Source organism: Lutra lutra, chromosome 4, assembly GCF_902655055.1.
Source record: "Lutra lutra chromosome 4, mLutLut1.2, whole genome shotgun sequence".
Taxonomy (NCBI): domain Eukaryota; kingdom Metazoa; phylum Chordata; class Mammalia; order Carnivora; family Mustelidae; genus Lutra; species Lutra lutra.
The window spans coordinates 17,451,810-17,553,864 of NC_062281.1; the positions used below are offsets into that span (position 1 = coordinate 17,451,810).

The window sequence follows — 102,055 nt, forward strand, 5'->3', positions numbered from 1 at the left end:
CGCCCGGGCACACTCAGCCCTGGGAGCCGTCCTCTGCACTCATTGCACAACTCTCCAGAGCCCCCGCCTGCCGTCAGAGCGGGGAGGCTCTCCCAGCACCCTCGGGCCTTGGCCCCTCCTGTGCTTCTGTTCCAACGCAGTTGGTTGGAGACAAGAACTCCCCTGCAGGGGAAAGAGGTTTCCCTGAGACTGCGCCAGCCTGGGGAGGGGAGTTGAACGCAGGCCAGGCAGCGCTTGTCTACCAGGCACACTCCTTTCTTCCAGTGACAATGAGGTCCCAGCCTCCGGTCCTCCGAGAAAGCGTTGCTCTGCTCCCTCTCTCCCCTGCTGTGTTCGCCAGAGAAGCTCTGGTCTGGGGACTGCATGACCTCCTTGGAGTACCGCCTGGAGAGGACCCTGTCACTGGGTCTGGGTCCGGGGCCTTGGGACCCGTCGTCTCCCAGCTAGAGGCGGCAGGTGGCAGCAGGTGTGTTTGAAGTATAGGAACACTAAAGGAGAAGGCACATTTCTTTCCAGGTCAGGTCATGGTCACGTCCATGTTGGTGGAATGCCATGTCTGTCTCTGGGTTCAGCCAGAAACAGACTGAGACAGGATTCGAGTATAATAAGTAGCTCGTTGGAAGGTGATTCCAAGAAGGGCCAACGGGGAAGGGAGGAGTGAGACAGGACGGGCGGGGAGCCCCCAGGGGCCATGATTACGAGCAGGCCACTGTGGTGCACATCTAAGATTTATGAACAACGAGGGACCATGTGGGGTCATTCCCGCAGGGCCCCCTGGGAAACGGTATAGAGTACATCTTAGAATTTTGCGATCCAAAGGGTGAGAATTTATCTGCTAGCCTCCATCTGTCATCGGCAGAGGGCTGCTCCTGGGCCCATACTGACCCTCAGGAGTGGGGCCTGCCCTGTGCTCACCAGGCATGACCCTGAAGCCAGAGGAGCATGTGGTCCGACTCTCAGGGGCACAGCCAGAGACTCACCGGAGAGGGGAGGGCTAAGGGGATGGAAGTAGGGCCCCGGGAACATCTGCTGAGAAAACTCTGCCAGAACACCGGGACTGTGGGGGTCCTCGCAGGGCTGGCATAGAGGAGGAGCCAGAAGTCTGTCTGGGGCTCATCTATTCTTTGGAAGAAAATGGCTGTCGGCATCTTTAAGCAGTGGTCCAAGTAGCTCGGTCCAGTAGGAGGCAGTATTTGTAAAGGTACAGTCCAAAGTAGAGAAAAAGAGATTTCTTCTCTTCTTTTGAAGGTCATTGAAGAAATCCAGTTCACACCCTCAGCGACCCTCCCTTCATCAGATGTTATCTAATCCCTGGACCCCTCCCGACGACAGGCTCACAAACTCTCTGCCCAGTGCTCGCTGGCTCTGTGCCCTTCCACCTGTCCCTTCCGCCAACTCTCGCTGTTGCAGATAGGCTTAACCTCTTCCCCACTTTCTCCTCTGAGCCTGCCTCTTCTCTGGCCCTCCTCAGTCCCTTCTCCCGTTCTGTGTCACCTCTATCCAGTGCCAGTCTGATGAAAACCAACCTGGGGAGGGGAGTAATGATGCCTGGGGTTTGTTCTGGGTCACACCCCGGCTGGAAATCTGACCGTGGCTCTCCATGGCCTGCCTTGTTTAAGTACTGTTTCCAAGGTTTGCATCAGAGACGCTGTGTGCTTGAGACCCGTGTCGACATGCCTGCCTGACCTCTCCTACACTTGGCTATGCTTGAGTGCTCTCTGCAGGCTGGCCATCTGTGCTGAGGGAGACACTGATTAGTGGGCCTCATTTCAACAGATGAGGAAACCAAGGCCCAGAGAGGTTGAGTAACTTGTCCAAGATCACACAGCTGCTGAGTGGCATAGCCTGGCACTGTCACCGCAAAGCCCATGTGTTTTCCACTGTGCCAAATTTCACCCTTTCCCTTCTCCTCCCCTTTCTCCTTCTACCCTTAGAATAATCCACATCCTCTTACCAGTTCCAGATGTATGCAGGGGAGAATGAAAGAAGGGGGGGTGGGTGGGATGGGGTTCTCCTCTCACTCAGGCCCAATTCTCTTTGTCTGATGAATAAATGATTGAGGGACCCCAGAAATGGTGGCTGGTCTCCCACACCTGTGGGGACTATTTTTACCTGTGCACTTGCAGAGTAGTTCTAATCGAAGAAAAAAATCTAAATGGAACTTTCACCTGTAGAGCTGCTGGAAGAAGATCCTGTTTCTGCTTTCCTTATCTCCATGCCCTCACAAGACCCAGAGATTCTACTTAAACCCTTCAGAATAGACAGAGATACAGTCTATATACATTGGCATACCTATTCCCTATTTTCTGCGTCCCTGCAGACATGACTAGTGGATCCCAGAACTCTTTCCCCAGCAACTGGGAACCAACCCTCCCTGCCCTTTATGGGGCTGAGAGAGAAGCCCTCCCCTGGAGGAATCTTGGATGTACCACAAGCACTCCATTTGCTGATGAAAGAACAGAAGCACAGAGAGGGGACATCACGCATCTGGTTGTCTATGCAGGTCATCGGGGTTGTCCTTCCCTCCTCTCCCTCACAGCCCCGCCCCTGTGGACCATCACCGTTCCCCTGCCTGGGATTCTGCACCTGGACCGGGAAGTCTGGCCAGCTGTTGAGCTACACCTTCATATGATGAGAAATCCTTACCAAAGACTCCTGAGTTGCAGGCATGGTGGGTTGCAGAGGACTTACCTCCTTCCTGCCTTCTGCCTGAAGCGTAGTCTCCCCGGCAACTGATGACACCCACAAGGAGAGGAAGAATATTAGCCAATGAATGAAATGAAGGGTGGTGGGGCTTGGCAGTTTGGGTTCTTCACCCAGGGGGCATCTGGCAATGTCAGGCATTTTCGGCTGTCACAGCTATGAGAGTGAGTCTGCTGGCAACAGGGGTGTGTAAACCAGGGATCCTGCTGCGTCCTACAATGCACTGGACGGCCTCCATGACAAAGAGCTAACTGGCCTCAAATATTGATACTGCGAGAACCTGGGCAGGTATGGCCTGGACACCTCGGAGGGTATGACGGACCCTCACCCATGTTCAGCATGTCCCCTCTGCTGGAAGTCCTTGTCTCCACCATCACAACTTGGTCTAAGCTTTCTCAGCGTCCGGTATCTTTCTGGATTCTTACCAAGCTGCTGACTTCCTTCCTCCTCTGAACCTACCAGGTGCTCACAGAACCGGTCTCAGTCAGTCTTGTACCGGACGTGCGCCTCATCTTCCCCCAGCAAGGGAGAAAGCATCATGCCTTTGGAACAGGCACAGCTGGGTTCCAATGACACTCCGTGACCTTGGGTAGGTAACTCGGATGTTGTCACTGAGCTTTGCTTTCTGTCCATATACTAACAGCTGACATTCAGCAAACATGTCCCGTGCACCATTCTAAGTGCTTCATGTGTATGAACTCACTCAGTCCTCATAGCAACCCCAAGAGTAGGTGCTCTTACCATTTCTGTTTCATGGATAAAGGAACCCGAAGCTCAGAGGCTACCGAACTAACTTGCCTGAGGTCCCCCGGCTGGGAAGTGGCCGAGCCAGGAGCTACACGTGGGTGGTCTGGTCCCAGAGTCCCACCCAGTAGCCACTAGAGTCTTCTGCCTCCCTCATGGGGTGAACCTCAGAGTGCATGAGATTTAACTGGGAAGCCCTGTGTCATAGGTGTTCAAACCTTGTTCCATTTTTGCTTCCCTTTTCAGCCTGACACAGCTCCAATATTTTTTTCTGAGCTTTTTACATAGCTGATATAGTACTCTACATGCAATTTTCTATCTTGCCTTCTTTAGGAACATAACATTATTCAGAAGTCTGTTTCTCATGTCACTCAAAAATGTCTATGCTTCCCTCTCCCTTCTCCTCCACCCCGTTTCTCGATGAACAGCTTATTTATTTACTTATTAAAGATTTATTTTCTGAAAGAGACAGAGAGCAGGGGGAGGGGCGGAGGGAGAGAAAGAATCTTAAGCAAACTCCATGCTAAGTGTGGCGCCTGACAGGGGGCTCGATCCCATGACCCTGATGAGATCATGATCTGAGCCAAAAATCAAGAGTTGGATGCTTAAGCAACTGAGCCCCCCAGACGCCCCCTTGCTGAACACTTTAGTCCTGAAGCCACTTGGGTGGGCTAGAGCCAGGAGGGTGACGGTGATGAGGAGGGCGAGGTGGCCTGGAGCAGGTGTCAGAGCCCGAGCTGCGTGAGGAAGTGCAGAGCGAGGAGGGTCCACATGGGGAGGGGGTGGCCTGGAATGGGGTGTCAGCACCTGAGCCGGAAGAGGTGATCAGGGAAATACTAGAATGGTTATGTATAGGGACACTAATCGAAGAAATAAATATTTTGGGGCGCCTGGGTGGCTCAGTGAGTTAAACCTCTGTCTTCATCTCAGGTCATGATCTCAGGGTCCTGGGATTGAGCCCCAGTATAGGGCTCTTCGTTCAGCAGGGAGCCTGCTTCCCCCCGCCACCCCCGCCTGCTGCTCTGCCTACTTGTGATCTCTTGTGCTCTCTCTGTGTCAAATAAATAAAATCTTTTTTTAAAAAAAAGGAAAAAAAGAAAGAAATGTTTTAAGGGTGATGGAAACCAAGTCTCTAGCCATTAGAACAGGGAGTTAAAATACAGAAAACGGGGAGACCAGAAAGAAATCTTGAAGGTTGTATATAAACTGGAGATGGTGGTTTGAACTCACAGTTTCAAATATTGATAATTTAGAGGTGTTTAAGTTACCTGAACTCTAATATATAATATATAAATGATACATGTATACTCATAGAAAATGAATGATATAAAATGTAAACAGAACATATAAATATATGTGAGTATTCCCTGGTTCCCTGGTTTGTCCACTGACAGCAACACTCCTATAATGATGTCTACACGGAGGTCCCAGGGCTCTTGGAGAAATGGCTGCCTTCATGTCTGGGGCAGGGAAAACACAAAAATGATCCTGAGACATCTTGTGACAGAAAGTGCCGAAAGGATAACACAGACGTGTCAAAAAGACAAGGAAGCCAGCTCCCACTGGAAAACACAGCACAACTGGAGAACCAGAATAATGGTTAAAAAAAAAAAAGGGGGGGGGGACGCCTGGGTGGCTCAGTGGTTAAAGCCTCTGCCTTCGGCTCAGGTCATGATCTCAGGGTCCTGGGATCGAGTCCCGCATCGGGCTCTCTGCTCAGCAGGGAGCCTGCCTCCTCCTGTGTCTCTCTGCCTGCCTCTCTGCCTATTTGTGATCTGTCAAATAAATAAAAATAAAATTAAATTAAATTAAAAAATTTTAAAAAAAGGATTATAATACCCAAAATAAAATAGGAAACCCTGAGTCTATACTGACAAAAATATAGATACTGAAAATTCGAGGAAGAACAGGTATCGAAACAGTGTCAAAAAAATTGTCCATAAAATACTTTGTAATTACAAAGAGGGAATAAGAAACTTTGGAACAGGGATGCCATCAGCCACCACCCGAATCAAGGGGTCAAGGGACGCTCGTTAGTGGTGGCACAAATCAAAACCTTGAGCCACCTGATGGGACGCAGTGAGAACAGCCAGCATCACTTCCTTGATATTCTTGCCAAAGATGCATAACCTGAATTTTGACTGGCTTTTAAAAAAAAATTTTTTTTAGGGGGCACCTGGGTGGCTCAGTCATTAAGCATCTGCATTCGGCTCAGGTCATGACCCCAGGGTCCTGGGATCAAGCCCCGCATGGGGCGTCCTGCTTAGCCTAGCCGGAAGTCTGCTTGTCCCTCTCCCCCTGCTTGTGGTCCCCTCTCTCGCTGTCAAAGAAAAATAAAATCTTAAAAAATATAATTCATGGGGCGCCTGGGTGGCTCAGTGGGTTAAGCCTCTGCTTTCAGCTCAGGTCATGATCCCAGGGTCCTGGGATCGAGCCCTGCATCGGGCTCTCTGCTCAGCAGGGAGCCTGCCTCCACCTCTCTCTCTGCCTGCCTCTCTGCCTACTTGTGATCTCTGTTTGTCAAATAAATAAATAAAATCTTAAAAAATATATATAATTCATAAAAATGAAAGCATCCTATTCTTTGAAAAAAAAAAAGTTTTTTTAGGTGCTCCTGTAAGGAAGAAACAATCAGACACATCCAGACTATGAAGTATTCTGGAGACAAGCAGGGGGAGTTGGGGGTGAGGACAGGAGAGTGGAGAGTCCCTTCACAGGTGTAGTAAATTCCTGCACGGCCCAACAGCAGAGCCTGGGTGGGGTTTGTCTGCGAAGCCCTTGCTCCGTCCACAGGCGGATTCCGTAATTGCCGGTTTAGGCAAGATTCTCCTCCTTCAGGCTGTGAGCAGTTCAGGGCGGGGGACATGGGGAACGAGCAAGCCCTGACTTAGCTTCTTGACACCCTCAGTGTCTATGCCACTTGGAGCTGGCACACAGCAGGCATTTAATAAATGTATGTTGGGTGAATGGATGGCGATGTGCTCCGGGGGCAGAGGCCCGCTCACACAGAATGGACCCGAATAGGATTCCCGAGCTTGCCTGTGGAGCAGCCGGGGGCTGAGAGCCTGGGCCTGGGGCCCAGGAGCCTGGAGGAACAGGGTGCCTGTTTGACCTTAGGGAGCAGCTGCCACCTCTCCCTACCACCTCTCCATCCGGGCCTGCAGCAGCATGAGAACTGTATAGTCTCATTACCCAGTGACCCAAGAAGTGCAATTAAGTTGAAATTAGTTGGCATAATTAATTAGACGGGTAAATAGCTCCCTGTCAACACCAATCAATCCATTCTGCATGTAATCAGCTCAGCCAAGGCAGGCGAGGCACGGAGGCAGCTGCTCCTTCTGTTGGCGGGTAAGGACAGGGGTGGGAGCGAAAATGGGACAGGATGTCCAGCCCGGCATGCTAAATCCCACCCACAAGGCCTTCTAAGGTTGCTTTTCACTGGAGCAGCCTCTCCCGGGCTGCGCTCAGCGATTCCATCCTGGGCACCCAGCAAAACCCCAGCTTCCCTCCAGGCGCCCTCAGTTGCATGGCCCCTCAGCCTTCTCCAGCTTCCTCCTTTCAAGTTCCCAGCTCAGGATTTCTGGTGTGCATAAAAAACCATAAACATGCCTAAAAACTGTGGGAGCTCCCTGTTTTGGGCTAATTTGCAGATGCTTTTTTCAAGTTAAGGTAGAGCTAAGTGAGTAACATTTACCCTTGTTAGAGTTCAGCTGTCTGAGTTTGGAGAAATGCATATAGTCATGTAACCACAGCTAAGATCTAGAACATTTCTATCCCCTACACTCCCCTGCTCCCCACTCCCATCGCCTGGCAACCATGAATGCATGATCTCTCCCGAAAGTGTCACCTATTCCAGAATGTTCTATAAATGGAATCCTACAGCGTGAATCTTTTGAGTCTGGCTTCCTTTTGCTTAGCAGAATGCACTTGGGATTGATCCATATTGTGATGTGTGTCAGTGGTTAGCTACTTTTCATGGCTGAGTAGTGTCTTAGAATAACACAAATGTATCAGTTTATCTGTTTCCCAGTTGAAGGACTCGGGGTTGTTTCCAGTTTTGAGTGTTTATGAACAAAGCCACTATAAATATTCACATATAAGCTTTTGTACAAACACAAGTTTTCACTTCACTTGAATAAATTCCTAGGGGGGCAGTCTGCTGGGTCTTCAGGCAGGTGTGTTGATAACTTCATAAGAAACAGCCAACTGTCTCCTAAAATCCTGTACCATTTTTCATCCTACCAGCAACACATGAGACTTCCAGGAGCTTCGCATCTTTGCCAGGGGATAGACATAAAAAAAACAGTATTACCCATTGCTGCGGACAGCAGGTCTGGCTGGAAAATTTTCAGGGCCCCATGCAAAATGAAAACACCGCCCCATGATCAAAACAAAAGGAAAAAAGTGCCATTAATGGTATTAAAATAGAAAGCTTTTTCCTTTCTACTGTAGTCTTTCTCTCAAGTTCCCATGCTAGTTGGTTTTTTTTCCTACTTGCTATTCCATGTTTTGAGTAAAGAAACATTAAAATTCAAAATTATTAGCATGAATCTTACCATTCATCTTTATATTGTGCAATGCTATTTCAAATGCAAATGGGAGCGCATTGAACCTGTCTGTAGGATCACTGAAATTACACAATTCCTATTTCGTTCGTACATGCGTATATACTTTGTTTTTCCCAGAAAGTAGAAACGCTGCACAAAAACGAGCTCACCTGTTTTATTTCACTTTTTACTACATACGTGTTCTACCAACACTCTCTACCTCTGTCTCACCGGTGACAAAGGAAGAATCTTCTCTCTCTCCCCTTCAGTGAGCACTGGTAGAATTCCTTGGTTCTTTCTTAGAACACAGTTGCCCTTTCCTGCATTCAAAGCAAATTCCGGTTCCAGCAGAAAAGCGAGGCCTCTCGGGTCTGCCCTCGCCCCCCTGGGTCCCAGAGGTCAGGGACTGACCTCGTCTTTGTGGGGAGTGTCACCGACTCCCCACACACCGTGGGCCCACCGGAGCTCTGAGGTCACGGACACTGTGAATGTCTGTGCTGGAAGGTCACCTGGGAGCTGCAGACGGGCTCCGTGCCTGTGTCTCATGTGCTCACACTGCCATAGGACCTCACTTACAAACCCCAAGTTCAATGATCAAAATCATTTCGAATTTCAAGACGGTGAAAGCAGAACCTTCAACCAAGCACAAAGGGCCCTTGTGAACCCTGGGTCTCTGTGGCCAACCACACAGGCTGCCTGGAGAAAGGAGTTCTTTCCTGCGCTTGTCATTTGTGAGACCAAATTAAAATATTTTATTTATTTACTTTTTAAGATTTTATTATTTATTTGACAGAGATCACAAGTAGGCAGAGAGGCAGGCAGAGGGAGAGAGGGGGAAGCAGGCTCCCTGCTGTGCAGAGAGCCGAATGCCTGAATGCCTGGTCGATCCCAGGACCCTGGGATCATGACCTGAGCCGAAGGCAGGGGCTTTAATCCACTGAGCCACCCAGGTGCCCCTCAAATTAAAATACTTTTATAATATTAAAAAAAAATTTTTCATCCCAGAGATCCAAGCTCATGACATTGTTTGGGGTGTTGTTCCTTAGGTAATTCACTCAAGCTTTGTCTCTCCGCCAGCATTGTTCCTTTTTCTAGAATGCGGAACACAGCTTCTGTTGTTACATTACAGCACAGCTCCTGGCCTGGCCAGGGCACCCACGGGTGCTGAGGAAATTCTAGTCGGTTTTCAGAGAAACCCGCTGCACTGGAACAAGCTCCCTCCACCCCCGTGTAGGGGCAGGATGGGGCCAGAGCACTGAGGTTCCCCCCACACGACCCCCACCACACACAGCAGGGAGTGGCTGAGGTAGGAAGGTTGAAGCTATTGGCTGTTAAAGGAAGGAATGTGTAAGTAGGTCAACCCAGCAGCCCTCGCAACAACTTAGAAATGATTCTCAGGAATTTCACAGAGCTCCTGGTACAGGTCAGCAAGTGTCAGAACCTGCCCAAGGTGCCATCGGGCAGGTGTGGGTCGTCAGAGGGACCCTCCCTCCAAGCCCCACGGGGAAACTCTTCCTCTGCAGGACCCCACCCTGTCTCTTTGCTTTGGAAAATAATTCCATTGGCTCTGCCTTTTGTTTCGTGGATATTACATGTTCCTTTTAAACATTTGTGGAAAACGCAGATAAACGAAAATAAATAAAATGCATTAAAATGAAAAAATAAGAAAACAAACCAACACCCGATCTTCCACAGCCATACCCGCGGCATCATAATTTTTGACATTTGTTGTGCATTGGGGCAAGTGTTGATGGGATCTCTCGGGGACTCACGGCAACTTCCCTCTAGAGCGTCCCCCCCCCCCCCCCCCCCCCCCCCCCGCACTCCGAGGCACGAAGCAGTGAGGCTCCAGGTGTCAGGGGTGGAGAGCGGTGGGAGCAGGGTTTCCACTGGAACCATCCCTGATGGGGCAGGGCCTCATCCTGGGCTTGTCCTCGCCTCTCTGGCACCCGAGCATGGTTCTCTAGCCCTCCTAGAAAACTCGCCCATGAACTGATCCTCTGCAACAATCCCCTTCTGCTCAGCCAGCTAGAGTGGATCCTGTTGTCTGCAATGAAGACCTCCTGCAGGGGCCTCAGCTTCTCTCCCACCCTCCTTCACAGCCCTCACGGGAAAATGCATGCCTTGTTTGTGTATTCGTTTACCTACTTAATAGCTCTCGCTCTCTCTCTCTCTCTCTCTTTTTTTTTTAGATTTTATTTATTTACTTATGTATTTATTGATTCATTTGGCGGAGGAGGAGCAGAGGAGGGACCCGCAGACTCCCCGCTGAACGTGGAGCCCGAGGACCCGGGGCTGGATGCCGGCTCAGTTCCGGGCTCCACCTCATGACCCTGAGATCATGATCCTGAGCTGAAATCCAGAGTTGGATGCTTAACCAACTGAGCCACCCAGGAGCTCCTACTTATCGTTTAATGAGGGAGGAAGCCCATGGACCACTTTGATCCCAGGGCCTCTTACCAGCCGTTGGTAAGTATTTGCCGAGTGAAATATTTGGTCCTTTCCAGCAGCCCTTAGCTTGCCCCAGAGTGAACGTACTAGCACCAGCCACTTCTGTGGGTCAAGTCGGGGGTATTCTTCCTGCATGTATGCCCTCCCTGTCAACACTTGCTGACTGCCTCTTTCACGGAGAAAAGTAGTGTTCTAGAAGATTCCGGCTTGAACCATTCCCTGCCCCCCACTCCCCCGCCTCTTGTGACTTAAGGTTGTACAGATGAATGAGCTCACCATGGCCAGTTCCCTGCTTCCCTTCAATGAAGAAAAGACCTGCTCTGTGATGAGTGTGTGCCTGTCTGTGTGTTAAGTGGGGACCGTTTCTCTGAATAGAAAGAACCACAGACTCAGACGTAGATCATTGATTCCTCAAACACTGACCACGTGTCTATCATGTCTTTTTCTTTTTTTTTTAAAGATTTTATTTATTTGACAGAGAGAGATCACAAGTAGGCAGAGAGGCAGGCAGAGAGAGACAGAGGGAAGCAGGCTCCCCGCTGAGCCACGAGCCCAATGCAGGTCTCGATCCCAGAACCCCAAGATCATGACCTGAGCTGATGGCAGAGGCTTTAACCCACTGAGCCACCCAGGTGCCCTACCATGTCCTTCTGTCTGTATGAAGAGCAGGAGGAAGCCTGGACCTCCAAGTCTGCTTTGTAATCAGACTTCTCCCTGTGGCTATCAGACTGTCACCTAAAGTAATTGGAGCCTCTAAGCCTTAAATTAGGAGCCAGATGACACAAGGTAGTTGTGCAATTTCAGGCTCAAAAGCTATGTTTGAAATCCAGGTGCAGGAGTAGATTTTAATGATACGATTTGAAAGCATTAGTATTTAAGGAGCCCAGGCCCTGCCTGGATGTAGGATGTAGGATGTAGGTTCCTACCTGCAGTGTAGGAACCATGACGCCCATTAGCCCTGTGACGAAGGGGGTCTCATGCCTCTGTGTCTCAACACCAGTTGGGGTGCCAGAAAGCACCCTGGGACCCCTGTCCCTGCCATTGTGTCTGTTGGATCCGTAGGCAAAACCACTGTCCTGATCTAGGTGTGACCCCACCTGCTGGGAGCCCCATGGCTGCTGGACCACACCCTTCCCCACCTGTCTCACAGAGGGCAGGGGCGGGTGGAACAGGAGGGCCCTGAGAAGTGAGCCCTGTCACCCTTTCCTGTCCTCCAGCTAGGGGACCTCGCCATCCGCCTCACCTCGTATGTGAGGAGCGGCCGGTGGATCTTGGAGTCCACTCCTGGCCAGGCCATGGAAAGGCCACTTGGTTATTAAATCTGATCCTGCCCCCATTTTGAACTAATAACAGGTCTCTCATGAGACTAAAAGTTGGGATGTAGAAATGATCCAGCCGGAGTCCCCGCCCTCCAGGAAAGATAAGTAATTACTGTAGGGTGTGAGACGCGTCCCCCACCTCAGCAAACCCTGGAGGGCCCACCCCGCGCTCTGCTCGGCCTACAACAGACCCTGTCGTGGAGGTGCTGACAGTCCACCGGAAAGTCAGCAAAGGAGAAATCACGACGTCAAATTAGGATGAGCATCAAGGTCAAGGTAGCCAAGAGAAGGCAGATTCAGAGAGGCCTGACCTAGTCCAGGGGTCAGGAGGCCTCTCTCGTTCACAGCCAAGTGCAGATGGCCACCAGCAGGACGGGTACGAATCAGCTGGGGGGAGGGGAGAGGGAATGGGCCCCCAGGTCCCATAGAGGTTGTGTGGAGGGTGGTGAGGGGAGGGGACAGAGGAACTCCAAAGCTCAGGCCTCTGGGGACACAGGAGGACTTCCACAGGGTAAAGTCTGAGGAAAACCCTCCTCCAGTCCCACATTCCGATCTTTTTCAGCCTCCCCTCCAGCTGCCCAGCTGGCTGTGCCCTCGCTCCTGGCTTGTCACAGTCAGAATAATGAAATGAGACACGAGGGCCTGCAGCCAGCTACTGAGTTCTGGCTGGGAAGGGGCCAGGCCTGGAAGTCTCTGCTGCTTCCCCAGAGTGCCACAGGCGAACTTACCAGAAATGGCGGCGTTCCCAGCATCCTTCCTTCCCTGATAGCCTTTCCTTTCACTCAGCCTCCTATATGGCGCTATATATACATGTATATATATACATTTAGATGAAATTTTAATTTAATTTTGTTTTTTTAAAGATTTTTATTTATTTGTTTGACAGAGAGAGACACAGCGAGAGGGCACACAAGCAGGAGGAGTGGGAGAGGGAGAAGCGGGCTTCCCGCTGAGTGGGGAGCCCGATGCGGGGATTCGATCCCAGGACCCTGGGATCATGACCTGAGCAGAAAACAGTCGCTTCATGACTGAGCTACCCAGGCGTCCCTATTTTATTTTATTTTCAAAGCAGAGAGAGCTGGAAAGGAGATGAGACTCACAATGAGCATGGGCCCTGGAAGCCGCTCACCCTGACCTCCCTCTGGCTGGAGCAGTGACAGGAGAGCTGTTTGAGGAAAGAGAGGCTGCGGGCTGTGGGCTGTGGGCTGTGGTCAGGTCAGAGGCGGCTCACCATGTGCTTGTGACCCTGCCAAACAGATGGAGTCAGCGGCCCGTGGGTGGGATGGAAGTGCAGGGAGAGGTCAGCGTGAGAAGAGAAGCCCCAGTTCCTAACAGCCGGGAGCGCCCTGGTGCAGACCGATCCTGGAGCTTCTGGTCTTCACCCTCAGGTAAATGGAAAATTCCAGAAAATTCTAGATGTGCTCCCTTGGGAGAGACACAGCAAATCCACCAGAACCCAGGACGGAACGAAGTGGCTGTCCACAAGCTCCTTGGACATCACCTGTCAAACACACGCACGAGAATGTTCACTACAGCAATTGTCACTGACGGGCGAGGATGAGATGTTCCACAATCAGAAGACTAGAGCAGCTGAGGCTGCCACCACAAAGTTACCAGAGATGGGGTGGGTGGGACAACAGACACTGCGTCTGTCACCGTTCTGGAGGCCGGAAGTCTGAGGCCAAGGTATGAGCAGGGCGTTTCTCGGAGGCCATTCTCCCTGGCTTGTCGATGGCCATCTTCTCCCTGTGCCCTCACATGGTCTCCCCCTTCTGTGTGTCCAACCTGATCTCCCCTTCTCAGGGACACTCCTCTATGGTTACAAAGAATAGGAAGATCTATCTACGTTGGCAGGAAAAATAGTTCCAGGCTTGCTCTTAGTCACACGACAATAGGACACTGATATGGGTGGTCGCTCTCCGGAGAGGGAACAGATTGGGCCCCAGGGTGGGACGAGGGGGATTTTCTTTACTTGTGTGCAGACTGGATCACTGCTCTCCCTGCCTCACCCCGTCCCTTGCCCTGGCTTTGCAACTCTTCCACTGCGGGCCGAGTCTCTTTCCCTACCCCATGGACGTTGAACTTGGCCAGGGGCCTTGGTTGGCCCAGTGGAATTTTGATGGATGTACCCAGAACAGAGGCTTTAAATGTGCTTGTTTGGCATAGCTTCGCCTCCCGGGCTGCCATGACCTTCAGTGAGAAGAATATAGGCCAGAAATGGCTGGTCCCAGGAGAACGTGGAGACAACCATGAGTAGAGGTGAATTCAATCTCAGCCTGGAGCTAGCAGCCCACACACCCATGAGCAAGAAAATACATGCTTACCTTGAAAACATTCTGCTGAGCACTGTGAGCCAGACCCAAAGGGACAACTGTATGATTCCATGTATGTGAATGTCTGGAATAGGCAAATCCATAGATTGTAGATTAGAGGCTACAGGGAGGGGGGAGGAGGATAAGAAGCTATTGATTAATGGGTACAGTTTCTGGTTGGCGTGAGGCAAAGGTTCTGGAAACTGATAGTTAAGATGATTGCCTGACATCGTAAATGAACCTAGTGCCCCTGAATTACATACTGTGAATGGTTGATATGATGTATTTTCTGTAATATCTGTGACCACAATTTAAAAAATAATGTAAAAGAGCAAAACCATTGGATTTAACACACTGGGTCATGAATTGGTATCGTGTGTGAACGGCATTTCAGTACAATTATTTTAAAAATGATAAATACATACTTGGGGGTGCCTGGGTGGCTCAGTGGGTTAAGGCCTCTACCTTTAGCTCAGACCATGATCCCAGGGTTCTGGGATCGAGCCCCCCATCGGGCTATCTGCTCAGCAGGGAGCTGCTTCTCTTCTTTTCTCTCTGCCTGCCTCTCTGCCTACTCGTGATCTCTCTCTCTCTCTGTCAATAAATAAATAAAATCTTAAAAAAAAGAAAAAACAAAGAAAGAAAGAAAGAAAAATACATACTTGTTGTTTAAGCCATTGGGTATTGAATGATTTGTAAAAGCAGCACGAGTCCGGCAATTTTTGACAGAGAGGGTATGAATGTGCATATGTTTTCTGTACCGAGTACATATTATTTCCATAATACAAAGGATGCAAAATCAGCATGTATTGGGTTCCCCCTAAACAGGCCCCTCTTTCTTGTTTTCCTGCCTGGTGGTGGCACCAGAATGTTTCTGGACATTATTCCTCTGGATTTGGAGTGACTCTTGGTTTCTCTCTTTGTCCTTGGCTGTTAACCAGATCCAAGTCCTGGCTGTTCCTGGAGAACTTGTCTCTTTTGGCTCCTTAATCTTGGTCTCCAGAGCCATCTCCTGGGACCTGCTCTCACTGCCCTGCGTCTGGATCGTCTGTCTGCTTCCCTGGGTGGCCTCCCTGCCTGGGTCCATCCAGGCTGTGGGAGAGCAGTAATTCGCAACACACTCAAGCACGCATATGTTCCACCCTGTAAAATGGGTTTCCGACAGCCTCTACCTCCTGTCAGTACCCCCAGGGGCATGTGAAGAGGTCCTAAAGCTGACGAGCTGGAAGAGAGGCAGGCCACTGTTTCTTCCCCATCTGCCATTTCCCATCTCTTCTTCCTCCACTTTTAGGATCCTACTACTAGGCAGGTATGGAAACCTCTAGAACCACCAGTAAGGGGAATGTTCCATTCGACATCACTTAGAAGCTGAAAAAGCTGAAGATTCTAATGACTAATTTTTGGGGCTTCCAATTCAAAACACTGCTAGATGGATGAAAATTAATTTTGAAGTGCTTTTTAGGCTAGAACTTGAAACGTGCTAAAGGAATTGAGTTCCGGTGCTGAAGCAAAACTATCTCTGTCCTTTTTTCTTCTTTATGTGAACAGTTTCTCAACTTTCATGTCTGTAAATATGAAAAATAGGAATAAAACTAATGTTGAACTCCATCTTATTCTAGCAAAAAGTAATAGTCCTATACTCTATATGAACAATATAGGATTAAAACATTGCATCCGGGGCTCCTGTGGGGCTCAGTTGGTTAAGCGTCCGCCTTTGGCTGAGATCATGATCTCATGGTCTTGGGATTGAGTCCCTATGGGCTCCCTGATCAGTCTTGAGTCTGCTTCTCTCTCTGCCCCTCCCCCACTTGTGCTTGCTCCAGCTTTCTCTCAAAATTTAAATAAATAAATAAATAAATTTATTTCTCCCTCTGCCCCTCTCCTGAACATGGGTGCCTCCTCTCTCTGAAGAAAAAAAAAAAAAAAAGAACATTGCATCCATGTCTTGGATATTTGTTTTGGATAAAATTTTATATGTTTTTTATTTAAAAATTAGGCTTCACATACATTATATGTTTATAAAAAATAAAAATAATAAAAAAATTTAAAAATAAAAATTAGGCTTCACAGCTATATATTTATGAGTTTTGATTCATTAAGTACTAATAAAAATAACAACATGTCAATTTAGAAGGAAAGTTTGGCCCTTAGAGTCTTATGGTCATGGGAAACAAGAAGATTCCCATTTATGTACATATTTTTGTCACTGAGAGTCATGTTAGGGTGATCAATAACCACTCAAACATGGAACATGTATTCTACAAGGACAAAACTCTGCCAAGGAGGCAGTAGAATGGAAATAGGAGTTCAGAAGGGGAAATAAATGTCAACTTACCAAGCGTTAAAAGGGAGCTTGTTCAGACGTATTTAAAATAGATGATGGGGGGCGCCTGGGTGGCTCAGTGGGTTAAAGCCTCTGCCTTCAGCTCAGGTCATGATCCCAGGGTCCTGGGATCAAGCCCCACATCGGGCTCTCTGCTCAGCAGGGAGCCTGCTTCCCCCCTCTCTCTCTGCCTGTCTCTCTGCTTACTTGTGATCTCTGTCTGTCAAATAAATAAATAAAATCTTTAAAAAAATAAAATAAAATAGATGATGGGTTTCGGGGGCTGGGGGTAGGACTGGGTGGTTTACTGGGATGAGCATTTGACTCTTGATTTCAGCTACAGTCATGATCTCAGGGCCTTGGGATCGAGAACCTCCTGGGGCTCTAAGCTCAGCAAAGTCTGCTTGTACCCTTCTTCCTGTTCCCCACCCCCCAACACGGTCTTTCCCAAATAAATTTTTTAAACATCTTAAAAAAAAAATAGTGGTTTGTATGGAATCCAATAGGATGTTTTTATTTCATCGGATGCATGTTTAAAAAACCATAGTTTTATTTTTAGAAAATCTGCATTTCCTGCAAATTGCATCTTTTTAAACTGAACTTACAATGAGAAAGTTTAGGAATCAACGTTATTCGAGGACGTGCCTAGATGTTTCAGAATTATTTTAGGGGGTGCACGTGAGAAACATGTTGGCCAGTTGTTGCTGGGGGTGAGGAGAGGCTGGAGAGAGGCCAGCGTTGTTTCACTTGCATGGGGTCCTGCCTCCCCTGCAACCAGCGGTTCCAGCTTGAGCAGGTCCCCTCCTTGCCCTCAGTTTGAGTTTGCCCACCTATAAGTGAAGGACGGGGCGGTACCAAGCCCTCCTGGTTGCTCCAGGAGTACGTGAGCGGCCACAGAGGAAGTGTTCAGCCGGGAGGGAACAGCACCTGCATCCACCCAAGGGTGGGGGGTAGAGAAGGAAGGAAGCAGATGAGGAAAGAAATGGGGATCCGATTCTTGCAGAGGGGGTTGTTGGGTCCGTAATCAAAGGAGCGAGACTGATACAAAGTGAAGGTCAAGCAAAGCTTTATTTTGTGCCAAGAACCAAGAATCAAGGGGCGCCTGGGTGGCTCAGTGGGTTAAAGCCTCTGCCTTCGGCTCAGGTCATGATCCCAGGGTCCTGGGATCGAGCCCCACATCGGGCTCTCTCCTTGGTGGGGAGCCTGCTTCCTCCTCTCTCTCTGCCTGCCTCTCTGCCTACTTGTGATCTCTGTCTGTCAAATGAATAAAAATCTTAAGAAAAAAAAAAAAAAAGAATCAAGAATCAAACCTAGCGGCCAAGGCTGTCTCTTGCAAAGAGGTCACCTCTCTCTGCCTTACAGACTAGCTTTTAAGGGCAAAGCCCATGTGTTGGGCCTGGCCACGCACAGGTGGCCAATGAGATTGTAACACACAGAAAAAACTGCACAGTCATGCTAAGTCACACATAAGTGACCAACTGAATTACAATTTACCCTATCGCAGATATTTGAGCCAGCCTATCACCTTGGTCAGAATTGGCACCCAAAAGGCCCCCCAAAGGGCAGGGCCCATACTCCTTGGTAGCTAGGGAGACAGTATGCGCCCCCACTGACTGGATACCTCCACCTGGCCTGACCCACCCTTGTATTTGGGCTTTGTTACCTGGGACTGGTTTCCCCCACTTGTTTTTAAGTTCCCTGAGGGGGGCGGGGGGCGTGCAGGGCAGGGTCAGTTTAAGTTTTCCTGCATAAACAACAAATCACTGTTTGACCCGATGGAGCTGCTCTGGCTCAATAGGCCCTCACAGGGGTGACGGCTTAGCTGAAGAACGGCAAGGAAGAGATCCCTGTCCCAAACAAGGTGCTTGACCGTGGAAAAGTCAGGCCCGGCCTCGCCCGTCCAAAGGGCCGACAGGTGGAAAGGGCTTGTCTGGGGCTCCCCTGCACTGACACCACTTGAGGCCCTGTGGGTCCTCGGCCATCATCACTCACCACCAGCCAGGCCGCGGATCTGCGTCTGCGACCCTGGTGGGCAGGTGACACTGACCACCCCTTACTCCAGACGCAGTCCGGACACAGGCAGTCAAGGGTTCCCTCGCTCCCTGCGCGGGATCCAAGAGCGGGGCGGGGCGCGTGGGGAGTGGGGGTGGGTGTTGGGCTCCTGCCGGGGTTCTGCTGGCGCGTGTCGGCCTTATGGAGGCAGGGAGGAAGCAGGTTGGGCATCCCAGCTCGGACTCGCTCAGAAAAGTCTTTGAAAACTTGTGGCACACGTGTTTAAAACATGAAGATATTTTATTTAGTGCAATACGGGCCCGCTCCTCCCTCCGACCCCGGATCGTCGCCCCTGTGGTCCGCTCCCATAAGTAGGTTTGGACGCCGATGATGCGGTCCCCCGGGGTGGGGGCCCAGCGCGCGGTCGTGGCGCAGTGTCCCGAGCCTGACCAGATGGCCGCGCCCCTCCCTCCCCGCGTCCGCTCCCCTTCCCCCCGCCCTTGTTCCCAGGCTGCGGACCCAGGGAAACTCTAGAACCACACGACGGGCCCGCCTTCCAGCGTCAGGACAAACCCACCAGCCTGGGTGACGGCGGGGACCGCAGGGCAAAGCGCCCCCTGGCGGCCGTGGGTAGACCGCGCGGGAGCCCAACGCAGGGCGGCCCCTCGCTTTCTCTTCTCCCTCCTTCCCTTTCTCTTCACCTTTTCTTCTCCCTCTCCTTCATCTTCACCCTCCCCTCCTCACTCTCCTCCGCCTTCCTTTCCTCTGGTCCCTTCTCCCCGTTTCCTCCCCTCTGCTTCCTTCCTCCCTTCTTCTCCCCGTTTCCTCCCCTCTGCTTCCTTCCTTCTCCCCCTTTCCTTGTTCCTGCAGTTTTGGGTCTTTTAGGTTAATTGATTCAAAATTTTAAATAGGTGAACATTGTTCAAATAGCTTATTTTCAACTACTCAAAGATATACTGTGAAAAGTCTTCATCCGGGAAGAGCATACCACAAATCCCCAAACTGAGGGTCAGTCTATAAAATATCTGACCGTCCTCCTCAAAGCTGTCAAGGTCATCGAAAACAAGGCAAGTCTGAGAAACTAACCCAGCCAGGAGCAGCCTAAGGAGGAGGCATGGGAGGATCCCATTAAACGTGGGATCCTGCAAGGGATCCTGGAACAGAAAAAGGACCTTTGGGGAAAATAAGGGAAATCTGAATCAGGAGGGACTTCAGGCAATACTATATCAGCACTGGTTCATTAATTGTAGCCAACATACCCCACTAATGTCGGATGTTAGTAAAAGGGGAAACTGGGAGTGGTCTTTATGGGAGCTCTACTATCTAGGATTTCTCTGTAAATCTAAAACTGCTAACGTAAAAGTTCACTTTTTTGAAAGTCTTCATCCCATCCTTGCCTTCAACCATGCAGTTTCCACCTCCCCCAGCACGTATTAATCATTGATCTTGGTTGTCTGTGTGTCCTTTCAAAGATTTAACGTGCCAACACTAGCAACTATGAACACTCTTGCCCCCCTTCATACGGTAATGGCAGCGCACCCCACACCCGGTTCTGCCCTTGCTTTCTTCACTCGTTTCACATCAGGCACGGAGCCTCCCCTGTTCTTGTTTTCATTCTGGACGGACCCTCATTCCTCTGGCCACTTCCCTGTTCATGGACGTGGGCGCTTTCCAAGATTTTGCAGTTCTAACACGACTTGAGGGCGTAACCCTGGAGGGGCGAGTTTGTCCGTTGGCCTTCGGGGACGCAGGAGAGAGTCATTTGTAACTGTGGTCGACAGGGACCCCATAAAGTTTCCTATGAGTGTGTGTGTGTGTGTGTGTGTGTGTGTGTTGGGGGCTTCCCTCTCTGTCCCCTCTGCCCCATCCTTCGCCGTCCTGCACCCGCGGGCTGTCCTGGGGCCCCAGCGACCGCACCTGGAGCATAACCCCTGTGAGGTACCCCCCAGCCCCACCTCCCCGGGAGAGTGGGTAGGAGGACTGCGTGATCGTGGGGCTTCCACTGGGGACGGTGAGCGTGGGGGAAACTCCCCCAGGATTGCCTGCTCCACCCCGCGACTCCTCCTAAGGAGACTTGAAGGTGCCCTTAGGAGTTGTCCCCCACCCCCTCCCCCCATCTGGTCACCCCAGCCCCACCTGCCCAGGAGCTCGCTCTGTCTTTCCCCCTGTGGGTCGCGCTGACCTCCCACTCCAGGGGTCTTTCTCCAGTATAGAGATCTGTCACCCACCCCACCTCTGACTTCTCCCCACCAACTCCCGGGAGTTCTGGTGCCCGCTCTGAAGATGACAATGGCATTTCCCTCCTCACACTCATGGCCATTCGTTCCCTTCCACATCCCACCGTAGCTCCCCAGTTCTGGGTGATTTAAAAAACTCCTCCCACAACATTTTATAACGACAAATTTCAGGAAAATAGAAAAACGTTGAAAGACTTGTGCAGTGCGCGCCAGTGTGCCCCCGCGCCTGGATCGACGTGAACATCTCAGGGCTCGCTGTCCTCGAGGCCCGCGGGCCAGCAAACTGCTGGCTTCTCAAAAGCACCCGAAGCTTGGCAACCGTCGGGACACTCCTCCAAAGCCCTTCTGCAAGCCTGTCGCTGGCTGGAGTTCACTCTTAATTTACGTTTTTGAAGGTAAAATTGACATAGAAATACACAGATGTTAAGTGAGCCGTGATGCGGCTGCTTTTAGATGGTACGTGGGAGAGTATTTTCTAGTTTAATAGTAATGTGTTTATTTTCACCTGTGTGTTGAAAACAAACCAACCCACCCATTTTCCATGCATGGTAGTGACATAGTTTCCCTTAACAATGAAGGTAGTTAATGAGCTCATGTAAAGGACTGGGGGTTGGGGGAAGGATGGTGGCGGGGGCGGGGCGGGGGGGCTTCCAAGGTGCTGAGGCTGTTTCCGAGCTGCGGTCGCATCCGAGTGGCCTCGGCCGGCCGGCGAGCTCCGGGCCGCCGGCAAACCTGGGGCGCCGGGAGGGGCGGGGCCCCGGCTGGATCCGGGGTCGGCGGTGGGGCCAGAAAGGCGTGCGTGTGTGCTTGCCTGGATGTGTGTGTTTTTCTTTCTTTCTTCTCTTTCTTCCTTTCTTCCTTCCTTCCTTTCTTTTCTCTTCTTTTCTTTCTTTTTCTTTTCTCTCTCCCTCTTTTTTTTTTTTTTTTTAATGTGTGTGTTTTCAAATCATTATGCACCTGCGCCTCCACTCCAACCCTTGGAGGCTGGGGATGTCCCTGTGAACACCCAGCATAGGGCCGGGAATACAGTAGGTGCCCAGTGAGTGTTTCTCGAGATTCCGAGTATGCAAACGCTTCAAACGCACTATTTAAAAAATAAGACAGTATAGAAGCAGGAAGAATCCCAAATCTCCGTGTCCTCTCTACTCAGCCCAGTGGGGTCAAGCAAACCCCAGTGTTTGCTGACTGACAGTCCAGCAAGCAGAGGAAGACTCGAGAGCCGGCTGGAGGTGGTCTGCACCCGCGTTGGCGCTGGCGTCCGGAAACTCAGAGCAGACCAAATGAAACCGCAGTTTCTCGTCTGAGCATGCGCACCGGGCGCCAGCACTAGCTTCATTATCCTCCGGCGGAAATGTAGAAGTAGGTGCCTCGTTAGCGCAGTAGGTAGCGCGTCAGTCTCATAATCTGAAGGTCGTGAGTTCGATCCTCACACGGGGCACAATACTTTTGTTGGCTCTAAGTCTCCACTCCAGCCAGAACGACGGATTTTATTTGCCCGCGGGTGCACAGGGAGACCCCCGAGTCCGCGCTTTTCCGCAGACGGGTCTCCGGTGCGACGCTGGGCTCGCCTCGCCTGCCCGAAAACCCGGTCCTCGCGCGCTGTCAAGTCTCCCTTCCCTGTTTCGGGCCCGGGACTGAGGACTGGAAGGAAGGCCGAGGCACGACGATAGGGGGACACACGCGGCACACTGGCCGCGACCCCGTAAGCAGCTGGCAAAGAACCGCAGCTTCCCCAGCGCGCAGTACCCCTGCCACCCCGCCCTCCCGGGTCGCTCCGCCCTGGCCCCGGAGGCCGGCCCGTCGCGGGCGGCCAGGCGGCGGAGGGCACTGAGCACCACCGGGCAGCGTGGGCCTGCGGCGCTGGGAGGCGGCGGGACCCGAGGGGGCAGGGGAGGGGGTGGGGAGCGCTCCTAGCAGGGGCTGCCGACGGCTGCCGGCGGGGCGGGAACCCGGGGCCCTGCTGCCACTGCGGCCGAAGCAGGTGCACCGGCCACGGCGGTGGTCCCCACGGTTCCTGCACGGCAAACCCGACGGCGATGTGCTGGCTGTGATCGCCCCTTCATCCTGCAGCCTTCTGATGCGGCACTAATCTCTGCAATTCCCCCGACGGGCGCGAGAGTACTTCCACGGTCCTGATAGGGAGCACCTTCCAGAGGCTCTCCCGGCCTTCTTTTTGCCATAAGGCCCCTTATCCAACGCATCGTGGTGCCAGCGCGGAGATCCTGCCGTTTGTCAGCCAGGTTGGGCCCGATGATGGTTCAGGTACTCGGAAAACAACCACAGCCGGCTTCACGGCCCCCTGCCTCCGCTGTGACTCCTGCTGGGCCCCAAACCACACCACCTGCCACCGATAGCCCTGACTTCGGGGGACACGGGAGTTAGTGTCAATTTGGAGCCCGTGTCTCGGAGCCCCTGGAAGGGCTGGGTCCAGTCCTTCAGGTGAATGGCAACAGGTCCCTTTGGGAAGACTTGGGGGTTATTTATAGCATAATACGTGACACTCGCTGTTGCAGGATCCTTCCTGGGGCGGGGGTGTGGGGGAGCAGGGGGGACCTGGCTTGGCTTGGATCAGGAGACTTTGGATCTGGAAATAAGTTTAGGTCTGGAAAGGGCGACAGGCAGGCTCTCCACTGTGGTGACTCAAGGCAGGTTTTCAGCCACCAGATCCGAAGATTTCCTGTTACCTGCATCGAGCCACATTTTAGGAGAGGCCAACTGCTTCGTTCTTAGGGACCACATAATCTATGACCAACAGCCCCCAACCCCCACTACTACTGCTTCTCCTCTGCCCACGACTCCGAATGATTTGTCCTTGGTAGCAGATCGCTACGGAACCCCCTTAACTCCCCTGAAATCAGGGAGCCTGTCAGCAGAGGCATCTGGCACTGTCTCACCCACAGAACCACCGAGCTTTTCAAGTTGGCAGGTCCTTCTGGAAGGGAGCATCTTCCAGAGCCCATGAGCGACAAGTTCCTACGTGATCCACCCACGCCTGCGTTCCTACCTTCCTAAGCCTCTGGATACCTTCATCTACATCATGCCAGGCAACCTTTGGCATCTGAACCCGATTATAAAGACACCCACACTGCGTCCACATTTCTGTGTCAGCAGGGTAAACTGAGAGCAGCAGTGACCCACGCGGCTCCTGGAGCCCTTCCGCCGGGTGCAGGATGCCAAACTGGCAGTAGGGGACGCCGGAGGACGGCCCAGGAGGAAGGAATGGGCCGTCTCTTCCTCCTTCCCAAGGTGCTGTTTTGCTCCTCTGGCTCCTGCTTCCCTGTGGGTCAGCGGGAGTGTGTGGGGACAGCCAGTGCTACTGCCCCAGCTGTGTGTCCAGAGTGCAGAGTCTCGTAGTGACTTCATGGCCTCTGCAGATGGCCGCGTTGTCACAACCCTCCCATCACAGGGAACATTCCAGGTCAGATGCCAGCGGCAACACTCCACCGCTCTGGGCACCTGCCTTCCAGCCTTGTTTTGCCCCCCTGGGGCCCCCAGGGCGGTTTCCCAGTGCAGAGCCACCCTGACCACATTCAGGGGCGGGCTGCGCTGCCTCCCCATGCCCTCCCACCCCGCAGCCTTGGATTGTCTGTGCCCGGGACACAGACTGACTAACTCTGGCCTGGGCAATCCATAGAACTTCTCCCACCAGGGCTAAACCTGAGCCTTGCGGAGGGAGGGGCCTCCTTTCCCAGTCTATCCTTTCCTCTCCCTCCCTCCCAGGGACCCTGTAGAAAGCTCTTGACATCTTTAACTTCCTCTCCTATCACAGTTTAGTAACTCACCTAGTACCTGAAGCTTTTCCTGTTCGAACTGCCATGTGGTTTGTCTCCTGGCTGGGTCTAGACCTGAACCCCAGCAGCTGTGCCGAGTGCACCCCTATTGGCAAATGAAGCCATTGGTGGCACTTGTTGTCACCACTGCTGCCATACTGGTCAATACGGAATAACTGTGGAAAGGCCTTTAGCAAATGCTCAACTCTTGCTCAAATTCAGAGAATTCATACTGGAGAAAAACCATATGAATGTAATAAATCTGAAAAGGCCTTAAACGAAGTTAATAATTTATTCAACACCACTGAATTCATACTGGACAGAAACTCTGAAGTGTAGCCAATGTGGAGAGTCCAGCTGAAGCCCCAGATTTATCCAACATGGATCACTTCATACCAGGGAGAAACCTTATGGATGTAATAAATATGAAAAGGCCTTTAGGAACCGCTCTGCTTTAACAAGCTCAAGGGAGTACTTGAGAGAAACTTCTAGAAGATAACTGGAGTGGGAAGAAATTTTAGCTAAGCTCAACCTTTCTTCAAGTCCCAGAGAATTTAGATTATAAAGACATTGGGGTTAAGTTGAAGATAGTCAAGAAGCAGGCAGAGAGCATCAGAAATGTAGTTCAGGTATTACATGTGACGGCATCTGAAAATGCCCAATATCTGAAATCTGTGACGGCAGTGACGTGATCAAGATTGTTCCTGGGGAAAAAAAAATAAAGATTGTTCCTGGGAGAACTAGAGTCAGAGAAGACTGAAGGAATTCACAGGAAGAGCTTCATCTGGTTGAGAGTATATGTAACTGCCACTGGGTAAATGGAAACTTTTTATTTTATTTTTAAAGATTTTATTTATTTGACAGAGATCACAAGTTGGCAGAGAGGTAGGTGGGGTGGGGGTGGGGCATGGGAAGGAGGCTCCCCGCTGAGCTGAGAGCCCAATAGGGGGCTCAATCCCAGGACCCTGAGATCATGACCTGAGCCGAAGGCAGAGGCTTTAACCCACTGAGCCACCCAGGCGCCCCAAATGAAAACTCTTAAAAAATGAAATACTAGAGAATCGATTCCATTTACTATAGCACCAAGAACCATAAGATACCTGGGAATAAACCTAACCAAAGAGGTAAAGGATCTGTACTCGAGGAACTACAGAACACTCATGAAAGAAATTGAAGAAGACATAAAAAGATGGAAGACCATTCCATGGTCTTGGATCAGAAGAATAAACATTGTTAAAATGTCTATACTGCCTAGAGCCATCTATACTTTAATGCCATTCCAATCAAAATTTTCACCGGTATTTTTCAAAGAGCTGGAGCAAATAATCCAGAAATTTGTATGGAACCAGAAGAGACCCCAAATCGCTAAGGAAATGTTGAAAAACAAAAATAAAACTGGGGGCAACACATTACCTGATTTCAAGCTTTACTACAAAGCTGTGATCATCAAGACAGCATGGTACTGGCATAAAAACAGACACATAGACCAGTGGAACAGAGTAGAGAGCCCAGATATGGACCCTCAACTCTATGGTCAATTAATCTTCGACAAAATAGGAAAAAATATACAGTGGGAAAAAGACAGTCTTTTCAATAAATGGTGCTGGGAAAACTGGGCAGCTGTATGTAGAAGAATGAAACTTGACAATTCTCTTACACCGTACACAAAGATAAACTCAAAATGAATAAAAGACCTCAACGTGAGACAGGAATCCATCAGAATCCTAGAGGAGAACATAGGCAATAATCTCTTCGATATCAGCCACAGCAACTTCTTTCAAGATATGTCTCCAAAGGCAAAGGAAACAAAAGCGAAAATAAACTTTTGGGACTTCATCAAGATCAAAAGCTTCTGCACAGCAAAGGAAACAGTCAACAAAACAAAGAGGCAACCCACGGAATGGGAGAAGATATTTGCAAATGACAGTACAGACAAAAGATTGATATCTAGGATCTATAAAGAACTCCTCAAACTCAACACACACAAAACAGATAATCATATCAAAAAATGGGCAGAAGATATGAACAGACACTTCTCCAATGAAGACATACAAATGGCTATCAGACACATGAAAAAAATGTTCATCATCACTAGCCATCAGGGAGATTCAAATTAAAACCACATTGAGATATCACCTTACACCACTTAGAATGGCCAAAATTAGCAAGACAGGAAACAACATGTGTTGGAGAGGATGTGGAGAAAGGGGAACCCTCTTACACTGTTGGTGGGAATGCAAGTGGGTGTAGCCACTTTGGAGAACAGTGTGGAGATTCTTCAAGAAATTAAAAATAGAGCTTCCCTATGACCCTGCAATTGCACTACTGGGTATTTACCCCAAAGATACAGATGTCGTGAAAAGAAGGGCCATCTGTACCCCAATGTTTATAGCAGCAATGGCCACGGTCGCCAACCTGTGGGAAGAACCAAGATGCCCTTCAACGGACGAATGGATAAGGAAGATGTGGTCCATAGACACTATGGAGTATTATGCCTCCATCAGAAAGGATGAATACCCAACTTTTGTAGCAACATGGACGGGACTGGAAGAGATTATGCTGAGTGAACTAAGTCAAGCAGAGAGAGTCAATTATCATATGGTTCCACTTATTTGTGGAGCATAACAAATAGCATGGAGGACAAGGGGAGTTAGAGAGGAGAAGGGAGTTGGGGGAAATTGGAAGGGGAGGTGAACCATGAGAGACTATGGACTCTGAAAAACAATCTGAGGGGTTTGAAGTGGCGGGGGGTGGGAGGTTGGGGGAACCAGGTGGTGGGTATTGGAGAGGGCACGGATTGCATGGAGCACTGGGTGCGGTGCAAAAACAATGAATACTGTTACACTGAAAAAAAAAAAAGATTTTATTTATTTGACAGAGATCACAAGTAGGCAGAGAGGTAGGTGGGGTGGGGGTGGGGCATGGGAAGCAGGCTCCCCGCTGAGCTGAGAGCCCGACAGGAGGCTCAATCCCAGGACCCTGAGATCATGACCTGAGCCGAAGGCAGAGGCTTTAACCCACTGAGCCACCCAGGCGCCCCAAATGGAAACTCTTAAAAAATGAAATACTGCAGGGCAGCAGGGAGCCTGCTTCCCCCTCTCTCTCTGCCTGCCTGTCTGCTTACTTGTGATCTCTCTCTCTATGTCAAATAAATAAAAAAATCTTAAAAAAAAAAAAAAAAAGAAATACTGCAACACCATGAAAGAGGTGTGTGTATTTGCAAAACCAGGCTGAGTAGATATGCATCCTGGTAAAAAGGGGACGTGAGGTAGAGGCGAAAATCTGGCTTTATGAAGCTGATTCTGGCTGGCAGGATCAGGATATTTTAGAATTCCAGTCCTTTCAAGTGAGCAAGCAATTTCAAGTTCACCCAGCTTTCCATTCTACCCTATACATTTTATATCCTGTGATTTGCTGTTGCCATACAGGCACCAGCGTGGCCCATGAAGGCCTGTTTGCAGCTGCCCGAAAACGGACAGAAAAGTAGGCTGAAGAAAGTGCTCTTGGGAAACCAATGCCTTGCATTAGGACTTTGCCTGCTGGACAAGAGAGCATTTTGCTTACTGCGAGTATTTGGTCTGCTATAGGATTACGCTTTAAAAAAAAAAGATTATGCTTTATGACCGCAGACACAAGAATTACTTCTATATATTATTGCATGCTCTACGTCACGTACAGTGCTAGAATTTTACATTCTAACTTAATCCCCACATCAGGCCCCTTAGCTATTTCTACTCTCCTTTTAGAAATGGGATCAGGGAAGGTTCTGGAAATAATTACCCAAGATGATCAGGTTCTGAGTAGCCCTGCTGTGGAGCCAGGGCTGTGTGGAGAAGCAGAGACAGAGACGGCGATGTTCTGAGCACAGAGGGCTCACTGGGGAAGAGGAGACCCGGCTGCTGGGTGACAGAGGGGCTCCGGGCACACAGTGGGGCTCTAGATGTCCTGCTGACTTCTCTCTCACTTTTGGCTGCACAGTTGTTGAGATGATTTCCTGTCTTTGTTTCTCTATTTACTTTTTTTTTTTTTAAGATTTTTATTTATTTATTTGACAGAGAGAGATCACAAGTAGACAGAGAGGCAGGCAGAGAGAGAGAGAGAGAGGGAAGCAGGCTCCCCGCTGAGCAGAGAGCCCGATGCGGGACTCGATCCCAGGACCCTGAGATCATGACCTGAGCCGAAGGCAGTGGCTTAACCCACTGAGCCACCCAGGCGCCCTATTTACCTTTTTTTAAAAAAAGATTTTATTTATTTCACAGACAGAGATCACAAGTAAGCAGAGAGACAAGCAGAGAGAGAGGAGGAAGCAGACTCCCCGCTGAGCGAAGAGCCTGATACGGGGCTCAATCCCAGGACCCTGAGATCATGACCCGAGCCGAAGGCAGAGGCTTTAACCCACTGAGCCACCCAGGCGCCCCCATTTACCTTTCAAATAAACCCTCGTCAACTCAAGTCAGACGTTTATGTGGGTCCTTGCAAACTAAGAGAGTCTAACACAAGCTTTAATAGCTTCAAACAAATTTTTCTTAAAGATTTTATTTATTTAAGAGAGAGAGAGAGAGAGAGAGAGCATGAGAAGGGGGACAGTCAGAGGGAGAAGCAGACTCCCCAATGAGCAGGGATCCCATATAAGGGACTCGATCCCGGGACTCCTGGATCACAACCTGAGCCGAAGGCAGACGCTTAACCAACTGAGCCACCCAGGCGCCCCTAAGAGCTTAAAACATTTTATTATGAAAAGTACAAGAAGCCATTTACAAGCCAAAAGCATCAGAATGAAATAGTACACATAATTTTTATACACGTTTTTCCCATATAAAAAGTTGCCCTCTGTAGGGATATAAAATAAATAATCTAAAAATCAGTGTCACTGATTGCAAAATAGGTATCTCTCCGACTCTCTCAAGCCGTCTACGTGGCCAAAACGTGAGGTGTCTGACATCTGCTGCGGGCCTGGGCGGTGAGTCTCTGGCGAAGAGTTCTTACTCTCTCCATAAGATCCCGCTCTGTGGTGTCCCACTGCATTCTTCTTTGATTTAAAGAAACTTCAAAAAGAGTAAAATTAATAGTTTAATTTTCCAATGTTAGATACAGCATTTATTTTGAAGGTAAATACGTTGCCAAAACCCAATAATGAAATGAATATTTGAAAAGTCAAACATCTTGAATGAAAAAGCCTAACATCTTGTTTCCTACATTGTTCCAGTTACAAAGCCAAATACTTATTTGTCGAATTGAATGAAGCCTATCAGAGAACTTACTTGCTTTTGGTTATGTAGCACTTGTTTTTAAATTTGGGGGATATAGATAATTGTTTAAATCAGGAACAAATCTTGTCCAAGAGAGGATGAGAGAGTTCTTTGCAACACTCAAGTTTCCTCGCTAGAATACTTAAAGATAGTGAGAAAAAGCACTCCAAGTCGCCAAAATTAATATTTAGAAAAGTACACCAAGACTACTTTCCCAATGACTAAATAAAAATAAATAAATCAAATGGTTTTCATAGTGGCCAACAGAGGGAGAGTCCAATTAAAATATTACAATGTGTCCAAGTGCAACAGTCATTTCATACTGAGTTTGAGGGGCTAGTAAACACTGGAATCTGAAAAAAAAAAAAAGGACCTTAAAAATACAATTCTTTCAAACTTAGTTACATATTCAAACAGCTCCAATTTCTGAAAACTGTATTTTCCTCCACAGGAATCCCACTTTTGTGTTTCGTTTTGCTGCTAAATACCTAAGCTTACCAAGTATCTTGACTTGATTTTCTAATTTAGAATTATCTAACTAAAAATTTAAGTTCTGACATGTCAGAATAAAGAACAGCTGAAAGTCCCATGGATTTTCATTCAACTTATGCATGACTTTTGGTTTAATTCCTATTGTGACACAGAATCTATAGATACATATAGAGCATAAGTCAGCAAAAATTTACAACACTGCAATCTCACGAGTTATTACTAGGTATATTTCTTATAAAGCCTGTGTTCAAAGGACACTGTATAAGACTCTGTTCTTCTAAAGGAACTCAAAAGATCTCGTTAAATTCTGTTTCTTCTATAGGATAGTTTTGTTGAAAATGTTCCTTGTCCCCTCCCCCATTTTAAAAAGAAATCAAATACTTTATTGTGAAAACCCTCAGCTCCTTTATGGGCTACAGCTGTGACTCTATTTCTGTATCAGGTTTCCACCCTGTCCCTTGCAAACATAAAAACTTGCAGGGAAGCAAGGGGAGGGGATCAAATGTCGTCCAATCAGCATGAAGCTGTTTGGTCTTGGGCGGGTGCCCAGCTAGTGGCCCCAGCAGTCCATCACAGCGCCCCCCACCCCCAGCAAACCCCTGTCTTCAGTGGCTCCTGGAAAGAGCCCAGTCCAGAAGAACATTCAGAAAATTCAAATACACAGTAGCTTTGAAAACTAATGCTCAGATTTTCTTTCCACAAGGGTGTAAAACCTAGTTGTGAATATCATTAGTTTAGCTAGTGACAGACTTGTGTAGGCACCTACAACTAGTATTAGAGAAAGGAAATCGCATCAGTGCCATCCATCTGGCAAATTTTCTCTACTTGGTTTCGGTCTGATCCAGTTTTTTTCACCAGCTGGAAGAGCTGAGAACCCTGCTGTCTCCGTTTCAGGATTTCCATTATCTACGCCTTGGGGAAATGGCATCAGAATGGCGAAAACACGATTCAAGCCACAGTCTTGCTTAAATGAAGGCGAAATTGTAAATGAGAGAAGAAATAGTGCTTGCTTATCAACTCACTGCATGTTGAAGAATCCATTTCCAAAATGTCATTTAGCTGTGAGGTTCGAGGCAGACAGCTGGAGGCGACCTGTCCATTTTGGTCCCTGGACACTGCTGTTGCAACAGGGAGGAGATACAGAAGAGGTTTGGGAGTGAGTGGAGAGCCTTTCTGAATTCTAAATGGTCCCCAGGAAATGACAACTGCCAAGGATGAAAAGTCCCCAACTTCTATTCTGGGAAGAGCGCTGTCCCCATTCTATGGGCAGGGCAAGGGCAGTTATGAGCTGAAGTTTCGGTGACATATTTTAAAAACACCTTTAGCTAAAACAAAGAGCCAACAAACAAACCACTCAAAAACAGAGATGTTAGGATAGAGATCCCAAATGTTTCTTGGACAAGATTATGAGAACTCCCCAGGGCCCACCCCTGGCAGCTACCAGCGGGCGGGGCCTCATGGCGCCAACAGAGAGCACGGGAGAACCAGCGAGAGGCAGGCTGCTCCTGCAGACTTCCAGAACATCGAGCAGAGCAGGGTGCCTCCCCTGTCTGCCTCCCCCTGTCCCTTGATCACTCTCATCTCTGAAGTTTTACTGGCCCCTCAGCTATGTTTTCACCGTTCCCCAACTCCTATGGCTTTTCAATGAAGACACCCAGGTCCTTTTATTATTTTTCAGCCCAACTAGAGTCATGATTGTCCCTTTCTACTCCCATCACAGGGTCCCAGCCTCCAGGAGTCAGGCCCAGACTGTCTGAGTTACACTGACTTATTAAGATGCCTTTTACCTGGTCTCAGGGCTGCAGCTAATGGTTTTAACTCACAGTTTTAGCTCAATGAGTCATTAAGACTGTTTGGGGCTGATTACCAAATGACTAATTTGAACGGGTGTGAGGAAATGGGATGCGAGAGTCATCGTCAAACATCTGAAGGGCTGTCCTGTGGCAGAGGTAGTACATGTAATCTGTGTTTGCTCCAAAGAACTGTTTCTAATGAGGGAGTTTAAAAAAAAAAAAAAAGCTATATTCAATTTTACGTTACGAGATAGAGCTTGTAAATAAAATACTGGCAGAAATGGGATCAGGTAGTGAGCTCGCCAGCCCCAAACATTCCGGCAGAAGCTGGATAACCAGCATTCACTATACATGCAGCTGATACTGGTTCTCCAGATCTTTCCACATCTGAGACCTCACTGTCCCTTGTCTCTCATCTGTCCCCCAAAAGCCATCCTGCCCCTGGCTGTTTACTTCCTCTTCCAGAAGGGCCATGGTGTGAACATCACTTCTGTTCTAGCACGGAATGGTTCCCTCTGCCAACAGCTGTGTTTCAAATACTGGCTGAGCAGAAAATTTTTAAAACAAAAATCCAGCTTCCTAGTTCCTATCCTAGATCTGCCAAATTAATTCACTGTTGGTGAGGTCCTTATAAGGGTCTTTTAAAAAAATCTGCAATTTACCAAAAAATAATAAATGCTAATAGTAACACATTTGAACACATTAAGAATAAAGCAAAAACTCAAAGTTTCTTTCCTGTACTTTTTGTACTGCAACTTATTCTTATTAATGTAATGTATTTTAAAGCCCCAAAGGTGATTCTTATTAGTTTAAATCAGTATTTATTTGCTGAATTTGTATTAAGGGTACAATTTTTAAAAGGTACAAAAGGTACAAACAAAAATTCTTCCGTTCTAACCCCAAGCACCGAGTTCTTTACCCAGGAGGTGAGCCCAACAGTAGAGTTTCCAGGTCATTTTGCTGGGTAGCCAGGTCGGCAGACAGGATGTGGCCCACTTCCTGAGCCTGGCACTGAAGGTCCCTATCCTCTGTCTTCTCCAGTGACATCTCTAAGTATCCTGTACATGAGCTCTCTCCAGCTGGTCTAACAATCCCCACGGCAGGCAACTTTCTGCCATTGATTAATCACATCTAACAAGTTCTGTCCTGTATGAGCAGGGCTCATGGAGGCTGTGGTTGGGGAACCCACAAGAATCATAAAGGAAAATTCTGTGTGTCTATGTGCATGTGTATGTGCATATTTCTGGGAAGAGTCTCAGAGAGGCCCACAAACCATCAATGGCTAGAAAATGGTGCACTGGAACAAAATTAAAGACTACCTGGTCTATAATGTTGTCATTTTACAAATAAGGAAACTGAAGACCAGTTACCAATTCTGAATAAATCCATGACTCTGGCCAACTTTACTTAAACGCCTGTGTTCATTTACCATAAGGCTGGAACTAGGACTCAGGGCTCCTGCCACCTATTCTGGGATCCCACACCACACCGTGAAATCCTCCCTCTGAAGTGTGCTCCCCGTTGCTCCAAGCCTATCCTTTTTTTTTTTTTTTTTAAAGATCCAGTAATTAGAAACCTGGTCCCCACCTGGTAACAGCCATGTACTCATGTCTTCTTTTAAAGTAACAGTTTCATTGAGCTAGAACCCACATGCCATAAAATTCACTCCTCAAAGTGTACGGTTCAGTGTTCTTAGTGTGTTCAGAGTTGCACAACCATCACCACTAACTCTAGAACATTTCCGTCACCCCAGACTCGCCATCAGTAGTCACCCTCCCAACCCTGTGAGACTGCTAACCTACTTTCTGTGTCTACGGATTTGCCTCTTCTACACATTCCATACGAATAACATCACAGGATATGTGTCCTTTGATGTCTGGCTCCTTTGACTTAGTACAGAGATTTCAAAGTTCCTCCAATTTCCAGCATAAATAAGTACTTAATTCCTTCTTATTGCCGACTAAGTTTTCACCGTGTGGATCTGTGTCGGTCCATTCCTCGTCTGATGGCTCTCCAGGCTGTTTACACTTCCCGGCTATTATGGTAGCGGCGCTGCGACTTTCCTGAACGGGTTTTTGTACGCACGTGTTTCCCATCTCCCAGGTACGCAACTGCCGGGTCACATGACCACTTCGTGGTTGACCTTCTGAGAACCTGCGGGACTATTTCCCAAAGTGGCTGCCACTTCGCACAACCTGCAGCACCGTCCCCATTTCTCTTGGACCCTCGTCAACACTCGCTGTGTTCGATTAGTCACGCTAGTATCTCATTCTGTCTTTGTATTTTTGCATTTTTTTTTCCTCATGTGGTTTTGCTTTGTATGGCGCTAGTGACTGATGAGGTTAAGCGTCTTTTCGTGTGTGTACTGTGGCCACCTGTACCTTCGTTGGAGAACGGTATATTCAAATCCTTTGCCCATTTAAAACTGTGCTAATATCATTTTATAGGACATGGCTATTCAGCTACAATTTAAGTTTAGGGACCATGGATTTTAGCGGTAGCAAGGGCCATTCACACTGTCCAGAAGATCCTGTTTTCTAGAAAATAGTAAGAATTTCCTCCTCACTGGTAATAAAAATTTGACACTAAGCAAAATTTTTATTTTTTAAAAAGATTTATTTGGGGGAGAGCATGAGTGTGGGGAGGGCAGAGGGAGACGGAGAATCTCAGGCAGACTCCCCACTGAGCACAGAGCCCACTGCGGGGCTGGATCCCGGCACCCCGAGATCACCACCTGGGCCGAAATCAAGAGTCAGACACTTAACCGACTGAGCCACCCAGGTGCCCCCCTGCCATTTAAAAAATTTTAAATAAATGACCTGTCCCTGGCAGACTTTTACGTGTTTCCTACTTCCCGGTGCCTCCATTCTAGGCCCTGAGGCACAAACAAATGGCGAGCGCCTCCAATCAAACATCAAAATGCCGTTTTCCTAATTACAGCTGATTATCTCCCAGTGTTAAGAGCGAACGACTGATATCACTTATACACCCTGATCAAGAAAGTGACAAATCCGTAGCCGTTTGCCTTTTGAAAAATGGATGATTATTAGCCAAATTATCTCTCATTGGTGAAATTTAGGAAAGTTATAAAAACAGGCAGCACGGTGGGAAGACCCAGCGGGAAGATGACTGAAGACAGAAGGGGAAACTTCTGCTGCAGTTTCCTCCTTTTTCCTATTTCTAAAGCCACAGCTTCCCTAACAGCCTCAAGCATCGGTTCTGTCTAGAGGAGGGGGAGTGTGAGAGGGTCCCGGGCAGGCAGCAGCTCCTCTGCTACTGCCTCTTGTGAGCCACTGGGAAATATTCACTTTGTGCAAAGAGAGAAATTCCCCTCCCTCCTCCCCTGGTGGCGGGGAGCTGTCCGGGACCCAAATCTAGAGCCCGAGAGCTAATGACGAGTTTCAGAAGTACGCATAATTCAATGCCGAGGCGTCTAACCTACATTTCAACTTTTCAAATGTGTGAATTACAGAAGCCAGGCACACAGCGACCTTATTCACAGACGCCCAGAAGTGGACACAGCCTCAGCGCTCATCAGCTGATGACGAATGGATAAATTTCAGAGTGGAAGGTCTCTGCAGTGGACCCCTGGCCATCGGATGGATGACACGCTGATGCGCGGACGAGCCTCAGAACGTCGCGCCACGAGAAAGAAGTCAGACACAAAAGACCAGAGGATGTGATTCCATTTATACGACGTTTCCTGAACTGACAAATCTATAGTGACAGGACGTTGATCCGAGGTGACCAGGGGCTGGGGGGCGGGGAGGGGAAATGGGGAGTGACTGCAAATGCATAGAGGGTTTCTTCTGGGCACTAAAACCGTTCTAGAATTGATTACAGTGATGGTTGCACAACTCCGTGAATATATATGTATTTTTACATATGGCAACTTAATACCATAAAATCACATGGCATGTGAATTATTTATCAGTAAGACTGTTACTAAAAAAAGGTTAATCCATATACAGTAAAAAAAAAAAAAAAGACGGAATGATGCAAAATGTAGTAAAATAAAAATTCATTGTAACTGCATTTGATTAAAGAATTCTAAGTAATTTAGGTTTTCACAGTTGATGCCACTGCAAGTCCGGCACCAAAACCTGACAGTTACAGTGACTCTGCTTGCGCTACTTTGCTATGCTGTTGTTTTGAGGACCAGCTGTTAGCGAAGCACACATTTTTACCAAAAGAAACTAGAAGCGCTTTGGGAGCAAATCATATTCTCATAGATTAAGGAGGTTAACCAGGACCATGGAACCAGGGAATAAAACAGAACTACACAGCGTGGGTGAGAGTTTTCTTGATCGGAGTTTTTAAAAACAAACATACAAACAAACAAACAAAAAACAAGTCCCAGCAACCAATGAAAGGGTGACCAGTGGTCACCTTTTAGCTGAGCATTGATGTGAATGACGGACGCCTTGGGGATTTACTTGTAACAGCAGAGCACACTGAGTGACGGGTCTGTGACAGCACGAAGAGAAAGGCACTCACAGACACTCACCTTTCCTGTACGCATGTCCGGCATGTTCTAAAGCATCATTTGTCTCTTTCTGTAGAAAGCACTTTCTGGATGCATCTGCGAGAGCCGAAGCTTTCTTTTCTGATTTCAAATTAAAGTCTTTTTCTTTAGCTTCCTCCCACTAAATGCAATAAACGAAAGAAAAGAAAAATCACCTAAAAGTTGGGGTCATGGCGGTTCCAACAGCGGAATAAGCCCCGTCTGTCTTCTCTACCCCACTTCCTTTGGGATTCCCACGGCATACAGGATCTGTCTGGTTTTAGGGTAATCTGAGTGCCTGCCTTGGACCTCGAGGGTAGAGGCACTTCTCACGTGCCACCCAGGAGGACGTCAGCAGACCACACGGCACACAGACAGGAGTCCACTGTCTTTGAAATAACAAGTCCTTTCAATACATGTCAGATCTTGCGGGATTAAGCTCTTTTTAAAATACATGACAACTGTCTTATTTAATTTGAACCTATCCCTTAAGAAAATCTGCCCAGCTCCAGTACACATGCTGACTACAGGGACATCAAGGAATTTCTATGAACCCCAACTTTCTTTTTCCTAAAGTGAGAAAGTGATTATCTTGAAATTGGCCCTTGGGTAACAAAAATAATGCAGTTAAGATATCCTACAACTCCTGAAGTTCGTCAGTGTTCTATGCTACAACTCTTGCATCCAAACACACATGTAATTTTTATGTTATAAAAATGCTAATGCATGAAATAACAAAGCTTTAAAGAATCGTTAGGGCCAGCAAGGACCAGAAATCCAGTACTTTCCTGTTACTGAGGAGGAGAGAGAGTCTGAATGATCTCAAGACCACACAGTAGTCAAGCTTTAGAACCCGGGACAGCAGATACAAAGAAGCACCTCTGTGTACTAGGAAAAGCCCTCACAGTGATTCTGAGCCCACTCGCAAATACACCATTTCACCCCACGTCCAGCAACACCTGACATGGCACAATCCGGGGCCAATGTCAGGAATCCTTGAAGATGTGGGCCTCCACCATGACTTTCCTGGGGAGCCTCAGCGGACATCGCCCCCACTGCTCCCTGTCCTTGACTCAAAGTGTGATCAGACAGGGCCATGTGTCCTTTAGCTGGGGTAGCAGGGTAATGAATAGAAGAGTGACCTGAAGGAAATACATTATAAAAAGCTTTCGGAAGAGACATCACGACAGAGCAGTGTGAAGAGGAAGGAACGAGGCCCAGTTCTCCGGTTCCTGATCTCTCCCTAGTTCTTCTGTGTCCTCAGGGAAGTCTGCGTGTCTATGACAAGATCTGCAGCGTATGAGCACCAGAGACGCTCATGGGGAGGGGACATCTGTGTGACGGGACATAAACTCTTAGTTGGCTCCTCAAATCCTTTCGTTCTTCTTCAGGAAAAGAATTCTAATTTTTGTCATTTGATTATGTAAACTTTCAAAAAAAATTTTTTTAAAGATTTTATTTATTTACTTGATGGAGAGAGATCACAAGTAGGCAGAGAGGCAGGCAGAGAGAGAGGAGGAAGCAGGCTCCCTGCTGAGCAGAGAGCCCAATGCAGGACTTGATCCGAGGACCCTGGGAGCATGACCTGAGCCGAAGGCAGAGGCTTTAACCCACTGAGCCACCCAGGTGCCCTTAAACTTTCAAAATTTAAATGAGGAGTAACAAAAAAATGTGTGACACTATTGTTACCTTTCTAGCTTCCTCCCCCATCATCGCATCTAATACTTCTGTTTCGGTCCTTCTGTTTTCCCGAAGGAGTCTGGCCACTTCCCGGTAACACTCGTGGCGCTGCAGATCGTCACATCTTTGTTTACGTAGAGCCTCAATTCGCCAGTCGGCATTCAGACACGCTTGTTCAGCTTCTGCCAAATTTTCTTCAATTAACTAAGAAATATTTGCAAATTTCAGAAACAAGGTCAGACTCTATAAAATACAGTATATCTGTTCAATGCATCCACATGTCTAGGGTGGTTTTTTGTTTTTTCTTTAAGATTTATTTATTTATTGGAGAGAGAGAGAAAGAAAGAGCTCGTGGCAGGAGGGGCAGAGGGAGAGAGAATCTTAAGCAGACTTGGAGTGGAGCCCGGGCCAGGGCTTGATCTCATGACCAAGAGATCAGGACCTGAGCTGAAACCAAGAGTCGACCTTTTTTTTTTTTTTTTTTTTTTTAAAGATTTTATTTATTTATTTGACAGAGAGATCACAAGCAGGCAGAGAGGCAGGCAGAGAGAGAGGAGGAAGCAGGCTCCCTGCTGAGCAGAGAGCCCGATGCGGGGCTCGATCCCAGGACTCTGAGATCATGACCTGAGCCGAAGGCAGCGGCTTAACCCACTGAGCCACCCAGGCGCCCCAAGAGTCGACCTTTAACTGACTAAGCCACCCAAGCACCCCCAGGGTAGCTGTTTGTAACCCTGGTTGCACATTAGAATCACCTCACAGTGTTTAAAACAAACAGTGGTGTCCAGGACCAAACACAAATGAATATATCAATCCCTGGGGTGGCAGGATATTGGAACTTTTTTTTTTTGAAGATTTATTTATTTGACACAGAGAGAGGGAGAACAAGCAGCGGGGGAAGGGAGAGGGAGAAGGAGGCTCCCCACTGAGCAGGGAGCCCGATGCGGGGCTCGATCCCAGAACCCTGGAATCGTAACCTCGGCCAAAGGCGGATGCTTAACCCACTGAGCCACCCAGGCGCCCCAGGGATATTGGAACTTTCACAAAGGTAGTTCTAAGGCATACATTGTCAAGGTTGGGAATTTCGAGGCTAAGCAATGAGTGAGATTAAACAATCTCCATCTTTCAACCTTTTGAAAAGGAGTCAGAAGAGCTCGTTCTTACAGACTGGACGAAAGCCTTCAAGGAAAAATAAATGGTAGGCTCTGCGGGTCCCCCTAAGGGACTGTTGTTGAACAGAAGGGAGGGAGATCTTACACTACTCCTGGCTTTTGGACCAGGGCCAGGCCTGGCCGCAGACCCATTTAGCATTTTGCTAACTGGGTAACAGAGCAAGCTCTTTCCTGAAGCTCCCACATTCTGTTTCAATTCACTTAAGCCAGCGTTTCTGAAACGGTGCTCCGCAGATACTCTAGAAAGTAAGTTTGGGAAATTTTCTTAAAGAGTCACAATATACCATATCCTCACACGTGGCAGGGAAAATACTAACTTTAAATAGCACTTCCAACACTTACTCACCATTCCCCTTTTCACTGAGTAATAGTTATTAATATTCTACAGAATATACTTTGGAAATGCTGGCTCATATACCCAGCGAAGACCTGATGTTTTGCAACTAATCTGCTCGGGGACAATTTCTGAGACAGAACACAGTAGGTCAGTACCTCTAAAGTTACCATTTCCCTTGTATTTTCTCCTAAGTCTTTAAATTCTCAGAGAGTATAAAAGATACATGTGATGTGAGTAACCTCTAAAACTAATGTGAGATTCTAGGAACTGTGATCACTGAAGCAAAGAAATCAATTAATGCAGGTTTTAAGTTAAATCTTGAATTTCTTCTTTTAAAAGGACGACAGAAGCAGAGGGGCAGGGCAGGGGAAAAGAAATGCTTCATAAAAGGATGACAGATGAAAATGTCCCCCTCTCTCTATATACTAAATTTCCCATTACTTTTACCTTTTGAGTTTTTTGGTTCTGAGTTTGACCTGTTTCTATCAGTTTATGAAACATGTGTTCTTCAAGATCCACTTTTCGTCTAAAGGCATCTGCATCTTCTCTCATTTCTTTTGCAACAGCTTCCTGATTTCTAGTAAGATTCTGTTAAAAAAAAAAATCAATTGTAAAAGAAAAAATCACAAATCTCTCTAATAATGCTAGAACACAAAATGGCACTTTTTTTCCCTAGAATACTAGCACACAAATAAAAAACCGTCATCTGATTTTCAAAGTAAAAAGGAAACAGCAGTGACGTCACTGAAAACACAAGAAAGGACCCCTGAAAATTCTCTCATCCAAAAAAGTATTGAGAACATGGCATGACCTACTTTTTCAGAACTCTGGAAATTCACTAAAGGCTTGTAGCAATTTGGGGAGCATTTACTCATAAAAATGGCTGAATCTTGGTAAGAAGAGTAACCCTTAGGGCATTTTTAACTTGCACTATCGCAAGTTTCACTCCATCCCTAAACTCTTCATTAGGCTTGAAAACCAGTAGCCTGGCAGCCAACGGGAGGGGGAAAAATGGAGTTGGAAAAGTAGAAAACTCCCATTCCCAGATGATTGTCACTACTTGACCTATGTGGTCGTTCTGAAAGAACCCATTCCCAAGGCTGTCTTTATTTATCCTCAGAACTCACTCCTTTGAACAGCCTTTTCCCTGGGGACATTTGCTGAAAAACATCAGAGCAAACTCTTGAGCATCTTGGCTGCCTGAGGCAGCGGACCACAGTGCAAACCCCAAGTTAATCAAAAGGCTTTATAGGAAAAGTTGGAGAATTAGATGTCTTCAGGGGACTTTGAAAAGCTCTGATAGATTCCTGGAACCCTAAAAGTCTATGTGCATGTGTAAGGCTGTGCACTTAGCAAGGGCCATGTGAATGCTCAGATCTGAGAAGGTCCTGAGTGTCCAGTCTGGTGAACTGAGGTTCTGCACGGTCAGGAGGCGAAGTGTAAGACAGAGCTGTAAACTACGGAGCTAAGTGCTGAAGGCACGCCCCAACGTAATGCACACAGAGCCCACTGGCCAAGACTAGAAGCTTACTGGTTCAAGGCAAGTATGGAAATCTCTGTCTGGTTACGACTTTAATTTAGTTCCACAAATTAATCTTTACAGAATTAATTCAGACAAGCCACTAAGTAAAGAGACAAGAAAACCCTGAGGAAGGGGGAGAATCTGATTTTCAGAACTGCCACACTTCACTATTTAAATATCTAGTTTTCAACAAAAAATTACACAAGATATTAAAAAACAAAAGTATGGCTCTACGTACTCTGAGTAGACATTAACCACATGTTCTCCAAAGAAGATACAAGAATAGCCAATAAACATATGAAAGCATCACCAGGTAGACTAGCACCATTAACCATTAGAAAAAAAGCAAATCAAAACCACAAGATACCACTTCACGCTCAGTTGTAATGGCGATAATCAAAAGGACAGATTATAACAATTGTTCACAAGGATGTGGAGAAATTAGAACTCTACGCTCTTAGGTACAAATCTAAGAAAACTGAAAATATATGTTCAAACAAAAAGTTGTACATGAATGTTCCCAGCAGTACAACTCATCAGAGCCAAAAGGTGGAAACACCCCAAATATCTACCAATGGATATTTGGATAAACAAAATGTGGTCTTATCCTTACAATGGAATATTATTCAGCCACAAAAAGGAAGGAAGTATTCGCTCATACCGCTACAGAGATAAATCTTGAACACACGATGCTATGTGAAAGACGCCAGGCACAAAAAACTATACATTGTATGATTTCATTTAAACGAAATGTCAGAATAGGCAAATCCATCAAGACAGTATATAAGTGGTTGCCAGGGTTAGGGGACTGGGGATGGGAGTGCTAATGAGTACAGTGGTTGAAGAGAAGGAGAGCAAACAATATTCATGAAAATTTAAGTTAAAAAAGCAAAATATCGGGAGACTCGATCATTTTCCCAGGAGCGTAAGTTGAGAAATATGAGTGCTCGAGTAAGATCAAAATCTAGAGGAAAGGGAGATGGAAAAAAATCTTCTAAGCTGGATGAACCTGGAGTTGCTAAGCAACCAGGTAAAAAAATACCTCAAAAAAAGGAGCCACCTACTGAGGATCCAGATATTGAGCCTGGACAAGAGAGAGAAGAAGGAGCATGTGGGGTTCAAGAACTGGAAGCTGAAAGCCAGGAAAAGGAAAAGGGTCTGGAAAAGACTGGAGGTGAGCGTGGAGATGGCCCTGATGTGAAAGGGAAGACTACACCTGATCTGGCATTTGCTAAAGTTCAAGAAGCAGGTGATGGACAGTCATAAGTTAAAAAGAAGAGAAGCCGAAGCCACACATACAGTTTGTTATATTGATAATTTGGCTTAAATTCTCTCAATAAAGATTTAAAGTTTGCTCTGAAAAAAAAATAAAAAAAAAAATAAAAAAGCAAAATATCAATTGTGTGTACTAAATAATCTCACTTATCCTTATTAATGATATTAGTAGTTACTTCTCGATTTAGGGATTTATTTCTACCTTTCTCATGATCTACTGGTAACATAATTACCTTCATAGTGAAAAATAAAAACGTTTTCCAATTATATGCAGAGAAGATATACGTGTGAAGAAGCTTATTGCCACAAACTGTAAACCACTTAAATATCCGACAATAGAAAACAACGTTTAAGTAAGTTACGGTTCATCAATATCTATTACGAATGACAACTACCAAGATATGTAGTCATTTACAAAAAGGATTTAAGTAAAAAAGAAAAGCAGAATATAGGATTTTAGCTACTCCATAAAGAGGTGCACATTCCAACAAAAAGATTAGCCCTTGACCAGCTCTAAACCCCTGGAATCCCCTGCCTGATAAGAGTGTCTCAGTAGGCCCAGACCCTTGGGCTCTGCCAGGTAGTTTGTGCTAATCACGTGACTTCTGGTAGGAGCTGCAGGACGCACCGTATCAGCCTGACCTCTCAGAGCAAGTAACTACTGTGCACCCTACATGCCTGCGGGACTGACGCCCGATAAAACCCTGGATTATGAGACTCGAGTGAGCCTGCCTGTTGGCAAAACTCTCCATGCGCTGTCGTACATCTCTCCTGGCAGAATCAAGCGCCGTTTGACTCCACTGGGAGAGGACAAGGGGAAGCTTGTGCTGGTCTCTCCTGGGTTCTGCCCTATGTGCCTTTTACCTTTGCTGAGGAGTTCTGTTGTTGCTGTTTGAGTAATCTCTACACCCATCATGGGGCTCAAATTCATGAGAGATCAAGAGAGATCAAGAGTCACGGGCTCCACTGACTGAGCCAGCCGGGCGCCCCCTACCTTCCCTGAGTTTACTCTGTATCCCTTTGATGTAATAAACCATAACCATGAGTGCAACAGCTTTTCCTGAGCTCTGTGAGTCCTTCTAGCAAATCACTGGACCAGAGGGTAGTCTTGGGGCCTCCTGTCAGTGACATACAGACATTAACTCATTTAATCGTCACAGTCTTGGCAAGGGTGGTCCTAGGCCAAGGAGAAGGTACATGTGCCTGAAAGAGAGACGGAGACAGAGGCCAAAACTGGACTTGAGGAAACAGGGTTCCAGGAGACGAAGGGGATGAAATCTGGATCAGAGGTCAGTATGTGCTTATTTGTTTGTGCTTCATTTTATTCTTTTGTTAAAAAAATTTTTATTCAAATTAGATATATATGGACTATTGGGCATATGTTTCCAATAGAGGTGAACACAGTATTGTCTGTTTTTTGGGATATAATTTGTTTACAAATAGATGCAGTTAATCAAACTGATGTTGAGAGCTAAGTTTGGCAGATAAAGTATTAATCACTAAAACCGATGGAAAAGCCAGGAGTTGCACATCTGAATCTAACGGACCTGATAACGTTCAGGAATTTGTAAGTTAGTTTTGTTAAGCAGGCTTGGTCTTCTCTAACCTGTGTGCTTAATAAATACTTTCCTCAGAAGAGGGCAAAAATGATAACGATCCACAGAAAGAAACTCGGCATTGCTTCTGGGGCACTCCTGCCCAAAGCACATAAGCTGAATCTCACTGTGAGGAAACAACAGACAAATGCTGACTGAGGAACACTACAAAACACCTGGCCGGATTCTTCAAAAAATATCAATGTTATAAAATACAAAGACAGACTCAGGAGTGGTGCCAACATAAAGGAGACTAAAGAGACATGACAACTGAGAAAACGATTATCTGAGATTTTCTTTTGCTCTAAAGGACAGTTTTACCACAACTGGTAACATCTGAATAAGGCTTGTACATTGGATAACAATAATGTGCTCATTTCATGATTTTGATCATTGTTCTGTGGTCATGTGATAAGGATTCCTCGGTTTTAGGAAATATATGCGGAAGCATTTAGGGGGAAAGGGGCATCAGGTTTGCAACTTTCTCTTAAAAGGTTCAGAAAAAAAATGTATCTACATGTGTTCAGGTACATACAGAGACAGAGAAGGTTAATGCCAATTTTACCAACATGCTAATACCTGAGAATCTGAGAGAAACCTATTGAAAATTCTTAGTCTTTTTCTTGCAAATCTTCTGTTGATTCTGACACCATGCCCCGTTGGTGCCACCACCTACCTCCGCCAAAGAAAAGACAGTAAAAAGTAATCTTAGGTTTGGTCCAAATGAATTGAATCTAATTCAAAATCACAGGAGACTGAGCCGCAGTGTAAGTCCCTGGCTCAGTTCTAGAAGTAGTTCAGTGTGGAACTTAAAAAGTGTTGCAGATATGAATGGATGCCAAAGGTTTTAAATCTTATTTAAGGTAAGTAACAATCATATGTTACCTGTTACATACTTGCAGTTATCACTAATTTCGAAGTCTCACTTTAAAAGAGGGCTGAAGGAAGTGAAAACTTATGGTTTCAACGTTAAATAAATGAAGAACAAAATGCTTTTTCCAAATAATAAATATTTATATTAACAAAATTCCTTTTTCCAGCATAGTGGAAGCTAAATTATATATTCTAAGTAGGTCCTTGATAATTTATTTCCAGCAGATTCAAATTCAAAGTCCTTTACAGCTCTTATCTGATTTACCTTACTTACGAAGATCCTTATCAAGTACTGGGCTAATTTTGTACTCACTATCACATGGATACAGGAAAACTTAGTAACTTGGTAGAAAATCATGAAGCAAAATCTGGGGCTTACATCTGGTACCTCAGACACTAGACTAAGTCGCTAAGAGAAACATGAATTAAAGAATTACAACAAACTGTACGTTCAGACATTTTGGCTACCTTACAATCCTGGATGACACTATATTCTGCTTAAAAAAAAAAAAAACAACCCAGGGGCGCCTGGGTGGCTCAGTGGGTTAAGCCGCTGCCTTCGGCTCAGGTCATGATCCCAGGTCCTGGGTTCAAGCCCCACATCGGGCTTTCTGCTCAGCAGGGAGCCTGCTTCCTCCTCTCTCTCTGCCTGCCTCTCTGCCTACTTGTGATTTCTCTCTGTCAAATAAATAAATAAAATCTTTAAAAAAAAAAAAAAAAAAAAACCCGGGGGAGTGGGGGTGGCTCAGCGGGTTACGCTTAGGCTCAGGTCGTGATCTCAGGGTCCTGCGATTGAGCCCTTCGTCAGGCTCTCTGCTCAGCGGGGAACCTGCTTCCCCTCTCTCTGCCTGCTTCTCTGCCTACTTGTGATCTCTCTGTCAAAAAAATAAAATCTTTAAAAAAACCCCACAAAACCCAAAAGAGATGATCATTAAAAGTCACGAATAAATACAATCTAAAAAGAGTTTGTATAAGCTCTGCTTGTCTCATGGTGCAAACAGGTGATTTATACCTTCTCATAAAGTCTTTTTTGTGATTCGAGTTCCAGATGTCTCATTTCCAGGTCTTTCGCTGTAGTAGCAATTTCTCGATCTCTCATGTGTACCTACGGCCAAACAACAAAGTGTGAACACCAGAAACAATATACAAGATAATTTCTCTCAACAGATTTAGTAATCTTGTAATCTAAATAACCCACTCGGAGTATTTAAAATAAAAAGTATTGGGTTTTTTTTTTTTTTAGATTTTTTTTATTTATTTATTTTGACAGAGAGAGATCACAAGTAGACGGAGAGGCAGGCAGAGAGAGAGAGAGAGGGAAGCAGGCTTCTTGCCGAGCAGAGAGCCCGACGCGGGACTCGATCTTAGGACCCTGAGATCATGACCTGAGCCGAAGGCAGCGGCTTAACCCACTGAGCCACCCAGGCGCCCCGAGTATTGGGTTTTTGATACCAGAGTAATTGATGGCATATTAACATTCACTGCAGGATCTAGGAATAAAGACTGAGTTAAAGTTAAAGCTTAATTTTCTAAAAAGGAAAGTACAATTACCATAGGCTCATCTACCCAGGCTGCGAGAACAGACGGGAGTTCTTACTGCGCTGTATCAGCCAATGTTATGAGTTAGAAAAACTCGAGCAATTTAAATTTGTGGTGGTTAAAAATATAGAATGTTTAATCTTATTAAATAGAATACTATTTAATGTTCTTTTTGATTAAATGACTCTACTTAAAGAAAATTCTTTTTATTTTTTTTTATTTTATTTTTTTTAAAGATTTTATTTATTTATTTGACAGAGAGAGATCACAAGTAGACGGAGAGGCAGGCAGAGAGAGAGAGAGAGGGAAGCAGGCTTCTCGCTGAGCAGAGAGCCCGATGCGGGACTCGATCCCAGGACCCTGAGACCATGACCTGAGCCGAAGGCAGCGGCTTAACCCACTGAGCCACCCAGGCGCCCCAAGAAAATTCTTTTTAAAGATTTATTTATTTTCTTAGAGGGAGAGCAAGCGAGTGAGTGAGGGGGAAGGGCAGAGGGAGAGAGAGAATCTCAAGCAGATTCCCCACTGCGCACAGAGCCTGACGTGGGGCTCGATCTCAGGATCCCGAGATCATGACGCAGCCAAAATCAAGAATCTATCGCCCAGCCAATCGAGTCACCCAGACACCCCTAAATGACTATACTTCAATAAATTCAGTTTGGCAACTAGTAACTCCAAGTTCAATGGGCTCTGCTTGGACTCAGCTAATGTAAAGTTCACCACTCTCCAAATTTTGATTACTTGGAAGCTTCTCACTCTTATACACTAGAGGGTTAACTAAGGCCCTCTTTAAGTAGACAGAGAATCTTAGGAGTGGTCTTAAATACTTGGCTGCCTAGAGTCCCCATTTTGTAGGAGTGACACGTGTTTCAGGAACAGAACAAAACAAACTATAACCCCATCTTACCCCATTTATTTATTCAGCACACATATAATGACTGCACACTATTTGCATCCGTTAAGTATCAGACATTGTAAAGATCAAAGATCACAAGATCGAATACCTATCTCTGGAGAAACAAAGAGTAAAGATGAAAATACAGTGGGATGCACAAGAAGGACAAACACCTGAGAAGTAAAGAAACCACTGACTGGCAACCAGTGCAACTTAAGGAGGTTACTGGGAGAGCAGTTAGCTCCAAGTGGGGATGCTCGAGTCCACGAAACGAGGGTAGTAAAAATGCCAGTGGGCAGAGGAGAGGTGTAGCACCGTTCATCATGCTGTTCTGGACTTTCAATGAGGGAAGCTCTTCTGCTTATGGATTTTTAGACACACACACAGCTTAGTGCCAGGGCAAACCCAGCTCAGCTCCGCTGACCGCTAATGGACGTGCGCTCACTCGTGCGTGTCAGCCTTCCTGCTGGTGCTTGTGCTGTGAGGAGAAAAGCTCTGGCAGTTGAGCAGGTCAGAGCTGACTATCAGAATAGGGAGATGAAGGACAGGGGGCTGGAAGGGTAAGCAGAGGCCAGGTCATGCAAACTGAAAGGACTTTACAGGATTCTTTGACCAAAAAAAAAAAAAAAAAAAAAAATGCTTCTATCTCAAAGAGTTCGGAATCAAGAGGTCAGAGTTCTAAGCCTGTATTACTCTGGGAGAAGAACATATGCTTTTCCAGAATAATGAATTATCAGCCTCATTTACTCAGTGAGATAGTGAAAAGGAATCACATCTTTCAAAAGCCTATTTAAAATTAACTGGCTTTAAACAAGACAAAAAGTATTATCTCGTGCTGTAGCAGAGATGACAGATTTCTAATACAGATGAATTCAAAATACTTTCAAAGGCTGAAAAAATACTTAGTGTTTTACCAAAACTAGGTTTAAAACTCCCTAAATTAGTCTATAAATTCCATGCAATTCTAATAAACACACCGTTAGGATGGGGTGAGGCAGGGATTCAGAAAGCAAGAAAGATACGATCCTCCAAGTCTATTTGAGATGATACACATCTGAGAATACAGCAGAGAATGCAGAAAAGGCAGATTAATAGTGGGAACGAGGCCCAGCAGTGAGATGATGAAGCTGTCGTTCAGGGGGCTGCTGGCGTAGGAGCAGACAGCACTAAGGAGGAGATAAGACATACACGGGAATTTAACACTGAATAAAAAATCAGTTGGCAAATGACTCTGTTAATCAACAAACGGGTGTGACCGTTCCAATAAAGCTGTATTTATGGATACTGAAATATGAATTTCATGTTTTTAAAAATGTCACATAATATTCATGTCATGAAATTATTATTGTTGGGAGTTCTTTCCATCATTTAAAGAGTTAAAACCAGGGGCCCCTGGGTGGCTCAGTTGGTTAGGTGGCTGACTCGTGATTTTTGGCTCAGGTCACGATCTCAAGGGTCATGGGATTGAGCCCCGTGTGGGGCTCCGAGCTCAGCAGGGGTTCTGCTTGTGATTCTCTCCCTCTGCCCCTACCTCCACTGACACTCTCTCGATAAAATAAATAAACTGTGAAAAAAAAAAAAAGTGATGAGTACAAATTTAGGTGTACTGTAAGTATAAACTGACTGCTGGATTTCCAAGATTTAGTATAAGCAAAGCGTAAATAAAACATCTCATTCATGATGTCTTTATACTAATTACGTATTTAAAAAATTGGGAAATATGTTGCGTTAAACAAAATGCTATTAAAATTAGTATCTTTATTTTTAACACACGGCTGATAGAAAACAAAATTGCCTACATGGCTCACATCATATTTCCACTAGATATTGCTGCCCAAATGGCACAAACAGCCCATGTTAAGTTGGTAAGAAAAAACGTGACAGAAAACTGACATATGATATGGATATACAATTTACAGTTCTTGTACAAATGGAAGGTAAGTAACCAGAGAGATACTTAACCTCACCAGCAAGAAAAAAAAAAAAAAAGTGAAATTAAAATATACAACTTCCACCTATGAGATTGGCAAATATTAAGACTGATGTACTCCCGAACTGACTAGGGTATAAGCACTCTTCTCTATACACTTAAAATAATAACTCAGGTGGGTTCATTTTTGGAGAACAATTTGGCAGATCTTGGAGTGTACTCAACAAAATGACATGTGCAAGTCCTCAAAGATCTGCACTCAGACTGTATAACCTGGCACCATCTCATATAGCAAAGTACTACTTTGCTATATGTCCAAAAGCAAAGAGTCACTAAATAAACCATAACATATTCATGCGATGGAATACTATGCAGCTGTAAAAAGGGGAAAAAATGCTATCATCATTTTTTTCAGTTTATTTTTTCAGTTTATTTATTTTGAAATGAGAGAAGAGTAGGGAAGGTCCATTTTTGACTCCATGTATTTTATAATGGAAATTTTCTGATACTGGCCAGGTGCAAATTTTTATAGGAAAAGAGCATTTTCCCTACTTCACAGTTAATGGTTCACTCATACTTGTATTTTTAGAGAAACAGTCACCAAGGACACCGGTCAAACTGACTCATTTTCTTGGCATTTCTAAAATGTTTAGCTATTAATGAAATTCAAAAGGGAAGAGGAAAGGCTGAGGCTAGTTGGTGTTCCCTGCGAATTCCAGCGAGGACACTGAAGTTGAAGGTAGGAGAGTAAATGGAGCAAATGGAGACCCTGTGTGAGCACTAAGACACGGATTGTAAACCTTTCTCTCGATTTCGTCGTCCAATCGCTTTAGTTCCATTTCACGCTGATCTTGCTGCATCTTGAGAAAGCGCCTTCTTGTAGCATCTTGTAAGTGCATTTCCTTGACTTTCAGCTCTCTTTTCACAGAAGCAAGTCTAAAATACAAAATACATCAAGAGGAACACATAGACACATTGCCCCATAGAGATGTACGTCGAAAAATCACACGTTTCACAACAGTGAAGGACCCGCCACTGACGAGGGCACATCTCCCCTAACCCCCTGGTGAGGCTGTGGCATCACACACGCGGGGCGAAGATGCCCGTGGCTCCCCTCGTGGAAAGGACAAGGGTCCACATGCAACTGGCTCTTCTTTTCGTATTTAAAAGTTCCTAACAGGTCTACTCAGACCATCTCAGTACAATCAATACCCTGTATCTTTATTTAGTACAAGGCTAGTTAATGCTCGATTCAGTACTTGTGTTTTACCCGCAACAGAAATCAGTTTCATAAAATCCCAACCTAGAGTAAAACTCAGTAAACGCTCACAGAAGCGAGTTTCCGACAATTAGGCTTAGTCTCCATGCTCATCCCGTAATGTTAATTAATTTAAATATTTTGCTATATTAACATGTTTTTGAATAAGCACCGAATACTTCTTCTCCTGTCCTCCAAAGTATGAAATGCAAAATGAGATAATCATTTTATGCTTCAATTTTCAAGTCATACAGGTAAGTTTACAACACAATTCTCAAAGTTCTGCTCCCCTAAAGGGGATTTATCCAGCACTGTATTACAAAGCATTTCTGCCTACTGTACAATAATGTTTCCAATAATGTCCTCCAGGGTACATGAGACTTGTCTTACTTCCGAATAATCGGTGCAAAGGTACACTCAGCATAGTTTCAGAACTACCCTGCACCATATGCCGATTCTTGGAAGTGTGGTAGATGCACTAGCTTAAATTTTTTTTTAGCTTAAATTTTTGCTTAATGGAAATGCCACAGCTGGGTGATGCTATGTATATAGAAAAGAAAGAAGGTAAAAATTATTCAACTAACGCACATGTCCCGATTTTCTCAAAGTGGTCACACACACCTCTGTCTTTGCCGTACCATCTCCTCCTCCTCCTGTAAGAGCCGTTCTCTCCTCGTTGCTCCGGCTTTACGAAGCAGTTCCTGTTTTTGGTACCAAGCTTCGTCTTCAACTCTCTGCTGGTCTACCTCAGCTGGCATATCTTCAACCATCTGCCTGCAGTAGGGAAAACTTACTGTTATATCCGGACACCGACAAGGCCCCAGGACGCGTACGTGATTATGAACAGGGAAATTGCTATTTGCCTTTCACTTTCATATTTATCTCATGAAAGTTGTGGAAAGCACTGAAAAGGATGCTATATAAGTCTCCCCAAAAAGTGCAAAGCAAAGAAATTTAAGCAAAGAAAAGTGAGTAATTTAAGTCTAAGAACAACCAAGACACAAAATGTACACCTGATTAATGTCATTGTTTTACTTCTACAAGCAGGAATTACACATCCTTAGATATTCCCAGCCTTCAAACTCTGATTTTACACAAATACTTAGTAATTTACGTGTGCTTTTCATAAAAAAAATTCTGTATGTATTTCTTTTTCTTTTTTTTTTAAGATTTTATTTATTTATTTGACAGACAGAGAGCATAAGTAGGCAGAGAGGTAGGCAGAGAGAGAGAGGAGGAAGCAGGCTCCCCGTGGAACAGAGAGCCCGATGCGGGGCTCAATCCCAGGACTCTGGGATCATGACCCGAGCCTAAGGCAGAGGTTTTAACCCACTGAGCCACCCAGGCGCCCCCGTCTATGTTTCTAGCAGATTTTGCTCCTAGCACACACAGAGCAACTATCCATGATTACCTCTCCCTCAGGTAGTCCAACTCATCGTTCCTTATTCTTTCTCGCTCCTGTGTCTGATAGTCCACGATAAACTTGGGATATTGGTTAAAAACTGGATACTGCCCTTTCGTCAATGCCGCAAAGACATGAAGCATGCCGTTGGGATGAACGTCCGCAGGAGTGGCATCCATGAGACGGTAGACTTCTCTAATGACAACACTTATATCCAGGTTATTCCGATGGTGAAAAAAATACTGTAAGAAAACGCTGTGTTTAAATTGTGAGTTAGCCAACAAAGCAATTACAAGGTAGAATTAAAACAAGGTTAGCTTAAAAAGTGTGAATTAATCTTGTCTTTCTTTCTCTCTCTTCTTTTTTGGCAAATGCACTGGAGCTTTTCTTAAGCCAAGTTTTAAGATGAAGAGTCAATTTCATGTTTTCAAAGTCTAAAGAATTTCAAAACCAAACTTTTGAAATAATACTTTTTAAACTTTAACTCAAACCAAAGGCCTCCTTTGTACCAGAAGAACACTTTAACCAACAATGGAGCACACTCTTCTGCTCAGATTTTTTCCTTGCAAAATCCCAAATAAATAAATTTGAAAATAAATTAGCTTGATTCGTTAAAAATATCTGAAATGTTTCCACATTACCTTGTTCTGCTGGAAGGTCCAAATTCTAAAATATATATAGCTGAGCATCTTGAGAACATTAAGGAGGAATAAAGTTTGACAGGGGTGCCTGGGTGGCTCAGTCTAAGTCTCCGACTCTTGATTTTGGCTCAGGTCATGATCTCGGGGTGGTGAGACTGAGCCCCTCGATGGGCTCCATGCTCAGTGGGGAGTCTGCTTGAGATTCCTTCTGTCCCTCTCCCACTGCCCCTCCCCACCCACTCTCTCTCAAACAAATAAATCTTTAAAAAAAGAAAAACTAGGGGCGCCTGGGTGGTTCAGTGGGTTAAAGCCTCTGCCTTCGGCTCAGGTCATGATCTCAGGGTCCTGGGATCGAGCCCCGCATCGGGCTCTCTGCTCGGCAGGGAGCCTGCTTCCTCCTCTCTCTCTGCCTGCCTCTCTGCCTGCTTGTGATCTCTCAATCTCTCTCGAAAAAATAAAAAAAATCTTAAAAAACAAAACTAAAAACCTTGAAAAAAAAGTTTGTAAAAAAAGAAAAACTAAAAACCTTGAAAAAAACAAACAAACCAGAGTTTGACAGGAACCACAAAAGTAACAACAAACCCAATTCATCCTATCCACCAAAAGAACATCTCTCCTTATTTTTTTTTGAAGAGTGTATTTATTTATTTGAGAGACAGAGATGGAACGTGCCCGAGCCGGGTGAGTGGCGAGTGACAAGTAGGACCCCCCCTGACTGAGTGCAGAGCCCGACTTGGGTGGGGCTCCATCCCAGGACCCTGAGATCCTGACCTAAACCAACTGAGTCAGACACTTAACCAACTGACCCTGTCCTTTTAAAAACCTCCTTTAGCGCTTTTTTTCAAGTAACCTTCCTGCCACATCTCAGAATTCTCAGAGTAACCATTTCTTGTGGGTTAACAGGCAGCCAGACTGTCACAGACCGGATGCGTCACAGATAAAACCACCCGCAGAATTAATGATGACTCAGCAGGTAAACATCCTAAAACAGGCAACAAGCACTGAACTCCAATATTACCTCGTTTCTCTCCTGAATCTATGACTTTAAGACAAATAGTGTGTGGGATGGCCCGCTGGATTACTGACCAACGACGTCAGAGGGGGGATGTGGTACACCTTGCTCTCCACTGCATTTCTCCCACCTGGCACCAGTACCGGGCATGTAACAGGTACTCAAAAAATGCACTGATTCTTCAGTGGAAATAAATGAAAACTTGAGACCTGCTACTTAAGAACAAGGATATTTACCTCAAAATCATCTTTAAGACTGCAGTTGAGCAAAGGCGCTCTAGAACATATGTTGTAGGCCACGACAGTCATCAGGAGGAATGAAGGATGGTTGGAAAAGACATTATCAAATAATTTTAGCCACTCTTCTCTGGTTAGTACTTCTGAAAAAACGGTTTCAAGAAGAGGCCATGCATACAGCTAAAATAAAAAAGGAAAAACTTATTAGTTTTCTATGGAAAAGTCATAAGTCCTTGCTAATACTCTCTTACATTTGATGTAGCTGTTAAAATCCTTATATTCAAAATGATTATGAAAAGAACTACCTTAAGAGGGACGCTTCTTTATAGACTTTTGGGAAAGCAGTTTAATGAAGAAGAAAATGAAATGCTATTAAAAATACAAGAGGTAGTATGTTCTTTTATTATATTCTTTCAAGAAAATTGTCTTATTTATACCCGAGCCAGTGTTAGTTTCCAAAACAAGTCATGTTATCCTAAAAACCTCGTACTTCTTACCTGGGAAGTTACGTCATGAGCTATGTAGTGCTGCAGCAGTTCTCTGTCGTGGAATGCCAGAACATTCTCTATCACACTGAGAATATTGATGGGAGGATTTGGGAAATATTCAAACCAGTGTTGACACCAATTGACTATGAAGAAAAAAAAGGGGATTTATCTTTACCATTCTGTATTATCCAAGGACTACACAATTCTTACATGTACTCACTCTAGGTCCTCAATATGTCCATTAATAAAGAAATCATAACAACTCTTTGAGTTCTAGAACTTTTGATTTTAAACTTCCATCCTGTTAACATTGTATTTCAGGCTTATAGAATTGGCCAATTTCCTCAACTGAGCACAATCAATGAGCGTGTCCATTAAAACAAACAGAACTTTCCAGAGTTTTCCTGATCTTCCCCGGAGGGCACTCTGCTTCCTTCTCCTGGTTAACAAAATGACCCTCCTACAAAAGATTCCTTCTTAAGTCTTCATTAATTGTGATGAATGTTAAGTGATAACCTCCTGAAATCTACTCAAATTCATACCTAATCAAAACTAGAAAAGTTTACAAGAAATGTTCAAAATTACTTTTTTTTTTGAGACAGAGAGTGTGTGGGGGGGGGGGTTGGAGGGTGGGAGAGGGAGAGAGAGAATCTTAAGCAGACTCCATGCCCAATGTGGAGCCCGACGTAGGGCTCTATATCATGACCCTGAGATCATGACCTGGGCTGAAACCAAGAGTGGGATGCTTAACTGGTAGCTCACTACCCAGATACCCCCAAAATTATATCTTACACATCAACACAAACACATAAAAACAAACGGGCATGTATCATATCCCCCCATCCATTAAATGTTAGAATAAACATGTTCCTATTACTAGGACAAGAGTGACTGCTCTACGGCCATAACAAGTAACCACCAGAATTGGTTTTAAATCTAAGCCATTGACAAACAACTTAGTCAGTAAACCTAACTTTGAAAACCCAACCAGTGACTGAGGGATTCTCTGCAAGTCAGTCAGTGGAAAGCGGAATCCTTTCTGCTCATGATGTTTCTAAAGCTCGCATTAACTCACTGAGTAGCCACTAGCACCCCCAAAACATTCCTCAAAAACCCTGGTGAGATCAGTTAGTTTCATTCAATGAACTATGTTTAATCACCACAGCCCTCCTTAATAATTCAAATCAGATTTTTATTTTTTTTTAAAGATTTTTTTTTTATTTGACAGACACAGATCACAAGTAGGCAGAGAGGCAGGCAGAGAGAGACAGAAGGAAGCAGGCTTCCTGCTGAGCAGAGAGCCCGATATGGGGCTCCATCCCAGGACCCTGGGATCATGACCCGAGCTGAAGGCAGAGGCTTTAAGCCACTGAGCCACCCAGGCGCCCCTGGATTTTTATTCTAAACACTGAATTGTGGTTCTGTCCTTTGACAATATGATCTCCTTTCTCATATTAGCAAAAGAAGACTTAGATCGGCAGAATTTTGGATTATATCTGGTTATAAAAGGGCCTACAAGTTCTAGAAGTCAATTCTTTATTAGTAAGTAAATGTGAGTTAATAATTAAGGCATAAGTAAACCCTTACAAAAACTAAGCTTTAAAAGAAATTATTTCAGCTTCTTTAACTGCTGTTCTTAAGTTAACTTTAGAAGAAAAATCCAGTTCAGCAACATGTGCTATGGGTCTACCGTGTCTCAGATACTGCTAGCCCTAGGAATTTTAAAACACCACACACACACACACACGAAGCCCAGATTTTTACAACTAATCTTCATTAAGAGAACACTGTTCTCAATTAGGCATGAGGGAAACCCCGCTTTATACGTAAGCGTTTGCCTTCTATTCTGCGTAGTGTCACCGCAGGAGTGTGTATAGAAGACCCAGACACAGGACTGAAGGAGAACAGGATAAAGACAAGTAACCCAGGCGGGGGCGGGGGTGTTCCTTGATTAAACTGGAAGAACCCCCTCTTGGTCATACAAGAGACTGTAAAGAGCACTTCAAGATGACTTTTATAAACATATTCCAAATTATACATCAAACGGACTATATTCCTTCAGACTTTCTCCCAGGTCCCAACTAGACCGTGAACCTAAAAAGCTGAACAGTGGTTTATTGCGAGCAGTGCTAACATTCAGTCGGAGGTCAGGTAGTGCTCCTTGAATAAAACCGGTTTCAGACCCTTGATGAAAATTCCCAGCTACTCATGCTGACCATGACAGATCTCCTAGATTTAAATCAGGCCTAGAAGAAAAAATCAATTCCTTGGCACAGAACCATACGCCAGCGATATAACAAGATTTTACTGGAAATAAAATATAGTTTTGCATGCTTACCTAGTTATGAACAGCTTTTCTTATGGTAAGATATCATTTGCCATTTTAACCATTTTTGAGCCTGCAAATCAGTGCCATAACTGAATGCACAACGTTGTGCAACCATCACTATGTGCAAAATCTTTTCCCAAAGAGAAACCCTGTACCCATTTAGTACTAATCTCCCATTCCTACCTCCCCCAAGCCCTGGTAACCTCTAATCTATTTTCTGTGTCCATAAAATTGCCTATTTGAGATATTTTATATAAATTTGTTCTTTTGCGCGAGCTTTCAGGGTCCATTCCCTTATACGTCTGAACCACATTCCACTGTATACACAGTTTACCCATTCATCTGTTAACAGTGATGATACTTGGGCTGTTTCCACCTTCCAGCTGTTGGGGATAACGCCACCACCGACATTCACATACAAGTATCTGTTTGAGTCTCTGTTTTTAGTTCTTTTGGGTATATCCCTAAGAATGCAATTGCTGGATTCTATGGTAATTTTATGTTTAACTTTTTGAGAAATTGCCAATTTTCCACAGTGACCACCATTTTATGTTTCCAGCAATACATGAAGGTTAGAATTTTCCCACATTCTTATCAACACTTGTTTTTTTCCCCATTTTTAAATTACAGCCATCCCAGAGGTACCATCCCAAAGTGGTACCTCAGTGTGGTTTTGATTTGCGTTTCCTAATGACTAATGATCTGGAGCATCTTTTCATGTACATTAGCCATTTGTGTATCTTCTATGGAGAAAAGTTTAATCAAAGCCTTTGCCCATATACAAATGAGATTATTTGTCCTTTTGTTGTTGAGTTGCTTCTTTTCCTTTTAAAACTCCGAGTGTTGTTGCCAGAGTAAACTCGGAAAACCTTTTTGAGGAATCAATTAGAATATTTATATTTTTTGACCTAATAATACCAATTCTAAGAACTGACCAAGAGACAATATTATACATATTTATATGTGAAGACAGTTATAACATTGTTTCTTCAGGTAAAAGTTAGAAATAACCTAAATGTCCAACAACCAATTAAACTAGAACCTCTACATTATAGAATATTAGAGTCATGAAGGGGGAAAAGATTACAGTCAATAAGATATTTATAAAGTTTATAAAAAGAGAAATGTATCTAACATATTAAATAAAAGTAGTATAATCACAAAAATTTAAAAACTGCTTAAAAAGTACAGAAAAATTATTTAAAAAACTAATGGTCTAGCAGGGGGACTAAATGATGATACACCTAAATGATGAAATATTATATTACGTGGGGAATAAATTATGTTTTTCAAAAATATTTAATGATTTGGGGAAATGCTTTTATAAGAAATTCATCAATACATTCTCAAAGATTATCAATGAGGAGGAGAAACATGGGTGAATTTTCTTTTCTTTTGTATGTTCTCCTATATTTTCTCCAATCAGTAAAAATTTTTTTTTTTTTTAATTTATTTATTTGACAGAGAGAGATCACAGGCAGAGAGAGGAGGAAGCAGGTTCTCCGCCGAGCAGAGAGCCCGATGCGGGGCTCGATCCCAGGACCCTGAGACCATGACCTGAGCCGAAGGCAGCGGCTTAACCCACTGAGCCACCCAGGCGCCCCCCAATCAGTAAAAATTTATCAAAGCAAATGCAATGCAATTAAATGAACAAAAAAAGGGAGAAATATAGTATTCACAGTATGTATGCTTGAATCTTTTTATTTCTACTTCTCAAAATTTTACTGTAATTACAGTTAAGTGCTTATCTCCTTTGTACAAGAAAACCTTTTAAGGCAATTTAAAATACATATAAAATTGGTTATTTTTGTTAAATAAATCTATAACTGGATTCCGTTTATTGACTGTTTAACTGACCCGATTATACCAATATGAAAAAAGGACTCACTTTTCAGGGTAGATGGCAAGCAGTAAACACAATGGTTGAGAGCACAGGCTATACAGTCTGTCTGGGTTCAACTCCTTGTTCTGTCACCAACCTACCCTTGGGAACTTAAGCTCTGTGTGCCTCAGTTTCCTCAGTTATAAAAAACGAAATAACAATGCCCACCTCATAGGACTATTAAGATTTAGATAAGTTAATAAAGACAAACATGGAGAATAGTATCTGGTACACAGAAAGTTCTCAAGAAATGTTTACTCTGGCTGCTGAGAATAAGGACGGCAGTTAGCACCCGCTACAACAGGCACTGTGTGCTAAATCCTGCCTTACTTACTACAGTCCTATTAATAATAAACTGATTTTCAGTAAGTGAAGAAGCATCTGCTTCCTTACTTTTTTTTTCCCCTAAAGATTTTATTTATTTGTGAGAAAGAACATGTGTGCACGCACAAATGGAGATGGGAGCCGGACAAAGGCAGGATCCCAGGACCCTGAGATCATGATCTGAGCGAGATTCTTTTTTTTTTTTCTTTTTTTTTACAGATTCTTATTTATTTGACAGACAGATCACAAGTAGGCAGAAAGGCAGGCAGAGAGAGAGAGAGGAGGAGGAGGCAGGCTCCCCGCTGAGCAGAGAGCCCCATGTGAGGCTCGATCCCAGGACCCTGAGATCACGACCCGAGCCAAAGGCAGAGGCTTTAATCACTGAGCCACCCAGGCGCCCCCTGAGCGAGATTCTTAATGGACCCAGGGCCACCCAGGTGCCCCTGCTTCCTTTCTACTAACAAAATCTAAGCTGTAACAGTATCTTCTAAAATGCAACTATCCAAATTTTCTTGTAAATGAAAAGGTTTATGTATAAATGTCCGAACTCTCCATTTCATGCTGATTATTTAACACGGGAATTAATAAATGTTGCAAAGCTGCAAAGACATCAGAGAATTATACAGGAAATCCACTCTTGGTTTCATTATTTAATACTTATCTACTTACTTATAAGAGTAGCAACAACTTCAAAACAAATGAGCTGATTGTTCTGGAATAATTTTACAAATGGAAATGCCAAGAGCGGAAGATACGGCGTGTCGCTGAAGATGGCAGACCAGTGAGCTAATGCAGATAGGGTTCTGTGAGTCAGGTAAGGAAATAAAGACCAGAGAACAGTTTATTATGAAAATTTGACTAAACAATACATTTAACTGATAAAAAATTTGCTACAGAAGGTATATTTGATGAAAATTCTCCCTCCTACCTTTATCACTTAGCTTACTTCTCCAGAACCACTGTTAAAAGTATAGATCCTTTTTTAAAAAATCACAAAGGTTTGTATAAACACTGTGTTGCACCTTGTGTTTTTCACTTAATAGCATCTTGGAAAAAGTTCATTATTAGTAGACGCAGAGCTCTGATACGCAAGACAGTTTTGTACAGAGACACCTTAATTTCTTTAACTTGGCCTTACTGGGCATTTAAGTAGTTTCTAACCCTTTATAAATAATGCCATGCTTAATGTTTTATTTATATCTTTCTTCATGCAGGAATATAGATTTGGATAAATTCCTAGATGTGAAATTGCTGAGTCAAAAAACATATGCATTAATTTCAATAGCCAGTGCCAAATTATTCTCTGCAAAAAAGTGTCTACTCACATTCTCAGTAGCAGAGTAAAGGGATGCCCATTTTCTCACTCTGGCCAATGTGCTTTATTATCCTTCTTTTTAAATCTTTGGTCTAGGTGAGAAATGGCATTTCGATGTGGTTTTATTTTTATTTTTTCTAAAGATTTTATTTATTTATTTGACAGACAGAGATCACAAGTAGGCAGAGAGGCAGGCAGAGAGAGAAGAGAAAGCAGGCTCCCCGCCGAACAGAGAGCCCGATTCGGGGCTCAATCCCAGAACCCTGGGATCATGACCTGAGCCAAAGGCAGAGGCTTTAACCCACTGAGCCACCCAGGCACCCCTCAATGTGGTTTTAAATGTATATATATATATTTTTTTTCACTGTAATTTTAATTGGCATTTATTATAAGGGAGGTACAGCATCTTTTCATGCTTAAGAACCATATCTCCAGCTATGAACTACACATTCAATCCTTTTTCCATTTTTTATTGGTTGGCTCTTTCTACACTCATTTACATGAATAGTTCATATAGAAACCAGCCTTTTATTTGTCCTACATTTTGTATATACTTTCTCAGTTTACATGCATTTTTGGGGAATGTTCTTATATGTAGAGATTTGTGTTCATATCAATCTCTTCTGGATATGTCAAGCTTAAAAAGACCTGCCTTACTCTAAGACTATAATTCTATATTTACTCCTGATACTTTTAAGGTTTCTCTCTTTTTTTTTAAACTTTTTGTTTTGAGATAGTTTTAGGTTTACAAAAAGTTGCAAAATCAGTAGAGAGTTCCTGTATATCCTTTAGTCAAATTACTCTAATGTTAACATCTTGCATAAATACAGTACAATTATCAACACTAAGAAATTAACTGGTATTGTGCTATTAACTGTACCAGACTTCATTCAGATTTTATCATTTTTCCCACTTTGCTAGGTGTTATTTTATCGTTCTGCCAACCTAGGGTGCCACACTGCATTTCTTTGCTATGTCCCCATAGGTTCTTCCCATGTGGAAGCTCCCAGTCTTTCGGACACTGACATTTTTGAGGAATGCTACACAGTTATTTTATAGACTGTCCCTCAATGTCTTCTCACGATTTAGAGGGAGGTTCTAAATTTCTGGCAAGAACACCAGGGAAGTGCTGTGTAACTTACTGATGTACATCATTACTGGGGATTTCAAATCTGACTACTTGGTTATGGCGGCACTGGCCGAGTTTCTCTGCTATAAAATGACTCTCTTCCCATTTGTAATTAATAAACATCTAGAGGAAGGTACACACGTTGCTGCACTATACCGAACACACCTCTGTAACACTCTGAGCAGTTTCCTGCTTCTGATGGGGTACTTCTTGTGAAGGTTGAGAAATGCCACATGCACACCCTTGTCTTCCAGGCTGCTGAACGCAGTGTGGTTTTCAGGCAGCTGGAGCAGAGAACGCCAAATGAACATTCTGAAATAAAAACATCATTTTAACCAAGAACAATCTGGGGGGTAACACTGATTTAACATGGAAGAAAGTAAATGGTACCTGTATTTCGTGGGATATTCACCATAGCCTTTTAATAAGATCTGTAAACGCTTTTTGTTTAATCCATCTGACAACTCATTCTTTAAAAAAAAAAAAAAAAAAAAAGTCAGTAAGTGATATAATTCCAAAACTGAAAAGGTGAAATCTAGCCCACAGTGGCTTTCTAGCTTTCCTTATTTATTTATTTATTTATTTAAAGATATTATTATTTATTTATTTGAGCGAGAGAGAGAGAGAGAGAGAGCAAGCAGGGGGAGGAGCAGAGACAGAGGGGAGAAGAATCTCAAGGAGACGCTACGCCGAGCATGGAGCCCGACACGGGGCTCGATCTCACGACCCTGAGATCATGACCTGAACTGAAACAAAGAGTCAGACACTCAACTAACTGAGCTACCCAGGCACCTGGTTGGCTTTCCAACTTTATAACACAACACACAGTTAAAAAAATATTTTTAGGGATGCCTGGGTGGCTCAGTGGGTTAAAGCCTCTGCCTTCAGCTCAGGTCATGATCCCAGGGTCCTGGGATCAAGCCCTGCATCGGGGGGGGGGGGGGGGGGGTTGTCTCTGCTCAGCAGGGACCCTGCTTCTCTTCCTCTCTCTGCCTGCCTCTCTGCCTGCTTGTGATCTCTGTCAAATAAAATAAATCTTTAAAAAATATTTTTACATTATGGGACTCTCTCTCTCTCTCTCTCTCCAGTATGCATATACATAGCAGATAAAGTTCCTGACACATTACTGTAGATCTGGGTTTGACTGACATTTCCTGTAAAGCATCAGAGAGTGAATGTTTTAGGCTTTGTGGGCCAAGAGGCAAAATCAAGGATATTATGTAGATATTTAAAATGTAAACATTTCCCGAGAAGCCAGATGTGGCTGACGGGCTGTCAGCTGCTAACCCCTACAGCAACGGCAATGCATCCCAATACTTTCTTCCTTCTCTCTCTCCCCACCCTTTCACTTTTTCCCCCCTTCTTACTTCTAAGTCAATTTTAAGTCAATTCTAATCTTTTTTTAAATTTCATTTATTTATTTTTTAAATTTTATTTATTTGACAGACAGAGATCACAAGTAGGCAGAGCAGCAGGTAGAGGGAGGAGGGGGGCAGGCTCCCCACTGAGCAAGAAGCCCGTTGTGGGGCTCGATCCCAGGACCCTGGGATCATGACCTGTGTGGAAGGCAGTCGCTGAACCAAGTGACCCACCCACGTGCCCCAAGTCAATTCCAATTTTAATGGAAAAATTACTTTAAAGATTTGGAGATGATAAAGCCTTTTTTGGAGATGACCTCATCTGATGCTAACAACTCAATGAAACAGATGGGATGTTGTTCTTATTTCGAGAAAATGGGTGGGTCAGAGCTCAGTGACACCAACCTATTCAGTATATCTTGGCTAAGACTCAAAGCCAGATTTTTCTGACTTAGTGCAATGCCCTTTTTACCATTAAAAAAAAAAAAAAAAAGGCAATCCAATGTAAGAGGGAGCGAAGGGACAACCGAGATGATGGTGAAGGAAGATTCCTGCTTGAGAGCCTTGCACCAGAGCCGGAAGACCAGGCTGGAGCAATAGAATCAAGGAAAGAGACCCATTCACTCTTGTCATCAGCAAGACACCTACTGCCACCCGATCGCTTTGTAAATGGAGATAAAATACCCAGGTGAGTCTGGCTTGAGTTTTATCTGTTCTTATCTTGACCACGTAAGGATAGAGTTCCTACTTCCCCTTCCACAACCTGATGCCAAGATTAGGGGAAGAGACGCAGTTCAGCCTGTACAAGGGTTCTACTTAGACCTCCTCCTTACAGCTGGCCGTGGACTGTGTAGGAACAGCCCACTCCCTGACCCATTTCTGTAGGATCTCCAAATTTGACTCATTCAAGAGCACCGCCAGCTACCTTGACGGTGGTGGTGCCTCTTTTATTTCCCAGAAGTCAACTGTGATCATCCCCCAGTTATCCTAGAAAAGGCTCCTGATTAAATTCTCAGCAAAGTTGAGGTCAGGCCATGTCCCAGAGGTATCATTCAGCTTACTTTCTCATTAGAACATTCAATGAACAGGAACAATATTGTCCCATCTTTACACAGCAAGATTTGTGCCTGCTACTTAGCTTTCTAAAAGTAACCAATATTTTTGGAGGGGAGCTTGGTGGGGGGATGGTGTAACTGGGTGATGGCCACTAAGGAGGGCACGTGTTGTAATGAGCACTGGATGTTATATGCAACTGATGAAACACTAAATTCTATCCCTGAAACTAATAATACACTATATATTAATTAAACTGAATTTTTAAAAAAGCTAACCAATATTTAGTTAAGGATTATAGAGGGAATAAAACTATAAAGAAAATCGAGGACATAATTTACACAAAAATGAGGACAATAGTTACATCTCTAGGATAGGGAAAGAAATGTGGCTACAGGAGCTACAAGGCTACTGGTAATACTCTGTTTCTTAATGTGGATACAGGTATGTCTAGAAAAGTGTTAACATGGCAGGTCTGTGAATGCTATGCCTTAGAAAGGCATACTTGCAAGGTTGTCTGGGGTCTAGAATCCTGGGTTTTGGGAAAGTTCCCACTATCCGCAGAACCTCTAAGAGTGGCTCACTGTGTGTAAATTGTTCGTACACTGATTTAGGCTGAACACCTGATTTCCTTGTAGAGGCCTGGATTTTGCAATGTACTGAACAGAGGATGCCTACATAACCAGCCTCCACTGAAAACTCTGGCCCCTGGGTTTCTAATGAATTTCCCTGGTAGATAACACTTTTTTCCTCTTTCTTTTTATATGGGTTTCACAGTTTTACAACGCTCCGAGGGAAAAAGAGATCATTAAAATTAATGTGACAAACTTTAAGTGTTGGTGAGAATTTGGAGCAACTAGAGCTCTCTAATACCTCTTGGTGGGAATATAAATTGTCTCAATCACCTTCTTGGGGAAACTGACAGCTTACTACAGCAGAACAGAAGCATTGCCAGCAAGCCGGTAATTCCATTCCTAGGTTTATATTCAGCATAAAGTGTCCTATGTTCACCAACAGAGAAGCCACAATGTGCACAGCAGCTCTACTTCTAACAGCAAAAAAAAGAAAAAGAAAAAGAAAAAGAAAACCATCCAAATGCCTACTGACCACAGAATGGATAACATCTGGTTTATTCACATGATGGAATTTTATACAGCTACGAGTGAATGATTTACAACTACATGGATTTCTCAAACATAAATTAAACATAATGTTGCATGAAAGAAGCCACATGCAAAAGAGTACAAACTGAATAATCCAATTATATTATATAAGAACAAAAAAAGGCAGAACTAAGGTATGTATTATAAGTCAAGAGAGTAGTCATCCTTGGGGGAGAGGGGGGAAGTGTCTGGAAGGGACCAGGAGAGGCCCTTCTGGGGTGCTGGTAATGGCCTATTTTTGGTCTGGGTGTCAATCACACAGGTGTGTCCAGTCTGTAAAAATTCACTGAGCTGTATGTTTAGGTGTACTTTTCTGTTTGTGACTGATTTAATGTCAATAAAAAGTTTTAAAAGTCCTTGAAAATGTTAGCAACCTCTTTACTGATATTTATATTTACTTTCAACTCCAAAGTAAAATATGCTTTTTGCAGAAAATTAGGAAAATAAAAAAATATATATATGAAAGAAGAAAATAAAACTGACTGAAAGCCCTTCCCTTAAAGCTAATCCTATTAGCATCTTGGTTTTTCTTCGAAAATAATACACAGGTACTCCTGTTCCTTTTAAATCAAACTGATATCCAAGTACATAGTTCTTGTAACTTGCTTTCTATATTTAACATACTGTAATTATTTCCCTTTCCTCTTACATATTCTTAGGTTTCTAGTGTCTAGCTCTATCATAACTTATATGCCATTGATCATTTTGGTTGTTTCTAAGTTTTTCTTGAATAAATCTCACACACACACACACACACACACACACACACACACACGGTAACAGATCATCCTAAGGAGAAAGGCAAAGTGGTATATTCTTTCTTAGAACCATTTGTCTTCTACCATCAAAATTTTTGTCCATACTGTGACTTAAAAATTCTCCTTCTCCAGATACATTTGTCCAAATGTTTGAAGATCACTGTATAAGACTATGCACCGCATCACGGACTATATTAACAGGAGACTCACGACACCATCCAAATGCCAGCTAAGCAGAGTAAATTAAGACCAAGGTAGAGCCACAAGGGCAATGCGAGTATTTTTTAAATGTTGTAGCACCACAGGCATAAATGCAAACAGACAGTCAACACATTAAGTGATGAAAGTCACAGAACAGTGCTATAGTATGATTCCATTCACGTAAAAAAGAAGAAATAGGAAGGTTAAGACACGCAGAAGGGCGTATGTCTACACACGCAGGGAAGACTTCTGAAGGAAGCAACGACGACCAGCAGTGGTTACCTCAGGGACGTGGGGAAAAGAGCGGGCAGAAGGGAGAAAGGTATATTTTTATTTTTCCCTTCATAACCTTCTATACTAGCACTAACAGATAATGCCAGCCATGAATGTAATTTTAAGTTTTCTAGAACTACATTAAGAAAGTAAAAAAGAAACAGGTAAAATTAAGTTTAATAATGTTTCCCTGAACCCAACGTAACCAAAATATTATCATTTCAACCTGTAATCAAAATTACTAAATCACTAGTAAGATATATTTCATATTCCTTTTGTAAAAATGTATTTACTTATTTGAGTCATCTCTATAGCCAAGGTGGAGCTTGAAATCACGGCCCCACGATCAAGAGTCGCACGCTTTTCTGACTGAACCGGCCAGGCGCTCCAAGATATTTTATATTCCTCTGCTTCTACGAAGTTTTCAGTATCAGATGAGTATTTCCCCTACACGGCACATCTCCGCTCAGACTAAGCACATCACAGGTTCTCATTAGTCACCCGTGGCTAGCGGCTAGCGTACTGGCCAGTGCACTTCTGTACTGTTTGACTTCTTTAAAAACCATAAACATGTACTAATTATACATTTAAAACTTAGAAATTTAGAAGTTGTCATTTCAGTTACAACTTTCTTCTCTTCCTATCTTTCCTTTAACTTCTAAGACAGGGACAAGTGATGATGGCCTAAGGTATCTTGTCCACAGCAGAGTCTATGACAAACAAAAGTGTAATTATAATATATTCTTACCTCTTTGTTTTCAAAACTACCAGCCAGGTCTTGCTTTAGGATTCTGGTTTGCACTCTGTTTTCTCTTGATTTTGCTGGCTGCTGGACCCTTCCCGTTGTTACTTTCATCTTAAGGTCCCCGGAATTCAGTTTACGCTTGGGCACATCTTCAATCACTTTCACTAAGGGAGGAGGTGGCTGAAAAGGGGGAAAAAAATAAAATCTCGTGGTTATCCTTGGAAAACAGACCTGTCCACGCAGGATTTGCAGAAGTTGTGGTGACCAGTTTCACAATGTACCTTAACATGCATCACTATTTTTCAAGCAAAGTGTCCAAAAATATCCAAGAATGTTCCCTTGTCATTAAATTAAATTTCTGCCAAATTCCTTTGAAGAACACAGTTAAGATACATGACTAACAACAATACAAAATTTAATTATCCCTTGAAAGCTGGCCTTAAATCATAGTCTATCAATCGATTTTTTTAAAAAAGATGTTTTATTTGAGAGAGCAAGCATGAGAGAGAGAGCAAGTGAGCTTGTGCGGGGTGGGGAGGAGGCAGAGGGAGAAGCAGACTCCCCAGTGAGCGGAGAGCCTGATGTGGGACTCGATCCCAGGACCCCAGGGCTTCACGACCTTCACGACCTGAGCCAAAGGCAGATGCCACCCAAGCACCCCTAATCTATTTTTTTTACACTTGTGTGATAAAATTAGTGGTTTGGTGATAATCGGCAGAGAAGGCACAGCTGGACATAGGGCCCTCCTAGAACGGGAAGAGAAGCACCCTAGTATTCTTCGGGCTCAAGTGAACTTCTTTGAGGGAGTTGTCAAACAACATTCCTCTAGAGGCGTGGGACGCCTGCCTCTCTGTCCCTGACTCCGCAGAGAAGGCTGTTAGTCCCCTACGGCATCAACAGCTTAACGAGAAATTTGGACAGCACCTCTCATTTTTATGGGAAAATAACAAGAAAATTAACCCCAACAATTTACTTAAGGGAAAATAATTCACTAGCACATTTTCTCTATGAATAATACCACTTTGAAATCAAAAGATCCGTGTTCAAAGGAAATGAGCAGATAAGGTAACCCAGGCTTCCTGAGTTCTAAATATTATGAAAGTACAATGACTTTCACAGACCATTTAAATGTTCAAGGCCATTATTCTAAGTTTTCTTAGTAATTAGCCCAGACCCAAATCAAAGACAAGGTGGATGTGTGATTTTTAAAAGATTTTTCTGGAAGCCAAAGTGCCTATTCCTTTCATATGAAAACAGAGAAGAAGAACCCAGGGAAGATACTGTATGTCCAAATGGACACATTAGATTTAAAAAAAAAACACACGTTAGACACAGTACCTTGCATTCACATTGTCATGAAAGCCAGACAGTGATCTTCCAAGATAATGTCTAATGAAAATGAATAACCACTCCTCGGGAAAGCTCTTTGAAAAGGATACCAAACTTTTTGACCTCCTCCCCTCATACTCCCAGAAGAAAAAAGCAGAACAAAGCAAACATCTTGACCCTTTTTTATAACATAGACGACTAAAAGACTACTTTGAGGTTTCAAAGATTTTTCTCATGTTATCTTCAGGGGTTTAGGACTTTTGCTTTTGAAACGTGCAGCCTACTGTCTGAGTCCAAAAAAGTCTTCCCTGGGGCACCTGGGTGGCTCAGTCGGGTTACGCAGCTGACTTCAGCTCAGGTCATGATCTCAGGGTCCTGGGATCGAGCTCTGTGTCAGGCTCCATGCTCGGTGGGGAGTTCTCCCTCTCCCTCTGCCCCCCACAACGCCCCCTCCCCAGCCACTCATGCTCACTAGCTCTCGTGCTTTCTCTCAAATAAATAAAATCTTTTTAAAAAAGATTTTATTTATTTATTTGACAGAGATCACAAGTAGGCAGAGAGGCAGGCAGAGAGAGAGGGGAGGGGAAGCAGGCTCCCTGCTGAGCAGAGAGCCCAATGCGGGGCTTGATCCTGAGATCATGACCTGAGCTGAAGGCAGAGGCTCAACCCACTAAGCCACCCAGGTGCCCCTCAAATAAATAAAATCTTAAAAAAAAAAGTCTTCCCTTATTGCCATGATGAATACATAACACTGTAAAATGTAAACAGTAGGTAATGTGATTATATACATGGCATAGATACTAAATTTTTGCTTTGACATTACTATAAAAAGCATCTAAAGTTGTAACTGTTTTTTATTCTTTTTGAAGTTTATTTGACAGAGAGAGACAATGTGAGCAAGAACAGGTAGTCAGAGCAGAAGGCAGAGAGGGAGAAGCAGACTCCCTGCCGAGCAGAGAGCCTGATGTGGGACTCAATCTCAGGACCCCGGGATCACAATACCTGAGGTGAAGACAGACGCTTAGCCAACTGAGCCACCCAGGTGCCCACAGTTGTAACTGATTCTATAAGGATTTTTTTTTAAAGGTTTTATTTATTTATTTGACAGAGAGAGGAATCACAAGTAGGCAGAGAGGCAGGCAGAGAAAGAAGGGGAAGCGGGCTCCCCATTGAACAGGGAGCTCGACGCAGGGCTCGATCCCAGGACCCTGAGATAATGACCTGAGCAGAAGGCAGAGGCTTAACCTTAGAGTCTTAACCCACTGAGCCACTCAGATGCCCCTCAATAAGGTTTTTTAAATAGTGTTTTTCTCAGAGACATTGTCATTTATTCACATCAAGAAAGAACTCAAGGATAATGGAAAATAAAACAATAGCTCTGGTCCAAAAAAAAAAAAAGTATGATTGCCACCTACTCTATGATTTAATTTTTCAATTCTTTCATTTCATCTATGAAATGCAATTAAAACTGGTCTGACTTCTGAATATTGCCCACTTTTAATATCCTTGAATTAACTTCTAAACTCAACCCATTCTTCCAAATCTTTACTAAAATTTTTATTCTAGGGGAGCCTGCGTGGCTCGCTTGGTTGAGAATCTGCCTTCGGCTCAGGTCATGATTCCGGAGTCCTGGGATCGAGCCCTGCTTGGCGGAGAGCCTGCTTCTCCCTCTCCCTCTGCCTACTTGTGCTCTCTCTCTGTGTCAAGTAAGTTTAAAAAAAAACAAAAAAACTCTTTTCTATTCTAGTGCCACATCTTTTTTTCTTGAATTCCACGTGCTTCCACGAAATACAATCTCCCAAAAGTTAGGGCCTAACATATGACCTGCATAGCCATACCCTAGTAGTGTTAAAACTTCAATACACAAGTAGGAATTAGCTTGCTTATTAGCACAATACCAGTGATTAATTCTCCAATGGCCAAAAAACAGACCTTGAAGGAATGGGACATGGGTCAGTTTTGCAGAAACTACAGACCTGAGCCTCCTTGTAAGCCTGCAAAAGTCAGAAAAACACTGACGGCGCTGGGAATGTGTACAAAAGCAAAAGAAAAAAGGATTATCCTACTTCCGTTATACGCTAGCTTTTCTGGTCAGTATGATGTTAATTTGCTTAACAAACAGCAGAGAGGAAGTCACTGACCTACTCTCCGGTTTTTCCCAGGTCTCTCTGCCCGCGTCTATTCATGACCTGTACCTGTAGCTCCTGCAAAATTCAGCTAAGCTGGAAACCCTCCTTAAGAGCAAACAGTATGTCATTACAATTGTCAAAGTTTGCGAGAACAGTAGAGGCTGATTCCATATCGTTAAAGAAAATGTAAGCAATGCGCATGCGCACACACAGAGTAGCTGCTCCGCATGCGCACACACAGAGTAGCTGCTCCACATTCACAGCAGTTCTGTCCTATAAAGAAGCTCCAAGTACGGAGTTAGCGATACTGATCACCGCTCCTGGCGGAGATACCGCTCGGCCCTGGGAGCCAGTGGTCACAGCATTTCTGTCAACCGATCAACACAGAACTTTGTCCAGCGTCTGTCTGTGGTCAAAGACAGTTGTTGCGTACACATGGTTGACTCGTGAGCGCCGAACTCATGCCCACAGCACTATGAGCGGGCGGGGACTAAGCTTACGCACCGCAACCTTCCCGCGCTTAGCATGTCAGCGGTGTGCGGGGGTGAGGGGGGGCATTTAAAGAGCAAAACCAACAACAAAAAGCACAGACCTGGGAAAAATGTGACAGTAAACAGACCGGGCAAAGGACACTCATTTGCAGAATGAGAGTGGAAATAAGAAGGCCGAGCGCTGCCAGGCGTGACCGGGGCAGAGGAACTCAGCCCCTCGGGGCTCCGGGGCTCAGCTGGTGTGAACGCCTGTCAGTGTGTGCTGAGTACTGCCCCGGGTCACAAATGTATTTTTACCAGGAGGCGAATTCACAGTTACAGAATCCACAAAGAATGAGCATGGACTCTCTACGTTTACAAACATAGGGAAAAAAAGCCTAGGAAAATATACACCCCAAAAATCATCTGAGAAACGAGAGACTGAGTGATTCTCATCTCTTTGCTTATCTGTTATCTTTTGATTTTTTTTTCTGCCTTGACATTATCACTTGTCTAATTAAAAAAAAAAAAAAAGAGGATGAGAAGGAGCACACACATAGCAAAAAGACTGTGTCATTTGAAGAACCGAACATGGCCCGGCTGATGACTAGCCGCGTGATGAGGCTGAGGCTCGAGCTTCTTCGTCCATAAAAGGAAATGGTCACGGGGCATCTGGATGGCTCAGTGGGTTAAAGCCTCTGCCTTCGGCTCAGGTTATGATTTCAGGGTCCTGGGATCAAGCCCCGCATCAGGCTCTCTGCTCAGCAGGGAGCCTGCTTCCTCCTCTCTCTCTGCCACCTCTCTACTTGTCTGTCAAATAAATAAATAAAATCTTAAAAAAAAAAAAAAAAAAGGAAATGGTCAGACCAGGTGCTCAGCAAAGTCCCTGTCAGGGCCAGAAGCCTGACTCCGGACCTCGCAAGGCTGCACACAGACAATGAGACTAGGCAACAAGCCAGGGAAATTCTAGATAACCATAAAGGAGAAGTGGGAAGTATATTTTAGGTGAAATGAACACTGCCACAGATGTAGAAATGAGAATGGAGTCTATGGGGGGACATGAGGGAAACTACAAGTCTGGGGGAAGTAAATTAGACAGGAAGAGTAGGCAAGATTAGAGAAGACTCTGACAGGCCTTCGAGTCTGGACTTCAAGCATCAGGCGAAAGGAAGGAAGCTGCTTAGAAACGATGACGACAGTATTCTTCTAGAACCATGCTATATAAAAGATGGACTGATGGGCAGAGGCAGGCCCCAAGGGCTCTGAGTTTTGGTATTTTGGATTAAATTACTGTGAACTCAAGAGCTGTTACTCAGTATAAATACAGGGACGGTTAACATGGAGAGGGACAACAGGCCGCATTTAATAGGTATTATTTCAAATTTAAGAATTAAGACTTAATATTGGCTAGATCTAAAGATATAAAGAAACAGTCCTCGTGCGCCAAGATTTCTAGCCTGTAAGATGGGAAGAAAGACTGGGACAGAAATGAAGAGACCGGGATTGAAGATTTCTTCTGGGAAGGAGATCATGAGAGGCACACTGAACGGGACAGGGACCCACACAGATGCCTATGAGGACAGCAGCAAGTTAAGGAGCACAGCTGAGCAAAGTGTGGAGGGGCCTGGCTGGCTCAGTGGGTAGAGCCTGTGAATCTTAATCTTGGGGTTGTAAGGGACATGCAGCTTTGGGAGGAAGAGGGGAAAAAAAAACAACACCAGATGTATGGATAAGGTCCAAATAATTTAGAAAATCATGGCATAAAAGTTTTATTTGTTTTTAAGATTTTATTTATTTGAGAGAAAGAGAGGAAGGGAAAGCACCGAGGGAGAAGCAGGCTCCCCACTGAGCAGGGAGCCCAATGCAGGGCTCTATCCCAGAACCCCAGGATCATGACCTGAGCCGAAGATCGACGCTTAACCCACTGAGCCACCCAGGCGCGCCGAGATTTTATTTTTGATGATACAGCATTTAAATCTTAAAAAAAAAAAAATTGTGATGTTCTTTACTTGATCACATACCTTATTTATTTCCTGGGTTAGAGCTTGAACTGAGTATATGTTCAGACTTCCGTTTTCCATAATGGATGCAATGTACCGTCCATGTGGGCTAATTACTGATGAGCTAATTCCTTCATCAAGACTCCCAATTTCAAAGAGAAGTTTACAAGTCTGTATATTGATGAATCTCATTATACCATCTTGACTTAGCACTCCAAGAACCTAAGGGTAAAGAGAAACAATATATGAGTTCCAAAAACACATTTAAAAAGTCAAAGGTCTCAGATGTTAACTAGAGTTACTATGTGATCATTATACAATGTATACAAATATCAAATCATTATGAACCTAATGTTTTATGTCAATTATACAATTAAAAACAGTCAACTTCCTGAACATGAAACTACACATACTTACATGTACATATGTGTATATAGTTATATATGGGTTTTTTTTTTGGTTTTTTGGGTTTTTTTTTTTGAGGGGAGGAGAGTCAGAGATTATACTGGTAAAGAGCCGTCACATATTTCAAAATTCCTAATTAAGGCTCATGTAGATTTGCCCCTTTTAGGTCCAGATAAGCCTGGCTCTGACCAGAAGCAGCAAGTGCCCATCCCAGGAGACTGTGGCAGGGAGCATCCGTACCAATCCCTTCAGAGGAATACAGATGATTAGACAGTCCTTCACTTTGACTTCCACTCTGGCTGTCAGAGGCAAGGAGGGAGGAGGGTTTGTTTTCCTTCACCAGCCCCACAGCTCGATCAGAACAAGCACGGGTCCTGCTGCATCCCCAGAAACCTGACTCTGGCAGGTGTAACAGGGAATAGAGAAAGCAATCCTGTGGGCTGCAAGGAAGGGGAACGGGAAACTGGTTTTTAAAGGGGGGAAAACTTAGTTTTAACTCACGTAATTTGAAAAATTAAAAATAAGTACTAAAAAAGTGTAAGTCAATACACAGTAGAGCCCTCTACTGGCTTGTCCACCCCCGGCTTCCCCCCCCCCCCCCCCCCACGACGGGCTGCACCGAGATGCTGACGTCACCTGCTACATGAGAGGCGACGGTCTGGAAGTGGCTGGAAGCAGTCTGAAGGCGGCAATCTCTTCAGTCGGGTCAGGCTGGCAGAAACCCCCCCATTCATAGTTGATGCAACCTTTCTAGAGGGCCATTTGGCAAGATCCTCAAAATGACAGACGCACATCACCTTGACCCTACTGTTTCAGCTCTGGGTGAAATGGGGTGTGTGAAATGGTACGTGCTAAAAGTTATTCGGCGCACCATTATTTGTTTGTTTTTTAAGATTTTATTTATTTGAGAGAAAGAGAACAAGACAGCACGGGGAGGGGCAGAGGCAGATGCCCTGCTGAGTATGGAGCCCAACGCAGGGCTCAGTTTGGGGCTCGATCCCAGGACCCTGAGATCATGATCTGAGCCCAAGGCAGACGCTTCACTGACTGAGCCACCAGGACACCCCTCATTGAACCATTATTTGTAATAAAGAAGAACTAGAAACAGGCTAGGTGCCCAATAACAAAACACTGGTTAAAAAACTATGAAATACTATAGAGATGTTTAAAAAAAAAAAAAAAAAGAAATTCTGTACTGATACAGAACAATCTTCAAGGTCAATTAAGTGAAGAAAAGCAAAAAAAAAAAAAAGTGAAGAAACGTAAGGCGCAAAGCTGCATAAAAAAGTGGGAGAAACACGGGACTTAGAACAACGGTGGTTATGGAGAGTGAGTAATGGGGCAAAAGGGAGAGAAGAATAAGAGATTTCACATCATTGTCTTACTTTTTAATGTTTTTTATTTTTTTTTATCTTTTATGTTTTCACTATCTTTTTATTTTATTTTATTTTTTATGTTTTTATGTTGTGAATGCTTGTCTATTCAAAAACCTTATGTTAGGAGCACCCGGCCAGCTTAGTTGGCAGAACATGCGACTCTTGATGTCAGGGTCATGAGTTATATATAACTTGCTAAAGTACAAGACTCAAAACAGTCAAATTATGATAAGGAAGCTAAAGTCTGACTACTCAACTATTAAAAAGAAAAATGGTGTGAGGGCGCCTGGTTGATTCAATCTGTAGAAAATGTGACTCTGATCTCAGGGTCATGAGGTTAAGCCCCATGTTGGGCGTGGAGTCTACTTTTAAAAAGGAATAAAATGAAATAAAATACATAAGCAAAGAAAATTTTTACAAAATGTTGTGTGTGGTGGGGGTACTCTATAAACTAAGGCAAGTTACAAAGAAAACGTTTCACAAAACTGAGGTACAGTTATGGTAGATCATATAGTATAACAAAAAGAAAAAATTTAATTCTACTCCCCCCTTTAATCCTTACAATTAATAGGAATGTTGACAAATCACTTCATGTTTCTAAGTTTTAATGTCAGTCCACATAATGGTGCAAATAAAAAATAACATGCTAGGGGCGCCTGGGTGGCTCAGTGGGTTAAAGCCTCTGCCTTTGGCTTGGGACATGATCTCGGGGTCCTGGGATCGAGCCCCGCATTGAGCTCTCTGTTCAGCAGGGAGCCTGCTTCCCTTCCTCTCTCTCTGCCTGCCTCTCTGCCTGCTTGTGATCTCTGTCTGTCAAATAAATAAATGAAATCTTTGGAAAAACAACAACAACAACATGCTAAAGCACCCTGTAAACCGTAAAGCCTGACACAAAGTTAAAGTACACTGATTTTAGAAAAAGGGTAAATTGTCAGTAATACACAGAAGCTAATATTGTAAATTTTTTTCAATTTTAGACTCTTTGTAACGTTAGCAATTTCAAATCCTTCTAACAATCAAGGTACAAGAGCAAAGACAGTTCAGAAATGGTGTAATGTTCTACCTTTATATTACTAACCTGATTAGAACCAGCATCAAAACTATCGGGGAGAAATTCGAGGTGGCGGATGGCTCGGACTTTAGTAGGCATCTGAATAATTCTGAACAGCTGTTTAGCTTCCAAGCACCACAGGTGAAGGTGATTTGACTTCCCTCCGGCGGCCAGGATGCGACCATCTCTGCGGAACAAAAGGTAAGGAAGTACAACCACATGGACTGTTGCCAGCAGCGAGGTCCAACGTGACCCAACGGGATCGAAATGTTCTCTCTCCGCGCTGCCCAACGTGCTCACTATGGCCACATGTGACTGAGAACTTGAAATGTGCCTAATGCTTCTGAGGAAATAAATTAATTTCATTTTTTACTAAACAGTCCCATGCAAACAGTGGCTACCATATAGGAAAGCTCAGGTTTATGGCCTGTGTATTTTTTACCTATTGTACTAAGATACCAGCTTAACAAATGCTTGTTTGATGACTTCACTGAGGATTTCTGAGTAACATTTATCTTTTACAGCATAATCTCCAAGTCATGACCACTCCCCAACTTCCTCTACTTCACACAGGACTAGACTGAGTTGGTACCGCACTGCTACATGAAAACCCAAAAAGCCCCAACTTTTCCTCTTCCTGCTCAAACCAAGCTGCTTCTTCAAGGCACAAAAATAATACACTGTACTAACTTGCGACGCTGCGGCTCATTCATTCATCAAGGACTTGCAAAGCGTCTACTGCAAGCCAGGTATTGTCAGGCACCAGGGACACAATGGGAACAAGGCAAGCGGGATCCCTGCTCTTGTGGGATTTTCGGTCTAGAGGAAGGGAAGGAAGCAAATAGATGCACTTGATCTCAGCTGACGATAAGTTCTATAAAGAACTATAAAATGAGATGGGAGTTACAGGGTTGGGAAAGGAGGAAGGTCTACTCCCTAAAAAATGTGAGTAAGCCAGTTACGGGATGATCTGGAGGAAGAATCCCATGCTGGTTGGTATTCCAGACTGGTCGATGTGTGGCTGTTGAGAAAGGAATAAGGTTAGCCACCTAAGGAAGACAGAGAAGTCACGTTCAATTGTGACCAGAATCGTGTTAAAGGGAAAGAAAACAGGAGGACACCGAGGAAAACCGAGGCCAGATGACAGAGGTCTCAGGGATATTATGGGGAGTTTGGATTTTATTCTGACTATAAGGTAAAGCCTTTTCAGGGAGTTCAATAGGGAAGTGACATGATTTGAGTTATGACTTAAAAAGACCACTCTATCAGGGCGTCTGGGTGGCTCAGTCAGTTAAGCATCTGCCTTTGGCTCAGGTCATGATCCCAGGGTCCTGGAATTGAGCCCTGCATTGGGCTGCTCAGCAGGAAGACTGGTTCCCCTTCTCCTCCCCGCTTGTGCTCTCTCAAAATAAATAAATAAACTCAAAAAAAAAAAAAAAAAAGAAAAGAAAAGAAAAGAAAGAAAGAAAAGGAAGGGAAAAGAAATTGAAAACAAGGAGACCAAATAGGGCGACTATTATGGGAGTCCGAAAGGGACCAGTGTAGTCAGAGGAGGGTAATAGCTGTGACAATGCAAAGATCAGACCAATTCAAGATACCACTTGGTGGAACTGATGGCATTTATTCATGACTTCGAAGATGGTGAGAGGAAAATAAGGAAATAACATGTATTTTCTAGCTCTTTCCACTGAAAAGGCCAAGGACAGTGACCAGATCAGTCACACAAGGAGTACCCCCTAGCATCCAGATTGGGTTTTGAAATACCATCGCCCACTAAAACAAATCCAGGCGCTTTAGAAAATGGCTGATTCCAGGTTTGGGACAGAAAATGTGTTAAGATAAGCCTGGAACATCTCATCAGATGAGAAAGAATGAGAGCTTTCAAAACAGACAACTGAGGTTGTATCAGAAGGGTTTTCAGAGCCAACTTGAAAGAATTCCAGTGGTTAAAGGGAAGAGAACCAGAGCACCACTAAGAATAATGTTAATAGATTAAATCACTTCGACTATGATTAAATCCATTCATTCACAAAGATTAAAGACAAAGCCCTCATGGGCCACCTCTGAAAGATGCCAATAAACCAATTTATTATTTTTCATAAAAAAATCAGACAGTCAAACTCAGTCTGACTCTTGATCTCAGGGTCATGAGATTGAGCCCCATACCGGGCTCCACTAAAAAAAAAAATTTTTTTTTTCTTTTAAAGACGGGGAAAGCAAGCATTTATCCTGCCTTTCCTTTGCAGCTATAAAATAACCAAAGAGTGGACGAGAGGAAGTTCCTCTCTATAGAAGGTTTCTAGTAAATAAGGGAAGAAGGAATGACAGAATTAGCCTGGCACCATTTTGCTAACCTCTAAGGCAATACTGGTTCTAGGTCATGATCATCAATGGCCACTAACATCACGAGAGAAGTGTTCTTCTGATGAAAGTATGCAAACCATTATCATTATCATGTCTTCCTGACCCCAAATCAAGCCTGAGTCAGACCAACCCTCCAATTTACAGGAAATATAGGTGTGACCAGTATACAGGAAGTACAGACAAGACAGGATCATATTAAACACTAACACAGGGATACAAAAAGCAAAACCTAAAATACACAGAGTGCTATAGGACAAAAGACCAGTTCCTTAACAAGCAAATAGCAAGGAAAACCTTAGAAAAGGGATATATCATCCAAGACACTGTGTGAAACTTGTTTGGTTCCTGATTTGAACAAAGACTGTATATATGACAATATTAAGATATTGTTCATTTTTTAAAAGTGTAATAAATGGGTTAACTAACTAGAATTTAAATAAAAACTTGGAAAAAAAAGTGACAATAGTACTATGGTTATGTTTCAAAAAGGACCCTTTCTTTAGAGATACACACTGAAATATTTATGGATGAAATGATATTGCTTGGGTTTTGCTTTAAGTTAATGCATAGGCAGTAGGAGGTAGTAACAAGTTGAGTTATAGATAAAATAAAATGGCTATAAATTATTACAGCTAAAGAGAATGCTACAATTAGGGTTTCCTGTGTTTTTGTATTTTTATGTACATTTGAAATTTGCCACAAGAGTTAAAAAGAAAAAGTTCTACAGAACATATATAAGGAAGGAAAATTTTCTCACATGACAATAAGATAGTAAAAACAGAATGAAAATTTTTAAAATTTTACTGGAAGCTAGATTTCTTTAAAATTCTGTGTTTTATTTATTTATTTATTTATTTATTTTAAAGATTTTATTTTATTTATTTGACAGAGAGAGATCACAAGTAGGCAGAGAGGCAGGCAGAGAGAGAGAGGGAAGCAGACTCCCTGCTGAGCAGAGAGCCCGATGCGGGGCTCGATCCCAGGACCCTGAGATCATGACCTGAGCCGAAGGCAGCGGCTTAACCCACTGAGCCACCCAGGCGCCCCTTATTTATTTTTTTAAAGATTTTATTTATTTATTTGACAGAGAGATCACGAGTAGGCAGAGAGGCAGGCAGAGAGTGAGAGAGAAACAGGCTCCCTGCTGAGAGAGAGCCCGATGCGGGGCTCAATCCCAGGACCCTGGGATCATGACCTGAGCCAAAGGCAGAGGCTTAACCCACTGAGCCACCCAGGTGCCCCTAAAATTCTGTTTTAAAAATGTACATTTGGATTAGAGAGGGAGACAAACCGTAAGACACTCTTAACTCTAGGAAACAAAGTGAGGGTTGCTGGAGGGGAGGTGGGGAGGGAGGGGATAACTAGGTGATGGGCATCAAGGAGGACACAGGACAGAATGAGCACAGGGTGTCATACGCAACTGATGAATCACTGAGCTCTCTCTGAAACTAGTAATATACTACATGTTAATCAACTGAATTTAAATAAAATAAAAATTTTAAAAAATTTACATTTGGGGCGTCTGGCTGGCTCAGTCAGAGGGATGTATGACTCTTGATCTCAGGGTCATGACTTTGAACTCCATGATGGGTAGAGGGATTAAGTAAAAAAAATAAAGTTAAACAAAAAAGTGAAATGCACATTACCTGGTCACGGCAAATACTTTGTATAATATACTAGAGCTTTCAGGTGGAGCTGGCAACTGGTATCTGCAAGAAAGAGTATCACATTCCCAGGCGAAGATGGAGTTATCTTTAAAACAGCTGAGGATGGTATTACTTAATGGCAAAAAGAATACCTAAAAAGGGAGAAAAACAGTTCTTGTTTATGTAGCCCACAGCTCTCTTTACATTTTTTACATTTTACATACAAATTATACAAGTTGTCAATTTTTAGTTTGAAAAATTACTTTTTCTTAAACTCAAAAAAAATATACATTTATGACATAGGACGGGATAACACTGAAATCTCGTATACTATTATAAAACTGAAAGGAAAAGGTAAAACCCTTTAAATAAAAAAATCGGGGACTAAAATGACTAGACAGTTCATAAAATACAAAGTAACAATTTAAAGATATTTAACCTTATAAAAGATTCAAGTGAAAATAACACTCTATGTGTATCAAATTGACTTTAAAAATAACATAAACACATATACAAGCTAGACATACACTAACATGGGAACTCTGTTTATGAACTACGTACTATTATAAACATGACTTGAAATAGGAACTACTCATAAAGATTACACATTAAATGCTGCTGAGTAGAGGAAACTGGTAATAAAAACTGGTTACAGACACCATATGACATATCTCAACAGCCTTGAAAATATGTATCTCTTCTGAACCAATCAGTCTGCTTCTAAGAGCTAATCCTTTGGAAGAAAAAATCAGCAAGGTGCTTTGAGATAAATGTATACAAATGTTTGTTGAGCATTATTTATAAAAGTAAAAAGTTGAGGGGCACCTGGGTGGCTCAGTGGGTTAAAGCTTCTGCCTTCAGCTCGGGTCATGATCCCAGGGTCCTGGGATGGAGCCCGCATTGGGCTCTCTCCTCAGCGGGGAGCCTGCTTCCTCCTCTCTCTGCCTGCCTCTCTGCCTAATTGTGATCTCTGTCAAATAAATAAATAAAATCTTAAAAAAAAAAACTTTTTTTAAAGTAAAAAGTTGAAATCAAAACCTTGATGTTTTATTAGAGACTCAACTTCATGGACAATTTCGACTAAGCTTGTAGCGAACTTGGAAATACCATTTTACTCTGATTTCTGTGTTTCTATTACATACGCTCTGAATAATGCTGACTTTCTTTTTTTTTAAAGATTTTATTTATTTATTACCCACTGAGCCACCCAGGCGTCCCTGACTTTTGATAATAAAAAATTTTAGTTAAAACTCATCATTTTCTCCTAAGAATGTCAATGGCCTCTAAAATGATTTTGTGTGTCATTTGTGTAAAGCATACAAAGGGAGGGAGGGAAAAGAAAGAAGGAAAGAAAATGGGAAGAAATCTATGCCCAAAGAACAACATATTCCTGCCCATCATCTCAAAATAGTCTCCTCACATAGCCTGGGACATCTCACGTGGTTGATCCTTAGTTACATCTCTAGCTCTTTATTCTTTGACTCCCAGCTGGAATAGCCTTCTTACTGGCATTATAGCTTATTATAATACTTTATATTTGAATATATTTTGTCCTTGTTTCTGCTAGTTTGTCTTTATAAGCTTTATTATTCTTTTAAGAATATATGATTTGGTCTCGTATTAGAGCGGAACAGGGACTCACCCAGGAGGCAGAACACCTTGAACAATCTGTAGCCTTGCATTCTGACCCCTGACTGGTCACCCACCTTCACCATTTCCTAGTGTGAGAAGGAGGCTCGTCTTCTCTGACTTCTTCTGCTACATTCTTTGGGAATGAAGTGTGCAACGTTTCGAACACTGGAGTATCTCCTGAGTATTTACAGTCTGGAGGCCATCATCATAGTAATGAGAGGGAGCAGACCCAAAACGACTGTCTGCGGGAAAGCAGGCTCAACACCAAATCGCCCGTGGCTTCCTCCAGCGTTAAAAACATAATGAATCCATAACGCACCTAAATGAAATACTTCTGCAACCCTGCATCTAATTTGTGTCATCACCCAGTCCATTATATAAATGCAGTTAAGAAATGATTCTAATAATTAATGTTATTACTATATTACTATAAAAATTTCAGAGGATTGAAACCCATACTTTTTTTTAATAGTTTTGTTTTTTCTCTTAGAGGTGGAGTGAGGGGTAGAGAGAGGGAGAAAGAAAATCTTCAGCAGGCTCCACGTCCAGCACGGGTCTGACACAGGACTCCATCTCAGGACCTTGAGCCGAAATCGAGAATCAGATGCTCAACCAACTGAGCTACCCAGGTGCCCCAAGAAACCTGCAAATTTTATAGTAACAGTTGAAGGCTTTTATCATGAACTATTTTTCTCATATGCATGTAACAGTATCTTTTAAAATAATAATAATAGTAGCGCTAAAAAACCACAACCCATACACACACACACACACACACACACACACACACACACATATAATGCACTATGGGACTTACCGGTTAATTATAACAATCTACTCAGTGTTAATGCTAATAAGACAAAATAAAAAATGCTAATTCAACTGCTGTCCTTGCCTGATTCAACCCCTGCTTTTGTCCTTGGCTCACTTTGTCAAAGACAATCTCTGGTAGATGGTTTGCCAACAGGTTCAGGAAGATTTATGACAGCCCTTATTGAAAGAATATGAAATAAATATATTGTGATCTGTAATTATTGCACTGAAATGCTGTTTGAAAGCTGACGTCTAGGGGCATCTGGGTGGCTCAGTGGGTTAAAGCCTCTGCCTTGGGCTCAGGTCATGATCCCAGGGTCCTGGGATCGAGCCCCGCATCCGGCTCTCTGCTCCGTAGGGAGCCTGCTTCCTCCTCTCTCTCTGCTTGCCTCTCTGCCTACTTGTGATCTCTGTCTGTCAAATAAACAAAATCTTTAAAAAAAAAAAAAAAAAAGAAAGAAAGAAAGCCGACGTCAAAAAAAGTGACTTAAGATTTCTATTATAACTAGCAATATTTTTCTAAAAAAGTAATAAAGTTTATTCCTACTGGCAGAAGCCAAAGCTTAAAAGTTAATGAACACCAACTGCTATTTTAGGGGAAGAGCTGTGATAGATTATTGCCTACATGATTATTCATTACTAGATTTGTGATGTTAATTGCTAGATTTTAATGATTATAAAATTGTTCCTAATGAATCATGTCATTATTCAGATAGTGTCATCTCTTGACAATCATAAAAAGCTTAGAAAAAACTTGAAAAGCACTAACAAAATATACTTTTTGGAGGGTTGGGTGAAAGGTTTTCCTCATAAAATATGAAACTCCTAGGCTTTCCAACTCACTTTTGAGAATTAGGTGAACTCTTTCCAAAGTTGAGAGTTCAGTACAATAATAAAGAGCAAGCTAAATCAAATACACAATTCAGAGGAAATTTAGTGAGCGCCCACTGTATACAAAGACTAAATTTAGTAACATGTTCTTTGTTAAACGTTTCCTCATATCCATCACAACCTTTTCCAATACATACTGAACCACAGTAATCAGAAACCCTAGGATTTATTAAAAAATCCCAAAGTAAATATTTAATTTAAATATTCTACCTCCAACATCAACAAAATAATCAAAGTTTACTAATAGGAAGAGGTGTAATCGGCTTACCCGAGAGGCAGTACGGTACAATGGAGTGACTCTGGAATAAGACAGGCTTAGATTCAAAACACACGTCTTTGGTGAGCTCTGTGACACTGGGCACATTACTTAATGCTTCTGAACTGCAGATTCCCCATTTGTAAAATGAGAATAGCATCTACTTTTAGGATTATTTAAGTTTAAAAATAACCAACTCAACAACTGGTATCTATTGCCATTGGTATTGATTATTCCTATAGCCGGGGACAAAAACCAGTGGAAAGATGTTGGAATGATAGGTTCTTTAAAAACATTTTGAAATCAGGGGCGCCTGGGTGGCTCCGTTGGGGAAGTGTCCAAGTCTTGATTTTGGCTCAGGTCATGATCTCAAGATGGTAGACGGAGCCCCGTGCTGGGCTCTGTGCTCAGTGGAGAGTCTGCTTGAGAATCTCTCTCTCCCTCTGCTTCTGCCCCTCCCCCTGCTGGTGCATGCATGCGCCCCCCCCTCAAATAAATTTTAAAAATCTTTAAAAAAGAAAAAAGAAAAGAAAAACATTTTGAAATCAAAGGTCCAAAGTTATTTTTCTTAAACCCTTGGTGTTAGATGTATTCCTGAATTCAGAATTATTCCCAATCTGAGAAACGTAATAGGAGGTATGTTCTGGAACAGTATGCAGAACCCCTGGGGGACCTGGAGCAACTCTCTGTCACTCAAACATACGAACATTTCAGCCTCCTGGCGGTTCAGTTCAGGTTTTGCTGCTAAATGAGCTCAGGTAAGATTGGATTTTGCCATGAAGTGAGTTACTTGAAAACTTCCGGGTTTCTGCATGGCTAATGAGACACTGTTCATCTGTTTTAGGCAGTTCACAAGAGATAGAACAGTTCCCTTACAGCTTTTTGGAGATAACTAACTGTACTGAGATAATCCCACAGTAGAACCAGATCACAGATGAGAACAACAGACAACAGCAAAAGCCGCAGCAGCTGCAGCTGACTTGGTTATAAGCACTTGCTATACCAGAGCAGGTGCTAGGTGCTAGGTGCTCAGTGCTCTGTATAAGTGATCACATCCCGTCCTGGAGTCAATCCTACAGTACCTGCTGCTCCCATCTGCATCCTACACATCAGGTAAATAGCTCGTCGAAAATGCTGAATGGGAATCTACTCAAGACTTTAGACATAACTTCTGTCTGACAAGAACTACGAATGAAAGAATAAGTTAAATGACATAATGATGAACAGTAAGACAAATTCAGAATTTGGGGCATTTTCCAGGACAACTGGCCTGGTTGCCCTCAAAATAAATAAATGAATAAATAATGTCATGGGAAAAAATGGTAAAAGGCTATATTATTTTATTTTTAAAGATTTATTTGAGGGGGGGCACGTGTGGGGAAGACAGAGGAAGAGGAAGACAAGAGAATCTTAGGCAGACTCCCCACTGAGGGTACAGCCCAACACGGGGCTCGATCTCACCACCTGGAGATCATGACCTGAGCCAAAATCAGGAGTCGGATGCTTAACCAATTGAGCCGCCCAGGTGCCCCAGTAGAAGACTATTTTAGATTAAAAGGAGCCATCATAAAAGGAGACTGTGCACAGCATCATTTGTCACCTTGTATCTCTCTCCCTCTCCCTCTCTCTCTCTCTCTCTCACACACACACACACACAAAGTCACAAAAGTTCTGTTTAAAATATAGAATCGGAAACTGGAATAAAAACATAGATTTAGTAAAAACTTGATAAGAATAAAGTTTTACTTTAAGATTAGTTTAAAATTACTTTCTATTTTCAACAGAATAAGCCAGGAATGGCAACAGTCTGGCCCCTTCAGCTCTTGTATAGCCCAGAAGCTAAGAACGGTTTTTACATTTTAAAATTATTTCATTGTAGGTGGTTATAGAAGTACATACATAATATCCTCAACTTTGCTCTTGTCTGCAAAACCAAGAATATTTATTAGTGGGTCCTTCGAGAAACAGTTCGCAGACTTTTAGTTAGTAGACTAAGTTTGTAGACTAAGATGGTCTATTATTCGAGAACAATATACCTATATGCATGCTGCATACTCTACATATGTTTTCTATATTTTATTCTCATATCGCTAACATTTGGAGTCCCATCTTTTAAACTAAGATGTCTAAGTGACCAAGCAAGGTTAGAATTGGCAACGATCCAGCATCTAGTAATTTTAATTTCATGGTAAAAAGAACAGATGGTTCTGTGTCACTGTTTCATAACTCTGTTTCCATTGTGGGTTCAATTCCCAGTGTGTTCTTCTTTTGAATTTAGAATTCAATTTAATGCTGAAGCAATTAAAGAAGAAAAGACCTACTAAGATATTTGGCCTAAACCCCTAAAGAATAAGGTGGCTACAACTTCTATCTCTTTTTAATTATTAAAGGCAATCTAAAGAACTCTGAGATTTCCATGGAGACTACAAAATACATTTCTGGTTGACATGCACTGTTAGCTGTTCACATTAACGACCAAGAAATTAAAATACCGCATGGATAATATAACCAGAAGCAAGAGAATGAATCACACAGGAGACTCAGATGATCCTGAAAACAATATTAGGCTAATCAAATGGAGAAAGCAAAATGAAGCCTTAAAGGCAAAAGAAGTGGCTATTTTTTTTAAAAAGTGATATATGCATACAAAGGAATAGAGATCAACAATAAAAAGGAATGAACTACAGGTAAGTCCAACACCATGCATGAATCTCAAAACCATCATGCAGAAGGAGAAAAGCTTTACAATTACCATTTCTGACTAGCTCTCTTTGTTTGAAATTTTAGGACAAAACTTATCTATGGTGGAAAGACATCAGGATAGTGCTTCCCTGGATAGGGATAAGAGAGAACTTTCTGGAATGATGAAAGTAATAGGTCTGTACAGGTTACAAAAGTGTATGTACTTGACAAAACTTAACAAATGAATACTCAAGATTTGTGCATTTCATCATATATAAATTCCACATCAACAAATACTGAACCCTGGTCAATTAAATTCAGATTGAAGTATTTTGGGGCAAGTATACTGACATCTGCAATTCACTTTAAAATGAAAAGAAAGGGACACCTGGGTGGCTCAGTCGGTTGGGCTGCTGCCTTCGGCTCAGGTTGTGATCCCAGGGTTCTGGGTTCAAGTCCCACATCGGGCTACTTGGTCGGCGGAGAGCCTGCTTCTCTCTCTGCCTCCGCCTGCCACTCAGCCTGCTTGTGCTCTCTCTCTCTCTGACATATATATAAATAAATAAAATCTTTAAAAAAAAAAAAAGAATAAATGGAGGGACAGAAAGATGGATAGATCCATATCAAGTACAGTAAAAGATAATAAAGGAACATGTTAATGGCAGAATCTAATGGAATATATGGGTTCACTGTGGAATTCTTACAAATCTACTCTGTTTGAATTTTTTTTTTTTTTTTTGACAGAGAGAGATCACAAGTAGGCAGAGCAGCAGGCAGAGAGAGAGGGGGAAGCAGGCTCCCTGCCGAGCAGAGAGCCTCATGCGGGGCTCGATCCCAGGACCCTGGGATCATGACCTGAGCCAAAGGCAGAAGCTTAACCCACTGAGCAACCCAGGTGCCCCTATGTTTGAAATTTTTTAAGACAAAAGCTCAGTAAGTTATAAACTGTAGCCACAGGCAACATCTTCATTCCGATGGGCCACTCCGCTTTGCGTGTTACTGTGTTATGAGAACACAGTACATGGGACAAAGTGAATCATGCATTACTCTCATGTCACCTATAAATCCTACTGACCAAGAAACTAGTCCGAGAAGCACAACGGACCAAGATGCGCCCCACCTCCACTGACCTTTTGGATACCCACAGACTGTCGAATATTCAGCTTTCTTTTCCTCTGAAAGGTATCCAAGTCCCACAGCTGGGCCGTGTCAGAAGAAGTGGTGATGGCGTATCTCCCGGAGGCATGCACGGAGATCGAGAACACGGACGACTCATGTCCTCTCATCCAGCTAACCAGCTCCTTGCTAACTGTGGCAGAAAGTAGAAGTTACACAGGTAGAACACTGTAGCTCATCCCAGCCCGGATTCGCTGATGGCCGGTATTTACGAGACACCTGAGCTCACATCTACAAAAGAAAAAGCCAGTAGCGAAAATGCACAACAGAGCACCTAACATGCCCATCACTGACACGCGAGGCGACGAGGCCAAATGAGGAAGGGCTTAAGAACAGCTTTCAGGGGCGCCTGGGTGGCTCAGTGGGTTAAGCCTCTGCCTTCAGCTCAGGTCATGATCTCAGGGTCCTGGGATTGAGCCCCGCATCAAGCTCTCTGCTTGGCAGGGAGCCTGCCTCCACCCCCCCCACCTGCCTCTCTGCCTACTTGTGATCTCTCTCTGTCAAATAAGTAAATAAAATCATGAAAAAAAATTAAAAAAAAAAAAAAGAAATAAAAGATGAGGTAAGTCTTCAGTGGTTCTAGCTTAGTTATGTAACTAGGTGATACTAGGAGCTGATTTAAGAAGTACGGGAGGAGAAACAGATCCAGCAGTGTGGGAAAAAGTGATCACGAATTTGATTTTCAAAATTGATCCTGAGGTGTGTACATGCACGTGTGAGAGAGAAACACAGAACAGCCTGGCAGAGAAAATACCAAAAATGTCACAGCAATTATCACTAGGTCATAGAATTTTAAGTGATTTTTAAGTTCTCTTTTCATTTTCCTGTGTTTCCAAATTTGCTGTGGTAGGCAAGTTTTACTTTCATGATCGGAAGATTTTCCTCCAGAAAAGAAGAAACTGGGGAGAATAGTCCGAAAGCAAGATATAAATCTGGGAAACATTAAGATACAAAGTAGGTCAAAAATGAAAACAGAGGGAACAGAGAGAAACCCCTGGGGAGCGAGCAGTAGTTTCCAAACACCAGTCTAAAGTCTGGCATTAGTTAATGATCAATTTTTCATTGGTTTTCAGTGAAATGAGAAAAATAAGGATAATGAAATGAAGCTTAAATTTAAAGTACTACCTTTTAATCGAGGATTATATCTTTCTAACTTCCTTTATGTTTTAAAAAATCTTATTTCACGAAATGCAGTTCTATTGTTTTTTCCAATGTCATTTAGCAAAATTAAAAGCTGACAACCCGTGCGAGTTGTTCCTCTACTTTTTCCTTTTAATTGGGTGAAAAATCCCAAAGTCTAGGGACCACTCAAATAACCCAGGAGGGAGCCTAGTAAGAAGCAGTCGGGAGAGTAGGAAGAGAACGTAGAGAGAAGAGTAGGAAACCGAGGCCCTGCCGTGAAGCAAAGTGCTAAATGCTACTGAGAGGCAGAATGGAAAGTACAAAGAAGGTTTCAAAGAGGTTAGTAACCTCTGGTTAGAGGTTACTAACGACCTTAGAGGAGCAGGGAGTGCCTTAGAGGAGCAGGGAGTGCAGAGAGGGAGAATTCTAACTCTGAATCTGCTGCTGGAGGCTACGAAGCCAGGGGCTTTAGCAGTGAAGAGGGAGGTACTCATGGAGGTGGAGACAACATCAGAAGGAGGGGGCTTCACTGGTGGGGGAAGGGGTTCAACTCCCAGAAGAGACTGCAAGATGGACCTGAGAAGAGAGAAGGAGAATGGATGGAATCCGAGGGAAGTGATCACAGATGAGTATCAACATTGAGTGTTTTAGAATTTCTGCGGCAGCAGCTTCTGTAACCGAAAACTGGAGGCGGTTTAAAGTCCATTGAGAGAGAACAGGTTTAATCGTTACGGTACTGCCGACAACTACAGAGCGGAATATTACATGCTGATTTTAAAATGCTGCATGGATTTTTAACGAGGTTTAGAAAATGATTCCACCAAATAATCTAGAAAGGATGGTCATGTGTTTGTTAGAATGTAAAAGAGGGGGCACCTCAGGCGCTCAGTTGGTTAAGCGTCAGCCTTCGGCTCAGGTCGTGATCTTGGAGTCTTAGGATCGATCCCTGCATCAGGCTACTTGCTCGGCAGGCCGTCTGCTTCTCCCTCTGACCCTCCCCCTTCTCATGCTCTCTCTCTCTCTCTCTCAATAAATAAATAAATAAATAAATAAAGGAATGTGAAAGAGGTGGGGCGCCTGGGTGGCTCAGTTGGTTAAGCCGCCAACTCTTGGTTTGGGGTCAGGGCATGATCTCAGGGTTGTGAGATGGAGCCCCCCATCCTGGGGCTCTCCGCTCAGCAGGGAGTCTGCTTAAGATCCCCTCTCTCCCCTTCTTTCCCTCCCCCTCCCTGTCTGTGCCTGTGCACTTTCTCTTTCAAATAAATAAGTAAATAAATAAATAAAATCTTAAAAAAAAAAAAAAAGAATGTAAAAAGGGTATATGCAGAAAAACCAGACTGGAAAGATAAGCCCTGACCATAAAAACATGGACCAGTACAAGGGTCCATGTGTGGGTCTTTCACACACAGAGAGAGCAGAACAGCAATGAAGAGAAGGGCCCCTGGAGCTAGGCTTCCAGCTTAGGAATCCTGGCTCCCCTGCTTACGAGCCACAGGACCTTGGTCAAGTTACTTCTGTGCCTCAGTCTCCTCATCTGCAAAACGGACATAACACTATCTCCGTCCATGGGTCTTATGACAATTAAAATTAATATGTATAAAGTCACAGAACAGTATACCTGGCAGAGAGTAAACACTATATAAATGTTAGACCACATTACTAAGGTTATTATTCTTTCCTCTTAAAAGTTTTTTTTTTAGTGGGGCGCCTGAGTGGCTCAGTCATTAGGCATCTGCCTTTGGCTCAGGTCGTGATCCCAGGGTCCTGGGATTGAGCCCCGCACCAGGTTCCCTGCTTAATGGGAAGCCTGCTTCTCCCTCTCCCACCCCCTCTGCTTGTGTTCCCTCTCTTGCTCTGTCTCTATCAAATAAATTTAAAAATCTTAAAAAAAAAGTATTTATTAGAGAGAGAGTGAGAGAGAGCACCCTGAGATCATGACCTGAGCTGACACCAAGAGTCGAACGCTTAACCAACTGTACCACCAGGCGCCCTGGTTATTATTATCTCTACATATTCTATCAATCACTTTAATCACATGAAAAAACAATACACTTGAGATATCTATTTTCTTAAGAGGTTCAGTTTACAGAACTCTAAGTTCTCTAGAACTATTTGAAGTGGTGTATCATACATAGGATATACTAAGAAGATTATTATTCTTGTACAGAAGGACTAAGGAACTGGGGCTTCAAAGAAAGGTATGGCTTTTGTCCAGGCTCCTGGGAGGCAATCTCTAAACCCCTAAAATTCCCCCAGTGATGGGGTGTCTCTGTTACTCATGGCAGGTCCCTCAGGCAACAGCAGCTGGCTTACCTACGGAGAGAACCTGAGTGGGGGCTGCCGCATGGGAAAGACCAGCCATGGGAGTGATTGGTAGGCTGGGCTTTGGGTCACGTGATATCTGTCCACCCTGCAGAGGAGGGCTGGAAATTTGAGTTCAGACCAGCCGGGCAGTAATCCAATCAGCCGTACCCATGTCATGGAGCCTCCATAAAAAGCCGCAGAGCTCAGAGCTTGGGTGAATTTTCGGTTTGGCAGTACTCTGCATGGACAGCCACTCACGGACGCTGGGAGGGGAACATGTCCCTGAGGATAAGGGCAGCTTGTCTTCTAGGAGCCACCCACATTCTGCCCCATGCACCCTTCCTCTGGCTGCTTCTAATTTGTAGCCAGCCGCCGCATTCAAACTATCATCGCGAGCAGAGGGCTTTCCTGAGTTCTGGGAGTCATTCCAGTGAATTATCAAACCTGAGGGTAGTTGTGAGAAACCCTGGGTTTGTAAACAGCTTATGTGATGTAAGGATGGTCCCGGGACCCCCAAACTTGCAGCTGATGTCTGCAGCGAGTGCAGACTGTACAGACTGGCAAACTCCTCGCGTACCGCCTAAATTTGACTCTTATTCAGAAGATAAAGAGGAGGACTTCTTACCTGTGTCGAAACATTTAATAGAATAATCAGCTAATGCCACAAGGAATTCAGACTTCCTACGGAGATTAAAGGCCAGAGCCGTGCAAGCTTGTGCTGTTCGCTGAACAAGATTAAACCTATTAAGAGATTACTGCATTAGTATCAGAAAGTCTTCCAACAGTCATCAATTTTACGTTGGAGGAGTCCTTAGAGATGAAGAAAATGAAACCCAGAAAAATGAACCCTCACATTGGTAGGCCAAAAATGGATTACGAAGAGTGCTGTCCGGCACGTACAGGAATCTGGAATTTACTTAACAGGTTTTAAGCTTAGCAGAATTACGACCAGCCACGGCTTCCGGGAAGGGGATTCTGTTGGCAATGGCAAACGGACAGAAAGATCATGAAGCAAGCCACTACAGAGCATGTCAACCAGCGCTCCGGGGCTGACGCAGAAGGTACAAACAGGACAAGGAGTCAAGTGGGAGAAGGGCTGGTGACACACTGAAATGAGGTAGAGAGGGAGGAATCAGGAATTTCCTCACGTGCAAAAGGAAGGTAAGAAAAGAGTCATGATTAAGAGATCAAGTGAACTAAGATACTGATCGAATGAAATAACATATGCTAAGTGCTTAGCAGAGTACTTGGCACACAGCTAGAGTTTAATTTACTAAAAAAATCAAGTTTTCAAGATTGGGCAAAAGAGGGACAAGTCTGGGAGGTAGGAAATGAGTCTGGTTTTAAATATGTGAGTTCAAGGCCTTTAAAAATTGTGCTATCCAAGAAACAGAGTGCGGGCCAGAGCTGTGATTTAAAACCTCCTAGGAGCCACCTTGAAAAAGTAAAAAGAAAAAAGGTAAAATTAATCTTAATAGCATATTTTACTTAATATGTACTTACTATCATTTCCACATTGAATCAATAAAAAATTACAAATGAGATATTGTACATTCTTTTTTTCACACTAAGTCTTCCCAACCCAGTGTGTATTTTACACTAACAGCACATCTCAATTTAGACTGGCCAGCTTTCATGGGCTCCAGGGCTCGACGCAGTTAGTGGCTAACGCACTGGACAGCCTAATGTAGAAGATATCCCGTACGTAGTAAGGTAGATCTGGGTTAACAGTGTTCGCACTGCAGCTGAAACCTTAGGCTTGGTGCTGAATGAGGACATGGAAGGGAGCAGGCCAACGACAGATGCCCAAGCAGCACAATAAAGGGGCAGGCATTTGCAGAAGAGTCAGCAAAACGAGGGGGGGGAAGATGATCGGAGAAGTAGAAAACTCAGGAAAGAGCTGTACCTTGAAGCAAAAGAAAAACATTCCAGGGAGGAGGTAGAGATGAGTATTTAGTAAGATGAGAATTGAAGAGAGACGAATGAATCAAGCAAGTCAGATTTCCAAGGGACACCAGCATGGTGGGCGTTAGAATCCGACAGGCTTGATTTCAAGTCTCAGCTCTGACACTTACTCCTCCGCTCGGCTGTGATTATGCATAGACAGAGAGAAAAGGGACAGTGGACAAAATAAGGGAGGAACACTTGTGGTGCTACGTCGCAGGGGTAGCTACCGATCGAGATTAGCATGGGAAGAAATTAGGGCCACTTATTTTATGAATAAACCAACCATAGGGACGGCCATATATGTGAGGCTGCGCTTGGGAAGGGGAAGGGAAGCTGGAAAGTGTCTGTTTTCTTATGGGCTGGGAGGCCAGGGAGTCGAGCAAGAGTGGGGTCGTACCCAAGGAGACAAGGAAGCAGGCAAAGACAAGGAAGCTGGAGGAGAGTGGGAGAAGTAGTAAGTACTGATGAGCAAATGAAGGGAAGCATCATTGATGCGGACATCCCTTATTCAGTAATGCAGTCCCTCAACACCAATTTTTGCTTTCTTCAGCAGTGGGATCAGAGAAGCAACAGTTCTATGAATTTAAGGTTGAGAACGGGCAGGGGGTGTTAGGCAAGAATAAAGGGTGGGAGAATTGTGACGGTTATTTTTTTTGGTAAAGAGCGGAAACAATGATTAACATATCTAATAAATCACAGAGAAATTAATTACATATGACCCCTTCTTTTCCTCAACTATTTGAGGATAAGTTAGCGAGATCAGGATTCCTACAAACAAGAAAATTCTCCCATATAATTACAATACAACTATCAAAATCAGGAAATCCCACTGATATATTACCACCACCTAATCCTCAGACCTCATTCAGTTGTGCCACTGGGCCCCAAGAGTGTCCTTCCGGGATCAGCCCAGATGCATGCCTTTACTTGTCATGGCTCTGGTCTTCCTCAGATTGGAATAGTTCTTCTGGTTTTTCTACAACATTCATGACCTTGACCCTTGGGAAGATGACAAGCCATCTTGTTACACAATCGCTTAATTTAGCTCTCTCCATCTGACGATTCCACTGCCTGGATCCAGGGGCCATGTCCCTGGCCGGAATACCACAGAAGGGATCGTCTGCTCTTTCCACTGCTGCCAGGGGGCACATGAATTTTGATCTGTCCTGCTACTTGTGTCATCATTTGCTCGACTTCTTCACTGCAAAATTAATCTTTTCCCCTCTATAATTAATCAGTATTTGCGGGGGAGCTGCTTTGTGACTATACGAGTATCCCTTCTCATTGAACTGTTGTTTGATGACCGAATGAAGTTCTAGATTTCTATTTTACTCAATGGGTTATGACCCCTTACTATCATTATTTATTTTGATACTCAAAATGTCTCCAATATGGCAAGAAGGAGAGCTTTAAAGCTGACCTTTATGTCCTTTGGACACTCTTTTTTAAAATAATTCCTCCTTTCTGGCTACAAAATGTTCCAGATTCACCTGCCTCCATCCTGAAACTGGCCGTTTCTGCAAGGATCCCTGATTACTTTTAGCAGAGCGTGGTATTTAGAACAGAACCAGGCAATGAATGTATTCATTGCTACTGGGAGGTTGTTGTTCCCAGGTCCTGTAAATGGACAAAGCTAGAAAAAACCCATGTACCTATAGTGCATTCACTCAGTCACACGCTTCTATTTACCTCTATGTCAATATATTCAAATCAGACCGTACGCACAGATATATCCCATTCCAATCCAGTACCCCAGGGTTTGTTCTTGTTCTCTGTTCCTTGTTCCTCTGCCTTTCCATACCTGCAACTCCCCTTTCCCATTGTTAGCTACCTGGCCCCCATTATCCTCAACATATTTACTTACTTTATCGAAGCCTCCGGTCTTTCCCATGATTGCCCCATCCCCCACACAGACACCTTCTGACTCTGGCCAGGCGGACATGGTTCTCCCACCAACCCACCCACCCCCACCGCAGGTATGACTCCCTCCATCAATCCCATCTCACTGCTTCTGTACCAAACTGCTGAGCAAAGGAAGAGGAGGCAGACGAGTGCGGATCAATTCTTTAAAACTGCCAGATGCATAAACTGTGACAATAATGTACAAAGGAAATTATGCTCTTTCTAAATGGCCCGACAAAGTACCAGATGTTACTAAGTGAGCAATAGTAAAATTTTAAATTTAAATAACAAGCTACTGGAGATATTGTGCGAACTGGAAACTTGAATTCTCTTAAAAAAAAAAAAAAAATCTAACCATATTTTCTATGCTTTCCCACTTTCTTCCGTCAGCATTTATGACAGGGTTTTACAAGGTACCTGAAATATAGTAAGAACTTGATGAATCTTGCTGAATGAATAATTAATAGGAGGTACTAAAATTGGCAGTAAATGACTTGTTAAATATGATCTGTATCAAAGGTGTCTGCTCACCTGTTTCCATACAAGTCAAAAACATAGATATTTCCTTGATGGTCCCCAGCAATTAAGCAATCACCTGAGCTGTCAAAAGCCACATTCAAAAATCGCAAGACTTTGGGAAGGTAGTCAGAAGAGCTGTGAATGATGTTCACGATAATCCTGTCAGAAGCAAACAAACAAACAACATACTTAATTCTATGTCAAGCATTACTCACGAAAAACACAGCTTTTATGGTAATTTCACTAATTTTGAAGTTTCCTGCCTACCCATTCTTCCCTCTCCTGCTACTCTCCTAGAAGCCATCCTAGTGATTTCTGGAAGCCATGGAGAAAGTTATTATCCAAGTGGCTACTGTGCATACAGATTCATCAAATACCTGAAAACCCACTATGCATCAGACGCTAAAGAAGCTACGACCTGAAAGTAACAGATGGACACAGGCCCTGTTCTCAGGGAGCTTTCAGTTTCGTGGTGAAGAGAGATATTGAAAAACACAAGCACACATATGAAAAGCTTCGTAAACTGTGATTAAGTGATAGACAATAACAAGATATAAGAGAATGTATTTTTGATTGAGTCAAATCGCTACATGAAGCAACAAACACATGCTAAAAACAATGATGTAATAAGTGAAAAGTAGTTTTATATAAACCACAAGCCACGGTGTGTGAGAAAAATCTCAACTCAATATCTTAATTTTAAGATACCTTAATGAAATTTTGTAATATAAAGTGTTCCAAAGTGAACTAAGTGTACATGAGTTTTATTTTCAGCTATATTGGTCTAAAGGTACTTTTTTTTTTTTTTTTTTTTTAAGGATCACATACCACATATCTGTTGAAAAGAAACCTGTTACAAAGCTTGGAGCACGGAATGAATAGCTTCTTAAAATAGTTTATGTGTGCCTATTCAGGTCACAAAGACCAGAATAATCCCCTTCTTTGTTACAACAATAGTTTCCTAATCATGAACATTTTTATGTTAATTGACCTTTTTTGAGTATCTGAACTCAAGTCTTAGAAATGTTTATCTTCCTCATTATTTTTCATTAAAAAAATACTAAATTGAATTAAATGTATTAAACATCTTCTTCAGTTCAAACATAAGGCTTTTCTCTGGGTGAAACAGCAAAATTCTTATGATAATTCATGTTTATCAAGTCCTGGACAAAGATTCTATGCTTGACCAAAGCTTTAGTTTGGCTCCTGAGCCTTCTCAGGGGCACTTCTCCCTCTGTGGGCTTCCTTGTAAAATCTAATTTTAGCACAAACCCTGTTCAGTCTGTTTAATTAGAACCCCTGATCATCTGTGGTAACTGATCAGCTTCTCATTCTCCACTATCTCCCAGCTGACATCCAGTCACCCTGGCTTGTCTTCTTCAAGAATCTCTTTTAGGCTGGTTTACCCATAACTCCCTTAACCTAGATGTTTCCTCTTAGTGATTTTCCATCTACTGCCTCTCCCCATGCTCCTTGGCAGTACATCCCCACTCACTCAGCCTGTAGCCGGAGCTGAGCCCAGTTCTATACTGAAGTCTCCTTTCGTCTATTGCAACAGAGGAATAAAATCTGTTTTTACTTCAACTACTGCCAAGCTCTGGTTTTCCTCTGACATCCCCAAAGGGGAGAGGTTGAGAATAAATATAGTGAAATGAGTAATAATATCAATGTTCCCAGGCAATTAAAACCAGACAGAGTGAACCACTCTTCCCTCGGGTTTTATTTCTATAACATTTACTATGTGTGTGAGTTATAAAATTATATGATCATTGTTCAAAATAAGGAATGAACAGAAAAACACTAATAAATGAAACTGATTATAACTCTACCATCTAGATAATAATCACAATTAATAGCAACATCCTATCCCTCTGATTTCACATAATACATACCAACACATACCAACATTTATTTTAGAACTGTCTTTACCAGCATTTATTTCAGAACTGCCTTTCAATTGCTCACAGGTTGTGTGACAGTTTCTCAGGCCTTCAACATAATTAAAAAATCAAATATTTACCGAACCAAGATGCATGAAACACTGTTTTAAAGTCTTTAAAATGCCCTAAGATGACCCTGTCCGGTAGGAACGATTATCTTCACCAACAGTCTTGGTGATTAACTTGCCCAAGGTCACAGAACTAGTAACTGGACATTTACTTCAACTCAATCTCTGCCCCTTGTCTCTCTTGAGACCATAGCAATGGGTTTTGATGAACAAAATGAAAGCTATGGTTTAGTGGAAGCGAATAACATTTCCATAAAATTGTTTCTTTCCTTTCTTCGATCTTGCATGTATATCTGGATATTTTATAACAGCAAAAAAACAGAATTACTGTGGGTTGGCAATAACTTTCTAAAACATTTAGAGAGCATCAGAAGTTAGGGTAGTATTTACATAAACTTCAAGTTTGGAAATGAAAATCCCTACTGAAGAATCCCTAACCAAAAATTTTTATTCGATAACAGTTGATGGGACAGCAACATGGCTAGGGGGCTGACAGCAACCAGAAATCAAACGAGCTCTTAGTACAACGTCCCACACCGTGGTTCGAGCAAGGAAAGCTGGCGCGTGAAGTCTGCTGATTTGTTGAGAAGCTACCAAAGGATCAACAGAAAAATTACCAGGAATAAAAACATGAATTCAAGTGATGCTGCAAAGGCCACAAAATCTTTGGAAATTAAAAGCAATGGCATCAATCTGTGTGCAGCAATTGGAACCAAGATGGCACCACTTGGGGCAAAGGTTTCCATTAAAGTCTTGAGTGGCTTTGTATGATAGTACAGTGATGTATACATGTCTTTGTATATTTGCCCAAATCCATAGAACATACAACCCCAAAGTGGACCCTAGCATGACTGTAGACTTTGGGTGATAATGCTGTCCCAATGCAGACTCATCAGCTGCAATTAAAACACCTCTGTGATGGGTAATACTGATAATGGGGAGGCTAAGCATATGTGAGGGCAGGTGTATATAGGAAATCTGTCCCTATCAATTTGTCTGTGAACCTAAAACTGTTCTTAAAAAAAAAAAAAAAAAAAAAAGAAGTCTACTTAAAAAACAAACACCATCAGCAGCAGCAGCAGCAGCGCTAATCACCTTGCACTGTACAATATAGCCCCATGGTCACTGCCATATACGCTAACGTGTAAACTCGACAAACCCAGAAGTTTGTTTTGTTCCACTGCTGTCCCCCAGACCTTAGAAGCTTGGCACAGAGTAGATGTTCAACAAACAGTTGATGGATGTATCCTTGTCTGAATATAAACGATGACTTAAGATGGGTAAGTTGCAGCATTTGGAAGGGGTCGACGTGCACCTTTCCCCTTTCCCTGCATCGTTCTTCCTGAGTTCTTTTCCAGGTGCAATCGTTAAAAAGAGTTACTGAGCATCTACTGCGCGCCGGGAATGCTACTGGGCTGCTCCGATAATTCAGGCAGGCAGAACCCTGGTACCCATCCTCTCGCGCACCTCGCCGACCCCCGCCCCATGACCAGGAAGGGTTCCCGACGACCTCGGCGCCCGGAGCACGGCAGGACTAAGGCTACCTGCCTTTCAAGAGGTCATCCGGGCCAGGGATGCCGGCCAGGGATCAGAGGCATTGCCCGAATCTCCCCCCACCCCCGGCCCCTGGCACTCCTCCCCGAGATCCTCCCCAACAGCGCCTCCAACGCCTCTGCAAGGACGCAGAGCCGCCCCTCGCCGGCCTCCAGGCCCCTCCGCAGCCCGCCGCCTTTACCCGTCCCGAGCGGCCGGGGAGGGCTTGCGGTGCCATAGCTTGCCGCTCTCCTTGTTGCCCAGGTCTCTGCTCTGCATGGCGAAGCCCACCCGCGGCCGCCGCCGCCGCCGCCGCCGCCGCCGCCGCCGGGTGCGCAACAGACCGGGCGCCTTCCCGGCAGGCTCCGGGCGCCTTCCCGGCAGGCTCCGCGCTCCCCGCCCGGGAAATTTAAGCTTCCGACCCGGGAGATTTGAGCTCCCGCCTCAGCGTCCGGGATCCCCCGGACGCCGACCTTTCTATTCACAGCCAATAGGGAGGAAGTTTTCCTCCCAACTCCGCCTAGGCAACCCCTGCAACCCTGGACAATGGAACCGGCCAACGACCCTCTCTTAGACTCCGCCCCTTTTAGGGGTCCACCCCCAAGCCCGGGGCCCAAAGCCTTCTGGGAATGGTAGTTCTCTGCAGGTGGCACAGGGCATCGGCAATCCGCTTGAGAATTCTGCACTCTTGGGGCCTCGCAGGGTTTTAAGTTCCCCACCCATGCCAATAAAAGTGGTTTTCTCCTGTGGTCGCTGCGTTCCTTTCTACGTTGCGTTTAGGGATTAAAGGGTCGTAGAGACCACTAATAGAGAAGGATGCAAATGCTTTGAGAATTGCAGTGTTCCTTTTTATGGAGCGTTCGGGCTTAAAAGAACCTCTACAGAGTCCATTCTTGTCCTTTTCACCGTCGCAATTCCTTTTTCAGTTGTAATGTAACAAGAGGCGCCGGTATCATGGTGTCTAGTTCACCGGTCATGGACCAGAAAAGCAATGTCATCAACAACCAGTGGCGCTGACATCTGAGTTCCTTTTCGTAAATATTCACTTAGTCCTTCTCTCCTGCCTGCCAGGTATCAAGCGTTCTTCTAAGTGCTTTACGAATATTAATCCATTTAATCCTTATAGCAAACCTACAATGTTGGTAGTACTATTATTCTCATTTTTTGTGCTCTGTGAGGCAGTACATTGGTTTCTTGCGGTTGCAGAAATGAATAACCACAAACTTGGTTAAAAAAAAAAAAGTTATTCTCATATTCTGGAGGCCAGAATCAGAAATCAAGGTGTTGGCCCAGCGGCTCCCTCCAGAGGCTCTAGGGAAGATTCCATTCCTTGCCTTTTCCAGCTGGTGACTTCCTTGACTTGGGACCACATCATTACCTTCCAGCCTTCACTCTCTGCCTCCATCTCTGCATTGTTTCCAATCTCTCTTGCTTTTCTTTTATGAGAACACCTGTCATTGGACCTAAGGTCCACCTGGGTAATCCAAGATGATCTCTTCATTCCAAGGTTCTTAATTACACCAGCAAAGACTGTTTTCTTTCTTTCTTTTTTTTTTAAGATTTTATTTATTTATTTGACAGACAGAGATCACAAGTAGGCAAAGAGGCAGGCAGAGAGAGAGGGGGAAGCAGGCTCCCCACTGAGCAGAGAGCCCGATGTGGGGCTTGATCCCAGGACCCTGGGATCACGACCTGAGCCGAAGGCAGAGGCTTTAGCCCACTGAGCCAACCAGGCGCCCCAAGACTGTTTTCTAAATAAGGCAACATTCACATGTTCTGAGGATTAGGTTATGGATATAATTTTGGGGGGCCAGTGTTCAACCTACTACAGGTAGGTACTTCTATCCCCATTTTGCAGACAAGGAATTGAGTTAGTAAGAGAGCCATGATTAGATTTTTAGTCTTTTCATTCTTGGTCTCCATGTTTTCTACAACAGAAAAATGAGTTTTTACAAAATTATAAGGCCATGATATTTGAAAAGCTCAAACTCTGCCAAAAAAGCAAAACTCTCACAAAAATTGACCAATTCAGATTTTATATTTCGTATTGTTACCAAGGGGTGGCTCTGAGAGACCACACAACTTTTAATAATCTATTGCAGGAGATACAATCACATTCCTCATTTTTATTTATATGATTTGAGATGATAATAAATTGTGCGCGTGAATGTTTGCATTTTTCATCAGGAAACTTAGGGTATTAAGCTTATGGGCACTTAACTTGAAACACAGTTATTTCTCACATTTCTATCCCATGCAACATTTTTATCAGTAGCAGAGACAAACGTGCTGAATGATTTCCTTAACTACTTTGGTTTAACCAGACTGAAGTTCAGCTTGTATGGGCTGTCACAGCCCATGTGACTATCCTGTCCAACTTCAGGTATGTGCTAAAGAGGTTTCCATATTACAGATCTTCTGGATGCCCACTTTGCGCTTATCTTTGGATTGAATCTGGGCCATATCTGAAGGTCAGGCTGGTGAATGACGAGACATGCCCCCAAAGGCTGTCAGCCTTCTATTTATTATAATTTCCCAATGTTTATAACCCAAGTTGGTAGACCATTTGCTAGTTCTTTCCTGAATCATTACTCAGTCAATAACTGATGAATCCTATAAATATATTTTTTCAGCCTGAGGTGTAATTGATATTCAATAAGCAGCATGTATTTAAATTGTATAATTTAATGACTTGACATAAATATGCTCTTGCGAAGCTATCATCATAATCAAGATAATGAACATATCCATCACCCCTAAAAGTTTCCTCCTGCCTGTTTGCATTCAATCTCTTTCTATCCCCACCACATCTTGCCTGCAGACAACCGTTAATCCACTTTCTGTCTCATAGTGAATATTTTCTAGAAATTTATATAAATAGGTCCTAAACTATGTACTCTTTTTTGGGGGGGGGGGTGCCTGGCTACTTTCATTCAGCATAATTATTTTGAGAATAACTATGTTGTTGGGTATATCAACAGTTCACATGTTCTTTTAAAAAATTATTTATTTATTTATTCGACAGAGATCACAAGTAGGCAGGGGGGGGGGGAACAGGCTCCCTGCTGAGCAGAGAGCCTGATGGGGGGCTTGATCCCAGGAAACTGGGGTCATGACCTGAGTCGAAAGCAGAGGCTTAACCCACTGAGCCAGGCAGGTGCCCCAGCAGTTTACCTGTTCTTATTGTTTAGTGGCATCCCATGGTATTGATACACCACAATTAATGTATCCATTCACCTTTGAGGAACATTTGGATTGTTTCCAGTTTGGGGCTATTACAAAGACATGTTATGACCATTCCAGTACAAGTCTTTGCGTAAACATATGTTTTCAGTTCTGTTGGGTAAATTCTTAGAAGTGGAATAGCCGGGCCATATAATGTAGGTAGAGACTCAACTTTTTAAGGAAGTGTCAGATGTTTTCAGAGTAGCTGTGTCATTTTGCAACCCACCAACTGTGTAGGATAGTTCCAGATGCTCCCTATCTATGATGAATCTTTGTGATTGCAGCCATACTAGGAGTGTTGTGGTACTCCACAGTGATTTTAACTGCCCTTTCCTGAATGACAAATGTTACGTTCAGCATCTTTTCATGTGATTGTTTTCTGCGTGTATCTTGGGTGAAGTATCTGTTCAAATATTTTATCCTGTGTTTAATTGGGCTGTTTTTTTCTTATTGAGTT

General features: G+C 43.9%; 2 protein-coding genes, 1 long non-coding RNA gene and 1 other non-coding gene across 11 annotated transcripts; 3 read left to right on the forward strand and 1 right to left on the reverse strand.

Moving 5' to 3' along the window:
- The first annotated feature begins 21,993 nt into the window (after positions 1–21,993).
- Positions 21,994–22,066, forward strand: TRNAM-CAU (transfer RNA methionine (anticodon CAU)). Its single transcript has one exon. It is a non-coding gene; the product is annotated as a tRNA-Met (tRNA).
- Positions 22,067–29,109: 7,043 nt separating this feature from the next.
- TBC1D31 (TBC1 domain family member 31) lies at positions 29,110–98,747 on the reverse strand. Of its 8 annotated transcripts, none has more exons than XM_047724058.1 (22): positions 98,576–98,747; positions 94,845–94,991; positions 91,090–91,205; positions 86,993–87,171; positions 79,589–79,740; positions 75,606–75,765; positions 72,768–72,968; positions 66,822–66,998; positions 61,658–61,737; positions 61,433–61,579; positions 59,493–59,626; positions 54,298–54,431; positions 53,801–53,980; positions 51,921–52,153; positions 51,131–51,283; positions 50,052–50,187; positions 45,900–45,992; positions 40,070–40,210; positions 38,126–38,320; positions 36,440–36,578; positions 31,162–31,254; positions 29,110–29,443 (listed from the first exon to the last, which is right to left on the reverse strand). In XM_047724058.1, the coding sequence occupies exons 1-22, from the start codon at positions 98,650–98,652 to the stop codon at positions 29,310–29,312; spliced, it is 3,201 nt and encodes a 1,066-aa protein (XP_047580014.1). In that variant the 5' UTR covers positions 98,653–98,747; the 3' UTR covers positions 29,110–29,309. The 8 variants fall into 8 exon arrangements, with proteins under 8 accessions (XP_047580014.1, XP_047580012.1, XP_047580013.1 ...); XM_047724056.1 differs by having other exon boundaries at positions 31,162–31,344; XM_047724057.1 differs by having other exon boundaries at positions 31,162–31,257; positions 98,576–98,746.
- On the forward strand, positions 34,722–45,453 carry LOC125096916 (uncharacterized). The gene is made up of 3 exons (XR_007126441.1): positions 34,722–34,856; positions 37,439–37,440; positions 45,410–45,453. It is a non-coding gene; the product is annotated as an uncharacterized LOC125096916 (long non-coding RNA).
- On the forward strand, positions 42,051–42,501 carry LOC125096915 (P antigen family member 4-like). The gene has a single exon (XM_047724065.1). The coding sequence runs from the start codon at positions 42,084–42,086 to the stop codon at positions 42,408–42,410; it is 327 nt and encodes a 108-aa protein (XP_047580021.1). The 5' UTR covers positions 42,051–42,083; the 3' UTR covers positions 42,411–42,501.
- Positions 98,748–102,055: the final 3,308 nt, after the last annotated feature.

What these genes read in the sequence shown, in the direction of transcription:
- TBC1D31 (XM_047724056.1), bottom strand. Translation starts at nt 98,652, where the DNA reads ATGCAGAGCAGAGACCTGGGCAACAAGGAGAGCGGCAAGCTATGGCAC. An exon ending in TATTAAATGTTTCGACACAG is followed by an intron (nt 87,172 to 91,089) that starts GTAAGAAGTCCT and finishes TTTCTGCCACAG; the next exon opens with TTAGCAAGGAGCTGGTTAGC. An exon ending in GTCTTAAAGATGATTTTGAG is followed by an intron (nt 52,154 to 53,800) that starts GTAAATATCCTT and finishes GTTTTCTTACAG; the next exon opens with TATTTTTTTCACCATCGGAA.
- LOC125096915 (XM_047724065.1), top strand. Translation starts at nt 42,084, where the DNA reads ATGAGTGCTCGAGTAAGATCAAAATCTAGAGGAAAGGGAGATGGAAAA.